The 144,179-nt window shown below is 36.3% G+C and overlaps 1 long non-coding RNA gene across 1 annotated transcript; it reads left to right on the plus strand.

Moving 5' to 3' along the window:
* Positions 1 to 2,332: 2,332 nt before the first annotated feature.
* LOC134740331 (uncharacterized) lies at positions 2,333 to 86,667 on the plus strand. The gene is made up of 10 exons (XR_010127724.1): positions 2,333 to 2,402; positions 17,643 to 17,756; positions 19,417 to 19,537; positions 20,559 to 20,674; positions 26,263 to 26,403; positions 26,747 to 27,054; positions 49,002 to 49,122; positions 62,377 to 62,452; positions 82,254 to 82,448; positions 86,213 to 86,667. It is a non-coding gene; the product is annotated as an uncharacterized LOC134740331 (long non-coding RNA).
* Positions 86,668 to 144,179: the final 57,512 nt, after the last annotated feature.

Consider the following 144,179-nt stretch of genomic DNA (forward strand, 5'->3'; position numbering starts at 1 on the left):
CACAATGCATTCTCAGAAATCACATATTTCTCAGCACTCTAATGAAACTGAAGGAGCTGCTGCTACATATTAGAGGCTATCATCCATAACAAATCTTAGGATTTGTCTTAGGGTGAGACTTTACCATCACCCTAAGCCATGAACTAAGAATGTCTTCCCTCCCTCTCGTTTACACACTGTGCTAGAAGTGATTGTCTCTTCTTCTTATCTCCTCTAGCTTATTTTGTGTTATTTTCTGGATTCCCATCTGTGAGTGAATCATGTTGGCATTATAAAGTCCTTAGTAAGTGGGATTCTCCTACTTCAATTTTCTCTTTACCTCCTACATTAGTCTTCAGCCCCCTTTCTTTTTGGTGATTTCAAAATTGATGATTTCTTTTCCTCCTTTTTGGTTTCTTTTAATACAGTCATATGTTGCATAATGGTGTTGTTTCTATCGACAACAGACCACATAAATGATGCGGGTCCTATAAAATTACAATATCATATTTTACTGTACCCTTTCTATGTTTAGATGTATTTAGATAATTTTCTACAATATTTAGTACAGGACCATGCCTCACAGTTTTGTAGCCTAGTAGCAATAGGCTATACCATATAACTTAGGTATATTGTAGGCTATACCACCTAGGTGTGAATAAGCACATTCTGCGATGTTTACACAACGTTGAAATTGACTAATGACACATTTCTCAGAATGCATTCCCGTAATTACATGAAGCATGACTGTATACACCTTCATATTCTTCAGCTAGATAGATCGAGCCAAGTTATCACTGTGTCCCATTCACAGAAACTGAAATTGGTGACCCTGACTTTCTGGCAGCTTTGTATGTAAGCAGAAACAGATCAGATTTCTGATGCCCCATGCAATTGACTGTCTCTGAGAAAGGTTGTAGAAAGTAGGCATAAGAAGAGCTACAACTACCATACTTGATATCTGTAGAGTTCTCATTCACCAGAATCATGACCAATGTAGAGCTTTTGAATATTTGTGGTAAATATTTCTTAGCTGCGGTACTTAAGTGTTCTCATTTAGCAAAAGATAGCCTGAGATGCAGAAGAATAAAATGCCTTACTTGAAAATGCACACGAATAGAGAGGATTACATCTCATATAGGTGCTTAAAACTATTTATTGGCTTGCATAAGACAGCAAATGAGTTAAAGCCCTTGGAAAACTATATGGAGATCCAGCTCAGAGGCTCTCTCCAAAAGCTATCATTCCTCTATTCAAGTAGCACAGAGTACAGTCATAGAGAGTGGGAAGGCTGAGATGTCATTTCTTCACTCTCTCACTGTATAAACAATGACACCTGCCCTCCTTTGCCTAATATAGTTGTACCATAATTTTAAGAATAATACAAAGAAGCAAGGAAATATGTCACATTGAGCTCCGTGGCCACAGTGCCTAGCATCATCCCTACGTTGTAGTAGGTATATGATGGATACTCACTAGATAAGAAGAATGCTGGAGGAAAAATAAAAAGCAAAGCCATGAGAAGCTCTGCAAGTCACACCCTCTCCATTCAAATATTCATGAACTGATGAGGTGGAGAAATTTTTCTGCTCTGTTACAAAATCTGTCCCCATTCCCTCTTCCACACATGTAAGCAGCAAGCACTTACTGTCAGATTGTGACCCTGGGGAAGTCATTCATTTCCACTTGAACCAGCTGTTTCAAATAACTTCTGCATGTTGCATTTACCAACAGAAAATTATACCTTTTTTTCTTTGATTCACTGAGGGATTTTTGTTTGGAAAACATTTACTAGTATCTTTCAGCTGCTATGATAGATTTCTCAGCAAGCTTCTCATTTTAAGAGAGGAACCCTCACAAAGTCCCAAACTTCAAGGTCTCTTGTGGTGCCCCACGAAGGGGAACATGAAGGGAGTTGGAAGGGGAACAGAGTGTTCTCCTGGAATTAGAACTCACCAGGGGCTGCTTCAGAGTACAACTATTAAAAGGAAGCTTGTAGAGTGGGGAAACACCAGAAGAATGGAGCAATAAGAGTAAAGTTCAAACCTTGGATTCTAAATGTTGAGTTATTGAACCTTTACATTGCACCTTCATAAAATGAGAATAAAGATACAACTCTATAAGTTATGTAGTATAATGTTTCTAATACAAAAGAAGTGCCCCAAAATTGTAGCTACTAATTTAACTATTTTTTGAAAAAAAGTTCTGCCCTTTTTAATGAGGCAACAATAAAACTTAACACATCACCAGAGATATCATTAGGACTATATGGGGTATTGTTATAGAATTGCACCAATTAAGTCAGCATTATTCCACATACCACATTCTCTGATGAAATCTAACTTGTAACAGATAATTTACATTTCTAGAGAACAAGCTCTTTATGGTACGTAGAAATAGTCCTGTCATACAGTGGCATTTCAGTAAGTATGCATTTAATAATAAAATGCACAGATTAGTGATACAGGCCATTATGATGACAAACAATAATGCAACATTTATTTAGTAAGAAGTGAGTAGATGCGGAACTTCAGGTGCTATGAAGGATAAAAATTCTGAAGGAGACACTGCCTTTGCCCTCCAGCATGATTTGGTAGTTAGAGCATATAGGATATGTTTTAACAAGAGTGAGTCATCTTGTGACTGAAGCGTCACATTTGGGGAGATTTGAGGCTTAATGTTAAATATATTTAAAAGTGTGGAATGATATGATAAAATACATTACTCTGAATTCTGAGAAACCATCCAGAATGCTTGATCCAGAGGAAAGGCCAATCAGATGGAAGCAAGAGGATATTAAAACAGTCTGGTTTGCTAGTTTTCCAACTATAATCTACAGGATACAAAGGAATGAGTGGCAGGGCTTTGATATCAATATCTTCACTTTCACCATTCAGTCTCATTATAAATGGATTATATATTTTAAAAATAAGTAGTCTTGGTGAGGAGGGTAGAAGATGACAAACCTCAGATGAAACATGTTGTGAAAGTTAAGTCAAATTTGGCAGTAATTATACAATTACATTTCAGAGTTTGGTAAAAATTTCAGGGTGAAAAGAAGGAAAATCAAAAGTTGTTCATGAAATGATAGTTCTGGAATAAAGATTAAGTTACACAACATAAAAACATAAGAAGAAAGGCAGTTTGTGTTCCTTGAGTGTGTCAAGGAACAAAATTTTAACGAGTTGAATTTTAAAGATCTAAATGGCTTTTATTAGCAATTCATGAGTCCAGTAGCATTCATTCTACAAAATATTATAGAAAGGCACTCAACTAAGCTGAGCAGAAGAAGTGAGCTTTACAGGCAGAAAAGGCTGAAAAAAGCAGAAATAAAGAAAAGAAAACAGATTGATTGTTGAAAGTCACTTTTCTTACAGGGTGAAAGCAAAGACGACTTATTTATCATGCTGGCTCAGGTTAACTGTGCCCCTTTAAATTGATTGCAGTGAATTTTCTGTTTGTTTTTGTTTTGTTTTGTTTTTGTTTTTTGTTTTCTGTTTTTTGTTTTTAAACTGGCCCCTTTCTAAGTTCCCTTTGATTGTCTGGCACATGGCATCAATGACTCCATTCTGGAGTTACTCTATTCTTTTTTGATCTGGTCTGTTACAGCCTAGTGCAGGACTCAGTCCAAAATGAAGGCCTCTCATACATTTTATTTAAGAGGTGAAAGGATGAACCATCTTAGATGTGGAATAAAGTGACATTAATTATTCTGCAAAGAAAAAAACAAGGGACCTCATCAGCAAGATACTCTTTAAGCATCTTAGATTAACTAAGATTAAGTATATATCAAGGGTTAACTCTCCAAAACTTGTCCACCGACTTCTGCCAAATGGCTGGCCCACACTGGGGCAGGGTCCTGGGTTGTCCACCTGGATCTAGCTATGATTTGGGACTGTGAATAAATGGTAGACAAATAACTAAAGGAAATAACAGATGAAAATTATATCTATTCTTCTTTTCCCACTAAAATATTTACTCATTGATTTCTACTGACGGAAAAGATACATTCTAGCCCCAAAGAACTGAAGTTTTGCTTTGGTTAATCTGATCCTTTCAAGAAAAAAGGCAGTGCCCCTTTTTCTTCATGAAAATATCCCCTCTTTGAGGGTCAAGTCTGCTGAATCCAGTCTTCAAGATAACAGATTTCTTCTCTTAAATAAGATTTAAATGTAAAAATTAAGTAGAATCTCACCATTTTAGCTTTTTGAGTAACTTTATCACATGATCTAAACATCTCATTTAATGAAACTGGAAATGTCAAAGGAATTCTCTGATTTGACCCCTAGGTTAAAAGCTGCTTCAGGGCCAGGAAAATTTCTTACTCTTCTATTTTCTATGCCTAGTGCATCTCAGGTACTCAGTACCTGAAAAATCAATTTATGCGCTATATTAACTTATCCAAGATGTTTATTTCTTCCTTTTTTTCTCTCTCACACACACATACATACACGTGTGTGAGCATGCACATATACACAGATATGAACATACATACACATATCAATAATAATCTATGGTTCAGCTCCAGTCAGCATAATGTCAACATTCATCACCTGCCAAAATGTAGCTTAACTGGACAGAGTAATTACCTATTTTTTCCACAGACAAAAAAATCTGTAACAGTGATACAATGAAGAATTTTGCACTGATTTGTAATTTTCAGATAAAATTTTTATATATTCATGTCTATCAAGAAAAGATGGGAATAAAATTTCAAGGTTACAGAATTTTACACAATGTTGTCTATGAAGTTTTGCTGATGGCTATGCTAAGATTTACTGCTTAAATAGCTATCAGGCCAGAATTGAGTAAGTCATATCAAAAGTGAAATTAAAGGGGAAAAATGATCTAACAGGATTTTAAAAGAATGGGAACTCTTTCAAATCTTTCTTCAAGGTGTGAAGATATTTGGAAGATTCGTTTTAAAAAATGACAGTGAACAGTATAATAATCCATACATTTATAGAGGGATTTCCAATTTGCAAAGCACTCTCACAGACATTATCCCGTTTAATTCTCACAGCAACCACAATGTAGTTGTTCCAGTAGAAATTAGGTTCTCCAATTTATAGGTGAGAAAACTGGGACATCAAGGATTAATCAGAGGCATTCAGGCTGATTTTTTTCTCCCCTTTAGAAGCCTTTTATAGTCTCCTTGGTTACATTTAACAATCAACCTGTGTGGAAGACAGGAGGGATGCTTCACTACTCTTTCTTAATGGCCAGAAAGGACCACCTTTGAGAAGACAAGCAACACACTGAGATATGCTATTGAAAATGAATCTGACTGAGCTAATAACTGACTTCAAGCAACTTCATTTTTGCCTTTGAAGCACATTTTATCTTGGTGAAGACAAAGAACACACTATTTTCAGTCTGCATTGCTAGCTCTAGGATCCATAATAGCTCAATCCAATTAAAGGCCTATTCAGGTTTACCATTTCAGTTACACTAGGTGGCTCTGCAAAGATAAAAGAAGTTGAACAATTGTGCATATTGACTGACATCGTCACTGTCTTTTGTAAACTAGGTTGGCATTCATTTCTAGGGGCTTCCAGCAGTCACTGTTAGCTAAAATAATAATAATAATAATAATAATACTATAATAATAATAAATTGTAGAAAAATGGAAAACATTGATGTTTACCTGGCCTAAGACTTTTATGGCAAAAGCTCAGACCAAAGAGCAAATTAATGGATACATTGGTCCCAAACCATAAAGAGAAATGTTTGGAATGTCTTAAATGCTTCATACATATTTTATACTACTTTGGGAACATATAACAGCTTTGACTTTAGCCCTTAACGATTTAGGAAATAAAAGAAAGGGAAATGATGTCTGGGCTGAACATGATCTGACAAACTGAATTTATGTCTGCTAACATGAAATATTTATTTAAGCCAGTATAGCAGAGGGTGATATTCTATGGAATAGAGATAGAGCACATGAGTTCTAGATGTTCCCAGTAGCTATCAGTGCTTTAGTCATAAATCATTAAAGGTTGATGGGTTTGATATAGAAAAGCAAGACAAAAGGATTGCTGTACAGTGAGAAATATTGATGTAATTTGTATATTTGCCCAAATCCTATGTTGAATTGTCATTCCCAGTACTGGAGGTGGAAACTGTGGGAGGTGATTGGATCATGTGGGGGCGGATTTCTCATGAATGCTTGGTGCTGTCCTTGTGATAGTGCTTGCAAGATCTAGCTGTTTACAAGTGTGTGGCACATCTCTGTCTCCTGTTACTCCTTCTCTGGCCATGTGATATGCCTGTTTGACCTTCACCTTCTGCCATAATTGTAAGCTTCTTGAGGCTTCTGCAGAAGCTGAGCAAATGCAGGCACTAGTCTTCCTGTAAAGCCCGCAGAATCATAAGCCAATTAAATGTCTTTTCTTTTGAAATTACCCAGTCTCAGGTATTTCTTTATAGCAATACAAGAACAGCCTAATACAAAACCTAGCATGGTTTCTACAATCTATAAGGAACTCTTCATTCTCTAAATGTAGCTAAATCATGTGCAGCCCAAAACATTAATACGAAGCATCTGACCTAAGACTTAAATTAAAAAATTTATGATTAGCCCTTTCTCCTTGGACCTTCCAGACAAAGCCAACTTTTAATTGAGAGATAGGCTTAAATCTCATTTAACATAGAGATCCTGGCAACATGTAAGGCCTGAGCTCCCAGGGTGGCCAGGAAAAATACAAATTCTAAGAGATAAAATCTCTCATCATGTAGGCCGGGCTCAATGGCTCATACCTGTAATCCCAGCACTTTGGGAGGCTGAGGAGGGGGGATCATGAGGTCAGGAGTTTGAGACCAGCCTGACCAGCATGGTGAAACCCCATCTCTACTAAAAATACAAAAAATTAGCCGGGCATGGTGGCACATGCCTGTAGTCCCAGATACTCGGGAGGCTGAGGCAGGAGAATTGTTTGAATCTGTCAGGCGGAGGTTGCAGTGAGCCAAGATCATGCCACCGCACTCCAGCCTGGGCAACAGAGTGAGACTCCATCTCAAAAAAAAAAAAAAAAACCTCTCATCATGTCAAAACTAGTCTCAATACATCCCTTTGTTTTTAATTTTAGCCTATTCTCTGGAAGTAAATATGAAATGGGGCAAAGTGTATACAATAAGAATTCTTGAAACTACAAAAATATCTCACAAAGTTTCAGCATACACAAATGTTAAATAAATTTTAGTCATTATTTTTCATCATTATCAACAGTATTAACAGCAGCAAAATACCCTAAAGGCTGTTAGGTAGTCTTATCAAATAGTCTATGGTTTAGCAACTTTGAGTACAGTTATCTATTCTCAAATGATTCAATATGAACTTTTAACTTATAAGGCTACAAGTTAAGGGAAGAATGTCTTTAATAATCACATAAAACAAGACAGAAAGGGACACTATAAAAAATTATAAGACATAAAAGAATAATGCATACAATTATTTAGGCTGATCATGATTTGAACATGTTTCCTTTAACCTTACGAAAAAGTCCATTGAAAATAAGAGATAGTCCCAACTCTTGACCTCCCTCACACAAAATATCTATCAAAAGATCCGGATGTCTTCCCCATCCTCATTCACGTACTTGACACTCCGTCTTTCTGTGAGGCAGGTGCGTGTCACTCAAACTGTTTGTTCTGTTGATATAAACAAACAGAACCAGTTAAACTGATTTTCCTCAAGCAATCTCTTCAGAAAGAAAGATTAGATTCAATTACTCAAACTGAACTAGGTACCCAATGGCCACCAGTCATCTGAGTCTACGACAAAGGTACCGTCAATCTGTATCCTCCTATTCGTGCAGATTCCACGTGTAGGGTAAAAAATAAATCACTTTTTTTTCCGGAGGTACCATGTGTACCCTTGAGATTGCAGTTTGTGAGTGGAGTTTGGATAAGAGCGTGCATTCCTCCTAAGAATACGGTGACTTCACTTTAGAAGTAGCTATAGAGACCTTCCAGTATTTAAGAAAATAGCACCAATAGGCCATGTAGCCCTCAGGTGACTATAGAGATTGCTCTAAAGTAAGGTTACCATTGGTTACTCAGATTACTTCTTGGAGGGAAAACTAATGTATTATTTTTGTGTGCTTTTCAAATAGTTATTCCAATGGATATCGTTTAGTGTCCTAATAGAGGTCATTCAATTAGAAAAACTGATCAAAATTTGTTTCTGACTCTTGATGAAGCAACCAATGACAACACCTTAGCCCTGAAATACATGAAGGTCAGGTTCACTGTCCAGGGTTGTTATGGATGATTAAATTACCCTAGACTTTCTTCCTGCAAACGAGCTTTGTGCAATAACTAAGATGTCCTTCTGTACCTGGATTAATGCCATAGGCCAAATGAAAATGTCGATGTGGGCTCTTAGGGAGAAATCTACATGGATTTCTAAGTTATACCCTAATAATTTCAACTCATTCAACTTGTTGATTTCAGGACCCTAGGAAGCATTGTTGAGGTCAGCACTATAGGTTGACTTCATTCTGCTATGTGAATCACTGTCAATATAAGCCTTTCAATACTACAGGAGACAAAACAAAATGATTTATTTTCACCGTATACTGCTCAGATTCATTAGAGTGGTCAAGGAAGCATCATACTCACAGAAAAATTTGTTAGAAGCAAAGACAATGTAGGAATGAGGAGTATATGTTTTGACAATTTTTCACAAGTTCCTCACATTTCTGTATTTCTTACAAGCAAAGACACTGCCTCATTTTGTTCTGTCTTATCTTTTCAAGGATGTTTGTACAGCAAATAGCTTTGGAAGACAGCAATAATATCTCCCTCCAGAGACAAGTGTAGGTTTGTTTAATGTACAACATAGTAAAGATGACATTCCATGCTAGGCAATGACCAGGCAGTTTCACTGTCTATCATCAAGGATTTGAGTTCTCTAAGCTTGGGTCCTTTTCCTATAAACACATATCACATTTCTACATAGCAGGTAGTCTTTTTGTTTGTAACATTCCATGGAATTTGAGGCTCTGAGAACCAACACAACTGCTGATACTCTACATGCTCCTATTGCAATAAGTAACAAAGCTCTTTCTCTCTGACCCAGGAGTCTTACGTATTCTGCCTTCTGCCATAAAACTGTGGCTATTAAGTTTTTAGTTTGCAAATAACATAAAATCTCAGACCCTTCGGAGTTTTTGACAGAGGGTAGGCATAATCATAGTAGTAAATATTTTTATTTTTCTACTATATTTATATCTTGTGCTTTTTGTGATAGTGACTGTATTTGTAGTGAGCATGAAAAATTACACTTATAATATTCAATGTCAAATGTGGAAGCTGACTCTTCATGAGATCAACATGTTTAGTTTTTTTCAATCTCAATGGGAAAATGGTTGTGTTTATCAATTGTGACTATTTTCTACTAGTCTTAAAACAAATAGGTCAAGAGTATGGGTCACTTACTAGGAGCAGATTTATAAGAAAACATAATACCTGTAAATACAAAAATGACTTTTTTTAACAAAACGTGTGTATTTGTAAAATGGACTAAGTTTATGCTGAGGCAACAAATAATCCTAAAATTCTTGTGACATAACACAAAGTTTATTTCTCAGTCACACAAATTCTGCTGACAACTTGCTAGCACAGATGCACGGATACAATACATCCAGGCTGCTAGATCATGGCTCTCCATTTTTGCCTTCACACTCAACTTCAGAAGAGGAAGAGACTGTTGGAATGTTGCACAAACTTTTTCACTGCCTCAACATGAAAGTGACACGTGACAGTAACTCTCAGACTCCATTGACTAGCTATAGTCACATGACCCCACCAAATCACAAGGGGAATGTGAAGTGTCATCTCATATGTAGAAGGAAGATAGTAGTTATTAATTTTCTGTAAAAATTTAAAACAATTACCTTTGTATCTCATCAAATGAAAGTCATGTTTTGGTCACTACTGGTTCCCAATGTCTATATGAGAAAGTCAATAAATAGGACCAAAAACACCTTCACTTCAGCTAGAATAATCACCTGGTTGTTTCTCAGGTGAATGAGCTGCACGCATTGTGAAAAATCACTCTTACATTTATCTTTCTATGAGATCATCTAACAAACAATGCTAATTCTCAGCTTCAGTAAATTTGGATAGTTATTTAAGAAGTAGTTTTACGTATACTTTATTATCTAATTTAGCTCTCCTAAAATCCTACAAATTAGATTGTTATAATTATTTCTATTTTTTAAATCAGGAAAAGTAGTTAAGGAGAGGTCAAATGATCTGTTCAGAGATTCAAAGCCAGGGCTTTGGGGAATCCAGGCAGTTTAGCTCTTGAGACCAAACTCTTCACTACCTCAGTATACTACCTTCTTACAATATTCACATATTACTACAGCACGCATTTGATAGGATTACCAAATCATCAATATCTCTTAGAATGGTACAAGGACAGTCTCACTGTAAAACAAAATGATGATCTGGTCTCAAGTATGTAGACAGACTTAAGTTTAGTAAAACCCAGAATAGGAGGGTACTTTGAGAGTGAAGAAAGTTGAAGACATTTTGTCAATCTAAGCTACTTTTTTGCTTTATTCTACTTCAAAATTTGCATTGGGAAGACTGATGACAGACACTTTGGGGTCTTGATTATATGACTTTGTTTTATATCCAGAGTATACACAATCCCTATCGATGTTTCACAACCATTCTTTTAGAACATAATTAGGAAAGGCATGATTATATTTGGGGTAATAATCATAAATTGGTGGATTTCAATGGAAGCAGTGTTTAAATTTTACTAACATTAAAAATTTAGCATAATATATTGGATATCTCTATGTTAAACAACAATTTTAGAACATATCGTATTTTATCAGTACAATTGTATGTTGATTATCTGACTTAGGATTTAAAATATCTGGTTAGAAAGGTAGAATATTCTTTGTTACTACCAAATAGGGATGAAAAAAACTGTGGCAGGTGTTAAATGGCCTTATTTATTTTTAACACAAATTAATCTCGGGAGGCTGAGGCAGGAGAATGGCGTGAACCCGGGAGGTGGAGCTTGCAGTGAGCAGAGATCGCGCCACTGCACTCCAGCCTGAGCAACAGGGCGAGACTCTGCCTCAAAAAAAAAAAAAAAAAAAAAAAAAATTCATATGAGCTATTTATTCAGGCTGGGTGACGAGGAGTGAAATAAGATATATTTTAGATATTAAAGAGTGTACAAGAAGTGAAATAAGATGTATCTTAGATATTAAAGAATGTTCTATCTACAAGATGGAACAGTGAGTTGGTAATGAAACTAAACTGATCAAATATAATTTGATTAAGATTCTATTAGGATAGTATTTTGATGCTTTGGTTCTGACCTAGTTCAATTAATTATGAACACAAAGAGAAATTACAATTTAAATTGATTTCGCTCATGGTTCAATTCATAGTTAATATTTTGAAACAACTAAGTACATTCAAGGGCTTATTCCAGTTTTAGATTCGAGATTTGGTTGTGAGCAAGTTGTTAATGAAATTGGAGCATACTTAGGAAGGAAACGGAAGAACATAGTACAGTTATATTTTGAGAAGTTACATTTCTATCTTATTTAATCTTTAAAAGTCTGTGAAATACTTGTCATTATCTCCACATTACAGGTAAGTAAACTTAAAGCATTATCTTCATTAGGTAACCTTTCCAATAGTCACCAAATAGAAAAAGTAAAACTTAGAATTTCTCGGATTTTATGACTTGGATCCCCATTTACATTTGATAACCAGTGTATGCATTTCATGTGTGAGATAGTGTGGCCATTCTACATGGGCAACTATTTCTGATTAACTTTCTATTTGTTTTCTCTTAGTGACTGTGTAAAACTTCTGTGTTTCATCTACCCAAATAAGGCAGAGTAAAGTGTTGTCAAGAAACTTCTTCATAAAAATATAATTTAGTTTACAATTTTAATAGCACATTAAACTATTTTCTGTGACAATACTCACATATGTATATGCCGGTAAACTCTTTGCAATCACATCTGTTAGCTTTCATATAAATATGGCCCCTATGTTATAGAAGATTCCTAAAGTCCTGAGGGAAAATTAGTTCAAAGTTATGTAAAAGTGATTTAGAACAAGAAAGGAGTATAGAATCCACAATTCTACACCTGGATTCAGGAGAATTGCCATTCAGATTCAGTACTGACCCTGACTCAGGAGTTTTGTTTTGATATTAAGAGAGCTTTTTTTGTATCACCAATATCTTTTCAAGCTAGGGTGTTATTGCATTTTTCAAAAAATTACAAACTAATAAAATCTAAGGGAATTCGCCAGATTTCTAGAGAGTTTAAATTCCACGCATGCAAACTGTCAGCTTTAAGTAAGTCATGCAAAACTCTATTTAAATGAGTCAGCCTTTCCCTGAATATGGAAAATGGGAAATGTTATTTGGTAGTTAAAATAAAATGGTTTGAATGGAGAGGAATAGATTAAACCTGCTCACAGTCACTGAGCAGAGATAATAAGAGAGGATTTGAAAGTGGAAATAGTCATTTATGATGGGCTTTGCTGTTAACACACTAGCAAGTGTGAATGCTTTAGAGAGCATGGGTGAAACCAATAAGCATGCCTCCATCCTTGTAAATGAAGCATTCACTGGAGGTTCCTTCCTGCTAGAATTTCATTCAGTTTGCTCTTGACTTTCATTTGCCAACCAGCCCACAAGGGACACAAAATAGAAATATGTCAGTGAATTCAAAGGGGGAAACCCTGTGGAAAAGGTCCCCTGAAGAGATCTTAGCAGGGTGATTCCTAATTGACTACCAAGATTCATACAAAATTGAATACCCATTATTTCCTTCTCCTGCCTAATTGCCCTGGCTAGAACTTCCAACACTATGTTGAATAGGAGTGGTGAGAGAGGGCATCCCTGTCTTGTGCCAGTTTTCAAAGGGAATGCTTCCAGTTTTTGCCCATTCAATATGATATTGGCTGTGGGTTTGTCACAGATAGCTCTTATTATTTTGAGATACGTCCCATCAAAAAAAAAAAAAAAAAAGAGAGCAAAAAATAAATAAATAAATAAAATTAAAAAATAAAAAATAAAATTATACATTTAAATTATAAATTATCATCCCACAATTTTAATAAAGGTGTGTATATGTGTTTGTATATTTATATATTTAAACATATATGCATACACATGTTTAGAAAGACAAGAATATACACAATGTTAATGGTGGTAAATTTTAGGGGTTGGTTTCTTTGTGATTATCTGTGTGGTGAATGTGCTACTTTTGTAATAGAAAAAATAAATAAATGCACTACAAATATTTTCTTCAGTAAAAAAAAAAAAGATTCATACAAAAGAATGCTAAGGGCATATTATTTTAATTACGTGTGGCAGAGAGCTTAAGGGCACAGCTTAGGACACACAAAACGGGATTCCAGACCTGATTTGTGCCTTTCTAATTTTTGTGCTAGCTTTTATGGGCAAGTTAATTTCTTTGAGTCTCAGTTTCCTTGTTTGTAAAAGAGAACTAATTGCGGTACACATTCACCATGGATTGAATTAGGTCATAGATACAAAATGCTTGGCACAATACCTGGTCCACAGTAAGCTATCAATAAATGTTACTTAAAAATCAAGACAAAAACAACTCTATCACAATTATATACTTTTTTGACTGTTTGCATATAGAAGTAATATATTGACACGCATTCTAAATACTTCATTGAGTAATATTTTTTAAAATCTTACTTTGCACCTGTGCTGAAGCCCTGAAGTCCCCAGACACCAAGATAAGACATATTCTAGGAAACATGTAATTTGTCGGTAATTTATGGGATAGGTCCCATAAATTCAATCAAGTTTCCAGACCTCTGGACTTTTAATATCTTACCACTTGCAAAATATGGAACTTAACTGATAACTTCCCATACCACAATTCCCTCCCTAAACTCTCTTCTGGGGGGAGAAATCAGCTTGCAATTACCTTTTTTTTCTCATTCTCTTTAACTCTTTTAAGGTGGCTTTTTATGTAAAATGCTTTCTGTGACTAATAAATGTCCTCTTTTATGTGCACTAGTTAATTACTTCCCAAACATCTGTTGCTTTTCAAAAGAACATGTTCCACATGTTCTTAAAAATAGCTTTTCTTTCTACAAAATTTAGTTAAGGCATTCTGTGCAAAGTACCTTCCAATTGTTAGGCACCTATTATCTGTCAGGTATTTCTCTAATAATTTTCTTTAATCCTTTTAGCAACTCAGTGAGAGGGGGAATCTTATACCCATTTTCCGCATCAGGAAAAAAAAGAATCATAGAAATCAAATTATTGCTACATAAATTATACCTACATTTACCTCTGTATTTGTTTTAATTTTTTGGTGGGGAGAATGTTTTCTGATTTGACATCTGGATTGTGAAAACCATATGATGCAGTCCTACTATCTCCCTTTTAGAAAAAAAATTATAATGACCCCGTCACTATCAAAATCACTTTCTAAAATACTCATTAATTTTAGATTATGGAGCATCACCCCCCCCCCCAGCAAAAGGCTCTATATACAGCAAGTAAGCATAGAAGACAAATTTAGTAAGCAAAATTCTAAGATGGTCTCCAAAATTCTGCCCTTCTGCTTAAATATCCCCAATATAATCCTCTTCCCTGGAGTGTGTATGAAATTTATAAATATAATGGGTCATTATGTCTGTGATCACGTAATGTTATTTAGCAGAATGGAAATATCAGATTTAATTAGTGTCCCTAATCAGTTGCCTTTGAGTTAATAAAATAGAGATTATCTTGGGTTGGCCTGATCTAATTAGATGAATCCTTAAAAGAAATCAGATGGATTCAAAGTGGGAGACTACTGCTGCTTGCACTGAAGAAGAAAACAGCTCTATTGTGAACTAAGTATGGATGGGGTCCCATGGCAAAGAACCAAGGATGGCCTCTAGTTGCTGAGGGCAGTCTCTCGCCAGTAGTTAACAAGAAAGTGTGTGACTTACTCTGATAACAGCAAGAAACTAAATTCTGACAACAACTACACAGCTTGGAAGTGGACCCTGAGCTTCCAATGAGATTACAGTCTTGACTGACACTTTGACTTCAGCCCAGTGAGACCATGAGTAGAGGATCCAGGACAGCTGTGCCTGGACTCCTAACGCATACAAATTGTGAAATAATAAGTATATATTATTTTAAGCCTCTAAATTTTTGGTAATTTGTTACACAGTACTAGAAAACTAGTAGATAAAGTTAAATGCCAAATACGGCATAGACAGTAAGTACTATAGAAGTCTGGCAAGGTAAAAATAAATCAATTTGGGGGATGGGAGGGATGGTTATACTGCTGCAGAAAAAGAGTCTTCAACTCAATAAAGATTGATGTTTCATGCCAAAGTTTTCAATTCTGCTTTCCTTTGTAATATGTCATTTTCTTAGATTGGTTTCCCCAGAAGCCAAACCTAAGACAAGGATTCAAGTGCAAAAGATTCATTATGGAAATGCTCTGAGGAAAATCTGGGCAGAGGAAAGGAAAAAGCCAATTGCAATTTTAAAGGGGCAATTTCAGGCAAAATCTCAGAGATAGCTGAATCTCATATGAACATCCATGTTATAATTGTACCCTAAACTTTATCTTTACTTGAGACAAGGGTACAGGCATTGCCAACTCACTGTATGCAAGAGCAAATCAGAAAGCTGCCTCACTAATTTAAGAGCAGTCTTTGTAAGTCCTTGTAAGAGAGACACGGGTGTAGACAGTTAGAGAAAAAAACAAAAGAGGTGCATGATAATTTCCCAGAAATGTATAAAAGGAGGTGAGTGCATCTAGCTAATGTATGAACAGTATATACTAAAATTACAAACCATTAAAAAGGTTACAATTAACAGCTTAATAACTCTAGAGTACTGCTTATGAAACAAATTACAAACAATAAATTGATTAAGAAATTGAGTCTCTGAGTACTACTGTGACTGCCATTCATTAAATGACTACTAAGTTCCAGACACTATTTCATTTAATGCTTAGCACAACCTTATGACATTAGTTCTATTATAATCCTTATTTTATACTTAAGAAAAATTTTGGATCAGGGAGATTTAACACCCTTAACTAGTGGACACTTTGTACATGAGTGAGCTAAAGTTTGAATGCTTTGAGTCAAATTGTGTCTCCATTCCATTACACTAAGCCACTATATCTTCTGTAGGCTTGAGTTGAGAGGTTGGCAAATTATGTAAAAATAACAATCATAAAAAGCGCTTACTGTGTGCCAGTCTTCCAAGTACTTTACATAGTTAATATAAAACTCAAGAGTGTATGCCTTTATCATCGTTTGGGGTGAGGTGTATCATATACTTTGGGCCTCACAATACACAACAATGAGAGACACTCTAATATCCTGGAAAGATTGTGCTTACAATTTATTTTTCTCCCATTCTCCTTTCCCTCATTTCTTTTGCTTCCTTCCTATATTGATTTATTGTTTAACAAACTGGCATTGGGTAACAAATTTATGATGAACACCATGATGGTATTTAATAAGGTACAAAAGATCATATAAAACCTGCCTCCTAGGAACCTACAATGTTTTACAGAAAATCAGATGAATGCGTAAATGCCTATAACATAAGAGGTACTATTCTATAGATATTCAAGGGTGAAAGAAATTGTATTTATTAGAAATTTTTTGACAGTTGAACTTGACTTTGAAATGGATTTCAGACTTGTTGCAAGGGAAGGAAAAACCACCTTAGGTGGAAGGAACAGTGTGAACAAATCTGTGAAGACAGGAAGGAGTAGGTTTTCTGGTATTCAGGTAGTTCGATTTGTTTGTAGCAAAGAACAAGTTAGGGGGAGGACAATGTAGATGGGAGCCAGGTGATGAACTCTAAATGCCAAATTAAGAAGTTTAGGTTTTAATTTTTGCTCACAGCTCAAAGTTCCAATTTCTTTTTTTTCTTTTCTCTTCTTTTTTTATTTGAGATGAAGTATTGCTCTTGTCACCCAGGTTGAAGTACAGTGGCACGATCTCAGCTCACTGAAACCTCCACTTCTCTGGGTTCAGGTGATTCGCCTGCCTCAGCCTCCCAAGTAGCTGGGATTACAGGCATCCACCGTCTCACCCAGCTAATTTTTGTATTTTTAGTAGAGATGGGGTTTTACCATGTTAGCTAGGCTAGTCTTGAACTCCTGATCTCAGGTGATCCGCCCACCTCGGCCTCCCAAAGTGCTGGGATTACAGGTGTGACAACATTCCAATTTCTAAAACTGTTTTGGGTAAGAAAACAATCAGATTTTGGAAAATACTTAATGTATATTTTTACTCAAGATAATGGTCCCGCCCTTAATGCAAAGCCAGAGGGATATTTTAAGAGATTTTGTGTTGGTTTTTTTTTTTTTTTTTTTGGAGGTGGTCAGAGGCTGTTTGCTTTTTCACTGGATACCAGAGAAAAGGATAATGTGAGTTGAACCTCCTCTAAAATATTTTCTTACGGCCAAGGAACACCTGCCACAAGATTGTGTTTATTTTTTGTCTTTTTAATCTGCTTGCCTATTTTCAGTTAGAAAACAAAGCAACTAAAGGCACATTAAGTCTGAAAGCACTGTAATCCTCACCTGTCTCTTAGATCAGTATCACTTCTATTGAACAAGCTTAATTGTTTTTTGTTTCTATTTAAGGAGAGGGATAAAAACCTTATATATGAAACTTTCACTAATAACCTGAAACATCACCACAGAGACAGTCGGGTTATCCTGTTTGTTTAGACATCCACTTATTCACTTGCAATGCAGGTATGTAAAGTTGAGCACAGAAAATAACGAGCAAATACTATTAGCTGTTTCCTTATTAGCCAACAGATGTAAATCTCAAATTGAACAGCATCATGTCAAAGGAAAAAGTACCCTATAAGAATGAGTTTTTGAATGTCTTCCAGGCTGCAATTAAGCAACCCAATGTTTCCTTCATTCAGAAGTTCTACCACTAGCAACTGTTAGCCACCCTATGCCTCTAAATGCACATAGACAGGGCGGACGTGTAATTTATTTTACGAAGAGGGATGGTTGTTATAAGAAAAGGAGAGAATATTAATAATATGGTAATGCAATCAGCATACATGTGAACCATCAGGCAAACTGGGACATGCTATCACCCAATTTATATAGAAATCCAAAGAAGTCAGGGGATCAAGCATATATCCACACCCATCGCCAACTTTAGCAGTGGGTGTGGATTCTAACTTTAACCAATTCCTCAGAACTTGGGGGAAAAAAAAAAAGCTCTGTAGGTCTTGTTGGTGACAGAAGAGTGCGTGAGCACCCCAAATTCTCATTCTGGCCATAATTTACACTGGCCTAGGAAGGTGTTTGAATTTTACGGATAGATAACTTTTTCTTAAAATCTTAGCCCCAAGATCATATGACATTATTGTTCCAGGGAAGGAAAGAAAGAAATGGTACTTTACAGATTCCCTATCTTGAACACTTTCTTTGGGAACTATGTCCATCATGACCCCAAATATGGAAGTGACTCACTCATCTCAATTCCTTTTTCATGATAGTTATAGGATTTATGGGAAATGTGCCTTTGGTAATGATGGACCAAAACTACTTTCCAGGAAAGGCATCTGTGTTGGTCTCTCTCTCTCTCTGTCTCTCTCTCTCTCCCTCTCTCTTTGTATCTCCCAACATGTAGAATCTTTGGATGAAAAACTATGTATGGGCAGGCAAATTATATTTCAATTCTAGCTCTGCCACTTCCTAGCTGAGTGACTCTTGGTTGGATAGTTAACCTAGGTGGACATTAGTTTCTTCATCCCTTTATAACACTGCCTAAAAGCCAAGCACTCTGTTAAGTACTTTATATGGATTATATCATTCCAGTTGTCACAACAGACCTTTGGGGTAGCTATTATTATTTCCATTTTAGATGATAAAACAGATTATTATCTAACCTCTTCCCAGGCTTTATTTTTGTTTATGGTTTTAAATGTTTATATTTCCAAGTAATGTATAATTTCCAAAGGACAGATTTTGTCTGTTTAGGTCAATACAGGCACACATCATGTAATGCTCAGTAAATATTTGTTGAATGAAAGAGTGTATGAGTGAATGCAAGAAAATTGCTAAAAGTGATGTAGCTATTCAGGATTGGAATTAGGAGTTAAACCCAAGTAATCTGAACCCATAATCTAGATGCTTAACTACTTCTTTACATTGTCTTCCTGGCTTATTGTGCCACTGTGAATATTAAGTGAAAAACTTCTTATACTAGGAACTCAATAGATATGACCTCACTTCTTTTCCTTCTTCTTAAATTTGTAGTCCTTGGATATGCTGGGGAAACAAGAGCTAAAAAACAGTCACCTTGTCTTGTCCAGCTCTCAAGGTGCTCACTCGTACTAGAGAATTCATTTACTGATTTACAATGGGTGAATATCTCTTTCCTTGTCAGGAAATATATTTGGAAAAAAACAAAAAACAAAACATGATCAGTTACTTGATGCAATCATGAGATGTGCTCCAGAAAAACTTATTAAGGAATTATTTCGTCAGAGTCAGTCTCTCTCAACAAGGTAAGCTACTTTTTCAATGTTTCTGATTAGAGTAGATCCTTGATGTTTATTATCAGTGTCACCATCATTAATGAAAATAGTATGAGAACATACAAAGATGCATAAGTGAGTAATGGTGTACCATTCTAACATTTCTAAGATGTGAATTTGGATCTTGCATGACAAGATCCAAATTCATAGTATTTGTAATGAATGGTATTTGATCCAGTATTCATGGTAAGACTTATAGCTATTGAAAAATAAGCAACCTAAGAATGTGAAAAAATTGGAACCCTTGTACATAGCTGGAGGGAGTGGCAAATAATGGAACCACTATGGGAAACAGTTTGACAGTTCCTCAAAAAGCTAAACACAGAATTACCATATGACCCAGCCATATGTTCCTAGACACATATAAAAAAATCTAAAACAGGGACTCAAACAGATATTTGTATGCTAATATTTATTGAGGTATTATTTACAATAGCCAAAAGCTGAAAAAAATCTTAAAAGTCCATCAAAAAAATTAATAGATAAACAAAATGTGATATATACATACAATGGAATATTATTCATCTATAAAGAGGAATGAAGCTCTGATACATGCTATAACCTGGATGAATCTTTAAAAATTATGCTGAGTGAAACAGGTCAGACACAAAAGAACAAATGTTGTATAATTCCATTTATATAAAATATGTAGAATAAGCAAATTCATAGAGGCAGAAAGGAGATTAAATCATGGGCTAAGAGAAGACAAAAACTGGAAGTTATTGCTTAATGAGTTATTAAATTTTTGTTTGGGGCAATAAAAGCTTTTGGAAATTGATAGTGGTGATGATTGCATGACATTGTGAATGTAATTAGTGCATCTAAATTGTATACTTGAAAAGTGTCAAAATAGCAAATTTTATGTTTTGGATATTTTATTATAATTTTGAAAAGATAGAGAAAAATAACAAGGTGACTTTTTATTCTCTTCTAGTGCCAAATGTAGTAACTCTCACAAAATAATATAAAATGGGTTTTTTTTTAACAATAGAAAAAGAAGAGAATGTTTTCTGAAAAATGAAATTTTGGATAAATTTGAAGGGATGTTAGACTGTGGCAAAGGAAATGCATGACAAATCTTGGGAATCGAATAAGGGAAGAAACTTGGTGAGAGCTATTTTACTTCCAAATTTAAAGATTTGCAGACTTTTCAAGAGAGATTTCCGGTAAGTGTTATGAGTCAATTTTGGCACAAAACTTCCTGGAACTAATATCACTATCACGGTATTTCTCAGCATGAAAATAGGTCTCAAAGTCAACAATTTGGAGTATTTGGGGTTAAATTAATTATATAAGCCCAATAATAATAAGATTATGTAAGCCCAATAACAATAAAATTATTATTGCAGCTCTGCTCACACTGTTTAATATGCTAATGTACATTGTAAATTACCAAGAAAAAGATCCTGTCTTCAGCAGTTCCCAAATTCAATTTACCATAGAATTCATTTAAACATATTATCACTAAGACAAATGTTTATCCAAACTGCAGTCTTGTTGGGGCTGCCACACATCATGTCTACTCCCTTCTCAAATGAGAGGCCAAATGTGATAAACTACAGTTTTGATAAAAAATATTCATATCCCTCCCAGAATGAAGATTAATTTTCCCTATTCACCTGTTGTTAGGCATGCTCTTGTAACCTGCTCTGGCCAATAAATTCTGAGTGAAATTTCCTGGAAGAGCTTTGGAGGATCAATATGTGGTACTCATTTTTCTTCTACGAGATGAGAAATGTTCTATATCGAAGCTACTCTGTCAGCCAAAATAGTGATAGACATGTTCTGAATGGGGGAGAAAAATAAGGGCGAATATCAATGATTGGATAGGTACACTAGTAGACTGTATTACTGTTTAAAAATATTTTCTACTTTTCCCTGTAGAAGGATTACATTTCTCTTTCTCAATAATATCAAGCACGGTCATGGTGAAACGGGAAAAGTTCCCTTGTCCTCCTCGCAGGGTGTGCGATGAGGTGTGGCTCACTTCTTCAGCGCCCCGCTGCTCATACCTCTAGGGGAGCATGCAGACGGGGAAGCTGTGAGGCTCGATCCCGTGGCAGTGTCTAGGGGTGGATGTTTACAGCTGAAGCCCCAGTGGGTGTGTGTTACAGAGTGCTCTTTTAATTTGGCCATCCGTAGGTGGCTTGTGTTAGCTCAACCCCTGCCTTATTGCAAGGACAGAGGGCTTTCTGTATGCCGGGGTTCTTGCTTTGGTGTACCGGAAGAATCAGATCACGCGTGGGCTTGGAGAATGACTGCTAGGCTTTGTTGAGAGGAAGAAGCTCTCAGCAGATGGGGGAGCCAGAAGGGAGATGGTTTTCCCATGGAGTCTGGCTGCTTGGCTGCTGAATCATCTCTGACTGCCTCAGCCAAACTCCATGTCGTTCCACCACTCAAAGGCCTGCCAGCGTGCTGGCGTCTGTCATGTGCTCTTCTGCTGGCGTGCTCTCCGCAACGTCCAGCTGCTTGTGTCTTCTTCCACCAGTGTGTTTCTCTCGACGTCCAGCCATTTGTGTGTGTGCCCGTTAGGGTCTCGGGGTTTCACAGGCACAGGATAGGGGCGTGGCAGGCCAGGATTGTCTTGGGAAATGCAACATTTGGGCAGGAAAATAAAAATGCCTGTCCTCACCTAGGTCCATGGGCACAGGCACAAGAGGGAGCCCTAGGAAGGGACCACGCCCTTCCCCACTTCTGTGTCATTTAAAGGGACCATGCCCTTCCTTTCACAGCCCTTCCCTTCCCCTCCTCTGTATCAATGGGGCTTATTTGGCCAATTCCATGTGAGCAGAAGTAATGTGTATCCCACGTAGTGAGCCAACGTGTGGTGTGCTATACTTATTTTCTCTATCACACTGGTATTAGTCCAAATTGAGTCTATTCAGTAAGCTTGGATCTTAGATTAAAGATGACACAGAGAAGAGCTGCAGCCTCAATGTCTTACTCTGGTATGAGTAAGAAATGAATCATTATTATTTTAGACCACTAAAAGTTTGGAGTTATTTGTTACCTCAACATAGCCTGGCTTAGCCTGATTAATAGATTAGGAAACTCATCATAGGCTAATTAAGTATCCCATCTCCACAGACACTGCGAGTGTTCCAGGAATTAGGCTTATAGGTCAAGCCAGACTAACATCCTTTCCCAGAATTTTTTGAATTTGAAAAGTTGGTTTAAGTCTTTATTTTTTCTCTTTGTGTTTCAGTTTTACAGTTTCTATTTTTATGTTTTCAAATTCACTAATGTTTTCTTGTACAATCTCTAATTAGAGGTTAATTTCATCTAGTGAGATTTTTATTTATTAAATTAAAATTATTATTTTTATTAATAAATAAATTTAATTAATTTATTAATAAAATTTATTGAATTTATTAAATTCATTTATTAAATTTTACTCATTACAATTAATAAGATACCATATTTTTATTCTAGAATTTCCCTTTATTTCTCTTACCTTTATGTTGTTTTCTAAATAACTGAACATAATGTTTAGCTGTTTTAAAATGCAAATCTGCCTATTCCGTCGCCTCTGTTTTCTAGATCTGTATTTTTTTCCTACTTTTTCTTCTGGATATGAGTCACATTTTCTTGCTTCTTGAAATGGTTATTTTCACTGACTGCTGAACATAGCAATATATATTATACTGTTGGATGTTCCATTTAATTGTATTGTTTTAAAGAACGCGGGGCATTTTTCCATCAGGTAGTTAAAACATTTGCATATTGGCTCAATATTTTCAAGCTTGTTTTTAAGTTAAAAGAAATTCTAGTGAAGTCTTTACTTTGGATATAATTTAGCTACAACACTAAGGCATGACATTTCTGTTACAGGAAAGGGGTCCCTATCCAGACCCCAAGAGAGGGTTCTTGGGTCTTGCACAAGAAAGAATTCAGGGCGAGTCTGCAGTGCAAAGCAAAAGCAAGTTTATTAAGAAAGTAAAGTGGTGAAAGAACAGCTACTCCGTAGATAGAGTAGGACGTTCCTGAAAGTGAGAGGAGGAATGCGTCCACCCTAGGTACAATGCTCGTAAATATATATAGGATAAAAAAAAAAACAGCATACAGAGATGCACTCCTCTACAAAGGTTTGTGATAAAGGATTAATTTTCTTAATTGCTATATTTTGTAAGACTTGATATTATTATCTTTAAGGCAAAATTAGGAATGTCTTTGTTCTCAAGTTATCAGTATATCAGGACACTCCCAAGTCTGGGTCTGTTTAGTAAACATTATCAATCTGTTACCTTAAACATAAATATCGAGAGGCTGGGAATATCTAACTCTGGGAATGCAGCCCAGCAGATCCCAGCTTCATCTTCCTAGCCCTCACTCAAGATGGAGTCGCTCTGGTTTGAATGCCTCTTTAGGGTCTCTCCTGAATGCCCTTAGTGTTCAATAATGACTGGCCATTTTACCAGGGTGAAATTCAAATGCTTTCAAGCTCTATGTGAGTTTCCGGAATTGTTAAGGTTTTATTGTACTTGGTTGTTTTTTGCCCAGCCTCATGGAATTTCACAGCCAAGGCTTAAGGGGCCTCTCAGGGGGGCTGTTTTCCCCTATGGTTCTCTCTTTTCTAGAAATCTATTCTGCAAATTCTAGCTACCTCATTTTCTCTGAACTCTTATTCTGTCTCCTCAACTCAATGAGACTGCCATTTTCTGGTTAGGATGGCTCTCACTGCATCACTGTCCAGATATTGCTTCCGGGCAAAAATCTGTGTCAAATTTAAGGCTCATCTTGTTTTCTTTCCTACTCTCAGTAAACATAGTTTTGTACTACATGCCATCTACTGTCTGAAAACAACTTTTAAAAAATATATAGTGACTTATGTGTTTTAAATTTTTTACAGCATAAGTCCAGTCCAACTTATTCCATGGTGGCTGAGAATAGAATTCCCATCATTACTGTTGCTTCTTTTATGAGTTACAAAAGTGGGATGCATTTTGTTCTGGTAGCTTTAACAGCTATCCATATTGGTATTGTTTCTGACATTGCCCTGCTGTTGGTGCTGCTCTTAGAAGACTAAGTATTTTAGGAAATTCCATTATAATTTCTAGACAAAGTTTGTGTTGCTTAGTAAATTCTCTTCATTATAAATTATTTTAGAGATACGGGTGCTTTAAACAAACTTTCCTCTGTAGGTTTTACATATTAATATTAGTTACTATTTATTGGGTACCTGGGTACCTGTTATGTGTCCCATTTATATCAGTGATCTCTAATTTACCTGATAGCTTGTATATTAAAGGAGGTATTATTTATTTCACTGCAGAGATGGAAAATGTTTTATTTAAACCATTAAATTAATTTACACAGCTTACCAAGCTAATAAGACAAGGAGCTATAATCTGAACTCAAGGCTTTCTGTCTCTTTTTCTAGTATGGCATAAAAAAGAAAATCTAGGCCAGGTACTAAAGATACCAGTCCTGTCTTCCATTGATACTCCAAGTGAGATCTGTAGAGGGCTTCTGATTTGAGACTTAATTTTCCACAATGGAATGAGAATCTCGCTTTAAATGTAAATGAACAAAGCTTCTAAGAGGATCATTATAGTCCTAGTGAAAATTTGCATGGCAAAACTTTCTCAATGAAGGAATCAGTGAACTATTAATAGTATTATTTTTTAAATACACTGTGGCAAGCTACTTATATCATCATAAACCAGCAACATTTCATGGAGTGGTTAAACTTGGAGTGTACTGTCCTATACTGTCTGGCTTCATAAAACTCAATGAGTCCTACAACTTTCCTAAATAACAGTTCTTCAACTGAAAATAAGAGACTTGAACAAGAATTCCTTGGACATCTTTTTCAGCTCTTAGCATTATTTAATGGTAATAAGTTATATAGGAATTAACATAGATGACATACAGTGGCAAACTAAGAAAATTAATACATGTCTTTCATTTTTCACATTATAGTACTGAGAAGTGTCTGGAAAAATTATATATATATAAAAATTATATATATATAATTAAATAGCCATAGGATTTTATATATATATATATATATATATATATATATCCTATTTAAAACATTAGGAGACCAGATCTTTACATAGCATGTCATTTAAACACACAGGCTTTGTTGACAGATTAACCTAAATTCACATCCTGTTTACCACTTACTAGTTACATGGACTTGAGCAATTTCCTTAATTTCTGAGTTTCAGTTTAAATTATTGGAGAATAGGGGACATTAATGCCTAGCTCCCAGAATTTTTGTGATTATTGAGTATGAATATAAAGAGTTTAGCTCATGATGTGTCATGGTATAACCAATCAAACATAGTATTGATTATTAAATCAATGAGGTGCGTGTGTATTACCTTGGTGTCACATAGCCCTTTTACCTTACCCATGTTATATTGCTCATATACTGTCAGCTTAAATAAATATAATAATTAAATAGTTATGTTTTATTCACAGAATTACCCTGTAAGCTCCTTCAGAGCAGGTAACATGGCTTAGAAAAAAATGTGCAGAGTTTATGTACAATTACTGTGATTGAATAAGCAGGTTAATTAGCATCCTAAATTTATAACAATATACTAAGTTTTACTGAACAACACAATAGTGCCACATTCATGGGTAATTACATATCACCTAGGCACAGTATAGTACCTTAGAGAATAATTTGAATGTTGGATACAAAAACTCATTTTTTTATTAATTTTTATTTCTGCCTGTATTAGTTTGCTCGGGCTGCCATAACAAAATGCCACGGACTGTGTGGCTTAAACAACAGAGATTAATTTTCTCACATCTCTGGAGGCTACAAGCTCAAGGTGTTGGCAGGTCTGGTTTCTCCGGAAGCCTCTCTTCCTGGTTTGCAGGTAACTGACTTCTCAGTATGTCTTCACCTGGTTTTTCCTGTGTGTGTGCCTATACCTGATGTCTCTTTGAGTGTTCAGATTTCCTTTTCTTATAAGGACACCAGTTAGATTGGATTAGAGCTCACCCTAACAGCTTTATTTTTAACTTAATCACCTCTTTAAAGATCTTACCTCTAAATATGGTTAGATTCTGCAGCATGAGGGGTTACAACTTCAACATATGAATATTGGGGAACACAGTTCAACTCATAACACTGCGCTTTTCCTCTTTGTCTTGAATAAACTTGTTGATTAGCTGTCGAAATTTGGATGAGTAACTTGCTGTTGTATCTTTCTGTGTTAGGTGCATCCGTGTGGGTGAGTATGTTTAAAACAAACACCTCAGGATATGTGATATGCTAAATGGAAAAGTAAGGAAAGCATACAAGATTGCCATGTTTTTCATCGAGTCACTAGTGCAATTCCTCAGATTTCTGACAAGCTGCCTACATCCCTTGGGAAGGGAATTTGCAGTGAAGCTACTATAAAATTAGCATTTGATTGGAGATGTTTAAAAACTTCAGGAGAGTATCCATTTTACACTTGAAATTTTATGTCAAGAAATTTTGTTTCTCCCTGAGGAGCAAATCTCAAGTGATATTTGAAGTTGAGGTACGTTTAATCCTTTGCTTTTTTTTTCTTTTTCTTTCTTCCTTTTTTTTCTTTTGCCTTGAGTATGCACTGTGTTTCCAGCTGACAGATCTTTATGTCTCTTCTTTGGAATTGCATTTCACACAACCCCTGAATGACCACAGAGAGTCACCATGATTAATCAATGAAGGCCAGAAAAATGAAAGAGTAACCACTTATCCATGCTCAGTTTCCTTTGACGCAATACACATAGGGGGAGCTTGAGTTTTATGAGTTTGAAAGCTAAATTTGATTATAGGCTGAACTTTTTAATATATAGAGCTGCTTCATCTTTGCATTTAGACCTCTGCTCACGCAGAAATTTGTTCAAAGCATATGCAAAGAACTAATCAGAATTAATAATGGATCTAGAAAAATTTATTTTTAGAGAGAAACTGTATTTATGGAGTCTTCGGTGCATGGAAATATTGGCTAACAAGTTATGGCTGTCTCAGTGACAGAGATTCAACTATTGGTGATTTTGGATTTTAACAAATAAAAATAAAAATATTTGCTCACTTCTGAAATGTTTAAACCGGTTTTCTAATTCCTGTAAATGGAGTAAATGTAATTCCTATAAATGAGCAGACCTATACTTAAAATTTTCTTTCTGAATTCTCCAGAATAATTAAGTTAGCTATCAGCAATTATAGACTAGAAAGACAGGATTTATTTCTACCATATGCATAGATTCCTTCTTCTTTGGTTGTGATTACTGATGTATCTTTCTTTATCTATTTGTGATAACCTTTTATGACAGCTGTTGCCCATCGTTAGATGCCAGCTGGATTCTTCTATGTATATAATGGTGCTAGCTTTTATAGAGCTTTTAGAAGAGTTTTATTAATGGATTATAGTGAAGTTGAAGGAAGGTTATTTGTTTAAGCTTTCACTTCATCAGAGGTGGTCTAACAACACCAAGTTTGAGTGCAGCTTGAATTATAAACTTAATATTTGGGCCTCATTTTGATCAAATGTTCTTTCACACTTAGTTTCAAGATTGTGTTCTTTATTAGCTTCTCAAACTGTGATACTAAACAATTCTGAGAAAAACCTGAAATAGGAGTTATTCACTTTTAATCAAGTGAGAAACCATTTGGAAGAGTCTTACAGAGCCATGAAACTCCTCTTCAGCAAAACGCATGTAGGTACTTACATGTATGCTTTCGCATGCAAGTTCAGTGTAATGGATCCTTTGATGCTCTTTTGCCAATCTTGAGTTTAAAAAAAATGTAATCCTTGCTAATAATTTTGCCCTAAGAATTTTCTGGGATCATTTCTTCGGCCTGGTTTATGTAATCTCAAGAAGATTAGTGTTTCTGCTAATATTTTGTTTAAAAGTAATAACACTTACCCATAATAATGAGCACACTATCTAATCTCCATTTTAAGTCAAGAACAAAAAATTTTGCTTTGAAATCATTGCGATAAAAGCCCTAGACCCAGATCATTAAGTCTAGTTAAGTCAAGAATATTTATTATAAAAATAATCACATAAAAAACTGAATATTGACTTTATGCACCTCAGAATAAAAGTATATAACTTCCAATTAAATTATTATATGCTGGTAAGTTGTGATTTATATATTGATATGCCTATGGTATGGGTTAATGGTAATCAGACAATTATATATTATTGTACATCAAATACCTATTTTATATCAAGAATTGATCCAGTTACTGAGAAAAGTAAATACATATTTGACATGAATCTAAGGATTTATGAATATTGCAATCAAGATAATACATAAACCAATTAGAGAATTATTACGCATACCAAGTTGTGGAGTATTTAGAAAAATCTTTTTGAAAAAGGGTATTACAAATAAAATATTTTGTTATAGATGACATTTGGATAGAGTCAGGGAGGAAGCATTTTGGTTTATAGCAATTTTTGCTGAAACAAATAAGGATACACATTCATTGTGTTAATCATTTATATCTACCATGTACACCTGCCTCTTGCTGCCAAGTTTGCACCCTAACGAATGTACCTTAGATTGTAAAATAGTCTTCATTTTATACGATTTGTTCACATAAATATTTCCAGTCGAAATAAGATCTTGATTATAAACAATTATTTACTTGTATTAATCTGTTTGTGCTGACATAACAAAATATCACAGACTAGGTGGCTTAATTAAACAAGATAAATATATTTTTTTTTCACAGTTCTGGAGGATAGAAGTCCAAGTTCTAGGTGCCGGCAGAGTCAGTGTCTGATGCGGCCTCTTGACTTGGGTTGTAGACACTGTCGTTTTGCCTTGTGCTCCTTATGCTCACATGGAGTCTTTATACATGCACAAAGAAAGAGTTCAAGCCCTCTGATCTTTTCTCATAAGGATACTAATCCTATGGATCAGGGTCCCACCCTTATCACCTTATTTAATCTTAATTACTTCCTTAGATGCCCTATCTCCAAATACACACACGCTGAAAGCTAAGACTTCAACATAAGAATTCTGAGGGAAAAACATTCAGCCCATAACACTGCTTTTAAGCAAATAATAATAGAAGGGATAAGACAGAGATAAAGAGATAGAAAATGTACAAAACATTAAAAGATATGGAGAAGAGTAGAAGTACTAAACTTCTATTTCTCCCAAAGTAGAGAAACAAAATGTAAACTGGACGGAGGGAAATAATTAAAAACAACAACTCTATATCTGGAAATGATAACAACCTACAACTAAATAACTTTTAGATTAAGCAAGAAATCATAAAAGGAATTTAAAATAGGAATCAACAATGTCTGACCTAATTAGTTAAGAGAAAAATATAATAAAACAACACTTTACATCATTTTATACTTACATAACAGTCCAAAATAGAAAGTCATATAATTTTAAGTGCTAGCAAGCATATAGGTAGATTGAAGAGTATACATTCATACAAAAATTCCATAGATTAATTGAGCAGAACTTAGCACACCTAATGACAGAAATTTTCATTGCTGAATATTTATCACCTCCTTTCACACAGATTTAAAAAGTAATGAAATAGCTAGTGCTTCTTGCTTTTATTTTTGATAGTAGGACACTGTGGCACCTTATGCATATTCATAAAGAAAATAGACTAGTAAAATGAGGTGGATACATGCCATGGAATACATTGTAATAGTTATGAACAGTAAATCAGATGTATCAGCCAACATGAATATATCTTTAAAATATAAGATACCTAACACATTCTATGTAAATCAAAAACATATGTAAATAAAAAATAATGTTTTTAACTCTTATATTATTTATTTTTTTATTATACTTTAAGTTCTAGGATACATGTGCACAATGTGCAGTTTTGTTACGTATGTATACATGTGCCATGCTGGTGTGCTGCACCCATTAAATTATCATTTACATTAGGCATATCTCCTAATGCTATCCCTCCCCCCTCCCCCCACCCCACAACAGGCCCCAGTGTGTGATGTTTCTCACCCTGTGTCCAAGTGTTCTCATTGTTCAATTCCCACCTATGAGTGAGAAGATGCGGTGTTTGGTTTTTTTGTCCTTGCGATAGTTTGCTGAAAATGATGGTTTCCAGCTTCATCCATGTCCCTACAAAGGACATGAACTCATCATTTTTTATGGCTGCGTGGTATTCCATGGTGTATATGTGCCACATTTTCTTAATCCAGTCTATCATTCATGGACATTTGGGTTGGTTCCAAGTCTTTGCTATTGTGAATAGTGCCGCAGTAAACACAAGTGTGCATGTGTCTTTATAGCAGCATAATTTATAGTCCTTTGGGTATATACCCAGTAATGGGATGGCTGGGTCAAATGGTCTTTCTTGTTCTAGATCCCTGAGGAATCGCCACACTGTCTTCCACAATGGTTGAACTAGTTTACAGTCCCACCAACAGTGTAAAAGTGTTCCTATTTCTCCACATCCTCTCCAGCACTTGTTGTTTCCTGACTTTTTAATGATCGCCATTCTAACTGGTGTGAGATGGTATCTCATTATGGTTTTGATTTGCATTTCTCTGATGGCCAGTGATGATGAGCATTTTTTCATGTGTCTGCTGGCTGCATAAATGTCTTCTTTTGAGAAGAGTCTGTTCATATCCTTCGCCCACTTGTTGATGGAGTTGTTTGATTTTTTTCTTGTAAATTTGTTTGAGTTCTTTGTAGATTCTTGATATTAGCCCTTTGTCAGATGAGTAGATTGCAAAAATTTTCTCCCATTCTGTAGGTTGCCTTTTCACTCTGATGGTAGTTTCTTTTGCTGTGCAGAAGCTCTTGAGTTTAATTAGATCCCATTTGTCAATTTTGGCTTTTGTTGCCATTGGTTTTGGTGTTTTAGACATGAAGTCCTTGCCCATGCCTATGTCCTGAATGGTATTGCCTAGGTTTTCTTCTAGGGTTTTTATGGTTTTAGGTCCAACATTTAAGTCTTTAATCCATCTTGAATTAATTTTTGTATAAGGTGTAAGGAAGGGATCCAGTTTCAGCTTTCTCCATATGGCTAGCCAGTTTTCCCAGCACCATTTATTAAATAGGGAATCCTTTCCCCATTGCTTGTTTTTGTCAGGTTTGTCAAAGATCAGATGGTTGTAGATGTGTGGTATTATTTCTGAGGGCTCTGTTCTGTTCCATTGGTCTGTATGTCTGTTTTGGTACCAGTACCATGCTGTTTTGGTTACTGTAGCCTTGTAGTATAGTTTGAAGTCAGGTAGTGTGATGCCTCCAGCTTTGTTCTTTTGGCTTAGGATTGACTTGGCAATGTGGGTTCTTTTTTGGTTCCATATGAACTTTAAAGTAGTTTTGTCCAATTCTGTGAAGAAAGTCATTGGTAGCTTGATGGGGATGTCATTGAATCTATAAATTACCTTGGGCAGTATGGCCATTTTCATGATATTGATTCTTCCTTTCTATGAGCATGGAATGTTCTTCCATTTGTTTGTGTCCTCTTTTATTTCATTGAGCAGTGATTTTAACTTTTAAAATACACATTTTAAACACATTATAATAAATGCTGTGGGGAGGGTAAGGAATAGCATATAAAGAAAAAAGATGAAATAGAACACAACAAGGAAGGGAATCCCCTCAAAGGACAATAACAATAGTTTTTATAAACTGATGTATTAATGAACCTTTTGAAACCTCACGTCTAAGGTTTATTTATTTTATATAAGACAAAATAAAGGATTTAGTAAGATAAAATAAAACACTAGGATGAAATTTAATTGTAGAATAATTAATTTTTTCTGAGATGAATAGAAAATTTGAAACTTAGCTAAAAAAGTAATGAACTGAATTATCTACATGGAAAAGCAGATGTGTGGGAAAACATCCATTAAATAATTTGAAGTTTGTCCCAGAGTTACTTGTTGAGAGTAAATTTTGGAAAGAACTATGTTTTTTAGAATAAAAATATAGTAAGATAATGTAAAATACATCCAGCACTACTGTTTATCTAAACACAAAGAATTTATAATTTTTGGCCAGGCTGGTCTTTAACTCCTGACCCCAGGTGGTCTGCCCACCTTGGCTTCCCTAAGTGCTAGGATTACAGGCATGAGCCATCATGCCTGGCCAACACGGTGAAACTCCATCTCTACTAAAAAATACAAAAATTAGCCGGGCATGGTGCTATGCACCTGTAATCCCAGCTACTCAGGAGGCTAAGGCAGGAGAATCGCTTGAACTCAGGAGGTGCAGGTTGCAGTGAGCCAAGATCACGCCACTGCACTTCAACCTGGGCAACAGAGCCAGAATCCATCTAAAAAGAAAAAAATATATATATATGTGTGTGTATATACGTATATGTACACACACACACACACATATATATATACACATATATATAATTGTTAAAGTTTTTTTTGTTTAATGTAAAGGTTACAAGTACAGGTTTGTGACATGGATGCATTGCACAGTGGTGAAGTCTGGACTCTTCTTGTAACCATCACCTGAATAATGTGCAGTGTACTCATTACGTACTTTCTCATCCTTCACCCCTCTCCCATCCTCTTACCCTAAAGTTTTGTGTCTTGCTCCAATAGAACCCTACAGCCCAGTAATAGGAGAAATATAAGACAAGTGATATGATTAATAGATATAGATAAGATTGATAAAATGCTCAGAGGCTAAATTTTTCTTGGTTCTAAAGATAAAGTCATGGGGGAGGAAGAGGACCAATACTGCAAGAAGTAGAGTAAAACTCACAGAGCAACAGGAGGAAAAGTAATGATTCAAGAATCTGGTAATACTTCAAATGAAACGGGTACAAAATGAATTTTAGAAAAATTATCTAAAAACTATTAAGCATTTTAAATGTGATTTATTCTAAGTTTTGCTAACTTATGCAGCAGTATCAATTTAAAAATCTTATAGGCATACCAAAACACAATTTATTTCTCACTCTTGTCACATTTTGGTGGCTGCAGACCAGCTACAGCTCTTCTCTGCTTCGTGGGTTGTCTTTATTCCAAGAGTCAGGCTGAAGAAGCAGCCTGTATTTGGGAAATGACTTTTTTTTTGTGGCAGAGCAAGATGACTGGCTCTTAAATCTTCACTGGCTCCTAAAGCTTACACTTAGTCATGCTTAAGTCACATCCAATCACATCCCATTTCTCTAAGTTAGTCACACAGATCAAGTCCAATATCAATGGGATGGGGTGTATGTATATTCCTCCCAGTGGAAGTCCAATAAATCTCATGACAATAGGGGATTCATGTTTCTCTTAAGAAATATGAATAGTCAAGAACAATGATATGATCTGCCATAATAATATCATATATAGGTTGGTCCATTTCCTGATACACCACCTTCCTAGGAATAGAAAATGTTAACTGCTAGTCCTTGCTTTAGGGCAAGCAGGCGAAAGGACTGCTATCATGATGCAGGATTTCCAAATATCAGAATGAGGAGGTCTTTGTTCTGAAGTAGCAAAATCCACATTAGAAATTTTGTTTATTTCTAAGGAATGTGTTCCCTTTTGGTAATTATGTTCCACCAGGGGTAGGTGTGTATGTATGTGTGTGTGCATGTGTGTTGGTCGGAAAAGAATCTGCTGGTATAGCAATGCTATAAAATATTTCAATTAAGATTCTGTTTGCAGATTTATATTTACTCCCTCTTTTTGTTGTTGTTGTTATTGTTGTTGGCAAGCGCCTACTCTGAGCTGGAAACATTTTCCAGCTCCTACCTCCACCATAGCCCTAGGATGTGTAATCTGGACAGTGGCTTTCTTAACAGTGATGGAAACATCACTATTGCTACCCATCCTCTGTATACCAACAAATATGAGAATTAACTTGTTAGTGTAGTTTTCATGGAGTAATTTAATTAAAAATAATAATAGTGAGAATTCAGAATTTAGAGGAAAAAAGCCTGAGGGATAAGAGTTGTTCAACTTGGCCAGAGAGATTAGGGAATGCTACACTGGGGAAATATATAAGTTAGGAAGAGATGTGGGAATGAGAAAATATGGTCGAACACCAGGAGGATATAGTAAAGGCAGTGTTGTGCTGGACTTAATTGTGCCTGAGAGCTGATTATTAAATTTTCAAGATTGTGTGAGCTGGTTGTTAAAAACAGCCATTATTAAAATTTAAATTATATAAACTTTTATTAAAAGCAAAGGTAATAAATACTCAAAGCTTCTCATGTTCCAATTATTTTACTGCTTTTAAAGCTATTTATATCTACTGAATCCATATTATAGACCACATATATAATGGTGTGCTACTATGCACACCATTCCAACTCCACGTGTAGTGGCATCATGTTGGTAACCTAAAATAGGCCATTATGGGAATAGTACACCACATAAATTGGCAAATGCTACAAGTCAAGGTGAACTCTGGGGTTTTTTCATGTGTGTGTTTGAGAGATCTAGATGTTAAATATTAAGCGTCACACCATTGATTAAAGCAAAATATAATCTGATCTCATAATCTTAGAAATTTCTCCTTGAGTGAATAGAAGTATGTGTGTGTGCATGTGTGTGTTTATGTGTTACACACAAAGAAGGAGGAAGGAAGGCGGGGAGACAGAGAGAAAAGGAGATGGAAAGCAAAATAGAAACAATGGAAACAGGGAGAACTTCCGCAGCCTTTTCCACACTTATTTGTCTCAAGATTTTACTATAATGAATAAATTTAAAACATTAAATCAATCAACAGTTTTGTGTATAAAACACAAAGACTCTTTTTCCCTAGAGACCTGGGAAGCCATATGCCACCTGTAGAACATTTCCAAGCATCCTTTGTGTGAACGGTGACCATGTGACTGAATTCTTTCCAATAGGATTTTAGCTGAAGGATGTATATCACTTTCAGCCTTTTTCATGAAAATCTTTCTACATGGCCTTCCCCCTTTCTCATGAGCTACAGAGGTAATGATTGCAGTCACAGAGACTTTACACACCCAAGGCTGATGAGGGCAGAACCACCAAAATCTGTTCCTAACAGCATGAAGCAATCTCTTCCAGATCCCTAGCCCCCTGCCTTGAACCACACTGCCTTGGAAATTTGCTAGATTTTTATGCGAAGGACAAATAATCTCATTGCTCTTGACTTCTTACATTTTGTATCATTTGTTCCAGTAGTTTAGCTTATCCTAATAGTCCATTTTAGGCATGCAAAACATTTAAAGGATAACTAAAGAGATTTTTCTTTTAATGCTATATAGACACGTGGACCCAGCCAGAGACATAAACTCAATCTATAATCCCAGTGGATAATATAGATATGCTTTGCTGGATTGTTTGCTTCATCAGGACTGATACACTGCATTTCTCTACAGATATAACTTTTCTTTTTGGGAAAAGAGAGCAAGAGAAAACCAAAAAGGGGCTTGATTTTAAAGCAAACCCCAATCTGCTATGAAATTTCAAGATTTGATAAATTGTAAGAGGAAAGGAAGGAGGGAACAGAGACAAAAGATCACAGAAAGAAAAGCTAGAATGGGAGAAATGGAGGAGGGAGATCTGGTTTTAAGAAAGACAAATGCATTGTTGGCTCATAAAGAATGTCAAATTTAAGACTCTTGATCCAACTTTTATTAAAAAGTAGGCTTTCTGCTCAGTATCTGATGGAATCCACCTGCCAATTATACAGCTTTGCTCCTTTGCTATCTGGGAACCCATTTGGAAACTAGGAATGGTACCAGGCCAACTAAATAGCAGCATATTTGTGAATGAATGAAGCCAAATGAAGGAAGTGGAGAAGTGGGAAATGGTGTGGGTCAAATAGTTATTGCAAAGGTATAGAAATATAATGAATCTGGGATCTGGCCACTGTGGTACACAACTGTAGTCCCAGCTACTTGGCAGGTGGGAGAATCACTTGAGCCCAGGAGTTTGAGGCTGCAGTGAGGTATAATGGTGCCACTGAACTCTAGCCTGGTCAACTAGGTGAGACTATGCCTCTAAATAAATAAATAATATGTAATGAATCCTGGATGTCCTTTCCAGGTGTCTATATCAGCCCTGTCAAGCAAGACACCAAACTTATTAAATCATAAAGAACTCTTACTCACTCTGATAGCCAATATGACCTGACATTTTTAAAAAATTGAAAGTTGGCATACAAAATATGATATGTTATCAAGACTTTTTCCTTTTTGTCTGATGATGATAACAAAAATACTTTTAAGAACAATAAAATAACTAATGTTGGTGTCTCCCTATTTACACACTTTCTCCTGGGTGGTACAGTCACTGGATGTTCTCACCTCCAACACCATCCATTCTTCACCTTTCTTTTTTTCTTTTTTTTTTTTTTTGAGACGAAGTCTCACTCTGTTGCCTAGGCTGAAGTGCAGTGGCACAATCTTGGCTCACTGCAACCTCCGCCTCCCAGGTTCACACCATTCTCCTGCCTCAGCCTCCTGAGTAGCTGAGACTACAGGCACCCGCCATCACGCCCGGCTAATTTTTTTGTATTTTTAGTAGAAACGGGGTTTCACCATGTTAGCCAGGATGGTCTCGATCTCCTGACCTCATGATCCACCCGCCTCACCCTCCCAAAGTGCTGGGATTACAGGCATGATACACAGCACCCGGCCCATTCTTCACCTTTCTCTATCCTGTTCTGTGCCGCAGTGGTCTCAAGGGGACTGGTCTCTGAAGACTGTTTTACTTGAAGTCTTTGGCCTCTGGCTTACAGTTGGATTAGGCCAAGGAAAGATAGTAGCTAGGAGGACAGGAGAGAGAGATCAATATGGTCAGAAAGTGAAGTTTGAACTTTAATAAAGGCACCTTTTTTTCTTCCAAAGTCAAAGGCCTCATAAGAGGTGAGCAGAGCACCTCTTTGTACATCAAAGGGACTACCTGTAAAAGAGGAATTATAATCCACTCCATCCTTCAGCAAAACAGGAAAAAAAATGTTGGGATAAAGAGATAACAAGAATTTTTCTGCCTTTGCTCTTTAAGAATTATGTGTTCTCTACTAGGAAAGGAAGATGCCTACATAAGTATTTTACGATGGCTCAAATGATAAAATTTGTATTCCCAGCTGTTTGGGGTAAATTTTTTCTCCAACATCCTTGCTCTGCTATTACCATCATTATCACCATTAATGTCATTGATAAATGTGCTATTAAAGGGATGTTATGAATTGTTCTGGTTTATTGCAACATAAATTTTTTAAAATCAAAAGCTTTAATGTGTAGATAGTACTCACAGTGTTTTCCCATGACACTTGGAATATATGACATATTGACAGGGCCACTCAAACTTTCCCAACATATTCAGCTACCATCTTTAGCTGTCTTTGATGTGTGCATCATACTCATAATTCAGACCCATTCAGGTCAGCCAAGGTCTACCCAGATCATTTTTTTTGGCTTTATCTGAAATTAATAACCTAATGGAACTCTTGCTGTGGAATATGCAACAACATATTTGGAGGGAGCAGGTAGGGCTAGTTATGACAGCCTTATTTTTTGTGCTAACCAAAGCATTGCAATATGAATTAGTCCCTCCAAACTGCTTACTCTCGTAATTAAATCTGCTCTAGGAATAGCTGTTTTATAACTGTTACAAATCAAAGAACTATGCCACTGAAGTATTCACTTGCCAGGAGACTGTGACATCTCATCTGTTAAAAAGATGATGTTTAAAAACAGCCACTTCTTTTCTTTTTGAAAGATTGTTTCACTGAATGGACATTTCCTTGAGTTGTATTGAGGGAAATGGGAGTTGAATCAGCAGCACTTACACAATGTATGACTCCTATTACTCTTCTCCCAGGAGCATAGGGATTTGCATGGCTTAGCAGACTGGAGGCTGTAATGATAGAACTCAGAGTGGGTTGGGAGCACTGGAATATCTAAGGATGTATGAGGCCCATGGTGTCCATTTTTCAGAATTCACTTCTTTAGAAACAGACAGTGCTTTTGAGGACAAAACTAATAGTACCTAATTCCTTGGGTGTTCATTGTGAAATGCTATTATCCATGCTAAGGTAATTTGCTATTAATATGGATGTAATACAAAATGCTATCAAAATTTCCACTGTAATGTAGTCTTCATAAATGTCTATTAGTTAGCAACAGCTCCTGTTTCATAGTTTGAATTAACCTCTTTGAAGATGAGTGAACATTTTCTGCACAGCACAGCAGTGTGTAGCTAGCTGCAAAAGGAGTGGGGTTGAGGGAGAATTAGTTACTTACATAGAGCATGCCTTCATCACGTGGATGAACATATGGTACAAGTCCAGACAGTGTGAGCCACACAAAATATGTCTCTTCATTAACTGTTGGAAGCTCAACAACAAAATAGAACATATGCAACTAAAAACTTGTTTATTATTTACTTCAGTTTAATGATTATCAACTTAATCTGTTGAGCATATATGGTTAGATGTTCCTGGGTTTTATGCATCTGATCAAAGTAGGATTATTTTATTCCACCAATTTTTGCAATTAGCAGTTAAGAAATTGTGAATGAAATACAAGATCAAGTTAATAACAAATTAATGCTGACAAATTAGAAGGATTTGAACACAGAGACTTGGAAAAGAGAGTAAATCTTTGAATAAAGATAAATTTGAAATGCAGATGAGTAAAACTGTATCTTTGGTTCTGCAAATAGATTTAAAGAAACAGAAGGCCTATAAAAATGGTAAATCTTGATAAATGTCTTTTTTTCCATATTTTACTTTTTAAAATTCTATTCTTTCTGTTCATCTGCATGAGTGACTCTTGTTCTTATCCATGGGTCCGTATCTCATTTCCTTTATTGGACCGTGGACTCAAGATAAGAAAACAAGCTTCATTTCTTTCTGTATCTCCTTCAGTGCCTAGCATGTTGTTTTGCATATAGTGAGTATTTAAAAGCTGTTTGTTGAATCAAAGTATGAGTGAAGTAGTGGTGATTTACACTGGCTGTATATAATTCACAATTTTAAAACAAATAAGTGAACATATGCTGAATTTCTTAAGCAGATCCCCTGCTCTATTTACATTAGATTTTTTCCTAATTTCCTTAACGTATATTCTTATGCATGTCATAATTGAAGATCAGATTAGGGGGTTCTGATTCATCTGGGTCATAGGCTTATCATTAAAAAAAAAGCTGTGTAAAATTTCTTCTATGAAGCCTGCAAAAGTGGGTTAATAAACCACATAACTCTTTGCACACATAAATTTAATGTACTGATGTTATCCAATTTACAATATGGAGAATATATTTGAATTCTATTTTTTGGCAAAAAAATAATTCTTGGCCTAGAAAGCAATGCAAATAGATGTCCTAAATTTGCAAATATTTGCTTGGCACTGACACTAGATTTATTTAATGCTATGACTTAAACATATTTTAATAGATTTCCACCATAAAAAGACAGTAAAAGAGTTTGGCCTTCTCAAATAAAATGATGAATAAATAAATATAGCAGCTAATAATACAAAGAAATATGACATAAATAATGGTAAGCTGAAAAGTAATTGTAAAAGTTTATGGTTATTGGGCTGAATCTAATATGATACTAAATTTCTACTGGCATTTCAAGAGCTGTCCTAATTAATCAATTGGTAATTGCAGCTATGATTACCAGCTGTGATTATGATAAATTGCCAATATTGATTGATCCTTCAATAATTCTGGCATGTGCTTCCAAACAGAATCTCTGCTGCATTAAGGAGGATTTGAGAGGCATAGTTATTAAAAGCAAATAACCAAACCTTTCATTCTTATTACAAATATGTCCTCAGGGCTCAAGATTTGTAATGGTGAAATCATGGATAGATTCACAGTAGGGGAAAGCCAAGAGAGAACGACATTATTCCAGAGATTATTTTAATGAAATAGACTCATTGTGGAGATGGAGTGTATATTTTATAATGACTCATTTACTTCGGGCTTACATTTATTATACCCCCTACTAGTTGAGCCTTCTTTCATTATAACAGTATGATCTCTTCAGCCCAGCCCGATCACTGCCTTTCTCAGTCCTATGGGGGGTGAAAATAAACATCTCTGTGCTTTTCTAACTGCCACGTTATTTTTTGTAAGAAAGGTTAATTATTAAGCTTTTTAGGGAAGTGCAAGGAACTTCAGCAAAGGAAATATTTTTTTCTGGCTTACATCATAAAAGAGAAAGTCTTGAAAGTCATTTTCTCTAATATGTCATTAACCTAGTGCCAACTGGAGGTGGTAGTTATATTATCAAGGAGCAGTGACACCATGCAGCCTAAAAGGGTGGCTTGTTACCATGACAGCTCCCCAAAACCACAAATAGAATTTATCTTAGAAGAGCTTCTCACTTCAAACTGAAGTAGTGACTTCAGTAAGGTGAGATCATTGGAAAATGCTGAAAATCTCACTCCTTTTCAAAAAAGAAAGAAAGGAAACCATTACATATGTTCCACAAGGGCAGGGGACCTGTCTATTATGTTTCATTGCAGCCTGAGACCTTTTAAAGTGCCTAATACAGGGTGGAAATTTAATAAATAACTTCTGAATAAATGAATGAACACTTGTGCACACTCCCAGATGTTGGGACTTGGCATGTATTGACCATCGATTCGATATACACATTTATATATTGCATTGCATACACGATATTGAACTATCTACATACAATCTTCCTAGCAACCACATGAAGGAGGCTCAATTAGTAACATTATTTTAGAAATGTGGAAATAACTTTGAGAGGTAAGTAACACAGTCAAATCCACATAATTAGTAATTGACAGTCGAACCAAAGGACTTGAGCTAAACTTGCTAAAGCTACAAGATCCATGCTTTTAACTATTGTAATATTCTAATTTTCAAAAATGTCCAGAAGGTTAATTGCATTTTTCCTCTTTTGCAAAACAACCTATTAAGTTACTTGAGTTTATAGCAGAGTTTGGACTTCAGACCATCAGTTTGTTGCCAAATGTTCACCCACTGCTTCCACCTCACCTTTACCTTCTGTGTACCCACTTCTTCAATGCGAATACCCTGCTCAGAGAGGCTGTTCTTCAATATCCAAATGATGCCATTCTCATTCCTAACTCTACAGCCTGGTATATGGCCTTTTATTAGTTTCCAGTTGCCACTATGATACATTACCACAAACTTAGTGGCTTAAAGCAACACAAATTTATTGTTTCATAGTTCTAGGTGTGAGAAGTCTAAAAGCAGTCTCACTGGGCCAAAAAGATGCTAACAGGCTTGTTCCTTCTGAAGGCTCTAGAGGAGAATTCATTTCCTTGCCTTTGCCAATTTCTAGGAGTCATGTGCATTTCTTGGCTAGTGCCCCCTTTGTCCATCCTCAAAGGCAGCTGCACAGTGTTGTCACATTCTGTTTACAGACTCTGTCCCTGAAATCACATCATTTCCTTGGACTGACTCCCCTGCCTCCAGTTTCTAAGGAGCCTTGTGACTACATTGGGCCCACCTAGATAATTTATGATAATCTCCTTATCTCAAGATCCTTAATTTAATTATGTCTACAAAGTCTCTTTGGCCATATACAGTCACATTCACAGAGTTTGGGAATTAGGACGTTGACATCTTTGGGGAGCCATCATTCAGCCACTACCGACCTGCATATGGTCTCATTTTGTTCCTTTGACTTCCCCAGGCAACCATACTTCAATTTACCTAAAGGACATCCATCTACTCACTTCTGAAACTGGATTAATAATATAGCCAGCATTAAAAAATAAAGAGCCATGGTTCAGATGTTTTTCAGTATCATTTATGCTTGTTGAATTTTGGAAGCCACATCAATATTGTTCAACTAGAGACTATGTAATGGTTGTTGAAATAATTATGAAAATCATGACAGAACATGAAGACGCTTATATTTTCAGTAAGGAAAGCAGGACACAAAATATGATCAGCCTTGTAATATTTATGTATTTGAATGTGGCTAGAAGAAAATGGAATGTGATTTAATTTGTGGGAAATTATCAGCATTTTTATTTAAATTTTGCTGTACTATTATGGTATTTTCAGTTTCCCAACTCTTCCGTGTGACTTTCTAGTAAACATCAGCCTTCACTGATACTCTGTCTTCTCTAAACTATGCTTTATAAAGTATATCACAAAATTTATCTCACTTACAGTTTTGCATTCAGGAATCATTTCTGCCCAACAGAGTGTATCTCCTGGATTCTCAAGCCACCTAGCATGTAAGTGATTATTTGATGAAAGATCTATAAACTATATTAAGTTCAACATATATTTGTGGAATGTTATATGCAGTGTCCTACTTTTCCTGGACTAGAACAATTTATGCCTGCCTTCTTGCAGGAATTACTAAGAGTACCTCTTTCACTCCAAAAAGTATTCGGGCCGGGCGAGGTGGCTCACCCCTGTAATCCCAGCACTTTGGGAGGCTGAAGCGGGTGGATCACCTGAGGTCAGGAACTTGAGACCAGCCTGGCCAGCATGGTGACACCTCGTCTCTACTAAGACACAAGAACTAGCCAGGCATGGTTGTAGTCCCAGCTACTCGGGAAGCTGAGGCAGGAGAATTGCTTGAACCTGGGAGGCGGAGGTTGCAGTGAGCCGAGATCACGCCATTGCACTCCAGCCTGGGTGACAGAGTGAGACTTCATCTCAAAAAAAAAAAAAAAAAAAAAAAGTATTCTGGTTTGAAAGATAAATTATTTAATTTTCCTAAATATATAGCAAGTATTGTGGGTTGATCTCAGTGATAACTGTAAACCTTGCTTCCTAATCTTAACAAGTGAGCATTAAATAATTTGAGACATAGTGTGGTAAGCAGATTAATGGCGCCCTCAAACATATCCACATTCTAATCCCGTGGAGCCTGTGAATATATTACACTATATAGCATAGAGGCGTTAAGGTTGTAGATGAAATTAAGGTTCCTAATCAGTTGACCTTAAAATAGGAAGTTTACCTTGGATTATCCAGGTAGGTCCAATGTAATAGTTACAAGGGTTCTTAAAGTGTAAAGAGGGAAGTAGAAGGGAAAGGTGACCATGGAAGAAAGACACAGAGAGATTGCAACAGTGCTGGCTTTGAAGATGGAGTAGGACACCGTAAGTCAGAAATACAGGTGATATCAAGAAGCTGGTGAATGCAAGAGGGCAGAGCCTTTCCTAGAGCCTCCAGAAGGAATGCAGCCCTGCCAACACCTTGATTTTAACCCTGTGATGTCCGTGATAAACCTCTAATCTCCAGAATGGTAAGACAGTACTTTTGCACTGTTCTAAGCAACTACATTTGGTGTAATTTGTGGCAGCAGCAATGGAAAATTAATCCAGAGTTACAGTTTTGCCTTGACCATAATACAGGCAAGTAGAAGTGGATGAGTCCTAGGCAGAAGAATCCTAGGACTTGTGATGGTACCCAATGCCCTGAGGGTGAGCCTAGAGCAGAGTGCAAGATGGAGGTGCAGCCCAGCAGCAAGACAGAATGAGTGGGTTTGGCTCATGCACCAGGTTCAGCCAGAAGAGGGTACATATCCCTTTTTATTTTCTTTGGGTCATCGCCTTCATTATTTTTCAATTACAATGTGGTCGATCAATTTTCAAAAATTGCTTTCTAGTCCAACAAGATGATTGGCAATGGTGACCTACTCTTCTGGTTATCCCAGAACTAAAAAATTTCTTGGGATGAGGGACTTTCAGCACTAAAACCAGGGCAGTCCCAGGGAAGCTGGAATTGTTGGTTACCCTAAACATGGCATCATACGTTATTCATTCCAAAAGCGATTCTTAAGTGAGAATGTTTAGTATAAACAGCAATAAAAAGAAAATACAAATAAGCAAAACTAATCTTTGATTATTATAGCTTTAAAACTTTGGGCTAGGACATTAAAATATATAATAAGATACTCTTAGACATCCCCATTTAAAAATAATCTATTTAAGCCCAATTTTGAGAAAGTACTACATATAAATTTTTTGTGGGCTGCCTTATTCTAATAAAGAACACAAGAATAAAATGAGCCAAATCAGTTTTTTACTCATGATGTTATGGAATTGTATAATGGAAGTGACTCTCTATTTGTGAAAACATATTTCTGAAAGATCCTCCTCTCTTTGGGATGACTCAGAGAACTTAGCCAGGAACAGGGAGAGTCTGAGTGGGTGAGGCTTTCACCCTCCATTCCTGTTAGAACCAGCAGAATCTACAGTCATTTCATTTGCAAAGGATTCTTTGGTAGAAATATAATAAAGACCACTGTTTTCAATCAAAACAAATAAAGGCCCAGAGAGGGAAGTGATTTGTCCAAAGTCACTTAGCAAGTCACAACCTAAGCTCCTGACTAGACTTAGTTGCCTTGCTTCATTCACCTATAATCACCATAGGAATACAGGGAAATGTAGTTCTTTTGTAAGTATATCTTGTCGGATGTCTGAAGAGTGAAACATATACAAACCTTTTAATGACACAGCAAGTTGGAAGGTCCACATGGTTTGCTGCTACACAAAATCATAACATTAAGTGTTGGAGCCAGAAGGGATCATTTATCAATTCTCTCCTTCTACAACTGGAGTCCAGGGAGGTTAAATGAGGTTTGCTGAGATCATGCCGCTAAGGGCAGCATTAGCACTGGAATTCCAGGGGAATTTCGTTATATCATTCGACTTCCCTTTGCTGTCACTTGTAGTTATTGTTCCTTTGGTTTCTTAAATGAATATTTCTACTCAAGTCCAGCCTTTTCTTTAAATTCTAAGTATACTTAACATTGCCAGGATATAATATGAAAGTAGTAAAGCTTTAATTGCTGAATAATTAAGAACTGAGGAGGGGAAAATAAAGACTAGATTTTCTTACCAAGTCAAGTCAACATTTAATTGTTCTCTCAGCCATCTGAGAGTTTTAGAAACAACTTAAAGGAAGGGTGCTGAACTATTTGTTCTTCCTCCTACACCCACATTCTCATTGAACATTGTCAGCTGTTAAAAATAAATAAGAATTTTAATAAGAAAAGAAAGGGACTTTTATATGGAAGGTCCTATGCTGGCTAATTTAAATACTATATCTCAATCAACACATACAGCACCCCATGGGATAGATTTTTTTACTAAAACCCTTTATGTTGCAAGTGACAAAGGCATAACATAAGCCATGTGCTATGGTTTCAATGTTCCCTCCAAACTCATGTTGAAACTGAATCCCCAATGTGGCAGTACTGAGAAGTAAGAAGTTTAAGAGATGATTAGATCATAAGGACTCTGCCTTCATGAATGGATTAATCCACTTATGGATTAATGATTTAAAGCATTAGTGGATTAATGGAGTATCATGGTGGGTTTATAAGAAGAAAAAGAGAGAACTGAGCATAGCATGTTAGCACACTCAATCCCCTCACCATGTGATGCCCTGTGTCACCTCAAGACTGTGTATGGAGATACTACCAGCAAGAAGGCCCTCATCAAATATGGCCCCTTGACCACATTTCTGCCTCCATAAGAAATAAATCCCTTTAACCTATAAATTACCTAGTTTCAGGTATTCTGAAATAAGCAACAGAAAATAGATGAAGACAGTGTTTTAAACATAAATGAGCATTGAGAGCCTCATATAGTTGAGAATTCTAGGAATGTTAATACCCCTTAAAGAATGTGAGTCTCAGAAACTTTTGTTTCTGTCTTCCTCAACCTCTCTTTCTCTTCATGATGTAGCATTATTCCTTATTTCTTACACTGAAGAATAGAATGGACAACTTGGAGTTACAGGCTTAAATCATCTCTAGGAGGATGCTGCTTAGTCTGGCTTGGGCCATGTACCATCACCGTGACAAACTTTGTGGCTAGGGAGATAGACACTAAGATTAATGAAATCTAAGTGACATGAAAAATTCTATACCCCTGGACTAGAAGAGTATGGCAATAGGCAGACCCTTGGAGACCATGTTAAGTGGGAAGGAGCACTTTCCCAAAGAAAGAGGAGTTCTGTTAAAAAACAGAGGAGAGCTATTGAATCAGCAAATGTAAAGAAATGTTCATTAGGGTGTAATTATCTTTATGTAGGGATGAGTATATGAGATAACAGAGATATTTGATAGTGCTTTTAATGTTTGCACAACTAATAAATACATAGTAGCCCAGAATATGAGCCCAATTTCATCTGGTTCCAATTTGTTCTTTTTCTGCTGTAAGCCTTGCACCACTGCGATATTCATAGACCCTTGTAAGGGATATAGCTTTTCTTTACAAACATTAGAATTATTATATTCAATTCAGTAATAGAACTCAAAATAGCACTACTGAATTGTAAAAATGATTATTTTGTTGGGGGGATATAAAATGTCTGTTTCTCTGGAAATTGTTTAGCAACAAGCATGACTTTTGTTGTGTTTCTAAATGTTTTCAAAGGGATTTCAAAATCTTTTAAGGCCATTAAAAGAGTATTTTACTGGCTTGAAATGTCCTTTTACATGGTCTGAAGATTTTTCTCACCTACACAGCTCATCATCAAAAAATTACCGTCTTAACTGTTCAAATGGAGTAAAACAAATCCTTCTCTCCTATAATGCTAATAGGATTTTTAATTGTTTCACCTTTATAGGATGCAGAAAATTTGGCCAAAGAATAAAAATTCTAAAAAAAAAAAAAAAAATCCTGACACCTTGGAATTCACTTTCAATAATTTATTCTAGAGAAATAATGACTTTATAAATTTGATTTCACAGGGTTTCTTCAAAGTATTAGAACAGAGAAAATAGAAAACAATCCAAACATTAAGCAATAGAGGATTAGCTAAATGAATTATGACAATGATAATACGTAACATTTGTTGAGCCCATGCAATGAGTCAAATATTGGGCACACTATTCATGGCACTTATTTATCTCATTCCATCCTCACAATAAAAAACATACAAATTAGGTGTTATTGCTATTATCTCCCTTGTCTTCTTCTGCAGTTAAAAACAATAAAACAAAACAAATAAATAAACAACAGACTGTGACTTAAAGCGATAAAGCTAAATGCAACAATATCTAGTTTCTAATTAGCAGAGCCCAGACTCAAATTTGGGTTTATCTGACTCCAAAATGCATGCATTTAAACACTATGGTATATTGTTATGTATTAGATCAATGACAAAATATCCCATGATTTACAACAATTGTATAAATCTATAAACCTGAAGAGGTATTTAGAAAAAATATTCGGTTAAAAAAAGAAGGTATCAACTAAGAATGTGTATTGGGACCCTCAGTTTTTTAATTAATATTTACTTGTCTGATTTTTAGAAACCAACTTGTTAAGCAGTCTATCTTTATGTAATAAAACAGCCCATTTTTATACACCTTATTCTATCTTTCTGTAATGAATTAATTGTTTACAATGAGGATAAAATACTTCTCTAATTATTAGAGTAAATTAACAATTTCCATTTTGGAAAAAAATAAAAGAATGAAATACTTTGTCTATCATTCACGATCTCCTTCCGTCTAACTTGATAATTCTTCTTGCCAGATACTGTAGTTATTGGAATTTAGATTGTTTGTTTGTTGTATCCAAACCTTCCCAACAAGAAATATTTGATACCTACAACAGTAGGCACCTCTCTAACAGGATAACAAAATAGAATTTCTAACATAGAGACTCTAGCTTATAATGGAATCATAATGCTTTCTCTTGGGAAACATCTGCAAGGGCTGAAAATAATTTTTTAATGAGTTAATCAAATATTTTTCAACCTCCAGAAAGATTCAAGATTCATTCAACTCTGGCAAGTGATTAGGCTTTCTGCTTAATCCCCTGCTGAATTCATATCTTGCTAATCCTGTGTTGTTCCCTGAATGATTGCAAAACTCTGAGTCACTAAAGCTCCAATATAAAAAATAATGATTATTTTTCCCTTGACCAAGAGTACTTTTCAGAACCTGCAGAATATCTCTCTGCATTTTAAAGATGCAGGAAAACTATAACATGAAAATTATTTTACAAGAAAGCAAATTCCTTTAATTAAATCATTTACTAAATGATAAGACAATGTTAAAGGGTTTTTATGTTTCTCATGTCTCTAAAATTATAAATAGAAAGTTCTGAGTTGTTTTCACCTCCTTCTTCCAATTGTGCTGTAGTCATTAGAAAGCCCAAACAAGGGTGAGAATCGCATCTACATTCAACACTCTTCATCGACAGACACTTAATATATAGGAAACATGTTTTTGTCGTGATGTAAAAAAGTTTTCAAACACAATGTCTAAATGAAGTACGGATCTTAGATTTAACAGTGACATTTTACAACACCCATCCTCTATGACTTCAGACCACTTTTCTCCTTCCTGATCTTGCAAGTCCACAGGGATTCTTGCCGGAAATCCTGGAATAACAAAATAGCTTTTAAAATGCTCCTGAGGTGTTTGGCCTACTTGTTAAATCTGCTGCCATCAATTGGTGACAAGTGAAGAGGAGAATAAGGGCATTCATAACTCTTGAAGCTTGGGTCCTGACTATACATATTAAAGACAGAAAACTTCCCTTTTTCTTTGTGCCAACACCCATGCAATTCCCCAATATTGATAGGCATATCTTTTATTCTACAGAAGTAGAAACCAACAGAATGAATCTTATTCTACTTTGAGCTTAATAGTCAAATTTGAGATATATTGATGTAGGAAAAGGAATACACAAAAGACTGAGTTGATAACTTCCGATAAGATGGAGGTAAGAACAGAGTTTAGGTCAATGTATCAAAGCTTCAATAACTGAAAGGTTTCTAAGCACTCTTACTAATAAGTGATTTCCTGTCCACCAAAGTTCCTCCCAAATCTTGACTTTCCTACCATAGACATTATTTTTCTTTATTATTTAGAAGTATTCTTACCTCACATATGCAACACTGAGAAAATCATTTCTTTGTGTTACAGTGTTTGTAATAAAACTATAGTATAATCAAATATACTATAATCAGCTGAACTATTACCCGATTTTAGAGATGTCAAAACCTATAAATACAACTAGCTTCTTCTAATAATTGAGAAATTGGAGGAGTTAAACCAGTATATACTAACCTTCAGTTCTCTCACCCTCTTTTTTCTTCCTCTTTGCCCAGCTGTTGCTAACAGCCAAAAGAGAGATAGATGTTATGTATCAACTCATTAATTTGAAAATCAAGGTCTACAAGGCAGTATACTAAATATAACTGGCACCCAATAAAGTCCAGTCTCTGTGTAAAGTCAATCTAAAGGAATAACCATCCTGTGAAATACTATTGCAGAAATAATTATAGTGTTTACTTGGTCTCTGGAGAAAATGCTAAAAAGTATAGGCTGGAGGAGAGTCATGGGCAGAATTAAGAGCAGTGGTTCTTAACCAGAAAACTTTTGAATCCTGTGGGAACACTTGGCAATGACTGTAGGTTTTTTGTTTTGTTTTGTTTTGGTTTTGGTTTTGGTTTTGGTTTTGGTTATTACTACTGGAGGGCTACTCCAGAAGTGGGAAGAGACCAGGGACAGGGATGCTGCTAAACACATAGAGCGTACAGGGCAGAACTACAACAAAGAATTTTCCAGTCCAAAATTTCAAAAGCGCTAAATTTGAGAAATCCTATTCTTAAGTGTTTTTCAAAAATCTTCCTGGTGTGGTGGCTCACACCTGTAATCTCAGTGCTTTGAGAGGCCAAGATAGGAAGACTGCTTAAGGCCAGGAGTTTGAGACCATTGGGCAACATAGTGAGACCTCATCTCTACAAAAAATTGGAAAATTAGCTGGTTGTGGTGGCACATACCTGTATTCGCAGCTACTTGGGAAGCTGAGGTAGGGGGACTGCTTGAGACTAGGGAGTTTGAGGCTGCAGTGAGCCATGGCTTCACCACTGGGCTCTAGCCTGGTTGACAGAAACCCTGTCTAAAAATAAATAAATAAATAAAAAGAAGAAGAAAAGACTAAAATAAGGAATCTCCCCAGTTTCATATTCCAACTCCTGAGCATGGCATTAAAATTACAAACTAATTCCAGAATTTTTCAGTATATAGGAGAAAGGAGTTTTTCTTGTGCATTTTGCAGAAACTAAAATGTAAAAAGAAAGCAAGTGAGAGGAGGCAGGATTTTACACTAAATATAAAGATGAGATGCTGACAGCTGTGACCTGTAAGAACAACTCCTAAAGCAACCCTAACTGATTCAGCTCCACTCCCAGCCTCACTGAGGTTAGCATCAAAAATTATCATCTTTAGAAGTAAGAAACTCCTTGGTCCTGTATTCTCAAGTCTTATGAAGGTAGATAAATAAGGGAGCTTTATGAGTTGATGCCAATGGACAGTTGAGGGAAGAAAGAAAACTTTAGTTTTAGAAAATAGATATGTGTTCTTTGCTGTCATCAGTTGCATTGCAATACAAAAACCTATGAAGCAAGTATCTTCAAATGTTTATGAAGCCTATGGTCCTCCCAGCAGGTAAGCATTTCACATGGCCATTTTAATATTTTATAGCAAATGTGCTATGGTGTGTTTGGCTTATCCAGCAAAGTGATAGTACAGGGAGAAGAATATAAATGAGTCCACTATCTTTAAATCTGCTCATCTTTTTGACATATAAGATTCTGGTTTGTACATGTATATTATACTGAAATAATTCTAGCAGTCAGGACTTCTCTTTCTTTTCTTATTATTCTTAGTAGAAAATGTATCATTGGAAGACTCTACAATAAATTATGAATTATTGAAATGTGAGTGTATAAGCACTATTCTAAGCCAGGTACAGAAACTTACTTTTGAAAGCTCTTCAGGAACAAATTTAATATTAGTTAGAAAACAGAATGTATCTCATAAGCTATTAAACATGTATTTAACTAAGTATTTTTCAGAGATTAAAAATCATGTTTTTGAAAAAATTTAAAGAACATGGGAAAAAAGAAAGATGAAAAAATTATTTCGTTATGATTTGATTAAAAATAAACATAACCATATATATGTTGAAAGATAACTTTTATAAAAACTAAAAACAGTAGTGGTTCTCATGGTTGAATGATTATAAATAGTTCTTACTTTTTAAAAATTTTTATGTTTCCAAAATTTTCATCAATGAAAATATTTTACTGCTGAGAGAAAAAGAAATGTTTTATTTTTAAAAGAACCTACAGGAACTTTTTTTTAATCTAACACATTGCTAAAACCATTTCCATATCAGTTCTATCCACTCTTTTCTTGGAAAACAGAGAGAAGAATGAATTTGTAGTAATCAAAGGCAGCAAACAACAAAATGTGGCCAAATCCATAAATCCCTTTACTTAGCAAAGCAATTCTTTGCAGCTGCAACAGTTGGAATCAATTACTGAAGATTTTCATGTTGTAATGTCAGCAGAGTCTCAACTGCTGGGGTTGGAGCTGGGGAAAAGTCACTTATATTGGGCAGAGAGGCTAAAGAAAAGAGCAATTTGATCAGAAATGTCTTCATTTCACCAATCATTATGTTATTATCCTGTGCTTGAAGATAAACAGTTTAGGCAGGTTCATGATTTAGCAGTCTCTTAAGACCATACTGTTTAATTAGCATGGCTCTTAAAAAAAAACTGAGCTTAGCTCATTTCTCATTGGGTCTGTAGGAAACAAAGGCGTATTTTTCTTTACTATCGGCATTTTTCTAGCTTTATTAGCCTTGTGGTATACATAGTACAAAAGAGAGTTCATTTTTGACTAAGAAAACTCAATGGGCAGGGATTGGACCAAGATAACAAAATCCCTGTAAGAGTTGAGAATAGCACACCTCTAATGCTCAAGATCCACAGGCAGCTCATACCCCATGTTTTACTTTTGCAAAACTTTATTTGCGTTGTTTTTTGTTTCTTTGGTTGGTTGGTTGGATTTTTAGAGCAGCCTACACAGTTTATCAAAATTTTTTCATTTCAACAGTCTCCTGGGCATTTGAATTTTGAGAAATGTTGCTGTTAGTAGTAATTTTCTCATCATTCCTTGGACCTAGGGAAATAATTAGGCATGTAAAGCTTTACAAAGAAATGCTTGTAAGGTACAACCTGTATATGTACTAGGACAAGTCCCGAGGTCTCTTCTAACCTGCAAACTCTTATATCTAATGGTCTGCTAGGAATCTCCACTTGAATGTCTCATATACAATTCAAATTAGCAGGAGGCTAAACATTGAATTCTTGATCTACACTTCTAGCATTGTAGTCACTCTATAAAAGCAGATATTCTCATTATCACTTAAGCAGGAAACTGTGAAGTTTTTGACAAGTCTTTTGTGAGCACCTAACATCCCAGTTATCTGCGAGTCTTTTTGATTCTATCTCAAGGATAGATCTAGGAGCTATCCATTCTCTCCATTTTCACTTTCAGCCTCTTAGTTCATGTCACCATTGCAGCCTCTCTAGCTATCACACTTTTTCCCCACTCCCATCATCCCCTTACAGCAGCCAGATTGCTTCTTATAAATCATAGCACAGATTCACCCTCTTTCTTTGCAACAGCCTATCAACGTCTTTTCATTTCATGTAGACTAAAACCCAGCTTCTTTAACATATAACTGATGGTGATTTGACTTTTGCTGCTTCTTTAAATTATCTTCTGGCCAGTTTCCCCTCTAAATGCCACACTCCAGTCACCCTGTGCTTTCATTTCCTCAAACACAGCAATGTTTTCTCTGGCATTAAGGCTGTTTTTTAGGCAAGTTTATGCCATTAGTTTTTCCTGGTTAAACATTTGCTTGTTCTTTAAATCAAGATCATTTTTTTTTCCCCATAGCCCTGAGTGAAACAGTTTATATTTCTCCAAGTTGAGATTGGAGGTCTAACTTGGTGTGTAACTGGAGAGGAGGTCCCGCATACCAAAATCAGGCACTAAAATTTAGACTTGAAACCTCTCTTACCTTCCTGCATTAACACCTAGTTTCTACCACTTCAATACCAGAGATACGGCTCTGCTAAGTTCTTGGATTCATTACCCTAACAGAGTAGTTTAAATATGACTCCTTACATGTTAGTAATAATTTAAGACTTGTATTATACCTTGTATCAAATCTGGTAGCTCAATAAAAGTATAGACTTTGGATACAAAGTATGGGTTATTTTTATAGGGTTCTTATTTTTTCAAAAGTAGGGCAGAGTGTAGTTTTTATGGCTTAGCTACTACTTTTAAGCATAGAAACAAATATAAATTGTGCTTTAACACCTGTTAAAATTCAGGCCTTGATGCTATCTAATGTATAATAGTATCTCCATCATAAGTCACCCTCACCGAAGAAGTTACTTTGAGTTACACAACCTGAAGGCTTAAGCAGGCAGTGCCTACAGACACAAACATATTTTTATAGTGTGTTTCCCTTCTGTATTATTTCGACTCCTACACTACTTACATATTTATAGAAGCCTCCGGTGATTCTTAATGATGTTGTTCAGATTGGTTTCTTAATAATTTCCTTGGTTCTATGCTAACATTCCTGCTGTTGATTGTTCCCTTATTTTAATTATGCCACACTCTAAGCAGTGCTTCTGGGAGTGGGTTGAAGTTTTCACTGCAGTGCATTACAGGTGAAAATAATTTTTAAAATCCCACTAGAGCAATAGTTTTTCCTTTGCACTTTGGCAGGGGTGGGTGGGTGCATAGGGCCCTATCAATACTAGAAAAATCACATTCCTTGACTGTAGGAGCTGACAGCCACTTGTAGTGAGTTAGGAAATATAAATTATGGTGGCTAAAACCTATTGAACTCATATTACATACAGACCAGATTAAGTAATCTACATTCATTCTGTCATTTAATTACCACTGTAGTAAGTTATTTGCCTATATTATGTGCATATGCATAAGTTATTTCCATGCTCATTTGACACACATGAAAACATAAGCCTAGAGAATTTCAGTGCCATGTCGAAAGACATCCATAAGCAAGCAATGGCGAGAAACAAGGCCTCATCTGATGCTATAGACCATGATTTTAACCACTCCGCTATGCTTGCTTTCAACTGAAAGCGACTTTTAATCCCATCCTAAAAGTAGAAAGAACACACACACACACACACACACACCTTTTCCGTGCTTATAAGCGTCAAGTTTTTTTTTAAGTAGTTAGCTGTTTATTAAAGAAGAAATGGTTGCAATGCTCAAGGTTGAAGATAAATCATATCACTTGTTGCTAAAACTTGGCTGACATAACATATTTTCAAAAGAATGTAACTTTGAAATCAAGAGTACTGATTTTAAATGCTGAAAAACTGTGTATTCTCAATGAAATTAGGCAATTTATTAAGCGCTCTGAATCTCAGTTCCTACATCTATAGATGGAAATAATAATACATGCATAAGAAATTTTAAGTACTAAATTAGGAAATGCATAGAGGATGCCTGGACACAATCTCTGTCATACATTTTTCAAATCAATATTAGTCTCCTCTAGTTTCTAGTTCCATTGTTATCTACAAAACAATAAACAAATGAAACAAATGATTCTTTTTATTTTTTTCTCTTGTAACCATCACCAAGGACCACTAGATGCCCTTAGAGATAGCTGCCAATTACTTTACTGACCCCATCTCCTACTCAGTCAACTTTTAGCTTCACTGACCACCTGGTTGTTCTTTTACTGCACTAGAAACATTCCAGTTTTAGGGGCCTTTGCACTGGCTATTCCTTTTGCCTGGTGTTATGTTCCTTAGACATCTGCTTGACTTTCTCCCTCATCATCTTAAAGTCTTTGTTCAAATGTCACCTTCTCAATGAGGGCAATGAGGGCATTTCTGACCATCTAATTAACAGTTGTACCTATGCACCCCTCACTCTCTCTGAATGCCTCCTGGGCTTGATTCTTCTGAATGAATTATGTGATTTAATTCTTTTATTTATTGTATGTTTTCCTTACCCAGTGGAATACAAACTCTATGAGAATAGGAACGTTTGTTTTGTTCGCTGGTTTATTCCCTGTATCTCGGACAATAACTGGTATGTAACAGATGCTCAATAAATATTTATTAAATTAATGAATAATTTGGAATGAATATTTTCAATAAAATTAAGAAAGATCATTATGGAATGTGTTGAACTAAACACTTCATGGGATAAGATGTAAGACTGAAGTATCAGTATAATACTGATTATATTATAATACTGATTATATTATATTATAATACTGATTAATTAGAGAAATGTTATTCAGATACAGTATGTTTGATTGTTCATTATCTCCATGTTTTTATAAAGCCATTCTTTTTGAAGACTTCATTTTCTGGAGCTGCTTTAGGTCCATGGCAAAATTAAGAGAAATGTGTAAAGATTTATCATATACGTCCTTCCCCCACATAGGCATAGCCTTCTTCGTTAGCAACATCCTCCTAAGAGTAGTTCATTTCTTACAATGAATGAACCTACATTAACATATCATCATCACCCAAGGTCTATAGTTTATATTAGGGTTCACTCAGTGTAGTCATTCTACAGGTTTGGACAAATGTGTAATGCCATGTATACACCAGTATAGCATCCTGCAGAGTGTTTCAAATGCTGTGAAAATCCTCTGGGCTATGCTTTGTCCATCCTGTGTCCCCAATCCTTGGAAACCACTGATCTTTTTATTACCTTTATAGTTTTGCCTTTTCTAAAAACCCATATAAATGGAATTATACATTATTATATGTATTCTTTTTGGATTTACTTCTTTCCTTTTGTAATATGCATTTAACAGTCCTTTACGTTTTTAATGGCTTGGTAGCTTATTTATTTTTAGCAATGAATATTTCATTGTCTATGTATACCACAGTTTATCCATTCACATAATGCTTTGAAGCATCTTGTTTGTTTCCAACTTGTGACAGTGTGAACAAAGCTTCTGTAAAGAATTCCATGCAATTTTTTTGTGGTCATAGGTTTTCTACTTTTTTGGATACACATGAAAAAGCATGATTGCTGGGTATTATGCTAAGAATACATTCAGTTTTGTAAGAAACTTCCAAAGAGGCTGCACATTTTTGCATTGCTACTGGCAATGAATGAGTTTTCCTGTTCCTCCACATCCTCACCAGCTTTTGCTGTTGTTAGTGTTGTATATTTTGGCCCTTTTAATAAGTATGTAGAAGAAATTTATTGTCTTCATTTGCAATTTATTAATGACATGTGATGTTGGACATCTTTTCACATGTTCATTTGCCATCTGTATATCTTCTTTGATGAAATGTCTGATCAAGTCTTTTGCCCATTTTTAATCAGGTTGTTCATTTTCTTATTGTTGAATTTTAAGAGATTTTCATACATTTTAGATGAGACTCCTTTATCAGATATATCTTTTGCAAATATTTTCCTCCAGTCTGGCTTGCCCTTTCATTCTCTTGACAGTGTCTTTTGCAAATCAGAAATTTGTTTGTATTTAATTTTAATAAAGTCATTTTTTCCTTTATGGATTTTGGCATTGTTACTATAGCTAAAAAGTTGTTGCCACATTCCAGGTTATCTAGGTTTTCTTCTGTGTTATATTCTAGAAATTTATGATTTTGTGTTTTAATATCTAGGACTATGATACATTTTGAGTTAATTTTTATGAAACATGTAAAGTCTGTGTCTAGATTCACTTTTTGGAAATGTAAGTTCAGTTTTGACAGCCTGTTTGTTGAAAAGCCTGTCTTTGCTCCATTGTACTGCTATTGTTTCTTCGTGAAAGATTTCTTGGCTACATTTATGTGGGTCTATCTTTGGGCTCTCTATTCTGTTCCATTGCTCTATTTGTTAGTTCTTAAGTCAACATCACACTGTCATGATTACTGTAGTTTTGTAACTAATCTGGAAGTTGGATAGTGTGAGGCCTCAAACTTTGTTCTTCTCCTTTACTATTGCATTATCTTATAGGTCTTTTGCCTCTTCATACAAACTTTAGAATTAGATTGTCAATGTCCACAAAATAACTTGCTGAGCTTTAAGATCAGGCCAAATCTATAGATTAATTTGTGAAGGACTAATATCTTGATAAGATTAAGTTTTCTTATCCATCAACGTGGGATGTATTTCTATTTATTTAGTTATTTGTCAATTTTGTTTATCAAAACTTTGTAGTTTTCTTCAGATAGATCTTTGCCATATTTTATTAAATGTATACCTAAGTATTTCATTTTGGGAGTACTAATGTAAATGTTATCATGTTTTTTTTTTGTTTAGATGGAGTCTTGCTCTGTCGCCCAGGCTGGAGTGTAGTGGTGCTGTCTCAGCTCACTGCAAGCTCCGCCTCCCGGGTTCACGCCATTCTCCTGCCTCAGCCTCCCCAGCAGCTGGGACTACAGGTGCACATTGCCAGGCCCGGCTAAAATATTTTTGTGTGTTTTTACTAGAGACAGGGTTTCACTGTGTTAGCCAAGATGGTCTCAATCTCCTGACCTTGTGATCCACCCGCCTTGACCTCCCAAAGTGCTGGGATTACAGGCATCAGCCACCACGCCCGGCCTATTTTGTTTTTAATTTTAAGTTCCTCTTGTTTATTGCTGATATATAGGAAAGAGTTTTTTTTTTATATTAACCTTGTTTCCTGCAACCTTCCTATAGTCACTTATTTCTGGGAACATTTCCATTAATTTTTTAGGATTTTGTAAATAAACAATCATGTCATCTGCAAGCTAAACTCATTTTGCTTCCTCCTTCCATATATGTATACATGTTCTTTTCTTGTCTTGTCTTATTGCATTACCTAGAACCTCTAGTGATATGTTCTAAAGGATCAGTGAGAGAGAATATCCTTATCTTGTTCCTGATCTTAGTGGGAAAGCTTCTAGTTTCTCACCATTAAGTATTATATTAGCTATAGATTTTTGGTAGATAAATATTTCTCAAGTTAAGAAAATTCTCTTCTATTTCTAGTTTACCTAGGATTTTTTAACATTATTATTAAATAATAAAATTATTATTAAAAAATTATTTGTTTGTTGAACCAGCCTTACATACCTAGGATAAATCTCACTTGTACATGGTGTATAATTATTTTTATACGTAATTGGGTTTGATTTGATAAGTATTTTTGTTGTTGTTTTTGGATTTTTATATGTGTTCATAAGAGATTTGTCTATAGTTTTCTTTTCTTGTAATATACTTGTTTAGTTTGGTATTAGAATAATTCTGGTCTCATGGAAGAAGTTAGACAGTATGCCTGCTTCTTCTATCTTATGAAAGAGATTGTAGATTGTAAAGAACTCATACCATTTATTCTTTAAATGTTTGGTAAAACTCAACAGTGAACTGATTTAAGCCTGATGGTTTATATTTGGGGAGGTTATTAATTGTTGATTCAGCTTATTTCAGAGATATAGGTCCATTCAAATTGTCTAATTCTTCTTGTGTGAGTTTTACCAGATTGTGTCTTTCAAGAAAACAGTCTATTTCATTTAGATGATCAAATGTGTGGGCATAAGAGTTGTCCTTAATAATCCTTAATTTACACTCTTAATGTCCCTTGGATCTGTAGTGATGTCATATCCTTTCTTTCATTTCTGATATTAGTAATTATGTCCTCTATATTTTATTTTTCTTAGCCTGACTAGAGCCTTATAGATTTTATTGATCTTTTTAAGAACCAGCTTTTGGTTTTATTAATTTTCTCTATTGTTTCTCTGTTTTCAATTTCATTGATGTATGCTTAAATTTTTATCTTTTCTTGCGCTTACTTTAAATTTAATTTGTCTTTTTCTACTTCCTTAAGATTAAAACTTACATTACTGACTTTAGAACATGCTTCTTTTCTAATATATGTATTTAATGCCATATATTTTCCTTTAAGGGCTCCATTTACTGCATTCCACATACTTTAGTAAGTTGTATTTTCATTCCCATTTAGTTCTAAATATTTTCATTGTTCTTAATATTTGTTCTTTGACCCATATTTTATTTAGAGGTAATTGTTTAATATTCAAATATTTTGAAATTTTCCAGCTATTTTTCATTTAATGATTTCTAACTTAATTCCACTGTGATGTGAAAGCAGACCTGGTATGATTTTTATTTCTTTAGATTTGTTAAGTTGTGTTTTATATCACAGAATATGGTGTATCTTGATGAATGTTCCATGTAAGCTTAAGAAGAATGTATGTTCTATGTATTTCATCTGACAAAATACACTGTAGATATTAATTATATTCAGTATGGTGCTGTTGAGCTCTAATATGTTCTTATTGATTCTCTGCCTGCTGGATACATCCACTTCTTTTAGAGAGCTATTGAAGTCTCAAACAATAATAGCAAATTCATCTATTTCTTCTTGCAGTTCTACCAGTTTTTGCCTCATATAATTTGAAAATTTTATTTTCAGTGCATACATATTATTAGAACAGGAAAATAAAAATGTTGATTTTACTTTCACTTATTCTATCTTTGATGCTCTTCCTTTCTCCAGGAAGACTCATGTTTCTGACCTATAATATTTTCCTTCTTTGTAAATAAACTGACAACAAATTCTCTCAATTGTTATTTGTTCTAGAAAGTATTTCTTCTTCATGTTGAAGGATAATTTCTCAGGGTACAGAATTCTACTTGGTGTTATTTTTTCCTCACAAGATTTTAAATATTTCACTCCACTCTGTTTGCATGGTTTCTCAGGTGACATCAAATGTAATTTTTATCTTTGTCCTCTATATGTATGTTTTGCTCTACCTTCTTTCAGAATTTTTTTAAAAAATATATTATTTTCTATTTTTAAACCTTTTATCTCTCTTTTTCTCAATCACCTCACCTTTTTAACATATAATAAACAAATAAAAAGTGTATGTATGTATAATGTACAACATGATGTTTTGATACATGAATACATGATGAAATTTTTAAATCGATCTAGTTAACATATCCATAACATCGCTTACTGATATGGTTTCGCTCTGTGTCACCACGCAAATCTCACCTTGAACTGGGTTCCTATAATCCCCAAGTGTCATGGGAGGGACACAGTGGGAGGTAATTTAATAATGGGGCTGGTTATCCTCATGTTATTCCTGTGATAGTGGGTGAGTTCTCACAAGATCTGTTGGTTTTATAAGAGACTTTCCCCCCTTTTTCTCAGCATTTCTCCTTCCTGCTGCTATGTGAAGAAGAATGTATTTTCTTCCCTGTCTGCCATGATTGTAAGTTTTCTAAGGCCTCCTCAGCCATGTTGAACTGTGAGTCAATTAAACCTCTTTCCTTTATAAATTACCCAGTCTTGGGCAGTTGTTTATAGCAGTGTGAGAACAGACTAACACAATAAATTGGTATCAGGTAGTGTGGTGCTGCTGTAAAGATACTTGAAAATGTGGAAGTGACTTTGGGACTGGGTAACAGGCAGAGGCTGAAACAGTTTGGAGGACTCAGAAGAAGACAAGAAAATGTGGGAAAGTTTGGAACTTTCTAGAGACTTGAATGGCTTTGACCAAAAAGCTAATAGTGATATGGACAATGAAGTCCAGGCTGAGGTGGTCTCCAATAGAGACAAGGAACTTGTTGGGAACTGTAATAAAGGTGACTCTTGCTATGTTACATCAAAGAGACTGGCAGCATTTTGCCCCTGGCCTGGAGATTTGTGGAACTTTGAAATTGAGAGATGATTTAGAGTATCTAGTGGAAAAAAATTCTAAGCAGTAAAGCATTCAAGAAATGACTCAGGTGCTGTTAAAAGCATTCAGTTGTATGTATTCACAAAGATATGATTTGGAATTGGAACTCGTGTTTAAAAGAGAATCAGCATAAAAATTCGCAAAGTTTGCAGCTAGTAGAAGTTCAAGCCAGCTGCAGAAATTTGCATGAGTAATGAGGAGCCAAATGTTAATTGCCAAGACAATGGGAAAAATATCTCCAGGGCATGTCAGAGGTCTTTACGGCAGCTCCTCCTATCACAGGCCCAGAGGCCTAAGAAGATAAAATAGTTTTGCGGGCCATGCCCAGGGCCTTGCTGCTTTGCACAATCTTGGGACTTGGTACCCTGTGTCCCAGTTGTGGCTAAGAGGCCAACGTACAGCTCAGGCCATTGCTTTAGAGTTTGCAAGCTCCAAGCTTTGGCTGCTTACACATGGTGTTGGGCCTGTGGGTGCACAGAAGTCAAGAATTAAGGTTTGGGAACCTCTGCCTAGATTTCGTAGGATGTTACAGAAATACCTAGATTCCCAGGCAGAGGTGTGCTGCAGTAGTGAAGCCCTCATGGAGAACCTCTGCCAGGGCAATGCAGAAGGGAAATGTGGGGTTGGAGCTCCCATACAGAGTCCTCATTGGGGCACTGCCTAGTGGAGCTGTGAGAAGAGGGCCACTGTCCTCCAGACCCCAGAATGGTAGATCCACTGACAGCTTGCACCATGTTTCTGGAAAAGCTGCAGATACTCAACACTAGCCCATAAAAGCAACTGGGAGCGGGGCTATACCTGCAAATCCACAGGAGCAGAGCTGCTCAAGGCCACTGGAGTCCACCTCTTGCATCAGCATGCCCCAGATGTGAGACACAGAGTCAAAAGAGATGATTTTGGAACTTTAAGGTTTAATGACTATCCCATTGTATTTCAGACTTGCCTGGGGCCTGTAGCCCCTTTATTTTGGCCAATTTCTCCCATTTGGAATGGGTGTATTTACCCAATGCCTGTACCTCCATTGTATCTAGAAGGTAACTAGCTTGCTTTTGATTTTACAGGCTCATAGGCAGAAGGGACTTACCTTGTCTCAAATGAGACTTTGGACTTGGACTTTTTGGTTAATGGTAGAATGAGTTAAGACTTTGGGGGACTGTTGGAAGGGCATGATTGTGTTGTGAAATGTGAGAAGGACATGAGATTTGGGAGGGGCCAGGGGCAGAATGATATAGTTGGCTCCGTGTCTCCACCCAAATCTCACCTTGAATTGTCATTCCCATAATCCCCATGTGTCATGGAAGGGACCTGATGGGAAGTAATTTATTCATAGATGCAGTTACCCTCATGCTGTTTTCATAATAGTGAGTGAGTTCTCATGAGATCCGATGGTTTTATAACGGTATTTTCTCCCTTTTTCTCAGCACTTCTCTTTATTGCTGCCGTGTGAAGAAGGACATGATTGTAAGTTTCCTGAGGTCTCCACATCCATGCAGAACTGTGAGTCAATTACACCTCTTTCCTTTATAAATTACACAGTCTTAGGCAGTTCTTTATAGCAGCATGAGAATGGACTAATACACATACTTATCTTTTTTGTGTGGTGAGGACATTTAAATTTTAATATTTTAGCAAGTTTATACTTAGTAATATAAAACACATACTCAACTATAGTCACCTTGCTGTACACTAGATCTCCAGAGATTATTCATCCTGTTTTCCTGAAACTTTGTACCCTTTAACTGGCATCTCCCCAACCACCTCCCCAACCCCCAGCCTTTGGCAACTATCACTCTACTCTCTGTTTCTATAAATTCAACATTTTTAGATTTCATATATAAGTAAATGCAGTATTTGTATTTCTTGCCTGGCTTATTTCAATAAGCATCATGTTCTCTAGGTTCATGCGTGTTGTCACAATGACAGAATTTCCTTCTTTTATAAGTCTGAATAGCAACCCATCGTGTACCATTGTGTCTGTGTGCGTGTTTGTGTGTGTGTGGGTGTGTGTATGTGTACTAATTATTTTTTATTTATTTGTCAATGGACATTTAACACTTAGGTTGATTCAATATCTTGCCTATTGTGAATAATGCTACAATGAACATGAAAGTGTAGAAATCCTTCAACGTACTGATTTTATTTCCTTTGGATATATGCCCAGAAGTGGGATTGCTGTGTCATATAGTCGTTCCATTTGTAATATTTTGAGAAGCCTCCATACAGTTTTCTACATTGGCTTTACTAATTTACATCCTCACCAATGAACAGTGCAGAGAATTCCCTTTTCTCCACAGCCTTGCCAACACTTATCTTTCATTGTTTTGCTAATAGCCATTCTAACACATATGCGGTAATATCTCATTGTAGTTTTAATTTCTATTTCCTTGATGACTTGTGACATTGAGCATTGTTTCATATACCTATTGGCCATTTGGATGTCTATGTTTGAGAACTGTCTATTCAAATCCTTTGCCCATTTTTTAATTGAATTATTTGTTTTATCTCCAATTTTCTATGTTTGAAAATACTGTAACTAGCTACAGTTTTTTTGGCATTTGTCCTGCTTGATGTTGTCTGAGTTTCCTCCACCTATGATTTTGTGTCTGACATTAATTTGAGGCAATTCTCAGTTATATTGTTTGAAATACTTTTTCTCTTTCTTTTTCTTATCCTTCTTGTATCTCGTTGTGAATGTGTTACACCTTCTGTAGTTGTTCTGCAGTTCCTGGATATTCTAATTCATTTGTTTTCAGTCTTGTCTCATTATTTATTTATTTATTTTTACTATATTTTAAGTTTTAGGATACATGTGCACAACGTGCAGGTTTGTTACATATGTATATATGTGCCATGTTGGTGTGGTGTACCCATTCGCTCGTCATTTACATTAGGTATATCTCCTAATGCCGTCCCTCTTGTCTCATTATTATAAAGATTCATGCATGTGTATGTTCATTGCTGCACTATTCACAATAGCAAAGACATGGAATCAACCTAAATGTCCTTCAATGATAGACTGGATAAAGAAAATGTGGTACATATACACCATGGAATACTAAGCAGCCATAAAAATGAATGAGATCATGTCCTTTGCAGGGACACAGGTGGAGTTAGAAGCCATCATCCTCAGCAAACTGATGCAAGAACAGAAATCCAAACACCGCATGTTCTCACTTGTAAGTGGGAGCTGAATGATGAGAACACATGGACACACTAGGGAGAACGACACACACTAAGACTTGTCAGAGGTGGGATAGGGGAAGGGAAGGCATCAGGAAGATTAGCTAACAGATGCTGGGCTTAATACCTAGGTGATGGGATGATCTGTGCAGTAAACCATCATGGCACACATTTACTTATGTAACAAACCTGCATGTCCTGCACATGTACCCCTGAACTTAAAATAAAAGATGAAGAAAAAAAATCCCCCCATATCTAAAAACCAATACTACTACAACTCATAGGGTATTTTAGCAAGGTCACAAAATTTAAGATCAATTTGTTTTTTAGTTATCAGCAATAAAACAATTGGAGACTTAAATTTTTAAAAAGTAGTGCCATTTACAATACCAAAAAATATAAAAGTTATTTATAAATCTAGTAAAATATTTGTAAGATCTGTACACTGCTAACTACAAAACACCATTGAATGAAATCAGTTTTGGAAATTTCTATTGATGTAATCTCAAGCTCAAATATTATTTTCTCAGCCATGTCCAGTTTACTAACAAGCTCGTCAAAGACGTTTTTCATTTTGTTAGTGTTTTTGTCTGACATTTATTTTTGGTCCTTTCTTAGTATTTCCATCTCTCTGCTTACGATACCTCTCTGTTCTTGCATGTTGTCTCCTTTACATATTAGGCCCTTAGCATATTCATCATTTTTGCTTTAATTCCTGGTCTGATATTCCAACATTCCTGTCATGTCTGTTTCTAATGTTTTCTCTGTTTGTTCCAAGGTGTACCTTTTAATATGCCCTGTAATTTTCCTTAATAGCTTGACAGGATGTACTGGGTAAAAAGAACTGCTGTAAATAGGCATTTAGTCATATGGTTGCAAGGTGTTGAGGGAAGGGAAGAGTTCTGAAGTCCTGTGATTCGGTCTTAGTGAACCTATGCCTCTGGACTGTGAAATTCACAAGTGTTTCTCAGTCCTCCCCACCTCTTAGGTGGGACAGCATGATGAGAGTGGACTAGAGTTGGGTATTCCTTTTCCTCTGGTCAGTTAGGCTCTGATAAAATCCTGGCATGTTAGGCTTTGGTTAAATAGTTTGTCCTGAGAGCCAGCCTTGTTAAGAAGAAAAGAGTGCTCTGGCGTATTTCAAAATGTTTCCTTTCCTCTCCAGCTGCCAGAAGCACGTGGAGATTTTCTTTTGATGTTTGCTATGAGAACCTGATCAAGCTCCAGAGGGTAAAATTTACAAAAGTCTGGAGGGCTGCTAAGACTGAGTCCCTATGGAGTTTTTAACTCTCTGACTTGTCCACACTGAGCCTCCAGCAATTTGTTCAGGCTTTTCTACCTCATTTCTAGTTCTCATGGTGGTTTCTTTAGTCATTTTGTACAATGGTATTTTCTTATGACTGAGACCTCTTAGCACACTAAGAAGGCCCTAATATGCTACATAAAGAAATAAAGAGTAGATGTGGATGTGTTCATATCAGCCTAACATGAAGTTTCTCTGAAACAGAACATCCAAGGAGGTGAAATTTAACAGGCTTCTCAAAGCTATAACCAGTATCCAGAACATGCCAAGATGAGACAAGCAGAAGGCAGATGACTAGACATGGGGAGAAATTTGAGAAAAAAAAAAAGCCTTGCCCACAGGTTTGTATTCATGCAAAGCTTTAATACTCTGGTCATTAACAGCACAGAGGGATGCAAGTAAATACACAGGATACCATAGGGATATTTGCATCTTTATATGAACAATTTTTAATGATGTCACATAGAAATGTTAACTAATTTTATTTTTAATTAGTTGTAGGGTATAGAAGAATTAAAAGTGGTTATATTTAGAACTTATTTAATTAAAATGGACAAACTATATTTCGAGTGCATAATATAGATAATCTCACTAAGTTCTACTCCTGGCTATACCGCTGATTTAATTAATAGGAAGCATTGTGACATATTAATAAAAAGAAAAAGCAAAAACAAAATAAAAAACCTAACCTTTCCTTTTTTCCTTTATTGTAATTGCGAGCCATTCTGGATTCCGGATAAGTGGGTAGTTGATATTAAAGGCAGGAAATGTTTATTATTCAATACAGTAGGCTTTAGTGACATTTCTTATCATTTCAGCATAACTGTGCCAGAGGGTCTGTAAATAGTATTTGCCAAAGGCAATTTTACACATTCATAATATTCTTTGATGTCTGGGCTGGGCCCGGCTGACAGAGCCCTGGGGGCTATCTTTCTGCTTCTTTGGCAGGCTGATAAACCACTGTAGGGGATTATGGAGCAACAAAACAAACCCACAGAATTGAATTTAGTAATTTCTGAATTAAATTCACCTTAAGAAAGCCAATGTCTAGCAGACTGTGGCCATTTAATAAGTAGTTATTGAGTGAGGGGAGGACAAATCATAACAAGGTTATGGGGCATAAATAATCTGAAACAGGAAATTTTACCTTCAGGAAGCATTCTGTGCAGTTGGGACTTCCTACTTCTGCACAGGAAAGAAGAGATGGGAAAAGTGAAGTCCTCGTTCTCAGGAATATGACTAACATTTAATAATGCATTGACATTTATTGAACTCTTATTCTATTCACTGGTGAAATCACGTTTTGTGTATTTAATCTTTTAATCACAGCATCAGATCTCTAAGATAGGTGAGAAAACTGAGTCACAGACCAATTAACCAAGAGTATGCAGCTAGTTAAGTGGTGGAACATTAAAAACAAAAACAAAACCACTGAACACATTTCCTATCATTTATCAATAACTATCCGTAAAATTATCCTGTGCTTTTCTTCCTAAAATATGTACTTTTCTGAAATTATCATATTAATATATTTAGATTTTTATTTCTTCTTGTATTTATATTTATTACTTGTCTCTGTCTAGTAAAATGTAAGTTTCATGACAAAAGGACTTTGTCTTATTTTCTGCTTTGTCCACCACACCAGGACTACTCCCTGGCACAGAATAGGCAGTTGCTAAATGTTTCTTGAATCCATTATTTAAAGATGTAGCAATTTGTCTCAGAAAGTGTTCTTAGATGCAAAATGGGGCTCTGTCTTATGCTAATCATAAAATGGTGACAGATCCAATTTAATTTCCCAAATAGTGTCAAGGTATGAAACCTATATTGTACTCCAAATCAATGCCAGTGTTTTGATTTTCTTACTTTCAGAACAATCCTGGGTAGGAAAAGCACCCTGCAGGCAGGTTTTCTAACATTCTGGCAATGTGGAATGGTGGCAGAAAAGGGACTTTGAAGACAGCTATAGGTTCAATTGCCAGCTCAATCATTTCTTTGCATGGTGACTTTGGACAGGTTATGTTACGGTGTATCTTTCAGTTCTCATTTTGTGTGTGTGTGTCATGGGAACTTCAGAAATTTTACCTTTCCCATTCTGGCAACCTAACCAAGAAGATGGTGATTTACAGTCTTATCTTCTATAAAATATCTTCTATCCCCCCACCGTGTCAATATTTGAAAGCTCCCCTTTTATTGTATGACTTCCATACTGAGATATTTAGTTTTGTGTTTCATTTTCAGTGGCATTCAGTCTCTTCAGTCTGGCATCCAAGTCATTCTGACATTTTATGCTCTTAATCTATTCAAACTTGCCTCCCTCTGCTTTAGGGGAAACACTCTTCTGCCTCTATCCCCTACCTGTTTTATCCATAGCATGCACAAGTTTCTGTCTTCGGCAACAACCATCTTATTACCACTTGCCTGTTTTACCTAACACTGCTCTCAAAGATACAACCCATATCCAGGCCCTTTATCCCTGTTGATTCCCTTAATATTCATTAGCATCTTCTCTATGAGTTTGTGGTACCAATTTTCTTTTCCTCAGTTACAAGTTTATAATGTTCTGCCTGTCTTTAAGTTAGTAGTGTTGCATGGATTCAATTTCTCTCTTGAACAAAATGTCCTGTACAAGTTGGGCATTTTTTCCCACTAGATCTGTTCCAGTATTAGGCAGTCAATAGGTTATGGGTAAATAATACACTAATAGCTACCTATACTACCTCATGCAATTCATTGTTTTTAAATAAAAAATAATTATTCATTGTTAGTGTGAAAGATGCTGTGATGTGGTATCTGGATCCTTATTCAGGAATGATGAACTTCTTCCCTCAGTTGCTGAGAATGCAGTGGAAAAAGTGCTATGCCCTACTGTCCCATTTCAGAAAATGCCTCTATTGAAGAGAGCCACCTTGCTCAAGATTGGGTGCCCCTTCCTGAGTTGCCAGCATCCGTGACCAGTTTATAGGGCAGCATTAAATTCCGGCACCCTTGCTCCACTCAGAACTCAGAAGCGTCATGCATTCTTCCAAGTTTTTTGTAGAGTTACTTATGACCTCCATTAAGACTTCCTTGCAGCCCAAGTTCTCCCTCTGTCCAACCCTGCTTCTTTCCTTTCTCTTCTGCAGATATGAATCCCAAGACCATGCTCTACAAATCCTCCTACACTCTAAACTCCTCAGTCTGAATCTCAGAGAGTCCAGCTGGTGACATTCACTAATCACACTTTTTTTTTCTCCACTCATGAGGGGAGCAGAGGATGTGGATGAAATGAGAGGAGAGACAATCAAAAGTGACAACCAGCAGGACTTAGTGAACCTTATATTTGCACATCACAAAAAGTTTTTGTTGGTTTTGTTTTGCTTGTTTGTTGGATTGTCTTTGTCTAAAAGGGTATTGCTCTCCTTTTTAATTCTCATTATCCCTATAAATATAAATCATAGTCATCTTTAAAAATTACAGATAGAAATACATGAAAGAAAATTAAAATGAGAATTGTAGTTGAATTGCATAGTTGGAATGAATGAAATGAGGAGACATTGCTAGGCCTTTCCTTATTACAAAAACCAATCTCCAGCCTCAAGGAGAGCTGATCGTGTGATTTATTTTATTTAAGAATGAGTATGGAATGTGTCAGAATGGCCTAAAAATGCTCTCTTATGTGTTTTTATAACCACAAATTTGAACACTCAAAATTTCCTGAAGTAGAAAGAGTGTTATTACCTTTATCTGAGACTTAAATCTGTAGCTTTAAAAAAAAGTACTCCAGTAGCATGCATCATTATATATTTGACCTCTCTGTGAAATCAGCTGTATGCAGTCACTTTAGCAGCACTAACTAATTGGTTCAGTTCTGCCAATAAATGTATTGCCAATGATGCCACTCTTTAGTTTTACAAACATTCAAAAATATTCCCTCAAATTGGTTAGCTCCCTAGCAACCATTTTTTGTAAAGATGAACACCTTCAGTGGTGAGAACAAGCATTTCAACCCCTCAAAAATAACAGCACAGATTTTTTTTTTCTATTCGCCCTCTGCAATGAATATTAAGCCTCTTTTTTCTTGAAAAGAAAGAACAAATCAAGCAGAGATTTTTCACTTCTCAACTTCATGTTAGTGGCAATGGTGGGTCAAAAAGTGTCTTTAGGGGCAGCCTTGATGCTTGTTTTTTTTTTTTTTTTCTGAGGAAAAACTGCATTAAACCAAAAAATACCCCTGAGATTTAATTATCTTTTTATATTATTTTTTACTACAAAGCCACTTACTCTTTTATTGTGTTGCTCTGTTGGAAAAAAAAAGTCTTTAGTAGATGTATTTTTTTTTAATGGTAAAGGCAGTATAACTTCAAAGACAGAGTGCTCTGCCTTTCTTGTCTCTGACAAAAGGGGCTGAGTGCTTTGAATAGTTTCAAGGTGACATGAAGGTTTGGGACCAAAATTGGCATAGAAAAGGTCCAGGATAAGGAATGTGGGGTATCACCCCTTCAGATGTCATGTACTCTTGCCTATAGGCCTATTTTGGTTGCTGGTAACATAAAATGTATGCATTTAGGTTATTCAAAAGAGTGCTCTTCCATAAAAGTACAAGTTGTTTTCACAAACCTCAGATAGGAGAGGGATAAAAATGAACATCCAGAATAGGCTGATGCCAAGGACTCTGAAATGATAGGAAGCCAAGGAAGACCTCTTCGTAATCTCTCATCTGTCTTTGTCTTTGCACATCTGTTGTTGCTTTAATTTTTCTTTGTCTTACCAGGTTACTTTTTTCCTTTCCTCATGATGGGGCGTGACTACCACCCAAAATAGAGTTATGGTGTGAATGTTTATGGCCCTCCAAAATTCTTATTTTGAAATTCTAGGTCAGGCGCGGTGGCTCACACCTATAATCCCACCACGTTGGGAGGCTGAGGTGGGCGGATCAGCTGAGGTCAGGAGTTCGAGACCAGCCTGGCCAACATGACGAAACCCCATCTCTACTAAAAACACACAAAAATTAGCTGGGTGTGGTGGCAGGTGCCTGTAATCCCAGCTACTCAGGAGGCTGAGGCAGGAGAATCACTTGAACTCGGGAGGCAGAGACTGCAGAGAGCCAAGATTGTGCCGTTGTACTCTAGTCTAGGTGACAAGAACAAAAATCCATCTCAAAAAGAAAAAGAAAAAGAAAAATTTTAACTCCCAAGGTGATACTATTAGGAGGCGGGGGCCTTTGACAAACGATTAGGTCTTCAGGGCATAGCTCTGAAGACTTGGATTAGTGTTCCTACAGAAAAGTGCCCAGAGAGCTGCCTTGACCCTACCACCATGTGAGGACACAGAAAGTGCCATCTGGGAAGGAGAAAGGGCCCCTCATTAGACACAAATTAATCTTAGACTTCCTACACTCCAGAATTGTGAGAAATAAACTTTGGCTGTTTAAAGTCACCCAGTTTATAGCATTTTGTTATAGTGGCCCAGACAAAGATAAGTAGGCTTATAACTTTAGCGCTCAGCCAGACTGACACTCTTATGTTTTCTCAATTTTAAATTTCCAGGAAAGACTTGTGATTAATCTATTCTGGAGTATCTATTGTCTTTCGATTGTCTATAAATTGTGTCCAGGAGTGAAAGTTAAGCTGAAAAATGATGACAACTCCCATTTCAATTATGTGGCTAAGGCGAAGAAGAAATATAAAGAAAAATAATCAGGACAATTATCTGAAAAGTAGGGGTTGGAAAGCAGGGAGGCAGAGACAAAGCAGTAAGTATCCATATGACAAATTGTGTCATGATAGTGAACTATTAGTCTGAAAAACAAGAAGGGCATAGGAAGGAATATTTTAGGCATAAGACTCAATAGTTAATTTCTTATGTCAACAATATATGTTTGAATGTGGCATTAGTCTATCTGGAAGAATATCTGGAGACTTATTGAATGTTAATTAATTAATTCCATCTTTCCTCTGTTTATTCATTCATTCACCCATTCATCTGTTCATTCATTCTGAAAGTCTTATGTATGTATGTGTACATTTATTTATTTATGGGATACAGAATTAGAAGCAGATAGGAGCAAGGAAGCAAGAAATATATCCAGGGTGAATCTCAAGGTTAGTGAATGCGTTGGGCAGAGTATGCTAATTGCTAACACATAAATGCACACACACACACACACACACACACACACACTCTACAATGGTTTAAAATAAAAATCTCTTTATTCTTATCTATTAGAATCCTATTTAGATTGGGCATAGGAAAGAGTTTGGTTTCACACAGATACTGAATAACTTGGGCTTTTTCTATCAAATGATTCCTTAGACCCCAGTGCCATTCCTTACACCCCAGAGTGTTTTGTGGGATCCTCTGCATCTGGCCATCTGATGAATGATGAAAGAGAATGAAAGGATCTCATGACAACTTTTAAAGCCAGAGTCTAAGATGGCATGCTTCACCTCTTCCCACATTCCGTGGCTCAGTACTCTGTAACACAGAAGCACCTGAGCTTGCCTGGAGGTAACGGTATAAAATCTACGCAGACACTCACTCAGAAAGTAAAAAAGAGGAGTGCTGCCCTCAGACCCTGAGTAAGAGAAGCCCCTGCTGTGGGCCTATTCTTTTAGACAGATACTTTCGGGATTTCTTTCAGATATACCATCTCCAACAGGAAATGAGAATATAAGGTCAAAGTCCAGGGATGCCTTGGATACTGAAATTTACTGGAAAAAAACAAAAACAAAAACAAAAACAAAAACAATGCTATTGTGATTATTTCCAGGTGCAGCTTGGTGCTTGTCCACAGGTTCATCTTCCAAAAAGGTTGAAGGTACCTCCTGTATATGAATTGCTAAGTCCCAAAGGTGTCCAAGGGCTGGATGTTTGTGAATAATTGGCACAAAACTTCCTTGAGCAGGCTGGATGTGCATGATGTAACTCATAGTGCAAGACGGAGCTGGAAGTGGAGTGAGAAGAGAAAGGCCACGCTGGAGGAGTAGGGGCCTGGACTCAGGTCTTCCCCTTGCTGCCATTTTCTAGTATGAACTCCAAAGAGCCTAAGCAATCTAAATTTAAATGTGCTTTTCCATGTTGTTATGAATGTATTGGACAATGTGGAAAGCTGGAATATATTTTATTTAGCAGGTTGACAGCTTGATTCACAATTCTTAAACAGAGATGTGTTGTAGGTGGCCATCCACGGGTACCCTTGGCCTGGGCCCCCAAAATATTGGGGAAGCTCCTTGTGTTGAACTCTAGCAGTGTCTGCCACAGTGGACAACCAGTGTGATTTTATGCTTCACCTTGCATGCTTCTAAGAGGAAGGGGAAACTTAAAATAGCTAACTTCTATTAGATACAATACAAATTTAATTGCTATGTTTCATCAAGCCTGATTCAATGGAGCATTTTGGCTTATAGTACCCTAAGCACTAATAAACTCTAAAAAGCAACTAATTAAAACCTCTGGTTTAATTTAATAATAAATACCTTTTTTGAACTCTTAGTACATGCTGGACACTATGCTAACAAATTACACTGTTCTATTTAATTTTAACAACTATATTAAGTATTACTCCCATTTGACAAATCAGAAAACATAAGCTGAAGAAAGAAGTGGCAAATCTAAAATTGGTATGTAGGGTTATCGTAATCAAAAGTTTGCATTCTTTTAAACAATGGTGCTCCACTGTCTTAGGCTGGAATGGATCTCAGACAGCAGCAAGTCCAATGCTCTTTGTGCCCATTTTGAGTCCTGAATTATCTCTTTTATAGTCCTGCCTGACAAGTGGTTGATCTGCCTATGTACAGACACTTCCAGTGACAAGCTCTTTGTATATTCATACATTAGGAAAATTAGCATATTATAGCAGCAATTTTTAAGTTATGAAATGTGATGCATTTATGTGTATGTATCTTATCTGGATTATTTGCTAAATATCTGGATAGCCAGTGTTACTGGGTCATGCACTTGAAAATCAAGTTGGGAAAAATAACTGTATTCAAAAGTTAAAGATCCCAATTTGCTGAGTTTTCTGTATTTATTCTTCTTTTTTGTGTGAAGATGAAGGGATTAGGGAAATAGTTGAGAAAAGGGTGGAGATTTATTTTTTTCTGACATGTGGCCTCAAACCCATCCTCCATGGAGATGTGTGTGTGTGTGTGTGTGTGTGCCTACATACTACAATAAATAGCACAATCCTCTAATTTATTATCCAGATTGAAAAACTCCTGAGAATAAAAGTGGTTTTTATTGATAATTATGCATAAACTGAAATAGTCCCAGACAAATGGGGACCATATTCAACTTTGTCACAAATAAAAACAAATATATATATTTTTGACCAGGATGCATATTTATATGACATTCAAAGAAAGGCAAAATATACCAACAGAACACAGATTAGTAACTGCCAGAGGCTGAAGATGAATGAGGGGAGCACAAGGGAATTTTTGAAGATGATGAAATTGTTCTATACCTTGATCATGATATCGGTTACATGACTGTATGTACTTGTCAGAGCTCCCAGAACCTTGCACCAAAAAGTGGATTTTACTTTATGTAAATTATACCTCATTTTTTCAAGTAGTATGGCTAGGAGACCCTGGTGGAAACCTGAATGTAGAAGAAGTCATTTCTTTTGACTTTTGATTATAAAGAAAACACAAAAGAAGCATCTACCCTCTTAAGAAAAGAAACAGAAACAACAGAAACCAGCCATTAGATTCACTTCATGACAAAGTTAAAGAAATGGTACCAATCTAGAATCATCCCAAATGAATAAAATCCAAAAAAATAGGGTCATTTTCTTCCCCTATTGGCATACCTCGCATAGCAGCTAGGGAACACTTTGGACTAGAGAATCACTGGTGTTCTGCTTGGAGAAGCAGCAGAAATGAGGAAGTGCTCAGCAAGGAGTGACTTGGGTTCTGACAGAGGGTTAGTCCCTTGTAGGTGAATGCAGGAAACCCGGGACTAAATGACAGGGGAGGTAGTGCTCAATAAACTACTCTGACAACGAAGATTTGTTCATGAAAGCACTTGAGACATCCCCTGAGTAATATTATGAGTATTTGGGGAAATTGTTTTTACAGATGACTAAGTAAATGGGAACAAGAGATATGTAAACATGGGTTATTCATATTAATGTGACTGCATTGATACCATGGATGGTTGAGGTCAGCAAAGCTTGAGTTATGTAAAACTTAAAGTGTACCATCTAGGTGCATCTTAATTGCCTTGTAGGACATCTTCTTGACAGTTCATGTCATTTTCATGTTGGCAATATCACTACTCCCTAGGTCCTTAAAAAATACATGCATTTAATTAACATTAGCTCAATTTTGGTCTACGATGGCTTTATTCTACATCTTGTCCTAATTTTCCATTTCAAAAGATGTATGTATTTAATTTTCCCAGGGTAAACTGAGACCTCTATGACCCATTATACTTCTAAAATTCAAGGATCCTAAAATTAAATTTGTATTTAAAAGTCCTAATGAACTTGGCACAATTATTGATATTAACAGAAGGCAATGCACATAGTATTAAGAAGGACCTCCAATCTTGGCTCTATCCCTAACTGTGGGAGCTTAAATACCATTGCCACATGTGTAAAAATGGAGAGAACTCATAGCACTTTCTCATAGATATAGTGTTGTTGTTGGGAAAAATGTAGAGACAAAATGAGAAATCTCTTTGTAGCTCTTATACCAGCATGTAACACATAGTAAGCATTCATTAAATGTCAACTGTATGGCGCAAGGCCTGAAATAAAATTTCGATGTTACATGCTGCCTTGACATCTGAAACTAAGAGTCTCTCAAATGCCCTAACTGCAAGCTCTTCTCCTTAACTCTATTCCTGCAGATAAAGTTCCCTTACCAACCAACTTTCTTTATCACAGAGACAATGTGTAGTCTCTTTATCAACATAGATCATGTATAGACCATGTACAGTGGCTGCTTATTGCTGAGTAGTGGGTTTCTCACTGCAGAATGATTCAAATAAGTCACTCCCATCCTCTCATGGGAAGCAGGGGTCATCTCATCCCCTTGTTACTATGAAGTTTGCCTCCCACAGCCCCTGATTGTTCTCTGTGTTCCTGTGTGTAACTCCCTGTGTGTGGCCTTGTGTGGCATAAGCTGTCCCCTATCCTGGGCTATGAGTTTAAAAGACTAATAAACTGTTCTCGATCTCATCAGTGTTGGGAGTCAGGTGGACAGCCCTCTCTCTAACAGGGTGAAAAGGAGGCAATCAAACAAGCTGTTTCTGAAGACAACTGCAAGTAGTAGTAAAGTAATAATACTATTCCTAGCTGTGTGACTACTCTAAAACCTTAATTGAGAAAAATAAGTACCCATACAGACTGCAGCACTGAGACTGATTAGTAAAATTTCTTTTGTTTTTATGCCTCAAAACTTCACAATGCCATGATTTTTATTCCCTCCTACCCAGGAGATTAACAAAACACTGTGGTTTACAGAAAACTATTTATAGCATAGAAACAAATTAGCAGATTCACTGAAGGATTTGTTATAGTCCTGAAGACTGTTGGGGGGAGCCTGACATAGAACTGTAGACCTCTCCCTAAATCTTGAAGACTTAGGGGTATATGTGGGGAAGTGAGTATGTATATATAAGATACATAGGGATTTTTGCACATTTACTACTTAAACTAAGCTCATGAGCTGCTGAGTGGAGATTGAAATGGCAATAGTTGAAGAAGTCAAGGAAAGTGAGAGAGATAGTTGTTCTCCAATGACTATATATGCAATCCACATATTACCAGGCCACACCTGCTACGAATGCTAATGATGCCATACAATAAAACACATAAATCGTGACATGACCCCTATTTGATTAACTCAGGTTAATGACATTACTCCTATTTGATTAACTGAAGTCCACCAAAAATCCCCAATGAATTGGCTTAAGGGTCTCCTGGGGGAATCCTATGTTATGTTACTCTTCTCTGATATCATTGCCTAACTTTGCTTGGCCATTTCGTATCTCATTGCTGCCACTGCTATTGTTGTTATCTATTATCTCATTTATGTTCATTCCCAAGTTACTAACCTCTGATGTTTCCAACTTTTAATTGCGTGATGCTGAAGTAGCCTACGTTCGCTGCAGTTTTCCTCTTACGGAGTCACGCTAACTACTGCAGAAAACTAAGAGTTTCTTTCCTCTTTCTCACCTTTTGCTTATGCCCATTATACAAACAGTACTTTTGCCTTCTCTTTCAGATGCCGCTGACCACAGGCCTGGTCATCACTGCCCCTTGCCGTTTACTGTCTCTTCCTTTTAGGCAAGAAATGACCATCGCTGTCTTCTCACATTGACAAAAGCATCCTAAGCCAACCAAATTCTAAATGTCTATCCATGCATTTTACTAGATATACACAGATAGGTCTGAAACTTCAATTAGTTTCAGGCCAGGATCTCTAATATGTAAGATCTGAGAAGTGGCAGAGAGCTCTGTAGCCGGTGTGTTCATTCCCTCACTCATTCAGGGTCTCAGTAAACATATACTGAGTCTCTTCTTTGTAAGAAGCACTGTGTTAGACATTGGATCATGGTGGCAAAAAAATTAAAATGAAAATTTAAAAAAACCAGGCCTGATACTTCTCTATATGTGATTTGCAGTCTGGGGCAGTTGTTCTGTGAATAGCTGCATCATGATAAGGTAAAGCATTTGTCAAAAATGTAGAAATCTGGACCCACATTTGCTTACTGAATCAAAATCTCTCTAGCAGCACTTAGTGGGAAAGTTGGGTTCTTTTATTGAAGAAAAAAGGCTAAGTTAGAAAGCACCAGAGTTAGAATCATTACTGAAATGCTTGGACAGAAAAGCCAATTCAATGAGAGTCGATAGCAGACATGGGGGTGGTACTTGAAGTGGAGATTTGAATCAGCCAAGCATGTAAGTCACAGACAGCTAATGGATGGGGCAGTTCCAGAATTTCCCGACAGGCCTTTCAGAGATATGGTCTGATCTCAAAGTGGAGCAGGTCTTGTAGGCTGGGCTGTTTTATTCCAATTACACAGTACCTGCATCTTAAGGAAAGGGCAGTGAGAAGGTGACTTGAGATCAGATCTGTCAAAGCACAGAGCACCAGTCCATTGATGGCCGCAGTGACTCTAATAGTCCCTCTAAGGTAGGAAGTCTACGGCTTTCTGATTAGGCCATCGGAAGGAGTAGGGGCCCTAAGGAATGTACTCTAAGAGCCATGACTGATGCTTCTTCCTTCACCAGCTTGAAGCCCTGGTGCCTCTCAGGCAAGACACCTGACTGATTTTTCTATCATTCTTTAATAGTTAATTCCCACCTTGCCAGTTAAAAGATTTCAGCAACTCCCTTTGGCCAGATAAATCCAAGTAAGTTTAAATTAGATGCCTCAGCAACATCAGTCATTCAAAAAGCTTCCAGAGAGAGCAAGCCACACCATCTCCCTCATTATAGACAGAGGGCTTGAATGAAACCCCTTATTGGGCTTTCTCCATGGCTCTGGGGCAGAATTGGATACATTTGTATTACACCTTAGTTGGATTTTTTTTTACAGGCCTTAGGAAGGATACTTGTTACATTTACATGAAACCTCAACATTTCTCAACACTGCTGTAAAATTCTGTTTTTAGCAGAATGCTGTTAGCAATGCAAAAATCTGATCACTTTCCTCCTGTGCTAAAACACATTTAAGGACTCTCACCACCTACTGAATTGTGCCTTGCCTTCTTTTGCTACAGTACAGTCTACTACAATCTAGCCAGACACATGTGTTTCAGTATCGCCTCCACTTCATACCCCAAGCACTTTAATACTTTCAGCCAAACAGTTCCTTGTATTCTTTTCCAGGACAGACTTTCCTGAATATTGATCCATACCTGGGCTCACATCTGCCTTTCTATGGAGAATGCCTTCTGTGCTTCCAACTGTGCTTACTGAAATTTTGTCCATCTTTCAGAACTCTTTTCAAATACTACCTTCTCAATTATGCCTTTTCACACCAAATATGGATAAAATATCTCCAGTCTATAAAGTCTCATAAGACCCTGCACTTCCATTATCTAACCATAGGTATAGAAAATTTCAATTTGGCAAAGCCTTCCAGCTTGGTCCTAATAATAGTCATCTTGTATTGGTCATCTATGTCTGGGTCAACGTCTGATGCATAAAACCTTCTCAGTAATATGCATCACATTTTGTTGAATATGATTTATTTTCACTTCTCTCTTTTTGTGATTCTCATCCCCTTTTTCGTCTCTTTTGTCTGTTTTATATGCTGATGATCAAGCCCCCATTGGGGGTCAGTAAACAATGTTATCTTCGAACAAATTCCAAACCTTACTGTAAACTTCAGGTGAATAAAGTGTGCTTTTAGCTTGTGGGATTAAAGAATGTTTGTAAAGCACTTTGGAAGGGAAAAGTCTCCCTGCACATATTAATTGCTATTATTAATGATTTACTTTCACATAAAATGTCTTAGAGAACTAACTGCAACCAGAGATCCTGTGTGGCACACTCGGAAACTTGGCAAGTAGAAACTGGTATTGAAATTTTTAAATGGCAAAGTCTCCTTTGGTTCTGAGGTTATCCTTAAGGATAATGATTGTTCATTGTAGAACTCTGGCCAGAGTGGAAGTGACATCTGCTTTGGAGAAGAGAAAAAAATTATATTAAAAAGTTCGTATCTCAGTTTAATTTTGGCTTGCTTTCAAAAATATTAGAGCAATTAATTTAGATTTATGTTAGTGTTTTTTCTTTTTCCACGCTTACCACCTTTTCATGCTTAATGAACACTTTTTTCTTTCTAAAGCCAATTTAAAAATTCATGATCATAAATGTATGATGATAAAAATCTTACCTCTATCTTGAAAACTTTTTGTAGCTTGCCTCAGGAGGACATTTTTTGAAACTGTGCAGCTAATGTCAATTTGCAAACTGCATAGCCTCCTGTGTCTTCCAGTGGAATCAGTGCTGAAACAGGGGTTGAAGGCTCTTATTTATCTCTGCGAAGGCAGTTAATCGGTAGGCATTCAGATAAAAGAAATGTGTCTGAAGGAAATCATGAAAATGTGCTTTCAGGTCCTTCAATATTTCTAACTCAAGCAATTTAAGCCGTTGAAAACACAACAGTAATCTTTCTCAAAATATGATAATTCCTGCCAGCATCTATTTCCCAGAAACTTAAGAGCATAAACAAATGAAAACATATTACTTTGAAGACAACCAGAATCCAAAATATAGAATTATAACAAAATTCCATTTTATTACTTTTCTAAATACACACGGTTGTATGTATTGCTTATATACAAAATATTTCTGATTTGAGATTCCAAGGGACCTGACAAATAAATAGATAACAGTCACCTATAATTAGGGCATTTTTAGGCAGCAAATGTCTCCTAAATGCTAGATAATTGTTTATCCTTTCAAGCAGAAATTTTTAAGATAATATCAATTATTACTGTGTATATTGTACTTAAAGTGCAAAAGTAAATTTCAGACCAGGGTCAATCCAATCAAATCCATTTTACATTTAGAAAGCTCAATCTAAACTAATTCATATGTTAACACTTATTTACATAATTCATTAATTTATTTAGCAAACACACTCCAAGTAATGTGCTGAGTACTCAGTTTGAGAAAACAAAGACCATATTATATTCTGCTCTCAAGCTCAGCCTGTAACCTTAAACCTAATCTTAACCCTACCTATATCTTATCCCTATCAAACAAAAACTATAAATCACAACTCTTCATGATAAGGTCTATGGTAGAAGAAAGAACAGGATTCAAAGTGGCCCAAAGGAAGAAACGATCGAAGAAAACGAGTGGATTTTATTCACTGAAACAATAAACTTCAAACCAAAGTGAGCCAGCATTGGAGATGTTCAGAACAAGTCACTGGGGTGCTAGAGGAAAACAGAGAACAGCTATACACATTTATTGTTATCTTGTATTATTTATTTTTGTTTGTGTATGATTTATAGCACACATATTATACATAATATGGAGATATACAATTTATAATTAATTAATAGACTCCTGGGAGCGATTACTCTTTATTTTTAACTTATGGTGTACACAATAAAAAAAATCATAGACTATTGCCGGGTGTGGTGGCTCACACCTGTAATCCCAGCATTTTGGGAGGCCGAGGTGAGTAGATCACCTGAGGTCAGGAGTTCGAGACCAGCCTGGCCAACATGGTGAAACCCGTCTCTACTAAAAACACAAAAATTAGCCGGGCATGGTGGCAGGTGCCTGTAATTCCAGATACTTTGGAGGTTGAGGCAGGAGAATCGCTTGAATCCAAGAGGCGGAGGTTGCAATGAGCTGAGACAGGGCTATTGTACTCCAGCCTGGGCAACAAGAGCAAAACTCCAAAAAAAAAAAAAAAAATCGTAGACCACTTATCTTGGAATCATCAAGCAACTGATTGATTTTAAGATGGTAATAACGTAGATTTTCTATTTTAGGAAGATGAGTTGGTGACAATATGAAGGGTAAATGGAGTGGAATGAACACTGGCAAACATAAAAGTGAAGGATGGTGCATTTCTGAACGAAAGTAAGTAAAGTGAAAATGAAGAGTAGAAGACTGGGTTGAGATATGTCAAGGGAGGATGAATCCACAGGACTCAGCATAGTGTGGTCTATGAGGGGAAAGGGCACCTGGAAGAGGCTACCTTTCAGATTCTAGGTTTGGTGACAGAATTAATGGCACATCATTAATTGGGATATCTAACACAGGAAAGGATTGGGCTAATTTGCAATAAGAGGAAGCATGAGTTCAGTTTGGCATTTGAGTTGTAGAAGGGGGAGGCATCTTTCTAAAGTAGAGATGTTCAGGTAGCAGTTGAATAATTAGCTCTTTTACTGAAGAAGGACCAGATGGTGATTCAGATTTATGGGTGCTTTTAAACATAGATGGTAGTGGAGTTGTTTATCTTTTAAATGAGGAGGCCAAATTTAGATTTCTTGGAAGCACTTAAAACCTTGTGCATAGATGGAATAAATAGTTGCTTCCATAGTCTCATTTCTTAGTGCTAGAAAATTCTTCCTGAAACAAATTATTTGTTACATAGGACTTTATTTGAAGCCCCAAAGATGGGAATCTTCGAGTACTTACAATGAATAGAATGAACGAGACTGTTCTAACATTACAATGGCTGCAGAGATCAAAACAGGGACATTAAGCTAAATGAAAGAATCCAGGCATGGAAAGACCAATACTGCCTGATCCCACTTATATGTGGAATCTAAAAATGTTGAACTCATAGAAGTAGGAGTAGAATAGTGGTTACTAGAGACCAAGGATGGAGGTGGGAGGGTGATGGAATGGGGAATGACTGGTCAAAATGTACAACATTTCAGCTAGACTGGAAGAGTAAGTTTTGAGACCCATTGTACAGTAGGATGACTTTAGTCAAAAATAACATATTGTATATTTTAAAATAACTGAGAGTACATTTTAAATATATCATTACAAAAAATGTCCATGTAAGAGAAGTGATTGATGTGTTTAGCTTGATTGATTAGCTTGATATAATCACTCCGCATTGTATATGTATAACAAAATATCCCATTGTACTACATGAATTACAATTATTTTTTATCAATTTAAAATAATATTTTAAAATAGGGCCAAATACAATCACAAAAAGACAGAATAGAGCCAAGGGCAGGATGGCATTATAAAAAGCCTGAATTAAACTGGGGTCATAATAAAAATTTAGGGCCAAGACATGTAAGAATTTTGTCTAAACGATGAGAAAAGGGACACACTTTGAACATAACCAAATGTCTTATTTCACTGCCTCTACTGCCCACATTTTGCAGATGGCCTGCTATATGTGGACTTTAATTACTGTCGATATAATAAAAGTTGAAAATGTCACATGTAGAAGGTAATGACACAACACAAAATAGGCAGCCAATTCGCACTGATGATTATTAATTGATGGTCAGTGGATTTTGACTGGTAAGGTCAGGTCTCTTGGATTTTCTCCTTCTTGTTATTAAAGGGTAAATTAAGTGAGTACTACAGCAAATTCCAATTGCTTACTTTTTAAAATGTTGAACAGTTAGGCTCCCATGCCTAATCACTATGAAAAGATGTATACATTGACTCTTGGACCTGTGTGTGTGTGTGTCTGTCTGTGTGTGTGTGTATGTGTGTGTGAATTTATGTGATGTTAATTCATATGTGAATATTATGACTATAAATATACATATATCTTCTATTTTTCAGAAATATGAGATTTTAAAAACTTATACTAACATGTAGGTTTTATTCATGAGATTTTTTAATTTTTGTAACCCTTTCTCATTTTTAATTACTTTATAATATTCTATATTATAGAGTTACTGTAATTTAACGCTAATGCAGTGGGAATTTATAGATCTGCATTATTTAACTGTTATAAACAATATTTCAGTGACTCAGGGGGTATTTTTAAAATTACAATTCCCTAGAAAATTATTCTATTATATAAAAAATACTTATTTAAACTTATAAATGTCAACATAAAATACAGTGTGAGAAGAATACACATACTAAAATCATCTGAGGAAATAGCAGAAGTACAGACAGAAGTATCTGAACAATTTAAATTGTATACATACCTGCATGTATATACACTGATGCATGTACGTATATATGTATAAAATTTACATGTGTTTTCATGTCTGTAGGGGTGAGTGTGTCTATGCACCAATAATTTGATTTGTATTACTTAAATGCAAGGATGCGTGTATAATATGACTACTAATTTTTATCTCCCCAGAACTATATGAGTTGGGTGTAAGGTATACTAACATTGTCTAAATGATATCTGAACCCAAGAAACCTCAATTTGGAAAACGTTTTATGCTATTCAGGTGTCTTCTTTGTTGCCACTGGCAATCTAAAATACTGCCTTAAATTAAATAAACTATAAACTTTAGTAATAGCTTTCAGTTAGAACTATATTCTGATACTCAGATGATGTTGTCATGCTCTCATTTACTCTCAGTTTTCTTCTGGGGAGATTTTTCACTTGTGGTATGTAGAGTCTGATACATGATGGGTGCCTGCAGATATTATTTGAAAGGATGAGGGATGATGAGCTGTATTCTTAAAAATATGGAAGAATATTTCTTCTTCCATGTTTGCCAATAATTTGAGCAAAAGTCCCATTATTAGGAACCATTAACCTGGTATGACTCACTTGTCTATTATTGCACCAACATTGTGAATAGGGGATGAAACGCACAGATGGGCCAGGTATGTGTCTGAGACATGATACAGAGAAGGATACAATTTGATAAATGTGTTTTAAAGCACAGATTTTGTGTCCGATGGTCTATAAGATATTCTGGGGGATCTGCAGATGTGTATGATATCTTCTCTGTCTTCAAAGAACCTGCCACCAGGTAAAAAACATTATCTGTAACACTCAGATATGCATGGGTTAAATTTGATAGTATCCACTTCTTTACTCTAGGGATTTAAAAAATCTTTTACTTGGTATACCTCCTGAAATCTTCAAGCGAAACTTCATAACTCTGTGAAAATCTTGTGTCGAATTATTGTTATTAAAATAAGACATGTTTGGTATTCAGTAATATAAGCAGTTCTTTTTATACATGGTTTATATATTTTGCTTTCTATTCTAATCATTACTACATTTCTGTAAACAGACTTTTCCAAAGAAAAGTTCTACTGAAAGTCTAATATTGTTTATTTTGTCCAGTAGAAAATACATATTTTAAGAAGTTTGTTCTTTGGAGGATGTAAAAATAACATTGCAATGAGATATTTGAGTCAAAACTGTCATCATGCACAGAGAGCCACGTTGTAGTTTCTTCTTCATAGTGATGCCATATGTTCTGACTTTACTGAGAGTTACAAGTTATAACTCTCAAGATTGAGGCCAAATGCATGCAACTATTTGGAAAGCCAAGTGGAACTTTGTTGCTTATCCTATCAACTTTTCCATCATCTAAGGTCTTGGCTTAGAATGTTCTAGTGATAATGTAAGAAAAACGTAGCGAGAATATAGCATGGTCTGTCATCATCTACAAGGAATTGACAGAAATATTGCTTGGTCTATCATCAGACCTTCTGTACTGAGAGGATTAAAGCTTATAAATTGACCCATATAAAATTGCCCATATTTAGGCCAAAATTATCAAATTTCAACCTATGATTCAACCTAACATGGAGGCAAATAATCTATATATCTAAATTTTTATAGACAAATAAAAAGCTATCAAATTATATGAATATAGAGGACACAGTAAAAATAGATGTAACTTTTAAAAACCTGTGTTATTTATTCTCATGTTTAGCTTAACCAACCCTCTCTTCGTTGATAGTACTAGGTAAACTTTAGCTCAAGCACAGCTTAAGTATCACAAATATTTAATTAGTGTGATCCAAATTAACGAGATTGAGGTTCTGCTATATTGCCTGCTTAAATTTATGCACAATGACTTTTTGTGGAAGGGGAACCACAAGCAAGGATTTCATCATCTCCACCTAGTTACTCCAAATTCAAATAATACTGACTTTAGCATCTCATCACGGGAAATTGACATAATTAAGCACTCTTCAAAGAAAAATAGACTCTGATGTCTCCAACGCTATTAAATATTTATTGTGCACATTATCGCAGTAAATTTCCTGACAGAGAGTGATTCTACCAAAGTAGATCAAATGAGAACATCGCATTGCCTTGTTGCAAGTGTATCCACCTCTATACATTATTAAACAACATATATCTATACACATAAAATATAAATGTAGTAGCTGCATATTGTGGAGGCTGAGGAATCTATGAAAGACAGTAAGTTTAGAGTATGTTTCCCAATACTCCCAATTCTCAGCTCAGATGAGAAAGTTACTATGCTTATTTCTGCCGGCAGATTCCTTCCTGCTGAATGTAATTAGATATAAGAAGAAAAAAAAATAATTAAATTATGGATAGTCCTCTTGTGGAAAAATTTTACATCAAAGTAACAAAAAAAGGATACTGAATTAGAGAAACAACCCAGTTGTAGGGTCCCTGAATAGGCTTCTTCTAAAAGTAAAATCAACTTTTTCTCAAAGGAGAGAAAAGGGTCTGGTCAATAGCATCTCATGGCTATTTTTATCTTATGATCTAGCTGTCCAGAAAAAAACATCTTCATCAGGAAGACTGAGCTAACCAGAATAACAAACCCATCTTTTGCTCAAGTAGGATTAATTTTTGACCTTTGAGTGTCTCTCGGTTCCAGATGGGAGAAGAGATGTGCCAGACATTTTGCAAAATTATTTGGTTTAAAAATAAAATAACAATGATAGTATGAAATACCCAAGACTTTTAGTGAAAAATAAGAAGAGAAGTTGTAGTCAGCTGGCTTGAACTACTCAAAATGGCATATTCCAATTATTCAGCTATTCAGCTCAAGGTAAATATCAGCACAACCGTTTTCTAAATAATCTCATACCCAGCTATAAAGTTAGCCAGTCATTGCCATGGTAACATGGAAAATAATTTCTTCAGAGCAGCACCAGAAAATACAAATATTTATGTATTTTATATATATATATTTATACACACCCACATATATATATAGTGTATATATGTGTATATACATATATATGTAAGAATTGAATAGATGTATTCAATTGAATGTATACATATCTTATATATGTAAGAATTAAAAATATATAAATATTTATATCGTTGTTGTCATGGGAATGGCCATACTGCCCAATGTAATTTATAGATTCAATGCTATTCCCATCAAACTACCATTGACTTCCTTCACAGAATTAGAAAAAACTACTATAATTTCATATGGAATCAAAGAAGACCCTGTATAACCAAGACAATCCTAAGCAAAAAGAGCAAGGCTGGAGGCATCACACTACCAGACTTCAAACTATACTACAAGGCTACAGTAACCAAAACAGCATGGTACTGGTACAAAAACAGACATACAGACCAATGGAACAAAACAGAGACCTCAGAAATAACACCACACATCTACAACCATCTGATCTTTGACAAGCCTGACAAAAGCAAGCAATGGGGAAAGGATTCCCTATTTAATAAATAGTGCTGGGAAAACTGGCTAGCCATATGCAGCCAATTGGCTAGCCATATGCAGTCCAAAACTGAAGCTGGACCCCTTCCTTACATGTTATACAAAAATTAACTCAAGATGGATTACAGACTTAAATGTAATTGTTAATAAATTAATAAATGTATATTAATTAATATGTTTTTATCAACATGCCATCAGCACTGAATATTGTTTTAGAAAAAAATGTTTGCTTAAGATAGATTGATAGATAGATAGAGAGGGAGAGAGAAAGACACAGAATTTCAAAAATAGTTTCAGGCATTTTTCCTTTCTCTGTTTTCTATTATCACATATTACAATTTAATTGTTTTAAAGCTTACGGGATGACTTTATTATTTATATTATATATCAAACACTTCTGATTTAGAACTGTTTTTGCATTCAGTCTTCTACCCAAAGTTACCTAGGTTATTAGTGATAAACTGCATATTGAGTACTATGTTTCACTGCTCTTAAAAATTTTTCATGTTATGATTTGTGGCTTTCAAATTTTGATGTGCATTATTTTTTCTTCCTCTCTTAAAAAAATAACAAATATATTGATCATTTGTTCTTTCATATGCATGGTTCTAAGTATCTTTTATGAATTATCTACTTTAATACACATTCTTTCTTTATTATTAAACCTATTTTGGACATGAAGACATCGAGGAACCATAGAGCTGATGGAGTAATCTGTACTACAAAGTCAGGCTATCTCTAAATCCTATGTGTATAACCAAAATACTACATTATTTCTTTCCTGTGATACATCAAGTTTTTTTTTTTCTCAGGAGTTTTTGCAATTATCAGACACATAAAATATCAGACGACAACTTTTTCTTACCTTCACAAAGAAGTAGAAACTTACTTGGGTTTACATTTCTTAAATCAAAACTTTTTCCCCCTCAAAAGATAGGGATTTTTAAATAATGCCCTTCTTGTAAAAACAAGCATATTTAATATAAAATAACATATTTCATGAACAAATAAGGTAGGATATTAATCAGATTGTTGGTTTTGTTTTGTTTTATTTGGGAATCAGCAAACTTTTCCATAAAGGTCCAGATAGTAAATATTTTTGACTTTCCGAGGTATGCAGACTGTTGCAACTTCTTCACCTCTGTTGTTGTAGTGTGAAAGCAATCATAGGCAAGTACATAAATAAATAAGTATGATTGTGTTCTAATAAAGCTTTGTTTACAAAAACAGGCAGTGGGCCAGACTTGGTTCCTGTGCCGTAGTCTGCAGATACCTGGTTTTGTTTTGAGCACCTGGATTCTTAGAGTGTTTAATCTTTAAGATAGCTTACAGAGAGGCCATCTTTTACAAATTTCTTGGCTTCAGGATCTTTTTTGTAGAGAATCACATAAAATTAATGTACACTTTGTTCCCTTTTACTCTAGTTAACATTGAAGGGAAAATCTAAGTTTAATACTTCTTGCTCCTTTAAGAACCTCCCACACTTTAATTTTGTTTTTAGTTAAAAATAGTCAACTGCCCAGTCACTTGTGAAGTACTTAGGCAATTATAATGTTTCCAATATGAACATTAGATAAGGTATTGCTATGTGCTACGACTCTTAGTCTCCGTAATTTCATTTAATAGAAGTCTATCTATCTTGATATGGAATTTGATCAGTAGGCATTGACAAGGGATGCTGCTCTCTGTAGTCATTCAGGATCAGTCATTCATGGATGACACAGGTCATCCATGGGGAGGCTTTAGAGGCCAAGCATTAAAGTGGTGTAAATTATTTCCTTCAAAATCCCATTGGCTTAAAGTCAGTCACGTGGCCACATCTAAATGTAAGGGAGGCTGGAAAATACAGCGTTTTGTGTGTAAAGGAGTTTCAAAGAAATGATACTTGGTCTCTTTGACATTATGTTCAGGGCATGAACCTGTTTTCATACATTATTCCTTGAGTACTCTGAGTCTGTCAGACTCAAATTTTTTTTCCCAAGCTCAGTACATTTTACAAATTACGTATATATATTATAATGCCTTCTGTTACTGTTAGTCTTTCTAGTGCTGAATAACAAATGCACCTAATAAAAATTAAGGCAAACTGGAAAAATTCAGTTTTGCTATTCCTTTGCCTAAAGCCATGAGATGCTATTTGTCTTCCCAATTATCTTAGGAAATCGTGTAAAATATTTTTCCATTGCATAACACTCTAAGTTGGGGACAGAAAGGAATAGAGTCCAACACAAATAATTTTGCTAATCTTCATTAACAATTTCCTCCCTGTTCAACCTCCAGCACTGAAGCCAATGTTACATATTTTGGGAATTATATTTTAACAGGTTCCCATATCTAAGAACAAACTTTTATTTAGTCAATTTTTAAAATATTGACAAGTGATTTCAAAATCTCAGGGGCTTAGAAGAGAAAAAAAAATGCCATCTTCATATTGCAATATGTCAATTGAAGGTCAGTGCTAAATCTACTCAACTCTCATCCTTTTCCTGTGCCAAAAGAATATTATCCTCCACACTGAAGCTGCTTCTTCAGCAAGATCCTATTATAAAGAAAATCTCTGGAATACAGCTGAGTTGAAAAGAGCTGCAGCTGAGCCATCATCAACTTGCAGCTGACATGTAACATGTGTGAGAAATAAATCTTTGTTGTTCTAGGCCAGTGGGATTTTGTGGCCATTTGTTACTAAAGCAAAGTTTATAAATACATAGTCTCTTAATAGATGTACATAGTAAGACAGGAACCTATGGGAAATAGGAAAGGTAGTCTGGAACAAGTGACAGAATGAAATACACCTGGCTGTTCAGAAATTACTTTCCACACAATAGAAAAATAAATATATATGGGTATATATGCATATATGTGTATCTGTGTATAGACTTGTGTGTATGTGGTGTGTGTGTAGATAGGTAGGTAGATAGATATATTATAGATATAGATATAGATATATAAATTTGTTTTAGGGAAGTGCAGAATTGTGGGGGAGGACAGTGAATCAAACTACTTTTAGAGCTTCTTATGGCCATCTGGGCTATTCTGGCTCAAAACTCACATATATACACACACATATATATATACACGCATAGTTTTTGCATGTATAATTTTAAAATATTCTTCTAAGTTCATCTTTATTGATTATGTTGTTATTTGAGATTTCCCCTTATACCTTGCTTTATGGTCTTATTTTTTCATTTATAGTCTAGTTGTTAGCTTTTGCCCTTTTTTATATCTTTGTGAGTATATTAAAGGCAATTTATAGGAGGGTGTATTGAGAAATATGTGTGCTTCTGTATTAAACTAGATTTATTTTCCAATACTTTTGGATGCTGTTTTTGTCTTCTTTAAAAATAATGTAAAGATGGCGTTGCATACTTTTCCTAGTGTGGCTGGCTTACTTGGAAACAAAATTGTCATCTTAGGAAGAAGGAGTTATTGGTTCAGTGATATTGGTGGCCATCATTATTTCTCTAGATTGCTGGCATGTTTTGGAACTGTAAAGGGAGAGTCTCATTTTGGGGAGGACAGATAGAAGCCTAGGTATTTTAACGCTCGCTTTCTCTCCCAGATACATGTTCCGTTCATAGTAGGGAGGGACTTTGTACCCCCTTTGCCTTCGCTTCCACCGGAAGACAGTATCATACTGTATGCTAGGGAAAATGTATAGCTTATTGAATTCACCTGTATTTTTTTCTTCTTCAAAAGCAATGTGAGCAATAAAAAATATAAGCTCATGAAAAGACATAACTCTTTTTGTCAGCTGTGTCACTACAATTCAATACATTCAAGTACAAGGAGACAGAAGTATCAGCTACAGTGGTACAGCATTACAAACTCTCACCCTTTCCCCTACACCCTGACATCTTCCCTTAGAAATAGCAGGAATAACAGTCACTTTGTCATATTCAAATTTCATCACAACAGGACATATTAGCTGAGAAGCTAAGTCTTCCAAAAAAGCGAACACTGTCCCTCCTTGATTTATAGTTTCATTTCAGTATCAAGCTCTTTTTCTGCAGTTTGGGGAGCAGGCTTAGACCAGCCTTCTTATAATTCATCCTTGCTTTCCAACTTGTTTATATTTACCAGTCAGAAAAAAGGATGATGTCAATAGATGAAAAGGAAAAACACAAATCATTTTCCTTATCTCCTCACATGTGCCTGGAAGAATCACTTATTGGAGGAAAAGAATAAAATGCCTTATTCTTCTTCTAATAAGCAGGACACTTTCAAATACATAGACTCTTTTAAACTATTTTTATAATGGTTGTTTTAGAAACTATTTTCCCTCTCATTGATAGTACAGAAAACATGTCAATAAGGATCTGTCATATATAAAGGAAGAACTCTAAAATTGATTGAAAGTTGAAATAATTGCCTCTCAGCAGAAATTAATATATTTCAATGAATAATATTTTATGGCAACACATTTAGAATTGATTTTGTTAAAGTTTTGATAAAAAATAAATATGTTTTGGATTTTTTCCCTAAACATCCCCTAGAGTAAGGGTAGGGTTGTAAAGTACTGTTTATAGTAAAAACTGAATATTGGAAATTTATATAAATATTATGTAAAAAATATATAAAGAAGAGAAAGGAGAAAGAGAAGGTGAAGAAATTGTACAGAAAAGAAAGGGATGAAGAATTTCTGAATTTAAATACTTTAAATTTTTCTAAATTCCATACTGTAGGGTAGGGTACATAGTAAATGCTCTGTGTGTGCTTAGTAAATATGTAAAACCTCACCTTCTCTGAACCTTTGAGTTGAGTGGTTAACCAAATTGCATCAAATTTCAAAATCGAATTAATATTAGGAACATTAGTCTCCCCTTCAATCTTGGACAGCAGTATCATTAGCACATTGGAGGAAATTTCTAAAGATTTTCCCTTTCACTCCATTTTGACAGGTCCTATTGATGATGATAAATGATTTGTGTTTCAGTTTTCTTTGTACAACTGCATTGCCTGATAACACTAGCACATTTTTTTTATTGCTGTCTTTTTTATTTGATGGCAAAGAGCAATGTCCTTGGTATGAGCACAATTGCTTCAGATTTGAAGTACTAAATAAGATAATGAGACCCCATAAGTCACTAATGATGGGAGGAGATTAGATGGAGTGATGGCTCTGCCTCCAGAGACTTCCAGTAGTTAAAAAGCTGCTTAAACCTTCATTCCATAATGAGTCTGACTTCCCAGGGTCTCAACTGTGAGCCGAAAGCAAGTTTGGCACTTTGCAAAATCTATTAAGAGGCAGGCTATAAGTTTCCATTGAGAGAAACTAACACGTTCTCTTTGAATGAAAATTGGTCAACAATTGGTGTCTGGTAGAGTGACAAAAGCCATAGAGGAAAAAAAATTACAGTTTTGCAGTAGTAGAATGAACAGTCAAGAAACTGACAAGTAATTAAGTCTCTTACCTGCCACTAAATTCAAAAGCCTTTCACAATTCTAGGTTATTGCATATGTATATAAATACCCTGGGTAGTTGGCAGTCTGTTCTATCAGAGTCTTCATTCAGTGCCTACTGTGCTCAGTTAATGCTGAACAATCCTTGTTTTAACATATTAAAGGTGAAAAATACGTGTTGCTAACATCTGAAAATTGACAGAGACTTTTATTCCACGCAGTTGTTTCTAAACCCAGAGGATGTTTCTTCTATGAATTGACTTTCAGCCATTTCATATGCATGAGATGGTGGTAGATAGATTCTAGCTGGAATTAATCCTGAGATACAGACTGACAGAGTTCAGGGTTAGCTCAGGAACTAACCATAGGAAAGACATTTGTGGGAAATGTAGTTTCGAATCATGGTGAGAGATAATGTGATTTAGTGCTCATGTCCCACTTTTGTTGCTTTTAATTACATACTTTGGACTGCTGCCTATCCTCTCTGAGCCTCAGCCATCTTATCTTTAAAGTGGAATAATAAGACGCATAGCCCTCCTATGAGGATTATCTTCATCATCAAGTAAGACGATAATAAATATGAAAGCAATTGAATTGTCAACTGGGAAATAGTGCATGTGCCAATATTAGTCTTTATCGCGCTTTAATTTAGTTACCATTTATTGAATGTGTGTCAAGTGTCAGGTTCTGTAAAAAGAGCTAGGAATACAAAAATGACTTAAGATTCAGTGCCTATCCTTAAGCATAAACATATAATTATTAATAAAATACTCAAATATTCACAGCTAGTCCTAGAAACCTCAGTCCAAGTTGTCATAAACACTTAGATGTCACAGTATTTTTAATTACTCCTTAAACATATTTATATTTTTTATAGAATAAAACAGTGACTACTACTTCCTATGGTATCATTCCCCTTCTGCCTATTTTCCCTTCTAGGTACAGATGTTTCCAGTAAAGGCATAATTCCCACTATTACTGTAGAGTGGACAGAGGGCATGAAGGCAGTCCCAGTTCTGCTACTGATATAGTTTGGATTTGTGTCCTCGCCCGAATCTCATGTTGAATTGTAATCCCCAATGTTGGAGGAGAGACCTGGTGGGAAGTGATTGGTTCATGAGGATGGAGTTCCTCCTTGATATTCTTGTGAGTTCTCATGAGATCTGGTTGTTTAAAAGTATGTAGGGCTGGGCACAGTGGCTCACACCTGTAATCCCAGCACTTTGGGAGGCCGAGGTGGACAGATCACTTGAGGTCGGGAGTTCTAGAGCAGCCTCGCCAATGTGGTGAAACCCCATGTCTACTAAAATTACAAAAATTAAGTGGGCATGATGTCACACATCTGTAATCCCAGCCACTTGGGAGGCTGAGGCAGGAGAATTGCTTGAACCCGGAAGGTAGAGGTTGCAGTGAGCAGAGATCATGCCACTGCACTGCAGCCTGGGTGACAGAGCAAGACTCTGTCTAAAAAATAATAATAATGATAAATAAATAAAATAAATAGAAGTGTGTAGCATCCCCCCTTTGCTCTCTCCCTCCTGCTCCAGCCCTGTAGGACTTTGCTTCTCCTTCACCTTTCACCATGATTGTAAGTTTCCTGAGACCTCCCCAGCCATGCTTCCTGTACAGCCTGTGGAACCATGAACCAACTAAACCTCTTTTTAAAAACAAATCACCCAGTCTTAGATAGTTCTTTAGAGTAATAAATTACTCAGTCTTAGGTAATTCTTTAGAGCAATGCAAGAGTGGACTAATACAGAAAACACTGTTCACTCTTCTGTTCCAAAACACCAACCACAACTAACTCCTAGTGTTGTCAGATTACATCTCTCCACTGGTCAAAACCTCCATTGACTGCCACTGAAGTTAGAATAATATTTACCTTGTTTACTGCCACCATGTCTCAGCTGTCATCTCTAACCCTTCTACCCTGTCTGTCACGCCCCAGTCACACCGTTCCTCCCTGGTTTTTACACAAGTCTGCTCTAGCTGCATTCACTCTTCTCTTTGGAGGGAATGTAATCTCTGAGATGCCTGCACAGCTATCTTCTTCACTTTCCTCTAGTCTCTTCAAAGGGCTGATTCCAGAAAGCTCTTTTCTGTCTTCTATCTGAAATAGCATGATACTTCCTTTATCAATTCCTGATATTTTATATTTTGGAATTTTCAATTTCTACTCTTACCTACTCCACGCAGAGCCTTCTACCTATAACTTGCTATTGCTACATGTGCTGCATTTGGGGACAAATGCTCATAGATGTCAATGACCCACAGTCACTGGTACTGAAAAATTATTTCTAAGAAAATAACCTGACCTCATTACACTGGTATGACTTTTTAGTTGATGAAAAAAGAAGAGTGTATTTGAATGGAGTTTATAGTTTTCCAGATTGCATAAGTACTAGTATATTCTTCCATTTCATCTTTCATTGAACCTAAACAGTCCTTATATGTTCCCTCTGCACTTGTGATCTATAGAAAGTATTTCCTCCCATAGCTAATAGCTTCTAGCTCATTTTTAGAACAGAGAAAAAAGAGAACCAACATTTATTGCACTCCAACAAACAATCACGTGTTTAATTTACATGCACATGATCTCAATTTTACAGGTGAGGAAACAGTTTCAGAATTGTCAAGTAACTTGCTTAAGGTAAGTGGTAGGTCAAGGTTTGGAATCCACATCTGTATAACTCTAAAACCACTACTATTTAAATTATTCCATCCTTCTTCTTTCTTCCTCATACTTCAGAATCATAACATGCCTCAAATCAATTCTTAAGATTTACAGGCCAGTTGTTGACATTGTAGTATCCTCTCTTTGAATACTGGAATGGAGCAACTTCAAACAGTCAGTGGACCAAGGTCTTCATGCTTCAAATAAACCTGCATCAAAGAAACCTGGCTAGAAGACAGAGATCATGCTTTATTCCCCCACAAAAGGATTATGTTTAGATTTAATGTTGATGCCTCAGTTAAGTGCTCACTTTGAAAATCAATACAACATTGTGTGCTTGGTTGGCTCAATACCTCTCAGTCAACATTAATAAAAAAACAGCAACAAAACAATGCACTTTGACTCTTTATTGCTTGTCTCTGGATCTTTCAGCCTCATAACTATTAATCAAGCATACTTATTCCTTATACATAATAGCAACTATGTAGTTCATTCAATAAGTGGGTAAACTGAGGCAAGTTGGCCTATGGCAAGATATACGTATGCACCTTTGTTCTCCCAAAGAAAAAATCAATGTCCAACAGTGAGTGCTAACATAGCTTATGTAACATTGAGCAGAAGCCAGCCCCGGCAGGAGAGTGCTTTTTTTTCTTATTCCCTCTAAGATCATGATTGTAGAGGCAGTAAATGTGAAGACAAACCATAGGTCAGTAAGAATGTACTTTAATTAGCAACGATCTGTTATCCCAACTTAAAAGAAACTTCAACTACAATAGTTAAAAGAAACTTCAACTACAATAGTCCACAAAAACAGAAGCTTGAACACAGAGAATCCCTGATGAATGCAAAAAGAATTGTGTTTCTATTTAAGATAAGTGAAAGGTCAACTCAAATGTGGAGTTAAGATTACTAGAATTGCTTTCTCCATTATGGTTGGATGAGAGTAGTTAGGCTGAAAGAGTGTGGGTGGGGTCCTACACACCATGTTTTGTGTGTGGGTAATTTACCTCACCCTCCTGTCAGTTACCATACTTTTTAGTTTAGGGCCCTATTGCTTGTAAGGTGCATCACCAACTCAATGACTTTAAGGGGAGAAATAAAAAGGGACAAAGGAACACTAACTCACTAAATGAAAACATTGACTGTCAGGTGAGTCCCAGTTTAGAAAACGTTTTTTAAAATCTGTACATCTCAAAATTAAAGAAATGCTTTATCAATGCCCGATTAGCACCTCTTGGAAAGGCTCTTAGAAGAAACACTTGGAGAAATGTCATTGTTAACTGTAATTCTTCCTGGATTACAATACCTATATAAAGAGTCATTTTACTCTTGATATTCATATTAGCCTTCTACCATCAATCGAGTACAGTGAGTATTTACTTAAAGTCATCAATGGGTTCCTGTAAACTGTAACTTTAAGCAAAATGACATATAATTAAAATAATTTTACCGTAGGCTAACTGATATAAAGAAGAATTAAGTTCCTGTGTCATATTTCTCATCATAAAAACATCACCATACTTCTAAATACAGATGAAAACACAATATTAAACATGGAAATACATGTGAACTATACATACATTTAAAACAATTAATAAAAACAAGTGAGATATTATTTACCTACTTATTCCAGCTAAAAATCATGGATGGCCAGAACCTATCCCAGCAGCTCAGGATGCAAAGTAGAAACCAGCCTTGGACAAGACCCCATTTCTTTGCAGAGTGCAAGCACACACACCCACACTCACTTGGACTGGAACCATTTAGGCACAATTAACGTGCATGTTTTGGGGATGTGGGAGGAAACCAGAGCACACAGAGAAAATCCATGCAGACACACAGGGAACCACCAGGCTTTAACAGACAGTGGACGACCCTGTTGGTAGCCATTTTTTTTTTCTGTCATCTATGTTACAACAAAATGACGTTGAATGAAAGGATGTTATTGAAAGATCTCCTGTATTTACTACATGCTTAATACTGCCTAGGCACCATTTAATTTAAGTTAATTTTATAAGTTATCTTATGTTCATGGGAAAACTGGAGATTAGGTAGGTCAAGGAATGTCCTGAATATCATATGGTCAGTGACAGAATAATTATACAAATCCAGATGTGGGGATTCAGAAGTCCTTACTTTCACATTACACAAATACTAAGGTCTGTGTTGATTAAAATTGCTTAATTGTATGCAGTAGAAACTGGCTAAATCTAACATAAGAAGGAATGGAGTTACCACAAGGAAATGGGAATAGACATAAAGGAGGCTAGAGAACCAGAGAATCTCTGGTCATCCAAATTGAAAAAAATTACTGCACATCGTATTTGACTGCTACCATTGCTATGAATTCACTCCAAACATTTTCAGTCTTTTGGCTGCTGTTGTTAAGTTTCAGAGAAAGAGAACACAACTGTCCAAACTTAGGCTATCTTCCCATATTTTAGTTGTGGATGAGCAGTGTCCTATGCTTGACTATTCTTCCAAACTATATCCAGTGGTGAAATGAAAGCGACACCTAACACGCTGCATCATTACAACAAGGAGAGAGAATAGATGCTAGATTGTAAAACATCAAGTGATTATTGGAAAGTCTTTGTCAGAGGGTTGCTTTGAAAAGTCAACAAAATTATATTAAACCAGGATAGGAGACAGATTGAAACTGGAACAAAAAAGTTGTTGTGGTATGTTTTGGTCCTGAGTCTTTATGTCATTTTAACTTACCAATACATCACAAGGCCATCCCTCCTGCCCCAGTCCTGACCTTCTTCCTGATCACATAAGAAAGAGGCTTGGCCTTCTAATTTATGCTTGGATATCACAGAAGGCATGACCATCTTAATAAAATATCCAAATTGTCATTGTGTCTTCTTTAATTCATTTTTAGAATCAATTAGTAATTGATTATCTACTAGGTGCTAAGCAATGAACTTGGTAATAAATACATTTGATCCCTGTTTATGGAGTTTGGATTCTACAGACATTGGACAAGAAAACCCCAAGTAAATATATAATTTTAAAATTTTAAATTAAATTCAATATGTCAGACAATCAGAAACCATCTGTGTATGCACATATATATTTGTATTTTTCATTCAGGTAAATGTATTTTTATATTAAAGACAATTAGATAGTTATCGGTATCTCAAGAGTTACATTTTAGAAAAAGTGCGTATTTTTAAACAACTAGAATGTAACATAAAGCTATTTTCTGAATGAAACCATTGATATTAAATTTGAGTCCATGGCATAAAATGAATTACCATGTCTCATCAAGTGTTTTGTCAAACTTTTGACTAGATGACTAGAGGACTTGTTGAGGCCCCTGAAATGTTATTCTCATTCTACACATTGGGAAATGAGGGTATTAGATCGGTTGACTTTTAAGTTTCCTTGAAGTTTCAGATTTTCATCTCTCATTATATTTATGTAACAAAATGACTCCATAAACTAAATTCCAATGTGATGATATATACAAGAAAATTCTTTAATCTTACAAGCCAGAACAATCTAATAGAAAGCACTGTAAACAATAAATGAATTAATCTGTTCAGCAAATATTTATTCAGTTCTAACTCTTTGCGTAGTTTCTCAGGACATAGCACACATGGACTCACACGTAATACCAAGAGAGGACAATGCTGAAGGAATTAAAGCTGTTCCCAAGCCAATATCCAAATACAAGGTTTAAAGAGAGATTTATATTTCTCTGAGATGTGAATACTAGGTCTGGAGATGCCTGCTCCCTATTTGTTCAAGTGATTTTGATGAATGTTGCTTAATTTTTTTATGGCTCTTATCTTTTGGAGGTTGCCCAATAAGTCTTCATAAATGTCTCGGGAATGACATTCTTCTTCTTTCCTTTAAAAGGACACTATAAAATGAAAAGATTAGACTATATATATTTTTATGTTCCAGGCTTCAGTCTGATAATTAGTGAGGAGGTAACAATATAAATGAAGTACTGTGATTTATTATAAAAAAGAATTCGAATTTCTAGTAAAGACAGTAACATGTCTTCAAAAAAAATAACAAAAGAGAACTTTTTATTCTTTAAGAATGAGATCCTTAGCCATAGTATTCAATACTTTTGCAGTATCTCTAATACAATCTAAAGTAGGATAGATTTTCTTTCCCCTAAAGCTTTGAATAAAAACTTTCCCATGAAGAGTATTATTTTCTCCTTGAAAGAATATTACCTATACCATTTATCTAACTTTTCAGTTAGTATTAATAATAGCATTTTAGCAAGGATAAAAACAAATAAACTGCCCCTAAAATAAGCTTTAGTTATCATTAGGTACCTACTGCTGCTTATGTGAGTATCAGAACCAGAGATGGAACCCTGGGGTGCTGGAATCTAGCCATTCTCTTCTTGTTAAATCATAGTTGGCTCTGATATGAATGTAAGATGTTGGGCAGATGTTATCAAATATGCTTCAATGAGAGGGGATCATAAAGCTCTTAAGTCATTTATGCTTCTAAATGTCAAGTAACTAAATTGATATTCCCATCTGCTTAGAACCTTACTGGGGAGAAAGGAAAATGAGGAATGGAAATTCTAATTTTCTTTCAAAATGACTTCAGTGTGTTATCATGCCAGGGACATCTATTTTTGATGTTTCAAGTTTAGAAAAGAGGGATGGATAACTTTAGCGGCTCTTTTAAATTTTATTTCTTTGAAATGCCAAATAATTATGTGCATTCTCCACACCCATGATTGAAAGCAACGGGGTTGTTCTTTAAAAGCAAGAGTGATAAAATGTTAGGTTTAAAATGGCAATGGGTCTGCCATTGTTGTCAATTCTTTACATATTTGCCTTTCTTTCTTTCTTTCTTTCTTTCTTTCTTTTTCTTTTTCTTTTTTTTTTTTTTCATTATCATAGCTGAGGGCCCTCTTTTTTTTTGCCTCTATTCTCCCTACTACCATAACCTTAATTTTCCTCCCTGGGCGTAAATTCTGCACTCTATTAACCATTCTCCAAGTTTATGCAATAAATGGCTTAGAAATATAGATGTGTAAGACTTTATAGCATTTAAAGGATGAGAAACCAAGTCACTGAGACCATTATTGTTGTCCTCTAAGAAAGCCCTTCTAGCTAATACTTACTAAATAATTGCCATAGCCAAACACTACTCTAAATTATTAAAACATATGGTAACTCTTTTATTCCCCTATACTATGAGGTAGCTGGCATTATCATTTCCACTTCACAGATGAGGCAAATGAGACATGGAGTGCTTAAAAATTTCTCCAAAATAACAGAACTAGTCAGGGGAAGAGCAAGGGGTGGAACCCAGATTTTCTGGCTCTTAGCTTTTGTATTAGTTTCCTATTGCTGCTATTATAAATTTAGTTACTGCAAACTTAGTAGCTGAAGCAATATAAATGTATTGTCTTACAATTCTGGGGGTCAGAATCTGGCATAGGTCTTGCCAGGGTTATGGCCAAGGCATTTTTCAGGCTTGTGTTCCTTCTTAAGTCTCTACTAGAGAATCTACTCTCTCTTTACAGCTTCCAGAGCCTGCTCACTTTTGTAGGCTCATGCCTTCTTCCTCCATCTTCAAAGCCAGTAACATCAGGCTGAGTCCCTCTTCTGTTTCCGTCTCTCTGGTTTTTACATTTTATTCCCTCTTCCTCTTTTAAAGATCCTTGTGATTACACTGGTCCACATATATAACCCAGGATAATCTGCCTGTTTTAGTCAGCTTATGAGAACCTTAACTCCATCTGCAACTTTAATTCCCCTTTGCCTTGTAATGTCACACATTTACAGATTCCGGAGATTAGGATATGGACATCTTTGGGGAGCATTACATTGCCTGCTACAGCTTTTACATTGTACAACCTTTTCTCACTAGGATTGCCTTAATAGTATTAGCTGTCTCTTAAGAGACCAGGTTAGGTGTATTTGTACGTGTTTTTACTTGGTTCTCACAGAAGGCAGGCAGCCTTCTCTCTTATTAACAGATGAGATAGGTTTTGAGAGGTGAGTACCTTAAGAAAAGTAAGGAGGTGGAGTTAAAATCTACATTTATCCACTCCAAAACCTGGTTCTTTTGTTGTACTGTGAAATTTTGACTAATTTGCCTATTCTTTTATTAGGATTTTTAATTAATAAAGTACTGAAGAATTGAACAACGCCACCTTTCCCTTTTATAAAGAGAGGAAAAAAAAAAAAGCCTGTTCCCAGTCTTTCGACAATTCAAGAGCTTATTCCTTGCTTTGGTAAGCATAGTTGGCTGAATTTGCTATGACCAGCATACTAAAGGCCCTAGATAAGATTATTGTTTCCTTGATGATGCAGGAAGTGACCCAATATCAGGAAAACTGTCAAGGTTCATAGTGATCATGGTATGGTAATGAGAAAATAGCTCCAGAGGCCCAAATATGTCATGTTGTAGTTGTCCTCATCTGTCTTCTGCAGATTTTGGATTTCTTCATCTGTAAAATGAATATGATAACATATACCTTGAATGGTAGTAAGAATTAGAGATAATGCATTTAAGACAAACTATCTCACAAAGAGTTAATCTTAATAAATGGTAGAAATCATTGTGATTTAAAATATATGTCTGGTATTTTAGCTTCTTGTAGGTCTGCTTTCAAAAAAAGTGTAACAATAAAAATCCAAGTGTTTGGGAAAATTAATTAGGTTTTAATTTTTTTTTATGAATAATGACCACTCAGAAGACTCTGAGGCATCCAGGGAAGCCATGACAGGGACCATCTTACTCAAGGTTTCCTGAAAATGGCAGAGAACAGCATTGAAGAAAACTGCGGCTCAGGCTCATGCAGTCTTCTGTTTGAAGTTCGACCCCACAGACTTGTGAAACCCTGTAAGTCTAACATCTCCTTTGATTTCTTTTCTGTTTTAACCCTCAAAGTACTCTATAAAACATCAAATCTAGGACATCAATGATTATGAGATGCAACATTTGTGTGTGTAACATTAGAAGAAAAGAAAAAAAATGCTGAAAGCACCTATTAAACCACAAAATGTGATTAATTGTTCAATAAGAATTTTGGAATTAATTCAAGACAATGCTACATATTTTAATTATTTATTTTGTTTTGGTGTCTGTCCTTACACTATGCGGTAATCTTTATTAGGGTAAGTGTCTCTTTAATGGTGCAATACCATTATTCTCTCAGCATCAAAATCAGTGCCTGGAACACAGTTGATGTTTAATAAACAAACATTTGTTGAATAAATGGCAGGGTGTGCTTCCCAGGAGTATGAGTCATAACCTTACCCTCCAAGAGTTCCTTGTATATTCATATAAATAATAAAATAGAGTACAGGAAATAATAAAATATCTTAGCATATAACTTGCATTTTCATAAAGCAACTTGACATACGTTGTCTGTTTTGTTTATTACCTGCATTGTGTAACTCAGGTGTAGGAAAGGAAAGCACCTTGCCCATGGCCTGGCTGTGGTCAAGCAAAGACCCAATGCTAACTGAGCGACAATATTTTTTTTCTGTACCGTGTTTCAAATTCTTGTAAAAGAGAAGTAAACTGAAGAACTGTTTTGATGAATTTACTAACTGCTGCATTGAATTAGCTGGGTCAATCTGTGGAATTGGGCCAATACTGGTGGATTCAGGAGCATGGTTGACTGTATGGTCAGTTGTTTATAAAAGTGTTGACCCTTGTGCTTAGATGTCACATAAAAACCAGCTGGTGGCTGAGCATGGTGGCTCACGCCTGTAATCTCCACACTTTCGGAGGCCAAGGCGGGCAGATCACCTGAGTCCAGGAGTTCAAGACCAGCATGGCCAACATGGCGAAACCCCATCTCTACTAAAAACATAAAAAAATTAGCTGGATGTAGTGGCTCGCACCTGCAGTCCCAGCTACTCAGGATGCTGAGGCAGGAGCATCACTTGAACTTCGGAAGTGGAGATTGCAGTGAGCAGAGATCATACCACTGCATTCCAGCCTGGGTGACAGAGTGAGACACTGTCTCAAAACAAATAAACAAGAAACAAACAAACAGCTGGAAAATCAATAAGATACGATGGTCATGAAAATCAGCACATGGCCTAGGGAAAAAATAAGCCAAGTTCAGGCCCAGGCGAAAAAAAAAAAAAAAAAAAAAAAACAGTGAAAGTGGATTGAAAATTAGAAGATTTTTAAACATTGAACACATAAATAGATAGATGAAAGATGATAGAGATAACACTTGTCTACAGACAGATATGTTTTACAAATAAACACACAAGTATATGTTATACTATATAAATATGCATAAGACAATATTTTTATACTTAAATGTTTTAAAAAGAGTTTTGTAAAAATAAGTGGTGTATAAATTTTTCTAAAGATAAGATCCCTAGAACCTCTTCCTTCCTATCTCTCCAACAGTAGCAACAATCGTTAACAATTGGTTGTCATGTTTTTACTCATGTCTAAATCAACTTATACCCATACACAGACACAGCTATACAATTGTTTTTCATTTTTAACAAAAATGATATCCTACTATACATACATTTTTCTATAAATAATTTTATTCACTCATTTATCATGTATCCCCTTCCATGAAAATATATACAAATTACACTCCTTTTTAAAAGCTGTATGCTATTAAATAGTATGAATGTGTTGTGATTCATTTAACCAGTATACATTATTTTGTGTTTGTACTTCTATAACTGTATGTAATAATCAACTCTTGCATAAATATTTGTTAAATATATTCTCTTTGTTTCCCTTTATTTATTGTTTTCTCATGAAAAGTCTCACACAAATTTCTTTCTTTTTTAAATTGTATATATTTTAGGTGTACAACATGATGTTTTGACATACATATATAGTGAAATGATTACCACAGTTGAATAAATTAACATATTCATCATCTCACATAGCTACTTTTTCTTTTTCTTTTTTGGAGGGTGGAGTGGGGGGGAAGAACAGCTAAAATCTACTCTCTTAGAAAATTTCCAGTATTCAATACAATATCATTAATCATAGACCCAGTGCTACACATTAGACCTTTAGACTTATCCTAAACAATGTCAATATTGTACCCTTTGACCTACATCTAAGGACATTTGTCCTGAGATGGGAAGGAATGATTAGTAAAGGCACTAAAAGGAAAGCAGTCAGCAGTGAGAGTTGTATGCCTGATTTAAGAGCAAATTCCTTTGTTTTTGTTTCTATGCTTGTTTTTCTGTAACTACTTTTTATATATCTATTTGTTTGTTTTAGCATTAAGCACATTTCCAAAAGAAAAAAAAAAGTAAAACCAAAACACTGAATAATGAAATCTTAAAGTTGAGAGCTCTGAATTGTTATACAGCCTGACCTCCTACTTCACACAGAACCCTTCTCTGTAGACCTTCAGGCCTTCCCATAAGCTTCTTTCTCATCCTGAGATGATCTTCAGCCCCTTCACTTAAACCTCTTTACCTTCCAAAGTTCCACTTGTGGCCCTGTATCCAAGGACCTTTCTCTGTTTGCTCTGAAGGATTAGGATGTCCTTTCTGTGCTCTGAGAGCACACTGTGTTCGCATTTATCAGGATACTTTCCACGTGCTACTGTGTTTGCAGATGTGTCTTTCTATGTCCTGTGAGATTATGAGCATCCTCAGGGGAAGGAAATTTATCTTTTTCATTCACTTTTGTGCTTCCAGTGCATAATATGGTGTCTAGAGAAGTATCATCCCTTCTTTTTTTAATAGAATGATTAAATGTATTAATATATGCATTGCTTTATTTTTTCCCCTTTTTTGGCTGATGTATGTGTCTGTGAATTTAATTGACATATGTGCTGTGTCAGCTTTGAGGTGCAGAATGCTGGAAGCATAATAACTAACTTTGGGTAATCAATAAATTATCTGCATTCTGGAAGAAAAGAGAGGTGGCTATTTGTGCAAGGATAGCTTGTTTGCTTCAATTTATTGATGGAGAGAGGTAACCTAGGTTATACTGTGTTTGTTGTCTTTATGTGAAATGATGCACCTTATATCTGCAGTATCTTTTTCTCATTAAAGAGTTGTCTTAAGGAAACAACTCAGCAACTGTCAGGGGAATGGCAAAATGAGTCATTGATTTGTAGTCAGAATAGCCAACTCTATGCTAATAGATTTGCCAATTTTTCAGGGCCTCTTTTAGAGTTCACCTTCCTGTCACACAGCATAGCACTTGGTTTGCTACTTTGAAGTGAGGAATGTCCCTTCTTGTGACCCAAGCTGTCTGCCCCTCTGTCACCAGATACTAGCTTCTAGAATAAGTTTGTACCTTTCACTCAAATAAATGCCACTAGAGCTTAAGGTGAAAAGATTCACCTGAATGTTTTTCCAGATAAATTGTGATGCTAAAGACATTCTCAGGTGGAAAGCTGAGGTTCCATTTATATGGGGAAATATGAGCCCCCTCTCGCAAATTCCATGTAGTCCAACAGAATTCAAAATGATAGTTATTTCTTGACTATGAAAATGGCCAAGAAGCCTGAGAAACCATTTAGTCTTACTGCATTGGAAACTGAAGCCCAAATTTCTGAGTGTCTGTGGTTTCCCAGTCAGAAATTGACTGAGACAAGACGCAAATGCAAGTCTGACGACCATGCCACATGGCTAGAAATGCATCCTCCCTTTTTCTTCTCTGCTATAGGCTGGCACTGGAGGTGTGTATTATTGATTGGTAGACAGTCAGGATGTTGTGTTGAATGGTTACGGCAGTTCTCATAAAAGCCATCCTGGGTCTTCATTTTCCTCTTCTCCTATTTCCAAAATCAATGTAGCATATTGTTTAAGTGTAGAGGCCCTTAAGCCAAGCCACACTGGTTAGGACTCAAAATTTACCTCTAAGTAGCTACAATAAATAAATGAATTGGTTAAGTGACTTAATTTCTCTGTGCTTCAGTGTCTTCAGTAACAAAGTTGGATAGCCATGATACCTCCCATGATATGAACAAGTTAAAAGAGTGAACCAAAGTCCAGTACTTGGAATAGTGACTGGCACATGCTGAGCACTCAAACAACCTTACATGTGCTTAGTCATAGGAGTGTGTAGGAATGACTTGAGCACTGATGTCTTCCTACTTCCTTCTTTTTATTTAGAATTGGAGTGAGATCCTTATTTTGCTGTATATTACTCATGGTCTCAACTCTATCTCATTTGTTTCAGTATATTCTTAGATCTTCTGCTTATATTTGAACTGTGAAAAAATAAAGACAGAATGGTATAGAGGCTAAGAGCACGGGTTTGGGAGTCAGTCATACCACATTTTGGCAAGACTGGAATCAGCCCACATGTTTTCCTTTCCTGCCTTCAAAGTCTCAGCCAGAGCCACTACCTAAGGCTATGGAATGTTTTATGTATCAACACAAGCTCCAGCGTAATGTCATATAGAACCAAGGGACCCACTTTATAGCAAGGGCAGCGTTAAATTATAGATATGCTTATGGAATCCACTTGTTCTTTTATATATATCACACCACCCAGAAACTGCTGGCCTAATAGAGCAATAGAACCAAGCTGTTGAAGACACAGGTGAGGCACCAACTTGCAGACAATACCCTGTGAAGATGGGGCATCATCTTCTAGGACACCACACACACCTTATATCAACATCCACTAGATGACATTGTGTCTCCAATGGGTAAAATATATAGGTCTGGAAAGCAGTAGATAGAGCCAAGAAGGTCTGTGCTTTCCATTATTTTCAGTGATATACTTGATAAATGTGCGGTCCATACCCCTCAACTTTGTGTTCTTTGCGGTTAGAAGATATGATTTTCAAAGGGGAAATGTGTCCACCAGGGAACCACCAAGATATCCACTGAACTTTAGTCTAAGACTTACTCAAGTGCCATGGGCTTCTTCTGCCAAGGGATCACCTGGGTGGAATACAATTCACAATCCTGGTAGGTGTAATTCACCCAGATCTTTACAAGGGGGAAGAGCTGTTGTCACGTTATGGAGAGAGGGGCCAATATGTTTGAAATTCAAGTTATCAACTTGGATATGTCTTAGTTCTCCCTTGCCTAATGTTGACGATATGAGGATAAGTTTAATGGCTGATGCTTCAAAATAACATGGGAACCAGGGATACAGACTACTCAGGAATGAGGATCTTGTCCACACCACAAGGTGAGCCACCAGGATCAGTAGAGGGGCTAAGTAAAGGGAAGAGGTTTTTAGAGTGGATAGTAGTAGATGAAGGTCATAATTAGCTGTGGCTGCAACACCAGTTATGGCAGTGGGGCTGCAGTTCATCCTACTAATCTACCACTTTCTCGCATTTTTTCTAGCAAAAGAAGCCCACCAGAACTTTTGATATGATGCAAATATATTAAACTGACATAAAGGGTAAACTATCATATATTCTGTGCTGTGCTATATCAATCTCTCTTTTAGGATTGATATAGTCACCCAACTGCTGATTAGATTGCTGCTAAAAACTTGTGGTTTTCAGATGAAGAAGGTTGACTAGCCCCAAAGTCCTCCTTTGCAGTACATCTTGTATGTAATTACTGATTGCTACAGTGGTGTGAAGGCCTGGAGTCCTCACCTTAACTTATGACAACTCTGAAGGGCCATCCTAGCTCCAGAGCTCCTTATAGCATTGGCTGCAGCCTTCCTGTAATACTGCATCAGAACCTGACTTGTCCCTTTGCTCAATCCTGCTTTCTTTCTTTTCCCTCATGAATGAGAAAATCATTTACTAATTATTATTAAAATTACTAATTTTACTAAATTTTTACTAAATTTCACTAATTTTTACTTACTAATATTTACTAAAGTTTACTAATGAGAACAATCATTAGTAAACTTTTTGCATGTGAAGCTTTATCTCGTATTTCCTGAGGACTTCAACCTATGTTGTCACCTGAATATACACCTACCCAAGTAGGAAATGACATACACAGAAGTTATCTAGTTCAGCACCACTTCAAAGGACAAGGTTTCATGAGCAAGACTAAACTGTCCTTTAAATAAACTATGGTATCCTCACAATGCAATACCGCACAACTTTCAAACACTAAGGAAAATCTCTATAAAGTATATGGAGATAATCTCATGATATAAAGTAAAAAAAATGAAATAAAAAAGCTTCAGAGCAATATAATAATATGTGACTTTTATGTATGAAAAGACAGAAAATAAAAATAGAAAATATATGCATATATCTGTTTTGGCATAATAAACAATAAAGTAATAAATGAAAATAGCTTTATATAGGGATGGGTGTGAGTAAAATGGATAGGAAGGAGCTAAGACTAGAATTCTTTGGAATTTAAAGTAATGTTGACCTTTGAAACATGTAAATATTTCACATAATCAAAACATAAAAATAAAATTTTAAAAAAAATATAGTAAACTTTAATATTGAATCCAAATAGCAACATATAAACATACAATGACAACATAAATACATAAGGGCAGCAATTATTTCAGAACCTGTGAAACATGACTCTGACTATATATCCTTAATAAGATATTTCCTAAGGGCAAAAAAAAAAAGAGTCTGAAAAGAATTTAGATTTTACTTACTAGGATTATTGCCAATTGCAACTTTTATTTTGTAATTTGAGTTTTTTATGTATGTTGTAAAATTGAGAAAATAATTTAATATTTTTATATCATTAAGAACAGTGGAAAGAATACAAAACATAAAATAACAAAAGATTTTTTTTTTTTCTTTGAGATAGAGTCTCACTCTGTTTCCAGGCTAGAGTGCAGTGGCACAATCTTGGCTCACTGCAACCTCTGCATCCTGGGTTCAAGTGATTCTCCTGCCTCAGCCTCCCAAGTAGCTGGGACTACAGGCACACACACCACTATGCCCGGCTACTTTTTGTATTTTTAGTAAAGACGGGGTTTCACCATCTTGGCCAGGCTGGTCTCGAACTCCCGATGAACCCGTGATCCACCTGCCTCGGCCTCCTAAATTGCTGGGATTACAGGTGTGAGCCATCATGCTTGGCCCAAAAGATATTTTAAAAAGCTCTGTAATATTAAGTTTGAATAGGGAATATCTGGTAGATCAGATTGCAAATACACGGATACACACACCACAAACCAATGATCACTGAATTTGTGATGGTGCTAAAGCAATACATATTCAGTAGAAACTGTATTTTGAGTACCTATACAACCATTCTGTTTTTAACTTTCAGTACAGTATTTAATAAATTACATAAGACAGTCAACACTTTATCATAAAATAGGCTTTGTGTTAGATGATGTTGCCTAATTATGCACTCATGTAAGTGTTCTGGGCACATTTAAAGTAGGCTAGGCTAAATTATCATATTCAGTAGGTTAAGTGTATTATAAATAAAGTTTCAGTGCCACAAAAGAAATAGCACTCAAATATAAAATTTTCTTTTTAATTCTCAGCAAGGCAATGTACTTCTATAGAAGGGTGCACCCTTACAGATGGAGCAATGGTGAGTGCACACTTGGACAAGGGAGGGGAACGGGTTCTTATCCCTGACACATGTGGCCCCTGCTGCTGTGCCGTTCCCCTATTGGCTAGGGTTAGCCAGCACAGGCTAAACTAATTCCAATTGGCTAATTTAAAGAGAGTGACAGGGTGCGTGATTTGGTGGGAAAAATGATTATGGCAGAGCAGGAAATTGGAATGAGTCAGGGTGGAGAATGAGCAGGTAATTGGAATGAGTCAGGGTGGAGAATGAGACAGGGTGGAGAATGAGTCAGGGTGGAGAATGAGACAGGGTGGAGAATGAGACAGGGTGGAGCAGGTGATTGGAATGAGTTAGGGTGGAGCAGGTAATCAAAAAAGGTTGCTTTACAAGGAAGTTTAAAAGTAGAAGGCAAAGAATTTAACATACTGACATATTGATTCTTTGAAGAGAAATTTAGCACTCATATCTAACAAGTGTATTAAATGCATGTTCAACTTATGATGGGTTTATGAGGCCATAACCCCATTGTAAGTTGAGGAGCATCTATATAGATAATATTTCTACAAAATTCTACTTTACATAATATATCTACAAAAATCAGGACTCATAAACATTTCCAATTCAAATTTAGCATAAATTCAATATTAATGATTTTTTTAAATTATTAAATTATTCACATGGTGTCAAAGCACCATGGAAAGTTTACCTTTACATGGGAGAAGGATTGGTGTTACCTTGTGGTGGGCAGATTCTAAGGTGACTCCCATGATCCTTGCTTCTTGGTGCTCATGTCCTTGTGCAATCTCCCCTTGAGTGTGGACAGAACTATTAGCTTGCTTCTTAACAAACAGAATATGGCAAAAGTAACAGGATGTACACTATTACATGTATTTTACTAGGTTATATGACATGGTAATATCTGTTGTACGAGCAACTCTTTCCCTTGCTGGCTTTGAGGCCACAGTTGCCGTGGTTTGAACAGACCTATTAAAGGCCATGTGGTAAGTAATTGAGAGCTGTGTCCGGTAACTAGGCCAAGACACTGAGGCCCTAAATCTGGAAGCCCAAAGGAAGCTCAATGCTGCAAATAACCACATGGGCTTGAAAGTGGCTCCTTTCCCAACTGACTTTCAGATGAGACCATAGCCTGTCTTGATTTCCCCACGTGAAATTCTGAAGATGAGGTCCAAGCTAACCATGTTTGGACTCTTGATCCAGAGGAAATGGGAGATAATAAGTGAGTGCTGTTTAAATCTACTAAATTTGTGGCAATATTGTTAAGCAACAATACAATACTAATCAATGTACCCCTGGACCAAGTGATAAATATTAACATCTTGGGATTAAAAATCAACATATTATAACAATATTTGTCTCCTGTTGTACCTTCATGTAAGTTTTCTAATATCACTTGTGAAGCAAGTACTCTTCCCAAACATATTTATCTCAAAACTCATCTAGTCCTTAGACCTAAATATATATGTACAGAGAGAGAGAGAAAAAAAAAAAAGCAAAATACATGCAATCCTAAGAAAAGAGTCAGAGCAGCCCTGAATGTTAGACATTCTTTATTTCAGCTGGCATGGGACTCTTGAAAAAGGAAGGGGTGATGGAAAGCTAGTCTAAGGAAATGAAAGGGACAAAATGGTCAAAACATAAAGTGTGAACTTTTTTGTTATTTTCCTGGGTTAAAACAATGAAAATAAGAAAGTAGACCATGGAAAACACTTGTTGGACAACTGGCAAAAATCTAGGTATCAACTAGAGATTAGATGCTATCAACTAGAGATCAACAAGTGCTTGGGAGCTTTCTTAATGATGGTACCATTTTTGTGATTATGCAGTAAAATTTCCTTACTATTAGAAATCAGAAGTTATTAAGCATGAAGTGTCATGATAATTATATTTTTTTTCAAAAATATGTGTGTATAAAAAGAGAGAAAAAGAGAAAGGCATACATACACAGAGGGACAGAGAGAGGATCTTAGCAATTGTTAAATAGAGAGTGTGAGTATGTAGTTTGCTACACTTTCAATTTATCTCTGTGTTAGAAATGTATAGAACAAAGTGGTTTGGGGGAAAATACATGAATTGTTGATGTTTAAGCCTGCTATCAGAAGTTCAGTTTGGCTACGTAAGAATGATGAAGGTTTGAATTATTTCTGTTTGTATGTATTCTTTTGGATCAGTTCACACACTTTGGAAAGTTATTTTCTCTAACACTTCCAGATCAGTGACTTTTTTTAATGCTTAGCAATCATTTTGATGTATTGATTATAGTAATTATTACTGTCCATCTTATCTGGAAAAGTGAAATGCTTAGGTTTGCTTTTAAAGTTCCAAAATTGCAGCCAAATCTAACATTTTTGTTTTACATTAGGCATCAGTATACAGAAAAACAAAGTTAGTAGGGAAGCTAAAACCACTTGTTAGGGTATTTGTTCTGCCTGGGTAGGATGATCTTATAATATACCTATAGAGGTTACTTACCAATTTCTCCTGAGGAATGGATTTACAAGAATTCACAGATGACAAATGACTATAATATATTAATAAAATGCAAGAATTTCAAGTGGATCTAAAAGTAGGGGCTGATGATTCACCAATCAATACAGGGTGTATGCACTGTAAAAAATTTAATAGATAGAGTTCCACTAAAAGATGGAGTTTATCATTCCCACTCATGAAATAAAAGTACCTTCTCTGTTTCTGCCTCTTTGTTTTTCTCTCTTTCTCCGTCCCTCCACTCTAAAATCCTCCAATCTTTCCCTGAATAAATCAGTCTCAATTTGACATTTTTACTTCAATCCTTACCTTAATTTCTTTTTCAGGGTAAAGTAGAATGAATGCATAATTTTGTTCTCTTTTGTTTGGAGAAGAAAACCTGATCTTCTCCATTTATTATGTATAGTTTATAGATTGAGAGCTGATTGTAAAAAAGGCATCACTCAAAACTGAACCAGTATAAGTTGTGTAACGAAAAGAACATTTGTTAATGGTAATAAATAAAGATCATTTTTAAATGAAATAATCATTCCAAAGTTTGACATTTTGTAATGGACTTTCAAAATTTCACTGACCCAGGAGGAAATATAAATAATTCTGGACTTTTCATCCTAAAATGAAAATGACTTGAGATATGGTTAGATCATAAATGTACGATGGTTGTAAGTCTATTTGTGAAATGAGAAACAAAAACACAAATAAAATTCTTTTAATCACTTAAGAAAACATAATTAATACAGTATTAACCTGGCTGAGTTCTAGCCCCAATGTAGTAACTATTTAGTTTTGCCTAGGCCTAATCTGCAGTCCCCCAGCTGTGACAACCTCTGACTCCTACAAAGGTAGGTGTCTCCATTATATATACATATATATACGTATATATAAATATATATACGCATATATATGTATACATACATATATAAATATATATATAAATGTATATATAAATATATATACATATATGTATACATATATATGTATACATACATATATAAATGTGTATATATATATACATATATGTATACATACATATATAAATGTATATATATACATATGTATACTTATATATGTATACATACATATATAAATGTATATATATACACATATGTGTATACTTATATATGTATACATACATATATAAATATATATACATGTATATATATTTATATATATAAATGTATATATATTTATATATATAAATGTATATATATTTATATATATATAATATTGTGTATATTTTTTTTTGAGATGGAGTTTTTTGCTCTTGTTGACCAGGCTGGAGTGCAATGGCACAATCTTGGCTCACCACAACCTCTGCCTTCTGGGTTCAAGCAATTCTCCTGCCTCAGCCTCCCAAGTAGCTGACATTACAGGCACATGCCACCATGCCTGACTAATTTTTGTATTATTAGTAGAGATGGGGTTTTCACCACGTTGGTCAGACTGATCTTGAACTCCTGACCTTAGGTGATCCAACCGCCTTGGCCTCCCAAAGTGCTGGAATTACAGGCGTGAGCCACTGCACCCAGCAGGTGTCTCCATTTTAAATAATCAGGCACCTGGGCAGGCAGGGCAGCCTGAAGCACACTGATTAAAGTGCCTGGCACCTAATGATTGGATAGCAGATGGAAACAGGCTTCCATAAACAAAAAATATATGTATACCTTTTTTCTCTACTGCTGGATTCTTTCATAATCACAGTTTATTGAATGCCTTTGTGTCAGGTAATTAACATTTTTCTAATAATAGTAGACAATATTTTAGTAACATACATAACAATATAGGTAATATACTGCTAATAGTATAGGTAATATTTTCCTATTTTATAAATAGGGAAAATGAAAGATACAATTAGTGTATTAACATCTTCAATATTTTGGGACAGCAAATATTTGTTGGGTACATATAATAGCAAGCTCCAAACCAAGACTATTTTATTACTTCAAGAAAATAACCTGAGGAAAAAGGAATTTTTAACCTTAATTCAATTGTGTTGGTTCCCTTTGATACAAAATCACTAGCACAAACACTTCACAGGTTCCAGATGACATTATTGCTCTGAAATATAAGAATGATGACAAGAAGAAACAAATAAATATTGCATATGATACTTGCATTAGTGTAGATATATTAAGGAGTCTTAGTAATTCTTTTGAAATTTGGTTTCTTGCCTTGTAGATCTCTCACCAAAATCAAGTATGAGTAATTCAATGTATGCATGCAATCATAGCATTTTAGAACTAAAAGGACTTTGGGGAGACTGTCCAGTTCAGTGATTCAAAGCCTAGTAGAGTGTGATGTTTCTTTTTTAATGTCAACCCACTGACTTCGTAGGATTTGCACTTTTATTGTATGGTCCTATGAAAGTGTGAAATACAGGTAGTTGACCCAATCTAAGGGGACATGAAAGACTTTCTAGAAGTGTAATTGATCTGAAATAGTAAGCTGAAGAGTAAGAGGTAACCAGCCAAAGGCAGGGTGAGGGAGGTGATCAAGAGAATTCCAGGCAGACAAACAGAAGGCCCTCCTGAGGAGAGTAGGTAAAGCATATCTAAACAATGGGAAGTACCAAATGACTAAGACAAAGAGATGCCAATGTGAAGCTCAAGTGCTGAGACACTGTAGCCACTACCAAAAACAATATACAGAACATTTCTATCACCCTCCCACACTTTTCTTATAATCTTTGTAGTCTATCCGCTACATCCTGGCCTAAGATGACCAATTGTCTTCTTTCCACCACTATAGACTAGTTTTGACTATTCTAGAATTTCATGTGTGGAATTATGCTGTATGTAATCTTTTGTATTGTCCTTCTCAGAATAAATTTTTTGAGTAACATTCATGTTGCCACATGTATTCGTTTTTTAAAAAATTTATAAATATTATTACATGGTATATTATAATGTATTCATCTCTTGGTAAACATTAGGCTTTCTTTCTAGTTTAGATCTATTATGGATAAAAATTCTATAAGAATTTGGATACAATTTGTTTTGTGAGCATATGTTTTTATTTCTCATATATTTGAGAGTGGAATTACTGGATTGTGGGTTAGTATATGAATTATTTTCTTTCCTACTAGCTACAACTGATAATTCCCCCAGTTTTTCAATATCCTTCCCAACAATTGGTATTGTCCTTCTTTTTCAATTTTAGCCATTTCAGTGGAAGTATATGCTGTTTCTAATTGTGGGTTTAACACGGATTTATCTAATGACTAATGATAGTTAGCATTTTTACATGTGTTAACTGGTCTTCTGTATTTCTTATTTTGAGCTTTCTTTCATTTTAATTCAGTTTTGTCATCTTACTATAGTGGTAGGAGTTCTTTAAATATTTTGAATAAAACTCACTGTTAGATAAATGGATTAAAAATATTTTCTCTCCAGTCTATAAAATGCCCTTTAGTTTCATAAAGTTGTATTTTGAAGAACAACAGATTTTCATAAAGCCCAATTTACCAATATTTTCTCATTAGCTGGTACTACTTTTATCTTATCTAAGACATTGTTGCTTACGTCAAGGACACACACTTTTTTCCTACATTTTCTTTAAGCAATTTTGTAGTTATCTAATTTACACTAAGATTTGTTTCCATCTTGGCTTAATTTTTGTTAATATTATGAAGCAAAGGTTGTGAATACTTTTTTCTAGATAAATATTATTTTAAACACTATTTGTTAAGAAGACAATACTTTATCATTGAGTTTACATTGGCATATTTGTCAAAAATTTGACCAAATGAATGTATATTTTGGAACTCTATTTAACATCATTTATCTTTACAGCTACCTTTATGCTAAACTGTACTATTGTAACTACTATAAATTCAAGTAGTATCAGTTTCTCAATTCTGAAATTTCATCTATTCCAGGTCCTTTTGCATTTCTATATAAACTTTTGAATGAACTTAGAATATACTTTTTTTAATTACAATAGTACTGATTGTTATTGAATTAAATCTACAGAGCAATTTGAGAAGCATCAATATTTTAATAATGTTGAATCTTAAAATCCATGAATATGAATGCATGTCTCTTTTTACTATAGGTCATCTTTAATTCCTCTCAGCAATATGTTCTAACTTTAAGTCTGTATGTTTTTACATTTTATTTTAAACTTATCAGAATTCCACGTATTTAGATGTTGTTATAAATTATATGTTTTAATAAGAAATAATTTATCATTAAAATATATAATTCTATAAGTTTTGAAAAAACATATATTCATGAAATAACCATCACTATATGAAAATATGTAACAGTTTCCTCTCCCCAAATAATTCCTTCATGCCTTTTATATCAAGTGCTTTTTCTACGCACAGAACCTAGAAGCAAGTCATCTGTTTTCTGAACCTATAATTTGCCTTTTCAGAATGTCATATGAATGAAATGGTATGATATGAAACCTTTTGATTCTGGCTTCTTTCATTTGGCATAATACACTTTAGATCCATCCATGGTGTTGAGTATGTATCAGTAATTCATTCCTTTTTATTATTGCATAATATTCCATTGTACGTATAATAAGCCTCAAGATCCCCCAGCTAAATTGGGAACCCAGTCCCAGAGCAGCTAGCAACCCTGCCCTAACATGAAATGAAGGGCAGCTGGGCATGAGTGTTTAAGTGTGCTCTTCATGGCATCCTTTTTTTGTCTGTCCAATTCGTGACTGTCTGGCCACTGCTCTGGTGCTGGGAACCTGCCCTTGTGTCCTCCAGGCATCGTGGAGAGAATCCAGCCTCAGCCATCCTTTGGTTCTTCAGATGGAAAGATCAAATCAATACATCATCACAATAGAAAATAAGGCTAATTTGTGAGAACAATCTTCTGTCTTCAGGTCACAAAAGACAGGAATTAATAGTCAAGCAGAGAGAGGAAGAGAGAGAGGCAACTCACCGTGTGTATTTTTTGGGGAATAAGTTTGTGGGTAATGTCTGAATTGTCCATTTAAAGGAAGTAGTGGAAAAGTGGGCAGCCACATCTGCTAGACAGAAGAGTTGCCTCTAAGTTCTTTTCTGGCCACAGGCTTGTACCATTTGGGTATGATGTTCTGCTTCTAATACCTACACTGCAACCTTTGCTGTTACAACAAACCACGTTTATCCACTTACCCGTGGAAGAATATTTGAGATAGTTCATTTTTAAAATCATATATAATGTCATTATAACATTCCTATACAGGCGATTCTGTGAATATACATTTTGACTTGTCTTGGGGTAAATATTTAGAAGTGAGATTTCTGTTGTTGTTGGGTATGTTTAACTTTATTAAACACTGCAAAATTGTTTTTCAAAGTAGCTATACCAGTTAACACGTTCATCTCAGTGTGCAAGAGTTACAGTTGCTCCTTCTGGTATGTCATTTTGCAAGTATTCATCAATTATAGTATATGTGTATTTGTATCTGATGTGGTTTTTAATTTGCATTTTTCTAATGACTAGTGATGTTAGGCATCTTTTCATGTTCATATTTGCCTTCTAAACATCTTGTTTTGATAAAGTATTCACATTTTTTTCACATTTTATAATAGGTCATTTGCTTTTTGCTGAGTTTTAAGGTTATATTTGGGTTTACATAAAGAGTTTTTTTATATTTCCAGCATATAAGGTTTTTATCATATATGTGCTTTGCAAATATTTCCTCCTAGCCTGTGGCATTCTTTTTCATTTGCTAAAGTATTTTCACAGCGAATTTCAATTTCAATAAAGTTCACTTTAGTTTTTTTTCATTAATCATGATTTTGATGTCCTATCTGATAGTTTCCCAATTCAATTGTACAAACTTTGTTATGCATTGTTCCAGAAATTTTACAGTTTTAACTTTTGTATTTGAGTCTATGGCTCATTTTGAGTTCTTTTTTAAATGGTATGAGATAGGATATACATATTTGGAGCTCATTGTTACAACACCACCGGTTGGAAAGGTTACCTTTCTTTCATGAAATGGCCTCTGCGCCTTTATCAAAATCAAATGAATATCCGGCCATTTAGTAATGAATACATGTATGGATGTATATACATGTATTTTCTGGGTTATTTATTCTGTTTTGTTGGTCAATGAGTCTAAACTTTCATCAATGACACATTATCTTGATTACTATTGGGTTTTCTTTTTGTGGTAAGTCTTAAGTCAGGTAGTCCTCCAACTTTGTTCTTTTTAAAAATTATTTAGGCAATTCTTGATTCTATGTCTTCCCCTATAAAAGTTAAAATAACATTGGCAGTTTCTACAAACAAATTCTGTTGTAATATTTTATTTGGAGTGTAATTAATATGTAGATCAGTTCAGAAAGTGTTAACATCTAAACTAGATTGAATTCTTCAAGTCAGTACAGCTTTCCATTTATTCATTTTTATTTATTTCATTGGTGTTTTTCAGTTTTCAGTAATAAAATTTTGCACAGATTTTGTACATTTTTCCCTAATATTTTTAGGTTTTCTTTACTGTTATTTTAATTGGTATTTTTAATTCAGTTTACTCTATAAGAATACAATTGTAGGTGTTTATTAGCCTTGTACTCTTGCAACTTTGTTAGACAAGTAACTTTTTTTGTAGAGTCCTTGGGATTTACTATGCAGATAATTTTGTGATCTGCAAATACAGACTACTTTATTTTCCTCTTTTCAATCTATAGGCTTTATATTTTTTCTTTCCTCTTTGACTGGCTGGGACCTCATGCATAATATTGAATAAAGGTGGTGAGAACAAACATCTTGCTTTGTTCCCAGTAATAAGGGGAAAACATTCAGCTTTCACCAATAGGTATGAAGTTAACTGAAGTTTCTTAAGAAGATGCTCACTTCAGGTTAAGGAGTTCTCTTTTATTCTTAGGGTGCTAATGTGGATTGATATTTTCTCTTGCAAAAGGATTTTTTGAATCTATTAAGAACATGGTGTTTTATTTACCCCTTAGTCCGTTGGTATGACAAATCATACTAATTCAGTTCCAAATGCTGAGCCAACCTTGAATTCTCAGCATAAATAGTGCTTGATAACTATAGTGAGCGAATTAGTATACTTGATGAGGCTGAGAAAATAACTGGTTAACTTGAAATGTCAATAGCACTTACCAAAATTGAAACACAAAGAGAAAAGGGTAGAGAAAAAAAGGAGAGTTCATTCAAAATTGTGAGACAATAGCAAATAATATAACATTTGTAATTAGAATTTCAGAAGAAGAGAGGGTATATGGAAGAAAAAAGAATTAAAGAGATAATGACTAATACATTTCCAAAAATTGTAAAAGACATTATACCATCATCCAAAAAGCTCAGAAAAACAGAAGCAGAAAAAAATAGCAAGAACTAAAAGTAAACACATCTAAACACATTACATTTTAAATACTGGAAATCAAGATAAGTAAGATAATCTTGAGGAAAAAAAATCCAAAGAGAAAAGTCACATTACATACTGAGGAATAAGGATAAGTATTACAAAATACTTTTCCTCAGAAGATACATAAATTAAAAGATAATATAGTATCATCTTAAAAGTTCTTCGAGAAAAATAAAACTATCAATCCAGAATTATGTACTCAGTAAAATGTCTTTCAAAATATAGAGAGAAAGTGTGTTTTGACCAATATAAAACAGTTTATTTTCAGTAGATTTGAACAACAAAAATGTTCAAAAACTGTTTCAGGTAGAAGAAGTATGATACTATACAAAAAAAAGAACCCATACAAAAATTTGTATTGGTGTGTTTGTCTTATTGTTGTGCTGTAGTAACTTTTAATATATTCTGGTTACAATTCTTTGTTATATATATAATATATAATATATACACACACCAAAAAATTAAATTATGAAATGTAATATGTACACATACATGTATATGTATATATGTTTATATACATGTATATATATCTTGAAAAAACTATGTATGTACCTATATATACATTCTTTGTTATATATATACACATATATATAATTGAAACATAAAACAAAAAAATAGTATGTCAATGAAAAAGAAAGAAAGGAGAATGATTATGATCTGATATGTGGTATAATAGGCTGAATAATGATGCCCAAAGATATCGTGGTCCTAATACCCTGGAACCTGTAAATGTTACCTTATAGGGAAAAACATTTTTTGCAGGAACAATCAAATTAAGGATTTTTTTTTGAGACGGAGTCTCGCTGTCGCCCAGGCTGGAGTGCAGTGGCGCGATCTCGGCTCACTGCAGGCTCCGCCTCCCGGGTTCACGCCATTCTCCTGCCTCAGCCTCCCGAGTAACTGGGACTACAGGCGCCCGCCACCACGCCCAGCTAATTTTTTTTTGTATTTTTAGTAGAGACGGGGTTTCACCATGTTAGCCAGGATGGTCTCGATATCCTGACCTCGTGATCCGCCCGCCTCGGCCTCCCAAAGTGCTGGGATTACAGGCGTGAGCCACCGTGCCCGGCCAAATTAAGGATTTGAAGTGGGGAAATTAGCTTGGATTATTTAGCTGAGTCTAAATCTAATCACAATTATCCTTACAAATGGGAGCTGGGGGAGATTTTACAGTGAAGACAAGAAGACAATGTGATCTTAGAGGTAGACTGAAATGATGTGGTCACTCTGTTTGAATGCAGGAAATGCAACTTCAGATGTTGGAAAAAGCAAGTAACTGTTTCTTTCCTAGAGCCTCTGGAGGAAATATGAGCCTTCAGAAACGTAGATTTTGGCCCAACACGAATGATTTTGGACTTCTAGCTCCAGAGCTATAAGAAAATATATGTGAGTATTGCTTTAAGCCACCAAGCTTATAGTAATTTTTATAGCACACAGTAAACTAATAAATATGGAACTTCAAAACCTCCATAATAGCTAAGACATTTCTAAAGAAGTTGATCATACTGGGATTATTTGCTTTACCAAATATTAAGATTTACTATAAAGTTACAGTTTATAAAAATCATGATATTAGTGTAAGGCTAGATAAATAAGCAAATGGCACAGAATAGAAAATCCTCGAAAATAACCAACTGCATAAGGAAATTTCATATATAATAAATTTATGAAATTTGCAATGCAAAACAATAGGGATAATAGGGCCTTTTCAATAAATGGTGCTATGGAAAATAATGAAGTACAACCATACACCATTTACAAACACAATTCTAAGTAGATTATAGAACTAAAGTGAAAGACGAAACTGTAAAGAAATTATAATAGAGAGATTATAATGACGTTAGGGTAGGGAAATTTTTTTGTTAGGAAACAGAAAGCATTAATCATAAAGAAAAAGGTTGATAAATTAATTTAGTTCACATTTAAGTATGTTCATCAGCAAGTTACCATTAAGACAGTAAAAACTCAAACTACAGAGAAGTATTTGCAACACTTTAAGCATCCAAAGTCTTGTAACTTTGTGTGACGCACAAACCTACTAAGCACTAATAAAAAGCAAGAAAATTTAGTAGAATCATGGTCAATTTCCTTAAACAGGCATTTATCAAAAAAGCATTTTCAAATGTGTTCCAAATACATAAATCCTCTCAATCACATTAGTCATAAAGAAAATGCAAATTAAAATCACAACAAAATACCAGTTCATACCCATGAGGATAGCTAATTTTTTGAAAGTCTCATAACACCAGGTATTGAAAACGATTTAAATAAAATGGAAATTCTCATATATTACTGAGGTAACTATAAATTAGTACAAATATTTTGTAAAGAGTTTGGTATTATCTAGTACATTCCATATTATGTATAACCTGCAACTCCTTATCAATGTATATAACCAAAAAAAAAAAAAGTTACTTAGCATGTGGGCTCCAAAGGATAAGTTCAAACATTATTTTAGCATCTTTTATAGTAGCCCTAAACTAGAACTAATCCAAATGTTCATCAAAAATTTAATGGATAAATACACTGTGGTATGTTCATACAATTGAGTTTTACACAGTAACTGAAGTGAATAAACTACGCCTTACATGACAATATAGATGGATTTCACAAACATAATGTTGATAAAAAATCCAAACATGAAACAATTCCTAATGAATCATGTACTTCATATAGAGTTCAAAGGTGAAGAACTAACCTATGGCCTTAAAGGATATACACACGTGCTAAAATAATGAAACAAAGCAAGAGGTTGATTACATTACATGCCAGTAAAGTAGTGACGGTTAGCAGGATAGCAAGGAGCTGTGATTGGGGAGAGGCTTAGGAGAATGTAGCTACGACATGTTGGCAATGCTTTGCCCACTTTTTGATGAGGTTGTTTGATTTTTTTCTTGTAAATTTGTGTAAGTTCTTTGTAGATTCTGGATATTAGCCCTTTGTCAGATGAGTAGATTGCAAAAATTTTCTCCCATTCTGTAGGTTGCCTGTTCACTCTCATGGTAGTTTCTTTTGCTGTGCAGAAGCTCTTTAGTTTAGTTAGATTCCATTGTCTATTTTGGCTTTTGTTGTCATTGCTTTTGGTGTTTTAGTCATGAAGTCCTTGCCCATGCCTATGTTCTGAATGGTATTGCCTAGGCTTTCTTCTAGGGTTTTCATGGTTTTAGGTCTAACATTTAAGTCTTTAATCCATCTTGAATTAATTTTTGTATAAGGTGTAAGGAAGGGATCCAGTTTCAGCTTTTCCAGTTTTCCCAGCACCATTTATTAAATAGGGAATCCTTTCCCCATTTCTTGTTTTTGTCAGGTTTGTCAAAGATCAGATGGTTGTAGATGTATGGTATTATTTCTGAGGACTCTGTTCTGTTCCATTGGTCTATATCTCTGTTTTGGTACCAGTACCTTGCTCTTTTGGTTACTGTAGCCTTGTAGTATAGTTTGAAGTCAGGTAGTGTGATGCCTCCAGCTTTGCTCTTTTTGCTTAGGATTACCTTGGCAATGCGGGCTCTTTTTTGGTTCCATATGAACTTGAAAGTAGTTTTTTCCAATTATATGAAGAAAGTCATTGGTAGCTTGATGGGGATGGCATTGAATCTATAAATTACCTTGGGCAGTATGGCCATTTGCACGATATTGATTCTTCCTATCCATGAGCATGGAATGTTCTCCCATTTGTTTGTGTCCTCTTTTATTTCGTTGAGCAGTGGTTTGTAGTTCTCCTTGAAGAGGTCCTTCACATCCCTTGTAAGTTGGATTCCTAGGTATTTTACTCTCTTTGAAGCAATTGTGAATGGGAGTTCACTCATGTTTTGACTATCTCTGTTTGTCTGTTATTGGGGCCTGTCATGGGGTGGGGAGAGGGGGGGAGAGATGGCATTAGGAGGAATACCTAATGTAAATGATGAGTTAATGGGTGCAGCACACCAACATGGCACATGTATACATATGCAACAAACCTGCATGTTGTGCACATGTACCCCGGAACTTGAAGTATAATAAGAATAATAATAATAATAAAAAGAAATGTTGGCAATGCTTGATTTCTTAAACTGAGTGTTGGCTGTGTAAGTATTGTATTTATGATGATATGGTATGGTGTACATTTGCATATTTTCTGTGTGTATGTGCCATTTCATAATATAATTTTTTATTTCATGTTAAAACATAAATATAGGAAGACTAGTTAAAGGCTACTGTAATTCTCTAAGGAAAAGAGGATGGTGGATTGAAGAAGATTAGAAGTAAAAGGCTTTAAGGGATATCAAGAGATAGTTACAGGGAATAAGTATTTGGAAGGAAATGCTATTGTTCTTCATAATGAAAGTAGCAAATACTTACAGAGTGGATACTATCTGTATATGGTTTGCTGTGTAGGTCAAGTATGATTTTCTCCATATGGATAACCTATTAGCCTACTATCTTTTATTAATAAGTGTTTAAATTTCATATAAACCCTATGTATTATTATTGTGGTAAAGAAATTTAGGCAAAGGATGACTAAACAACTTTCAAAAGCGCAAGACAGCATAAGAGCCAAGCTTTTACTTTCAATTTCACCTAAAGACTACCAGTAATGATGATTAGCATAAACATTATTACAACATGACCAAGGTTTGTCAGTATAACTAATAACAGTGTGTCAAAGCATGACATAAGTGCTTTAAATGCACAGTCTCATTTAGCCATCCAACAAACCTGAGTAGGAGTACCTACAATTATCTCTTTTTACGTATGAGGAAACTAAGTCTTAGAGACATGAAGAGCAAATTACTGGTAAGCAATGAATCAAGGTCTCAAAGCACAGATCTCTCCAAAACTCAGGCTCTAAATTATTCATCTCGATTGCTTTAGAAATATGTTAAAAATGAACATAGATTTGAAATTTTAATTTTTACTTTTCAATGACAAAGCAATGGAAATTGTAAAGGTTTTTATTTGGGTGTATCAACATAGACAACCTTTGCTTCAAATCTCATCACAAAGGGAAGAGATAGGTTGAAAACAATCTAAAAACCCCAAATTTGTATTATTTCCATACATTCATCAGCTTTTCATATTCCATCTGTAACACTGACAGTTATCACCATGTGGGTATTTTAGTATTAAACTTATCTAAACTTTTTAATTCCAATTTCTTGCTTTGCTGCAGAATTCTCTATCATAATTTGAGATGCAAATTTAAATGTAGCAGTTAACTAAGAAGTCACTATATGTTGTAGCTACAAAAAAAATGTTATTATGCACAGCAAGACTCTACTGCTTTCTATTTCCTGTTTCACTGGTTTTGTTTTATAACTCTGCATCTTTGGCTCTTTCTCTTGTAATAAATCCCTGGCATTCTGATAATTTGCCAATATTAATTCTTTGTCATTAAATAAGTTTTATTTCCCTAGTGACGTTTCTCCTCCTGGAACTCTGACCTTTGAGACTCTGCTGAAACAATTATTATTGCCAGTAGCAGACACTCAACCTTCATCAGAATGCTCTGACAGACACTTCCTTTTTTTGTTTGACATCAGACATTTCACTTTCTGACATCTACAATTTTGTTAGAATTTCAGCAGCTGCCTCAAGACTGCATTTCATCCCTACTGATGGCATCAAAGTGAAGCATGCAAAAATGAATCTGTATCATTAATGCATTAACCTGCCTGTTAAATAATGTTTTTGGTGGTGATATTTGATGAACCAAGTAATTTTATATAATTGTGCCACCAAATCCAAAGTCCTAGATTATTTTTCCAAAGTGTCTGTTTATATACAGTCTTTGTGTTGTACATGTCTCCTCAACCTACATTTATTTATTTACATATTTATTTCTTCAGCAAACATTTATTGAGCACCTGTTTCATATATCATAAAAAGTACAAGAATGGAATAGTAAAGAAGAATAAAATGGTGCTTGATAAAAAACTAGTTGCTCTGAAAACATTTGTTGAATAAATGAAAAAATGAATGAATGAACACAATAACATAGACACTGGATATTACATACCTTCCCAAGAGTTTGCCTAACCTTCTCATGGGAGAAACCCAGAATTCCATCATCTCAGGGAGATTATACTGGCACAGGTAGGGAAATGGGCACATCTCACCTCTGGTTCTAGAGTAAGAAGCAAAGGGAATAATATCGGAACCACTATTGACAGTAAACTTCAATGTCTAAACTGAAGAAGTGGAAAGAAAATAAGAAAACAGTTTACTTAAAGAATGGAAAGAAATAGAAAGAGAACACATAAACAAATATTCTGAAACTACTTCATGATGCTAAGGTATGCAGAGACGGTATTAGTGATAGAACAGGTGGAAAAAGAGCGTCTGTCATTTGCAACAATGTGGTTGAACCTAAAAGACATTATGGTATGTGAAATAAACCAGGTACAGAAAGACAAATAAATAATAATCTCACTTAAATGTGGAATCTACAAAAGTCAAAATTATTCAGAATCAGAGAGTAGAATTGTGGATACCACAGACTGAGGAATAGGGGAATTGGGGAAATGTTGATCAAAGGATACAAAATTTCAGTTAGGAGAAAAAATGTCAAGAGATCCATTGTACACCATGGTGACTATAGTTAATAACAATATATTGTATACTTGACAATTGCCAAGGAGTGGATTTTAACTCCTTTCCATGCACATAAAAAATGTATATGAAGTGATACATATGTTTATTAGCTTGATTTAGCTGTTACACAAAGTGTACATAAACATCATGTTTTGATCAACACCATAAACATATACAATTTTTACTTGTCAATTGAAAGACGAAATGACAGAGCTTTGGGAGGCTGAACTGGGTGGATCACTTGAGGCCAAGAGCTGAAGACCATCCTGGACAAAACAGAGATCCCCTCTCTACAAAAATTTTAAAAACAGCCAGACTTGGTGGTGCAGCCTGTAGTCCTAGCTACTTCGGAGACTGAGATGGGAGGGTTGTTTGAGCCCAGGAATTAAAGATTACAGTGAGTTATGATTACACTGCTGCACCCCAACCTGGATGACAGAGTAAGACCTTATCTCATAAAATAAAGGAAATAAAAAAATTTGAAGCATATGATACTGGTTTAGAAAAGGGTAGCCAGTTCCATGTTCCTTGCAGTTCCCAATTACACTTATGTGACATGCAATCCTCTTTCTTGTTTTATATTATTGCAGAGAGAATGAGCTATTATTGAGAAGTCTGAAAGTTACAAATTTGAAGATAAAACTAGAATCAAATAAGAACTCACAAAGTATAGTTGATCAGTGTACAATACAGTGGCATGAATTACTAATATTTAAGGCATTTGAGGTCCATCACCATTAATGATTCTTCCCACAAGAGAGTCTGAGCATAGTAATCACCTCTGGAAAATAGCACCAATGGCCTATGAGTTGATGAAAATGAAATTTTTTATCTGACCATTCTAGAATTTTCTTAATAGGGAGATTATGTATTTACTACTTATGATACTTCCTCTGGTTGCATCCACTTCTTACCCATAACATCTAGCTTCTGATCCCAACACTCTGCAGAAACAACCTTCATAAAAGGTTTTAATAAGGTGGTTCACACCTGTAATCCCAGCATTTTGGGAGGCCCAGGTGGGTGGATCACCAGGTCAGGAGGTCGAGACCATCCTGGCTAACATGGTGAAACCCCGTCTCTATTAAAAACATAAAAAAATTAGCCAGGCGTGGTGGGGGAGTGCCTGTAGTCCCAGTTACTCAGGAGGCTGAGGCAGGAGAATAGCATGAACCCAGGAGGCAGAGGTTGCAGTGAGCTGAGATTGCACCACTGCACTCCAGCCTGGGGGACAGAGTGAGACTCTGTCTCAAAAAAAAAAAAAAAAAAAAAAAAGGTTTTAATAACTTTCTATTAGCACAATTCAAAAGCATCAACTCAGTTCTTGCACATTTGGCCTCTGCAGCACTTGACACCACTGACCATTTCATTTTTCTTAAAACTTTCACTTTCTTTGGCTGCAACCCATATTCATCATTTTTTGGTTGTTTAACATCCGATTCCTCTTTCAATTTCCAACTTTTATTTTAAGTTCAGGAGTACCTACGCAGGTTTGTTATGTAGGTAAACTGCGGGTCAGTGGGGATTTGGTGGACAGGTTGTTTCATTGCCCAGGTAATAGACATAGTATCTGATGTGTAGTTTTTTGTTTCTCTGCCTCTTCCCACCCTCCACCCTGAAGTATGCCCAAGGTGTCTGTTGTTCCCCTCTTCTTGTCCATGTGTTTTCATTATTCAGTTTTGACTTATAAGTGAGAACATGTGGTATTTGGTTATCTGTTCCTGAAGTTCTTGAAACTTTGCCAAAGTTGTTTATTAAACCAAGCAAAGTTCTTGAAACTTTGCTGAAGTTGTTTATCAAATCAAGGAACTTTTTGGCAGAGACTATGGGGTTTTCTAGGTATGTATTTGTATCATCTGCAAACAGGGATAGTTTGACTTTCTTCCTATTTGGATGCCTTGTATTTCTTCTTGTTTTTGTTTTTGAGATGGAGTCTTGCTCTTTCACCCAGGCTAGAGTGCAGTGGCGTGCAACCTGCGCCTCCCAGGTACAAGCAATTCTCCTGCCCCAGCCTCCCGAGTAGCTCGGGACTACAGACACATACCACCACACCCGGCTAAGTTTTATATTTTTAGTAGAGACAGGGTTTCGCCATGTTGGCCAGGCTGGTCTAAAAATCCTGACCTCAAGTGATCTGCCCACCTTGGCCTCCCAAAGCACTGGTATTACAGGCATGAGTCACCGTGCCCAGCCTGATGCCTTGCATTTCTTTCTCTTGCCTGATTGTTCTGGCCAGGACTTTCTAATACTATATTGAACAGGACTGGTGAGAGAGGGCATCCTTATCTTGTTTTGATTTCCAAGGGGAATGCTTACAGCCTTTGCCCATTCAGTGTGATGTTGGCTGTGGGTTTGTCATAGACGGCTCTTATTATTTTGAAGAATGTTCCTTCAATGCATAGTTTGTTGAGAGTCTTTAACACAAAATGATGTTGAAGTTTATTGAAAGCCTTTTCTGCATCTCTTGAAATGATCATGTTGTTTTTGCTTTTTATTTTGTTTACGTGGTGGATCACATTTTTTGATTTATGTATATGGAACCAACCTTGCATCCTAAGGATAAAGCCTACTTGATTTTGGTGGATTAGCTTTTTCATGTGCTGCTGGATTTATTTTGCTAGCATTCTGTTGAGGAGTTTTGCATCTATTCTCATCAAGGATATTGACCTGAAGTTTCCTTTTTTTGTGTATTTATGCCAGGTTTTGGTATCAGGATGAGGCTAGACTCATAGAATAATTCAAGGAGATGTTCCCCCGCCATGATTTTTTGGAATCATTTCAGTAGGGATGGTATCAGCTCTTCTTGATACATGTGGGAGAATGTGGTTGTGTATATATATATATATCTGGTCCCGGGATTTTTTTTTTTTTTTTTGGTTGTCGGCTTTCTGATGGTGATTCCATTTTGGAATTCATTATTGTTCTTTTTGGCAATTCACTTTATGCCTGGATCAGTCTTGGGAGGTTGTTTGTGTCCAGGAGTTTAACCATTTCTTCTAGATTTTCTAGTTCTTGTGCATAGAGGTGTTCATAGTGTTTTTTAAGGGTTTTTTGTTTGTTTATGTTTTTTTTCTGTGGGGTCATTGGTAACTTCCCCTTTGTCATTTCTGATGCTGGTTTTGGATCTTCCCTCTTGTTTTCTTTATTAGTCTAGCTAGTGCTCTATATATGTTATTACTTTTTTCAAATAACCAAGTCCTGGAACCATTGATGTTTGTATGTTTTTTGGCATCTCAATTTCCTTCAGTTCAGTTCTGATTTTGGTTATTTCTTGTCTTCTGCTAGCTATAGAGTTGGTTTGCTTTTGTTTCTCTAGTTCCTCTACTTCTGAAATTAGGATGTTAATTTTGAATCTTTGTAACCTTTTTATGTGGGAGTTTAGTGTTGTAAGCCTCATAACACTACCTAAGGTTCATATCAGTATGTGTGGATTTGATCCTGTCATCATGGTCTAAGCTGGTTATTATGCAGACTTGTTTGTGTTGTTTCTTTCAAGAGTCAATGGTCTGTATACTTAATTATGTTTTTGTAGTGGCTGGTAAACGTCTTTTCTTTCCATATTTAGTGCTCTTTTCAGAACCTTGTGTAAGATAGGTCTGGTTGTAATGAGTTCTCAGAGCATTTGCTTTTCTAAAAAGGATCTTATTTTTCCTTCACTTATGAATCTTAGTTTGGCTGGATATGAAATTCTTTGTTGGAAATTCTTTTCCTTAAGAACGCTGACTGTAGGCCATGATTTCTTCTGGCTGTTCTCCTAATGGGGTTCCCTTTGAAGGTATCCTGACTCTTCTCTCTAACTGCCTTTAACAATTTTTTCTGTCAGTTCAACCTTGGAGAAGCTGATGACTATGTGTGTTGGGGATTCTCTTCTTGTTTGGTATCTCACAGGGATTCTCTACATTTCCAGAATTTGAATGTTGGCCTCTCTAGCAAGCTTAGGGAAGTTTTCATGAACAGTATCCTGAAATATGTTTCCCAAGTTGCTTGCTTTCTCCCCATCTCTTTCAGGGATGTCAGTGAGTCATAAATTTGGTGCCTTTACATAATCCCATATTTCTTGGAGGTTTTTTTCATTCTTATTTATTTGTCTTTCTTTAGTTTTGTCTGATTGAGTTAGTTTGGAGGACCAGTCCCAGGCTCTGATATGTTTTTCCTCAGTTTGTTCTAGTCTGCTGTTAATATTGCAATTGCATTATGCAATTCTTGTAGATTATTTTTCAACTCTCTCAGATCAGTTTGGTTCTTTCTTATAATGGACATTTTGTCTATCAGCTCTAGTATTGTCGTATTGTAACTCTTAGGTTCCTTGAATCAGGTTTCAGCTTTGTTCTGAATCTTGATGACCTTTTTTACCTATCCATATCCTGAAGTCTATTTGTCATTTCATTCATTTCAGCTTGGTTAAGAACCCAAGCTGGGAGACTAGTGTATTCATTTGGAGTAAAGAAGACACTCTGGCCTTTTGAGTTGCCAAAGTTCTTGCACTGATTCTTTCTCATCTGTACGGGCTGATGTTCCTTTAACTGCAGTGTAACTTGAAGAAAGTCAGTAGACTTCTGGATGTTTTCAGAGGGCCAAGGCTTTCTTCAAGGTCTTTATTTGCAGCTGAATTATTGTCTTTGGTTTCACAGTGGGCTATATTAGCAAAGTATTTTTGATGTTGAAGTTTAGGCTGTAATCCAGTAGATGGCACTTAAGGATAATAGAATAATGGCCCCTATGTAGGCTCTTGCTCAGGCGCGTGGCTCCTCTATATGTCCTCACAATTGCATCTGTGCTTTTTCTCAGTTGTCTCGAAGTGTGGGCTCTTCTCCCACTTGAGTGTTGGCTGCAGATCTCAGCTTGGCACTCTCAGGCTGCACACCACAGCTCTGGGGTGAGCTCAGGCTTTATATTCCTTCCCCAGCTTGGAAGCAGCACAGTAAAGTACCTTGGGAATGGTTGTGGCAGAGGGCCTTTCACTTGTCACTTGGGATTCCACCCTAGAGAGATGCAGAGCTGCTGTCAATCAGTGCAACCTGCCTGTGGTGGGGCGGCTGTGCTGTGGGCTCAAGCTGGGGGAGCCCTGCCTTGTAGAGAGCAGGAAAGGTTAGGGGGTCAAGGAGGAGATAGACTAGCCTCCTCTCCTCAGGGCAACTGCAGCTTGCTGGAGGTCGGGCTAAAGCACTCAAGGTCTGTGTTCCTTATTCATTCAGAGGGTGGCAAGAGCAGTACCACTGCAGTGGAGCTCTTGATTGCCTCTGGGAACAGTAGCTCAGAGAAATGTGGAGCTGCTGCTACTGGGAATGTTCAGCCAGTGGGGAGGATGGTTGTACTGCTGGCCTGAGCTGGGGGCTCCGCTTCATTAGGGCTCACAGGGAAGAAAGACTGGGCTCTACTCTGTATGGTGACTGTGGTGTGCTGAAAGCAAGGGTGAAACCCTCAGCCTCTTTGTTTTTACCCCAGAACAACGACAGAAGTGACAGAGGGCTCTCAGTTGCTCTGAGAGCCCCTCCCCAGAGAAACACAGAGCCACTACCAGTAGTGTGGCTACTACCACACTACCAGTAGAAGGTATGCTCAGCTGAGGGCAGGGCAGCTGTTCTGTGGTCCTGAGTCAGGGGACCCTGCCTGGTAAAGAGTGGGGAGTGGAGAACTCAAAGGAAAGAGAGACTGGGCTCCTTACCATATGATGGTTGTGGTGTCCTGGAGGTGTAGTGACCAGGCTCTTTGTTCCTTCCACAGTCTGAGGGTGCTTAGGGTGGTACTGCTGCAGCTGCAATGGTGGAGGGGCTGTGGGCTGCCTCTGGTTTTTCCTCCTTGGAGAAATGCAGATCTGCCTCTAAGTGTTCAGATGGGGGCACAGAAGCTGTGGTGAAGTCCCAGGTTGGGAGGCCCCACCCAGTGAGGGGAATCAGGAACAGGGACCCATGTGGAAAATAGTCTGGCTGTTTTTCCTTGAGGCCACAGCTTTGTACTGGATATCCTCCCAACTCCCTAATCACCACACAATCTCCAGAGCCTGAGGGCAACAGGAGCTAGAGCTGCAAAATAGCAAAACTGTGGCCTGCCGCTCCTTCTGGGAGCTGCAAACCTACTACCTGCTAGGGAAGTGCAGACCGGCTACCAGCCCCAGAGCCCAGACAGGGCCAGTGTGGCCACGCTAGCACCCCAGGCCAGTGGGCCTTGTCCTGTGAGATGCAGTGCAGGTGAGGCCTGCATTTTATTGCAGCTCTGTCTCCTGGATTCAGCCCCTTTCCTGGGATCTTGTGAAGGAGCTTGGCCTCCCCCATTGCCAGAGCTGCAGTTGCTAATGCAGGGATGCCCAAGGATCCAAGGCTCCCAGGACTCCACGTATGCCTGAGCAGCAGCTGTACCCAGACTCCACGTAGCTCTCTGTGTCAGTCTAGAGGCCCCAGTGGGGAGGTTCACAGGGGGTCTGCTGAGCCCGGGTTGCAAAGGTCCATGGCAGAAGTATGGATCCCCAGGGACTCTCACTCACCATTTCCCAGGGTGAGGGTGCCTCCCCTGGCTGTGCCACTCCCAGGTGGGCAGCCATCCTGTCTTGCCCCTGTCCATTCTCCGTGGGTCCAGTTGTTTCCTTGATGAACCTCAATGTGTCCATCTGGATGTTTCAGTTGAAGACCAGTGTTTATTCGCCAATCTTTCTTCTCTCCATGAGAGCAATGCATAATAGCTTCTTCTGCTCAGCCATATTACAAAACTTCCTTCTTCCTCTTTTTAGTTAAGGCCCACTGTTGTGAAGTACAACTTTTCCTTCGTGTTAGAAACTGAAAATGCCAGAGATTTATTTTATCAGCCTCCCTGACAAATAGAAACAAGAGTATATCTAATTCCCACAGTCAGACATATCTTCCTCTGGACTTTAAATCAGAATTGGCAACGCGAAAGAGAACAGAATATACAGAATCACTGTAAGAGACAAAGAGCAGCAGAACTGGTCTCTGTATGAAAGTTCCAGATGCAGAAATTGCAGAATTTTTGGTGGTAGAATCCAGTGTCCCATGCTGGGATTTTATTGATACAAACTGTGGTGACTGTGCCCGGCAGGATTTTCATTATGTCATCACTAGAACAGTTTGATATAATTGTAATTGTTCTTTATGTCTTTACTTACCAAGTCACATGTTGTGTGTCACACATTATCTTAATTGACTCTGCCTCAAGAATAATAGAGCATATTAACACATGAATATAATTACATCTAATAATCTACGCAAAGAAAGCAAAATTTCCTGTTCTTTCTGCTCTCCCTCTTCCTTCCCTTCTCTCATTAAACATTTTAACTGTTAAGACTTAGATGATAAATATGAAATGGTCAATTACGCTTTAGTTAATATCTCATTAAAGTAGGGGTTAAGGATCTAGTTTCGGTTTGGGTTATATCAACTTAATTCCAGAGTTATAAAAAAACTTAAATTAATTTTAATTCCACCGTGCATTTGATGGTTAAATCCCCTATAATACTTCTGACATGTCATAATCTGCCCTCTTTGCAAACACCTAATTATTATATTTATGATTAAAATTTTAGACCAGGAAGCGACCCTAAAGAGCTTTTCCAACACCACACCTTCACAAAAGAAGAAAACCAATGCCGAGAGAGGATAAATGACCAGCTTATGGCTGCATAATCATTAGTGGCTGATCCCTCTCTCTGGGTTCAGTGGTTTATTTCCTGTACCTCTCTGCTTACTCTTGAGGTATGTATAGATGATCCTGACATTAGAACATTTTTCCTTATAATGAGTTCAAATTTATCTTTCTGAAAAGTTCTTGCTTCATGGATTCCTAAAAATTAGAGACATGAAAGATGATGTTAATTCCTCTTTGAAAATACCACTATTAATTCCTTTCTCAGTTTCTGAAAAGTCTACTCCAGAATGAGGTTTTTCCTAATTCATTCAACTTGGTCCTCATGTTGTCACTCTCTGAGTCACCCTCACCATTCTTGGCAGTCTCCTGGGCACACTCCAACTTATTTTATCAAGTAGTAGCTAGAAATGTTCATAATATTTATGTTGTACTCTCACCAGCTTATAATTAGTTCTGTTAGTTCCCATGAATAGTGAAATGTCTGAATCTGACATGACTCATGGTCTTAGAAGGAATCTTGGTACGTTGGAGGTGGTTTGGTACAAATAATGAAAGGAGAACTGTCTCCAAAGAAGACTGATGAATGCCACCCTGTAAAATACCAATTGTCTGAGGTCTATAAGAAACCCTTTTCTAACAACCTGTGGAACTTAGGGAAGTCATTTAAATCCTTTGAGCCAGTGTCTGAACATGTGTAAAATAAGCTATATGACTGAAGTGATCACTAAGGATTTAGCAAATTTGCTCTAGTGGAAAGAACATCAGGGCTTTGATTATGGGGATCCTATTCATTCATGTCTTCGCTCTGTTATTCACAAACTATGTGAATTTGGACCAGTAATTCGTGTATCTCTCTGGTTTATTCCTCTTTAAAATGGATATGTGGATATGGGAACTGAAACAGAAGGATGCTATTGGAGTTTTATTGCATTTACTATTACATTTCAACCAGGCAACAGATAACATCTCCTTTAATTGTGCTATGCTGCATCACAAGTCCTACTCAAATATGGTATTTGGAAAGTCAGAGATGCCACTTCAGGTAGAAGAACTGAGGTCCTGGTTTTATGAAAAGACATCTTTTTGTTCACAGGTATTTTGTTCTTCCTTGGTTTAATTAGTCCTTGATGGGGACTGATGGAGTCATATATTATGTAGCATTTCAGCAAGCTTAGAGATTCCCTTGAGCTGCTGTCATAAAAAGCCAGTGGCCAAGACTTCTCAACATGATCTCTCCCAGTAATGAGTTGTTTCTTACTTTATCCGCATCACAGGCACTCGGCTCATTAGCTGGTTTTGAAGAGCAGGTTGGGCTACCAAAGACTATTATATGTGATTATTGATTTTTCTAAAAGCTGCATCTGGGGATTATCAACCCAGCAAGTAGCAAGTATACTAACGGTGGATGTCTTTTTTCAACTGAATATCAGGATGACCTAGATTTTGGCAGACTCAGTCAGCTGAAAGAGAGTGTTTTTGTATTTTTTAAACAATCCAAAGTAATCTTCTCCCAACTACCTCAAATTAGCTGCTGTGCAGTGGGATGGTCCATGAATTATTTACAAAAAAGCACCTGCTCCCTACTCATCTTTTTCTTCAGCTGTCACTTGTCATGCTCCTTCCTAGAAGTTAGAAGATGAGCAGGTTTAACAATCTTGCATAATAATGTCCTCCAGGGACTGCCTCGTTCCTTTTTCCCTGTGAGAAAATTGACCAGATAGCTAAAACTTTACCAAATATTGCCTTACTGACATCCAGTTGCAAGAAGATCTTTAACAATGCAGTAGTTTCACTGATGGCTAGTGCAATTATATACTTCTTTGGGAAAAGAAAAAAAAACAACAATTAAGAAAGAAATCTCATGGAGATTAAGCTATGCATGCTAGGCATCAATTCTTCAGTAATCGCAATTATTGTAAAATGAGAACTGACATAAATTCAGCAGAGAATATGTACCTGGCACTGTGCTAGTTCTGCTACATGTTACTCATCCAGTCTCCACAACCCCAGTCTCACAACCAAGTACTTTTTATTCCCATTTTAAAGACAATAGAATAATATCATGGAGGCTATCCAGCATATCATCAGGGCCTAGCATTTTTACAAATTGCTTAAAAACAAATGATCAAGTATAATTATTTTACAGAGTCTATAATGAAAGCTTTAATGTCTCCATTTTAGAAATGAGCAGACTGGGCGTGGTGGCTCACGCCTGTAATACTAGCACTTTGGGAGACCGAAGCAGGTGGATCAACTAAGGTCAGGAGTTCGAGACAAGCCTGGCCAACATGGTGAAACCCCATCACTACTAAAAATATTAAAATTAGCCAGGCGTAGTGGTGTGAGCCTGTAATCCTGGCTATTGGGGAAGCTGAGGCAGGATAATTGCTTGAATCTGGGAGGAGGAGGTTGCAGAAAGCAGAGTTCGCGCCATTGCACTCCAGCCTGGGCAACAAGAGCAAAACTCTGTCTCAGGGAAAAAAAAAAAAGAAAAAAAAGAAGAAATAAGCAAACCAAAACTGAGAGAAATTTGGCCTTAGATAACAAGACTCTGCCTAGGCACCTCTGATTAAATGCTTTAATGATCATTTGTGGAGAACCTTCCATCTATCACAAATTGTTCTAAGTGCTTTACTTACGGTATTTCATTGCCCTTCCCAACAATTATGCAAAGAAAGTATTCTTATCTCAATGATTACGAATAAGAATATGGAGTCTTAAAAAGATTAGACTTTTTTTCTCAAGGTTATCCAACTAATATATTGTTGAACTAGGATTCCAATTCAGGTAGTTTGCCTTGATGCACATAGTCTTTCTTGAAAACTACTTTGCATCTCAGTGTAGGTAATCATGCACTCTGACTTCATCCCTGGCTAAATCCTTTGAGGTTAATGACACCTTTCTTTTAGCTGTGTGCCACATTCTCATTCTGCTGAAATACAGAATGAGATAAGAGTACTATCAACTGTGTGGGGCTGTTATGAGAATTAAATGAGTTCATATGCCTAAAGCCCTTAGAACAGAGCCTGGCACATGGAATTATAAAATGAATGCTAGCTATTGTTTTGCCATTGCTATTGTTACTGTTTTTACTTTTCTTGGAGTCTCCCTCTGTCACCCAGGCTGGAGTGCAGTGGCGCGATCTCTGGTCACTGCAACCTCCGCCTCCCAGGTTCAAGCGATTCTTCTGCCTCAACCTCCCGAGTAGCTGGGACTACAGATGTGCACCACCATGCCCGGCTAAGTTTTGTATTTTTAGTAGAGATGGGGTTTCACCATATTGGCTGGGCTGGTCTCGAACTCAACCTCGTGATCCGCCACTTCAGCCTCCCAAAAAGCTGGGATTACCGGCATGAGCCACCGTGCCCGGCCTGTTTTTACTTTTCTAAAAGGAACATAGTCTATAATAAAAATCTCACTTTCTAAAACCTTTCCATCACTATGGCAGGACTTTTTGGGAGGTGTACATGTTTCATCTGTGATATAGAAACATATTCTTAGGGGAAATGCTGGGAATGTGAAGCACATCATCCCGCTTCCTTCGTGGTATTTCCTAGGTGCTCAAAGCATAGGACTTCTCAAGGTGGCCTTGTTATCTGCTACTCTTCTTTTCTGCAGCTCCTTCCTGAGCATTTAGTTGTCACAGCGACACTGACAAGCACTGACAGGCTTGTAGGCTTCCCCCGGGAGTCTCTGTAGCCAGCTTGGCTCTACCATTAACAATCACTGTGTGAGTGCTGTGCTGTGGCTGCTGCCTGCTGGTTACAAGTCAGTCAGGTCTTTGCCTGGCAGCCAGTCATTCCCTGGGGTCTGAAAACTGACACAACAGAGCAGAATCTTCTCTTTTGCCATAGCCCAATCAAGCCAAAGGCCGTAAATATTAAATTAGGATTCCTCAGGCCTTCCCCAGAACTCATTTTTCTCTGTTCACTCTAGGGCATTGACTTGCCTGCCACATTCATCTGCATATGACAGTTTCACTTATGTGTCAGGGAGATTTTTAGGGGAGATTCTTTGACTCTCTTAGCTGAGTCGAACTGAGGGGAAAGAAGGTGAATCTTTGGGGTGGTAATAGTCAAATTGAAATCTCATTTATCCAGGAGGAGCAGGTTTTGCTCTTAAAATCTTGAGGTCTCCTGTCTAAACTGGTGGCTGTTGATGACCTCAAGCACTTCATGCATTATGACCTGGGCAACATGATGTGTCAAATAATGTCGGTCTAAATAGAAAACAAAATATCTTCACTAGAAATAGTTGGAAAAACTTTCTATGGCAGCTTAATCCATGCTGTGCAATGGTTCTTTCTATCTGCACCTCACCTGGAAAGAGTTTAAGTTTTAGCGTAGACCAACCTGAACTTGAACCCCAGTTTTACCACTCACAACACTGTAACCTTTGGTCAGACACTTTGGCCCTCTAAGACTTATTTCTTATTCCAATGTGGATAACTCTCATCTTCAAAAGTTATTTTGAGACTAAAAAGTGGTGATGATTTCAAAAAAGTTAGTAAATACTATATCCTCACATAACTGGCTCAAATAACCCCCTCTTAGGAAAGCCTTCACTGACCCAACCTCATGCGCCTTCCCCCCTCTCCTGTTATTTCTGATGTCTCTGTTCGTATATTCATAGAACCTATTGCTGTCTGAAATAATCTTATTATTGTTTTGCTCATCTTTCTCCTCACTTAGTCCCCCTTCTTTCTCTTTTCCTGGTTTTCGGATAGCCCCTGGCAAAAATAGGCAAAAATTAAAATTGTGAATGGTTAAATGACTATGTTGGCTTTTCATGGTGGCTGTAACAAATTACCGCATACTTAATGGGGTACAACACCACCAATTCATTCCCTTAGAGTTCCCCAGGCCAGAAGGCCAAAATCAGTATCACTAAGACAAAATCAAAGCTTAGATAGGGCTGTGCTTCCTCAGAGCCTCTAGAATGCGGGCCTTCCTTGGCTTATGGATACATTATTCTCATCTCTGCCTCCATGATTACAACACCCCTCCCTCCTCTGTCTGTGCCAAATCTCTATCTGCCTCTCACTCATAAAGATACATGGGATTGCATTTCGGGTCCACCCAGTTACTCAAGGATATTCTCCCCATCTCAAGATCCTTAACATAATCATTTCTGCAAAGTCCTTTTCAGCCATAAGACAACATTCATAGGCTCCAGGGATTAGGATGTGAACATTCAGCCTACTGGACTGTTTTGTCTTTTTTACTATTTTTTAATAACACTTTCTTCTATCCTTTGAATTCCATATTACCAAGGTTCCTGCTATCAGTACTTATCATCTCTCTTCTTCCCTGTCCCCCTTTTTTCTACCCTGCCCTACATCTGCCCTTCTCTGCCTTTCTTTCTTTCCTCCTTATTCTTTCTCAGAGGAACCACTAAATGTAAATAATCAACTCAAGGTCCTATTGGCTTTCAGTATTTTCCCACATGCTATGTAAAATATAACAAAATACAATACGTCCAAGAAAAGACCTCACTAAATTTGAGGAGAGCTATGTGGACCCTGTTTTATTTCTTTTGATTTTAGACTATAATTACCGTTTGTTTTCAACTTTTAACAGTCCCCCTCTTAATAATGGTCAGTGAATCTGTAATTATCAAGGACAATCTGTGTTTTGGTGAAGAGGGCCAAAATAATTATAACTAATCTAAGATGGCAATTGCTAGGTAATTATTCAGCTACTATCTGATACTTAACCTGTTTTACCTGTATGATCAACTGGCTAACATTTCAATTAGAACCTGATGTAAGTTACTTGATGTCCTTGAAAGCTAGAGAAAAAAAAAATTAAAAACCCATCTACCTGCAAAGAGTCTTTACTAATAATTAATTGATTAATCATATTGGATTTGACTTATAGGACTCCAAGTCATTTGGATGGTAGGTATCTCAGATGATTTTAATTTGTTTAGCACATTTTTAACCTTAGGTAAACACAACACAGAAGTGGAATGTAATCACCATTATAAGAGGAAATATGGCAAACTCTGAGCTATCTTTTGCATTCAGAGTATTCAGGCATTTTCCTCTAAGGAAGAATGGCAAGGGACTCCTACAAAGGAATCTGAATGGTCCCCATGTGAGTGTTGACCACACGTTTGTGTGTTCTCTGGCCAGTGTTTCTGAAAAGGTGGCATTATTTGATTGCAGATAATTAAGACTGCAAAAGTTTCCAAAAGGCAGCTTAGTGTCACTCAACAAAAGTAAGCTGAATCGGATTTGTCTGTCTAAACAAAGGGCTGGAAATGAAAGTGTTCATCTAGCATCTTTCAGGAAAGCACCTCTTTCTTCTGTTTATTTTTGTCTGTGGGAAAATAGCACTCCAAAAGCAAAACCGAAAAATTGTCATTCCTTGATGAAATGTCAGGGTCCCTGAAGCTGCTCTCCTGCTAATCCAGTGGGCTTATTTCTATCATAAGGAACTTATTTGGGAACAGCAGGTAATGAGAATGGGCAGCATGTAAAATAAACTTTAGTTTAACGTGGGTTCCTCGAATGCAGAAGAAATGGAAGCTTTGGGTGTGCTGAGACAGAACTCTGGGAAGGATGGGACAACTATATTTTAGCTTGTTCCTGATTATTGCCTTTGATCAAAGGGCGAGAGGAAATGCATCATTAAGGTTATAGAGGGTTCTAAGGAAAATGTGAACTTCAGATTGTTATCCTGGCAGTTCAGGCCAATTTTGCTCTTAAATAATGTAAATTAAAACTGTTTAATTTCATTTTGCTTTCTGGCCCCACGTTTTCTTTGAATAATAGCTAGTGATACGGGAGTGCTGGGAAGGGAAGAGTGTGGTCCCTTTAAATGATACAGAAGCGGGGACAGGGGAGTGCAGGGTAGAGAGGGCATGGTCTCTGGCTAGGGCTACACCCCCATGGACCTAGGTGAGGACAGGTGCTCCTGCCTTACTGCCCAAATGTTACATTTTCCAAGACCACCCTGGGCTGCCATGCCCCCATGTTGTGCCTTTAGAAACCTGAGACCCTAGCAGGCATACACAGAAGCGGCTGGACGTCATGAGGAACACATTAACGGAAGAGCATGCCGACAGGCACTCACAGGCCAGCAGGCCATCAACTGTCTGAACGACGCAGAGTTTGGCAGGAGCAGTTGAAGAGGAATGGCCTCTGGGTGGTCGGACTCCAGGGGAAAATCATCTCCCTTCCGGCTGCCCCATCTGTTGAGAGCTACTTCCACTCAAAATCTTGCACTCATTCTCCAAGCCCACGTGTGATCTGATTCTTCTGGTACACCAAGGCAAGGAACCCTGGAAAACAGAAATCCCTCTGTTCTCCTAATGAGGAAGGGTATCTAATTGGCTGGTTAACACAAGCTGCTTATAGACGGCAAACTAAAAGAGCACCCTGTAACACCTGCCCACTGGGACGTCAGTTGTAAACATTCACCCCTAGACACTGCCATGGCATCGAAGCCCCACAGCCTTGCCTGTCTGTATGCTCCCCTAGAGATTTGAGCACCAGGGTGCTGAAGAAGCGAGCGACACCCCATCACATGCCCTGTGAGGGGGACAAGGGAACCTTTTCTGTTTCACTAGGATGACGAGTGTCTCCTCAACAAAACAAACACCAATAACAAACTGAATAAGACTATAGTTAAACATATCTAGACTCTGGACCCAGAAATCAAGATCAGAAAGATAATTTTGTGCATATTGTACAACATCTCTGAGGCTCAGTTTCCCAAACATGGATTCTACAGGTGGAGTATTGAGTTCAAATTCTAGTTCTTCTTACCAACTGTGTGACCTTGTAGTTTAACCTTGCGGTTTCCTCATTTATAAAATTCAGGCAACAGTAGCACCTATCTCACTAGTTCCTGTGATGAGTAAATTAGTCCATGTATGAAAAGTTAACACATAGGACTCAGTTCGAAAAGAGTCTCAAAAATGGTCAGTAAATGTTCACTGTTTTGTTGTTATCATTGTTGTTATTATTTTCTCATCTGTCAAAGAAGAAACAACAATTCCTACTTCCCTGAACTGTGACATGTCTAAGTATTATCGATCCACATATCTGTCATAGAATAAGGGCTTAATCCATGACATCTGTGTTTCCCAAGAGTTCAATTGTCCCTTCCCACTGCATGCACCTTTCTCCTGGCTTTGCACCTTCAGTCAGGAAGTCCATTCCTGAAGAGTGTGTGAGTCATTCTATGATCAAAAATATATGTATAGTTACAGTGCTTTTCTAGTTGTCTTCCACTTTCCTGAGAGTTTTTCCGTATAAGCTTACTAGAAAAGATAGCTGAATGCAGTGATTTGGAGCCACCTCAGTATTTCTGAGGCTGTAAGACCTTATGTTGCAGCAGCAATGTCTACCTTTTTAGTTGAGATTGAAGAGAGAGAGAAGTTAAGCATAGATTCTCAGTTCCTCTTCTCAAAAGCCATAACTCCAGTTCTACACAACACTCCACATTGCAACTCCCATTTGCCCTCCAAAAAGAGTTACTGATGGACTGGAAAAGCAGATTGGGAAAAATAAAAATAAAAAAGAAAGACAGATGTGATCCATCCCTCTCTGTTTGCTATGGTTCAAAAAGCATGATGACTTCCCCAGCCCTCAGGACTAGTGTTGAAAGAGGCATTAAAGAGTTGTGGAGACCAGGAAGAGATTCTAAGTCTGTCTGGTAGAGGAAGAAAAGAGATGATGTTTGAACTAGTCTTGGATAAATCCAAGTTTAGAAGAGTGGGATATACAATAATTTGGTGGTGAGAATAACATCCTCAAACCATGGAAGGTACAATGATGCCTTTCTTTATTCCATCTTGATCTTGGAGAACTTATTGTTACTATATTTTTAAATGAAGTGGGAAGGAAGGAGGAAATGGACAGATGTTCCCAAAAGGAAGTCCTTTTGGCTTTTACAAATGCCATTGGATTACATAGATTCCTTGGAATACAATTTATATGCAGCCCCACTCTTAAGGCACTTGCATCTAACACTGAGTACAAATAGATAAAAACAAAAAAGAAGAGTCATGGGTGATGGGGGTTAAAATAAATAAAATACAGCATAACAGGGGACAAACCTAGCTTAAAAGTCAGGCAAAGCCTTTTTGAAACAATTTGTGTAGGTTGAGACTTAAAGAAAGAGAATAATTAAGGAAAACCTTGGTCTCCTATGTATCAGCTTGAAAGATACATGTACTTAGTTAAAACTTAGACGTTATGAATTAGTATATGAATGTATATAAATATATATATACACAAACAATTTTTAAAAATTAGAAAGTGAATTCCACTCGATAAATTCAATTTTGGTAGACAATACTCTAAAAATTTAGCGTTCTTTAAAAGCTAAAAATGAACCTTACTGTCGTGCCAATTTTAAATCACTGAAATACAAGGTTTTTTCCAATACTAAATTTTTTCCAATACTAAAGATTTTTTCAATACTAAAATTCTATAATTCCTTAATTAGTACATAAAATGCAATAATCATTTATGTGCATTTATGTATGATTTTATAAGAAGTACCTCCAGTTTTTTTGCTCAATTATTTTTTGAAATCCTCTTACCATTAGTACAAACTCCCGCTAAGTTTTAGGGAGTAACCAACAATTGTTCACTTAAACAAATAGAGATAGTATAGTAAATTCACTCAGCATATCACTCTAGGATAAAGTTGCATGGGTTTGGATCCAGGCTCAGACACATTTTTATAAAGTCTTTAAGCCTCCATTACCTCATCTATATAAAGAAAACAGACATATAGACAACAGTAAGATAATTCACATAGAATTCTTAATCTAGTGCCTGGCATATAGTTAGCAATTATGACTTAATATCCATACCAAGTCTGAACTAAGCATATCTCTCCTCTCCAGATGAGAAAACTGAGTGGCATAAGTTCAAGGTAAACAACTTGTCCAAAGACAAGGAATTAAATAAGCCAGATACAAAATCAGATATTTAGGTCCAAATGAATAGGTACTTCCATAGAAGAATAGTTCTGCCTATCACAGAGTTATGGTGGTATCTGAAAAGCTTGGGGGCATAGACATCCCTAGCATGGTTCCCACTGCATGCTCCTCACTCGGCAGCAGTATACCGAATTGGAGATAAAGAAGAAGAACCTGTTTACTTGCCTTGCAACATTAAAAACCCAACCAAGTTCTCAGCTACCCCATCATGACACAATAGTATGCTTTGATCTACTGTGAGGTAGATCCAAATAATTTGTTACAGCTAATAACCAGAATGGGAAAGTTTGTGAATATCCTGCATTGTTTTAAAGAAAGCAGATTCAAGGTTATCTCTATAATAACCTCTCTTTCCCTCACTTGCATTCAGATACACTTTCTTGAGTGGTTGGAGAAGAAGTGGCGTTTGAGCTAATTCGGGAAATTGCAAATGAGTGCCATACATGCAAATGTCATCTGTCAGGTGTGTCTGATGAGAAAAAAAGTAAGTGCAGCTGCTTTATATAGTGGTGAGAGTACAGCCAATCTCTTAGCAGCTAGGCTATTGCCCATGAAACACTTCTCAGGACTTTTATTTGCTCTTTAGAATTAGTGCCCACTCCTTTTTTTCATAGTTGCTGGGTTAATACAAATCCTCAGGAAAGCCATGGCCCAGGGCTGCTTACTCTGATCAGGCTGCTGCTGCATCCTACCAGAACATTGTCCCTATCAAGGATCACCTAGATGGGCACTCCCCCAGGACTGGTAATCCTGGCACCCTTTAGCTCTCCTGCATGCCCGGCCTGCAATGGCAGAAGCCTCTGGAAAAACAGTGGTGGGAAGAAAGGGAGGAAAACAGAGGGTTATGCAATATGCACCAAGTCAACTCCTTGAAATCCTGCTCACAGGTTTCCAGAACAAGATTGAAGTGACAGAAGGAGGCTGCTCTGACATGTCTCTGGGAGGTGCCTTGATGGTGACTGACAGCTTGTTATGCAGAGGTCTAATTGAACCCAACAGCCTCATAAGTGAATGCCAAGTGCTCTAAGCCAAAGGGAAAGGAAGTGACTGTTGGGCTTACTGTCCGCATTTCCCCAACAGTGGTGTACAAATTACCATTTTGCTGGGGCACCTCTTGCCAATGGGTTTCCTGGGTTTGCTGTTTTTATAATTAATTACTGACCCTGGAGTGTGTGTCATATACTATCCAAGGTTTCCAGCAAGAGGCAGATTATGCTACATAAGGCAATAGGGCATTGACTGCAGCTGCTTTAA

The sequence above is a fragment of the Pongo pygmaeus genome, chromosome 9, assembly GCF_028885625.2.
Source record: "Pongo pygmaeus isolate AG05252 chromosome 9, NHGRI_mPonPyg2-v2.0_pri, whole genome shotgun sequence".
Taxonomy (NCBI): Eukaryota; Metazoa; Chordata; class Mammalia; order Primates; family Hominidae; genus Pongo; species Pongo pygmaeus.